The following is a 129779-nucleotide window of genomic DNA, read 5'->3' on the forward strand; positions in this document are numbered from 1 at the left end:
TCTCCATCAGCAAAGGGGGCAGCTGTCCATGGGGCCCCCCAGCAGGGCACCCCCCACTCTGCTCTGTGGGATGCTCAAGCTGTGGGGCCAGGACTCAAAGGCTCCTGCAGAAGGTGCTGAGCCCCATGGAGACAGCAGTGCTGGCCTGGAACCAGTCCTCAGCCTGGAGGAGTCGGATTAACCAACACTTTGGACTTGTTTTCAGCTATTATGGTCAATATATTAAAGGTATTTATTTAAGAAAGTGCCTATCCTGCCAATCTTTCCCCATGAGCTCTATTTTGAACACACCCTATAATTACTGATATTACCCTGGCAAATTTTCCTCATGAAGTTTTCTCCTCTAAGAGCCATGACCGTACTTGTCTGCCTCTCCACATTATAATTATCACCAGGCAATATTTATAACTATACTATTATTATTTCTGATATTTTATGCCCTACAAAAGCCTATATGACATAAGCTCTAACTTCAGCATCTGAGCCATTCAGACTTCAGTGGGGACATTCCCATCAATTTGTGCACAGGTTCTTCTTACATTTGCACTAGTAGGTTAATTGGAGCATTTGTTGTAAATCCAGGAGTCCTGTCAGTGTGAAACCTGCAGGACTTGGGTTAGACTCCAGCTCAAGATACCTAAACCTCCCATTGTCATCTCTTTCGTACCTTTTTTTCTCCATTTGGTGCACATTTTAGGGCTTCAGATGGCTAAGGCTATAACTGTATATCATAAATTCCTGCTGAGGCAAGATAATTAACTAAAGAGTGCTTAATTATTCCAGATGAACAATGGAACATAGCACATTTATGCCTCATGCAAAAAATAAATAAACAGAACAGAATGAACAACACGTTTGCCCATCATGGTCTAGACTTGAAATTTGGCATTACAATACTTACAAATAAATGTAAATGTTTTATTCTCACACTCAAAAAAATTAAATAAAGCTGCATCTTGTAAGTACCTTTAGTTTTAATTAAAGATCAATACTAACCTAAATGCCTCTGTCCCTAACATGCATCTCCTCTCCAGGGTCATAAACCTTTCTTAAGAAATCACTGGCTTTCTCCACAAATATTACTGTTAACCAGTTTTCTCAGTATCTTATGCATAAGGGCTATAAACTAATGAGCAGATCTAGGTTATGTAGAAAAAGTGTAGAAAGGAAACAAATGTCAAACGTCACATTTACATTTAACTTCTCACAGTTCAAATGGCAATTTATCCACAACATAGTATGAATCATGCAGTAAGAAAAGGGAGGAATCTCCAGTTTCTTTGATTTATTTGTCATATGGTTGACTGATGTCAGTGGCCTTAAAAAAAATATTAAACATCCAAAAGAAAGGAAGAGAGAAAGGAGGAAAAGATCTAGCTTTCCACAAAATCCATTTCCTTTACAATGATGAGCTCAAACCAAAGGCTGCTGAAGAGCAGGGTCTTCTGGTTCCTTCTGTGCTTGTCTCGTGGTCTGGTGCAAGCTGGGAATCAAGGGTATGGGACTGATGGGTGCGTTTTGTTTGTATAATATGTATGTATGTATGTAAGTATTAATACATATATACATACATACACACACATATATGCACACAGATACAGTCTTCCTAAATTGCTCTTTGCAGTCCAGAGGCAGCAGGAGTCACTGTGAAGGAAGAGCTGGGCAACATATGGCTGTAGAGTCTGCACTGGAAAAAGTCACTGGCTAAATATATGCCGGCTGTTTGTTTTCTTTTATTTTCATGAGGCGAAATAGGAGCTCTGCATAGAGTACAGCCTGTCAATGGGGTTTCCTACTCTAGCCTGCATGGAGTTAACTTCAGAAGAGGCAAGAAAACAGTCGCTCAAGCTAGTTAAAGAGGTATCACTGTCGATATCATGAAAAATGGAGTCGTTTCCTGCAAATGAAATGTATGTGTTAAGCTGGATTCTCTGCAGCCAGAGGAGGACACAGTACACATGGATGCTCGTATCTTGCACACTGCAGCAGCAGGGAATACTCCTGTTTCTGTCTGCATATGTTAGCAAAATTTTGCTCTAAGGGTCTGACCTTCAGAGAAGAAGGCCAGCAACTAATTCACAGCATTCAACTGGCAGCAGTTCCACTCAGATCTGCCAGGGTTTAATTTATATTTTAGTCAGCATCACAAAACAGTCTTAGCTGACAATGGGAGCAAAGAGTGCTGGGGAGGAGCAGGTCCCTGGCTCCCCATGAACTGGGACTCAGCATCCATGGAGGCACTGCGGCCACTGAGGAAAGTAGGACCAGCCACTGAGTGCTGGTGACAGGGAAAAATGGTTCAAGAGCCATAACCAGTTAGGGTCTGCATTTACACACGCAGTAAAAGACAGATCTACAAACGTGAGAGGACCCAGGAGGAGGCCCATCTTCCCTGGCTTCAATTGAGCTATAGCTGTAAACATTCTTCCATTTCAGAAAATCCCACTCCTCTGGGAGCTGGCTTGGAACTGCAACTTTTCTTTCCCTTAGCAAGTAAGAGTTGAGCTTTCCTCAGCTCTCAAGGTACCAAAAAGAGCTTTAGCTCAAGTGCTGTCAGCACTAAGAAAGTGTTAGCATGGCTCCTTTTCCTTATCCACCCACTGGAAATGACTTTGTGCTCTCTCCTGTACAGGTTTTGGAGTACAGAACCTGCCTCTTTAGTTTTGCTTAAAAAGCCAAGTAAATTGTTATCAACAAAATCACAAGCTATCTAATGCTCATTTGCACTTCAGATGTCCTTAGCTCCTTACAGGATTTACCGAATTGCCTCATGTAAACTGTGGACTTCTCTCAGTGGGAAAGCAATGAGACCCAGAGCAGCCTTCTTGCTGGCCTGTGCATGCCATGTGCTGCACAATGACCTCTGCCATGATGTGCCCCTGGTCAGCAGAAATGAGTCCTTGTGGGCCACAGCAAGGCCAATAATCACAGACTGAGAAATCCTCTTATATTTTATTTAAATGCCACACCGCAATTGTCCAGAATCAATTATTTATGGCATTTAATGCTCGTGATGTGTTTGGTATATCTATCCACTTGGTGTGTGGTCAGGATATTGTGAAAGCAAACCATTATCTTGATTTTGGACAGAGAATAAAATGTCCTGTGGTGACACATCTCATAGTAGCTCAAGAACTGTTCTTTAACAAATCCGTGCATCCGTTCTAAGGGATCTTAGAGGGATGCTCATTCATTTTGTAAGGAAAAATTACTTCTTTTTATTAGACCACTCAGCAAGGTACTTTTTTCCCAAATCATCTAAGAGAAAGGAAAAACTTCTGAGGGAACTAGAATTTGGAAATGTTTATTAATAAATGTCTTGGATATAGGTTTAAAAATGTGGAGCTGGAGAGGTGATGTTGCTTTTTTTATCATTTATCAGAAATATCCTATGAAACAGTTCTGAAGGGTGTCCAGAGCCTGGGATGAGCTGTCTTCTACCTCTTTATGTGTACATGAAGAGATACACATAAGATCGACTGGTACAAATTCCCTGGTACAAATCCCAGAAAAATAGACTATAAAAACAAGTAACTTTACTGACCCTGTGGTGTGTGAATGAGCATACGAACCCTGCTATTTCTGATGCGGCAGAATGATGCATGCCTTACCATAAGGGTTCATGTGGTCTCCTGGCATTTGTGGAGGGGTAAGACCCTGCTGAAATGGGTCTGTGCCATAACTGTTTTGATCCATTGCTACAATCTGCTGCTGTGGTGGTGCAAGTGGTGTGTAAGATGTCATCATCCCTTCCATTCGGTTGGACATTACTTCTGCAAAGCAAACAGGAGGGCACAGTCACTGCTTAGGGACAGAGAGGCAGCAGCATCACAGGCAATGCTGGACCCGGCTGCAGAGTGAACATAGCTATGTGTGTCCTGACATTCAGAGGAGCCTTCCAGACTTTGTCCGAGAGTACAACCCTCAGCAGTATGTTCAAAAACTTCTGATTTCCAACTATGGAGCTCCTGGGTACTCAGCTGTACGTGACATGGCCCTTTTACTTTCTAACTTCTGTTGGTACCAGTTTTTCTGGCTCTGCAAAAAGATAAAGATTTGAGGCTTCAAGGCCTTGGGAGCTGGAGAACCTCCAAAACACCCATGGAGCAGCAAGGCAAGCCCTGGTGCAGCTCCTGCACTGGGAGGGTTCCTGAGCCCTGGCTGAGGAAGCGATGCTGTCACCTGCAGGCAGCCTGTGGATGCCCAGCTGAGCATGGCCCCTTTTATTCAGGAGAAATCAAACCAGAGGACTGACCCTCCTGGACACTTCTTCCAGTGAAGGTGCCTCTGTACAGCACCGTTCTAGAAAGGAGGTAACAGCTTCTGTGTAAGCCTCTTCAGGTCTGTCCTTGTGAGAGAACTCCGGGATAAGATGGGGCTTGCAAACAGCCGCTCTGTGTCTGCACTGATAGCAAACTTTACCTAAAGACCTGTGCATGACTTGCACAGCTGTACTCAGACATTATGTGATAATGGCTCTTCAAGGAACCACCCTGATTCTCTCCCCCCTATGCAGCCTTCACCACAAATCCCCTACCTTGTCCCAGTCGTTGTGAATTCTGCTGCTCCTGCTGCTGCTGATGCCTTCGTGCTAGTTTTTTCATCTGAATAAAAGAACAGAACAATCCCACAGCTCTGAATGCAACAACTTTTGTTTCCTTACAAAACTATCTGCAAACACTGAATCAATTGATACAGAACATTTATATTCATGCACACTGAGGGTTCAGTTTCTTTTCTAAGCTGAAACACTTAAGTTTCCAGTTCATATTTGCATCCAAAATTTACTCCAAACTTCACGCTGCTTTAAGCACGTGAATTTAAAGTCTGTGTTTGAAAGCTGCATTTCTTGTATGGATGTAGACATCAGTGAACACAACAAATGAGCAGTTATAGTACATGTTACATCTAGGAGGGGCAAACTGTGTTGGATGACAGTCTGTGTTTTACTTTTGAGAACAGGACAAACAACCTACCTTTGCTCTTTGGTTTTGAAACCAGACCTGGACAACCCGCACACTGAGTCCTGTTTCAGCTGCTAGTGTTTCTCTAACCTAGAGGAGAAAATATTTAATGATGCAATTTAAAACATTTTAAATTAAAACAAATCAGTCACATGAGGAGGAATATGCCTATACTTACAATGAAACTGCAACTACAGATTGAATTTTAAAATTCTTCATATTTTTGCATAGTTTGTTCAAGTTCAGTCTTTCATGTCACTAAGAGTTTTACAAGTAGTGAAGAAATAGACTGAGATGTGTAAAATCACTTCAACTCATCTTATTTTGCCCATTAGACAGTTCTGTGCAAAAAGACACAGATTTGACTAGCTAACATTTCTCATTGTTGAAGTACAATTTCACACTTAAAAATAGCAAAAAGGCACACTGCACTGTCACAAACGTGCCTTTGTATGCCAGCAGAAGAATGTTATGTTTTGCAAAAATGACAACTTTCAGGATGCAACTACATCTTTTTTTCCAGTTGAGTGTAGGAGTAAACAGTTTCCTGGATTGCTTTTCACAGAGCTTGACTGGCTTTATCAGTGAAACAATACATTTTGCCTTTCCCTGGCTGCTATACAAGATAACAGTAGGGTTAAGTTTCCTAAAAAAGCTCCTTTTCTGAAGGACAAGCAGTGGGACCAAAGCTGAGCACTCATCTCACTGGGTAGTGACTCCCTCCAGGGTGGGAAGGAGAAGGGCAAATCCCACATGCTTCTCTGGGTTCTGCTAGTCAAAAGCTACTTCATGGATTATAAGAACTTAATACTGATATTCAGCAGGACTCAGTCACAGAGCTAATCTGCACACTGTGGATGAATATCCAGAAATCCCAGTGAGCTGGTCCTGAGCTGTTTAATGCTCCAGGCTGAGATGGTGTTGGGGTGGCCTGGTTTCTGCATTCCCTCCAGAGCACCTGCTGCTGCCCTGGGAAGGGGTAGGAGAATATCTGGAGCTGTGGCCTGACCCTGTCACCCCTGTGGCCTAGTCTCAGAGCTGACTTCAGATCCCTGATAAAGCACTTACCTTCCTACAGGGCTTGGAAGACACTTCAAAGGATGCTTTGAATGCTCGTCTCTGCTGTGTAGTAAGTATTGTCCTTGGTCGTTTGGGTCTTCTTGGGTCCTTCCCATCATCACTTCCTTTTCCTTGGGTTACTTGACCTTTGGTGGGCTTAACATCGCCGTCTTCATCATCACTTTTGACTGGTGAGAAATAAAAACAACATAAAATTGCCTGTGTTCCAACAGAATAACCGGGTGTTTGAGAACTTCCCTTCAGCTGCCAAATGAGCCAACAGGTTCAACTACTACCCCATGTTCATTTGAGTACCTAAAGCAACTGTGAACAGGAAGAGACTACCTTAGATTTGTGTGCACTGCCTAAATCAGATGCTCCAACAGCACTGAGGGCATGGGACTGGTCAGGGGATGGAAATTCAGAAAATGCTTCAGTATTTCCAGGAACGAGGCACAGAATCTGTGCCCTTCCTGCATAATTTGGTCTCCTTCATGCTCACCTGCTGCCACTGCACCCACTGACACACCCCTAGAATCTCCTCCCAAAGCACCACCATGGCAGCAAACAGTGTAAATGCAAATAACACAACAATATCTGAGTGTTTAGCTAAGTATAGTAGATATTCCAGTTATTTTTCTGAATATTTTGAAGTTCTAGACATACCATTAAACACAAACTTCACCATCTCCTTTCTTCATCCAGCAGAAAACATCAGTATTTTTTCTCTGTGTATTTCAACCTGTCTACATGTGCTTGCACAAATTTCTTAGTATATAAGCACATACAAATACATGTGTGCTTGTGCAGACCACATAGCTTATTTGTATTTTCAATAGTTAAATTTTAAATATTTATAAAAGCTTGTGATAGCATCTGTGTTAGTATATTGTACTGGGAACTCTAAAATGCAGTGGCAAAGGTTGAAAAGTAAATACAAATTTTATCGTGAAAAGCAACTTTTCAACTCAGAATATTTTATTTCATCAGATTACTGATTTGTCTTCCAGAAAACATTAATACATTTTTTGTGGGGACTTCAACATGAAGAAACACACTGTGATTTTTATAAGCTCAAAGATGACATTTGGGGAATGAAAAAAATAAAGCTTTAATTAATTTTAGGGTCTGATTATTATGCACCTAGCAATCTAATCACCTTTTACTTTAATAAGCATCTTTTGCCTAATGATTAAAGAGAAGATCAGTCATTTTAATAACCATGACATTATTAACTTTCCAGCATGCCATTTCTAAAGAAAGGTTTGTGAAGATTAATATTGCTCACTGGAGAGTTACTTTTGTGTCCAGTGGATAAATATTTGATTGGAGAAGGACACATTCTCAGCCAGGGCTATGTGAAATCATTTGCTCTCACACAGGCATTTGGGAGATCTGTGTTTCCAATGTATTAGACAGTGGGAGACAAAACATCCCATTTAATTTGTCAACTTGTTTTTCAGGTTTGGGTTTGGCTAACAGAGACTAATGAGGGGAAAAAAAAGGATCTCCAGGAGTAAGAAACTACTGCTTGTGCCAAGGGGAAATGAAATTGGAAGCCAGGTTGTTTTGCAAGGCTGTGGCAGCTTCCTGCTGACCACCACATACAACCCCTGGTCCTGGACACTCCATCCAGGCCCTGGTGGGTCCCACAGCCTGGCAAGAAGCAGTGCCCAAAACCAGAGGAGGGTCCCTGTTCCCATCACTGCCACGGGAGCAGCCCCAAGATGCAGCTTGTCATAGATGGGCAGGACACTGAGCCTCGTGATGAGAAGAAGGAGCAGAAGGGCAAGTGGGAAACACCTCAGGTGAATTCACAGGGAGCCCAAACACTGTGACTGAGATTGACAGAGCAAAGCACTTGAGGTCCTGCAGATACAGTATGTCAATAAATAACCCACTGCTCCAAGCAAGGCCTCAGTCCCTCACATCCTGCTGAGTCAGCAGTGACCTTTGTCTTGCAGCATTCCTGACACAAAAATAAAAATTTCAGCAGTGGGGGGGAACACAGGTCTCAGATTAGAGATTAAGGATAATTACTGCTCCTAGCTAAATTGGAATAATGCATTTTCCCATAAACCAGAGGCAAACATTCATGTCATTTGTACGCTTAATGGAATGGTAATTGTTGATCTTCTTACACGTTTTCTTGGGAAACAAGCAAGCCATTATGATGGCTGGCAGCAGGTTGTGTTCGCAGCCTCCAGATCTGGATCAGCCAGGTCACACCAGCAGCAGGAGGGCTGCAGTCTCCTCAAGTGCATACAGCAAGGGAAGGAGGCACCTCGTCTCCCCTGGAACTGCTCAAGAGTCTGTGTCAGCTGCAACCATCACCAGACCCCCTGGGCTGGGACTGGGTTGGGATAGGGAGCCTTGCTGAGCAGGAAGCTACCCTGGCTTCCCATTTGGCTGGGGCACAAACCCACTCCTTGGTGTCTTTCAGATTCTCCTCAGTACTGCTGTGTTGTACTCGTTTTTCTTAAACTTAACCATTTGTGATTGAGAGAGAGAATAAAATCATATTACTGTTTTGCCCATTTCCTAGCTCAGAGCTGAGAGTGAGCATAAGATCCCCTGAAAAAAGCCTTAAGTGGATGGAAAACACCTATGGAAAACAGCACCTTTTGAGTGAGGCGTGAGGTAACTGAAGTCAGATGGATTCATATTTTGTGATCTTATAGAAAAACACCTTGATGAAAACAGAAAAGTTTTGTCCTTTAGTAAGCAGCCAGTTAAGGACAGGAGTCAGGTTAGGGAGAACTGACTGCAAGTAGAGATTTTTTTTTAGCTCTGCCTACTAATTTTGCATGGGTGGCATGTGCATATGGATCAGGTGGAGGTGTAAATGGATATATTTTTTTCTATAAGAAAGCTCTCAAAACATTTGTGGCTTTTCCAGTTGGAGCAGGTGTGGGAAAAGCTCACCTGAGTCTGAGTCGTCTGGGCTGACTGAGCTCAACAAGTCTTTCTCTTTTTCATAGTCACTTTTGCAGAGCAATTGCCCTTCTTTAAGAACAAATTCATCCCCTTTCCTCAGCTGTCGCTCGCAAACACAGCAGCAGAAGCAGCTTAAGTGGTAAACACACTCCAGGGCTCTCATCACAAATTCTGTCGGGGCGATCTTTTCCATGCAGCCACTGCACTTTGCAGCAAACAGCCTGTAAGAGAGAGAGGCAGTAAAGTCAAAGGGAATGCCAGATCATACCCTGCATGAATTTAAATACAGCAAATTTTTTAATTTAACTACAGATCAGCTTGGCTCATGCTTTTGCACACAGGGAGACTTGCATCCTTAGTCTTGGAAACATCACAGGTATGCAAGTTATTCAAATCTCAATCCCTTTGGTCTAGAGATTCCCAAATCACCTTTGCTGGATAAAAAACACTAAGATTTATCCTTATCTTGCTGTTTTGTTCTTCAAAAAGAGAAGCAAAAGGGAGCTCTCAGAGTTTGGATAACTTGTTCAAAACCTAATTTATTTTAATTCACTTAGGGGAAGAGCCTTTTCACACTCTCTTTTATACAGGCTCTCTAATTTCAGTAGCTAAACCCTATTCTGAATAGATTTAATGACTTGCCATTTTTGGTATTTTCTGCCTTTGAGGTGGCTGATAAATGAACCCAGAAACAAGCATGAAAACTTAGTGCTGTTGCTGAAGAGAAGACAACACACGCATGCAATCGATAAAGACAGGAGTGAAATAATGTGTCTTTTCTTTGGATGTTGAGTTATTCCAGAACAACCTGTCTCTGAAGGGAGTACTGTGCATTTTAAATGGTGTGAAACGTCCTTTGGCAGAGATAGGCAATGATACAATCTGCTAAATTACCACTATAATCACAGGCTTCAGAATATACACCATATTCCAGACTAGTTCTTATTAAACTTTTATAAACCCCCTCTTTCATCCATCATTAATTTTCTAAGATAAAGTTAGAATGATTTAGATGAATTTTATTTTGCTTTTCTAATGGCAACTGGGAATCTCCCTAAGTGAGCTTTTAGAAAGAGGGCTGCTTCAAATAAAGATGAATAGCTAAGTTACGTCCCTGTATGACACAGTGGGCTTGGTGATTTGAAATTCAGTGTCTTTATGGTAATACATCAAAGTGCAAGGTGCATTAATATTTACATATCTGCAATGAAATTAACACAACTGCGCTCATGTGCTCACAGGAAAAATAGAGATTCTGCCTTTTAGGATGAGATACGCTGATTTTTGGTTTTGCATCCTGAAAATTACCCCCTTTTTTATAAAGGCAGATAATCTTTGATTTTAGAAAGCACAGGCTGTGGTACTGATTCTTCCAAATCCTCCATTTTGTCTGAGCTGAGAAGTACAGCAAAATGGCAGTCACTAGCTCCTCAGCAAGTGGTAGAGTCACAGAATGGGCAGGAGGGAAAAGAAAATGTAAATACATTTGCATACAGCACCCAAAGAAAGGCTGAGAGCCCAAGATCTTGAGGCTTTCCCCTATCTTTTGATCCAATACAAGAACAAGATCTACACTGGATTGGGGCGTACCTTTGCACAGCCACAAGGTCACAGCTGCACATAGCACAAGCCACACAAGATGGACTGGGTGGCTCTTTTAGGGCACCTGAATTAAATATATTAAAGGGGAACTGATGCTACACAGGACTCATGGACACTATAAATAGGACATCTTATTCCATACAGTCTAATGGGCTTGTCTGCAAGGTTTTTCTTCTTTTGGATACAAACAACAGAAAAAGAGAAATATGATTTTATGTTCTGACTACTAAGCACCACAAAAATGTAACAATGCTTTAGCTATCAAATTCGTAAGTAGGGGATATTTTATCAAAATACAAGAACACACACGAAAGGATTGAAACACAACAAGAAAAAAAAAAAAAAGCAAACAGATTTTAACCACTTTTAAGTTATATCTATATAACCGCTTAAACCTGTTTGGGTCAGTTAGTTGAGTTTCTCCCTTTGTCTCAGGATTGCTGGTAGGATGGAGCTCACTTAGCGGCTCCGACAATCAGCAGATCTGGTGCTAAGGCATCCGGCTCCCCGGACGAGCACCAGCTCCCCGGTACCGCGGCACCTTAAGCCAAACGCCGTTACCGAAAGGGACGGGACAGCCCCGTCGGGTGGCACCAGTACCGCGGCCAGACCAGAGCGCGGATGCTGTCACGGTTTCTGCAGCTTCTCCCGCCGGGTTTGTGTTTTCATCGGTGGTACTGGGATGAGAAATACTGAAAAATAAACTCCGGGAAGCGACGGCGATGCTAGTGGTGCGGGCACTGCCACCCGCCCGACATCCCCGGGAACGGCCGGGAGCCTCGCTCCGCCACCCCAGACCCGCCAGGGCTCCGGGACAACCCGGTCCCGGCAGTACCCCTGGCCCGGAGCTTTGTGCCGGCAAGGGGCCGCTGCGGAGGTACCGGACCCGCAGACCCCGCGACGGGTCCCGCCGGGCCGCCGAACCTGCGAGCAGCCCCCCGACCCCGACCCGGTCCGGGGAGGGGCAGCCCCCGGTGGGGCCCACGGAACGGGCCGCCCCCAAGAGATACCGAGGCAGCCGAGAGAACATGCAGCCTCCCCTTGGCATTTCTAACCGGGGCACAAAACCCAAAAAACCACCAACTTTCTCCAGAGCCTTGTGCTGGGCAGGGCTGTTCACCGAGCTGCACCGCTGTCATACCGAACGTTTGCGGGTTGGACGCTTTTTTTTTTTTCTCTTCAAGAGAATAGATTTCTAACACATAAATAGAAAATATTTTGTTATTTATGGGCGATTAACTATTGCCAGATAGATGGTGCTTTCACAGCAATGTTTCCAAAGGCAGTCTTTTAGTTAAAAAGAATTACAGTGTCATCAGTATAGCATTAACTCATCCAAATTAATACTAAGTTGGCCTGGAAATACTTCATGGGTTTTGTATCTTTAATTTGTCTGTTGTCAAGACAAGAAAATTCCACGCTTAGGTGCTCTCTGCATTATAACACACACTCACACACACTGTGTTGGATTTCATTCTGAAATTATAAAATCTTCATTAAATCTATTTTATAAAGTGTTTTAGGTACTTTTTCAGCTTCCAGAGAGTAACCCAGGGTTTTGCACTTTTTTTGCACACAGCAATCTCACAACAGGAAACTAATCTTGACAAATGACCAGACTTTGATACCTGTGATCTAAACCACTGCTCATTAGACAGTTCATTTTATAAACGCATGGTAATAAACCTGTTGAGAAGTGTAGGATAGCAGGAATACTTTACAGATCACCCCTTTGCAGGTCTCAATCGGAGCCATAAATTTGAAGGGGAACATGCAGATATTCTGTGCTGAGACAAAGACTCTGTCCCACACCAACCACATTTAAAGAAATATTTCTTTAGCTTTTTATACATTTCACAAATAATTTGCATAACTCTGACTTTTTACCCCCATAGCTGATTATCTCCAGATCTCTTAAGTTAGTGTCAAACCTCAAAATCCTTGGACTTGTTAAAGTATGTGGAGAGTGGAAATCAAAAGACTTTATTAGAAGCCCCAGGAAATCGCAGACTCCTAAGCACAACGAAAACATTCCAAAGAAAATTGTTCAAAGAGGACAAAGAAGAAAAGCAGAACAAGAAAACCTTGTTTTGAATCAATGATTGCAAGAGTTTTATAAATAAATTCTGTTGCCTGGACAATTCTGAGAGACAACTCAATAGGTTTAGGAGTTTTTAAGTGTGTTTGCCTCTATGCCTGAGACACTTGGGGGATTCAGCTGAGCTAAAGCTTGGAACAATGGCCTGCTTGTCCATCTGAGTATTTTAATAACTGCTGTGAGGCACCTTACAGTACTAGATAGTCAAAAATCTTCACTGGCTAAAGCTGGGTGAACCTAGCAAATTAATTTTGCATACATATTAGGGGGAATGAAAGCACTAAGACATGTGGTCCTGTCTTTAAACAGTAGATGAAAATGTTCACCAGTGGAAGAGGCTATAAAGATTTTATTTGTTAGGATATCCCTGTGAAGTCGGGCTGAATCAGTAATCCTTAGAAACAACCACAGTTACATGATCTGTTGTGCCTTCCTGCATGGACACAACCATCTGGTGTTTAATACAGACCACTGATTTATTATCTCTCGTGTAGTTATCTCACAGTAAGTTTAACTCTGCTATGTTCCTGAGAATCATGGTTCTGCTGTTTGCTCTTCTGATGTCCTGACAACTCACCCTTTACCTTTCTATTGCTCACCCAGATCCTTCATTTTCTTCTGTCTGTGGGCAAATAGATTTTAATTGTTTTATTATAACTAATTTAATCTATGCTGAGAGATCTCCATGTGCAGTGCAAAATGTGCTGTTCATATTAAGTGTGGTTCAAGAGGTTTGTTACACAGGACAGAGGTATAAAAATAGACTAATTCAGTCAGGTTGTTTATTTACTGGACCACTGCCATGAAGCAGTAAATAGGAAGTTATTAAGCCATGTTTGATGTATGCAAGAGGACAGATGCTGCCCTGTACCAATCAGAGATGTTAAATCATTTTCCTTTCTGTGTTGTTCAGACATTACGTGTTGCAAAAAGCCACAGCAGATACTGGCTCTTCTTTACTTAATAGATATGCAAAGATGGTGGTCACAAGCTTCTGTAAATATTGTAGGTATAATCTCTAGCTCTGACAGTTTTCTTCCTGATTAGAGCCTGTGTGTGACAGCCCCATTGTGCCTACGTAGCCAACTGGAAGTTCGCTTGGCACTGGTATATTACAAAATATGTTAGAGATTAAATAAAATATATTATACTTTTCACACAACTGAGTTTTATTAAGAAAAGAAATTAAATTACTAATGAATTACATCTGTTCCTTGTTCTGTGGGACAAATTTTGATACTTCTGTCTTTTTTAAATGACATAAAAGGGGGAAAACATTGTGCACAGGGGTTTTTCCTAGCATAGGACTTGAACGTTTTTGTAGCATCTTAGAGCTCATGGGTACTTATAAAAAAACCAAGAAACTGTTGCTTGGTTACACTGCATTCCGAACAGTCAAAACATCTCAAATGGACTAAAGCATAAGAGAAATATTACAATTTTATGATTTGAAAAAAAAAAAGAAACCCTAAAAACTGAAACAATCCATCATGTATTTTCCCTGCAGAAAAAATAATTAAATAGTTTATTAAAGCAAATTTCATATCTGAAACTTCAGTAAAAGAAAGTTAATTCCCTTTCACCGAGTAGTAATAAAATGTGCAAAAATTAAAAGTTTCTAGAAAAAAAAATGTAATATTTAGAAAGAAACTGAAACAAAGAAACCATTTTCTTCTTCAGGGAGAACTGAAGAAAATATTTATTAACCCTCTCTCCACAGGTGCTGCAGTAAGAACATTAACTACTGGTGAAAGCCTGCCATTAGCACTGAGCTTCACAGTGTTCAATGGGATTCACAGATTACAACATGGCACATCTTGGTAATAAGATGCTTTTCCTTCCCATGAACATTTTACCTGTATTTTCACCAGAACTGAAAATACATGTTCTACTGCCATGCAAAGGCAACCTAGTGGATAAAACAATGGTAGAGCCCACATGCTACCCCATGCTAAGTGAAATCTTGTCCTGAAGCTGGTGAGCATTTGACCATGGATGTTGTCAGGGACACACACTCACATACACTGCTCTGCCCAGCCAAGATAGGCCCAACAGAAATGACAACTACCAAACATCTTCTGCCCTGGATTAATTTTCATTCTTTACATATTTTCATCAAAGAAAAAGTCCTGATGTCCCCTCTTGCACAGAGCAAAGGATGGCACAAGATCCCCAACAATGCTCCACCAATGAGGGCCAATCCAGAGGGACCTTCATGCTCTCTCAGTTGCCTCCTGCTCTGATGGGGCAGGTGTTTGGCAGAGGAAAGGACTGGAACTGCCACCCTCTCACCTGGTGACTGCTTGTCACTTTTGAGGGGTCCTCAAGCCACCAAGCACAGGACTACCCAGCCACCTGGTACCCAACCCCAGCTCCTGCACCCCTCCTGTGGGTGGGCACAGCACTCTCTGACTACTTCAAATCTCCATGCACTGGGGGCTCCAGGGTCAGAACCATGGTGCTGAGACAAATGTAAAAGACCCAGTGAACAGACTGGCTGAAAAGCATGAAGACACAGAATGCAAAGCTGCCACCCTGCCTGGCCCTGCTCAGGTTGGGCCAGAATGACCTAAAAAGTAACATCTTCCTAAACTATAAAGCAATACATAAAATGTAAAGTACACTGTCTTATTTCAAGAAGAATGTGACAGCATGGATTCTTCTCTTTGCTTAATTTTCATCCTCTAATTGACCACTTTGTTCAAAAGTCTTCCATCACTGCCAAGCAGTTCCATTTTATAGCATTTTTCCTTACAACACTTTGATGGAAAAATTTATGAAGAATCGAATTATTGCTGTTAGAAGGGAATTAAAACAATTTTTCATTTACAAAGTCACTGATATTGCTCTACTGTGCTCCACCTTTGGGAATCCAATTGCTCTTCTCAGCTACTCCCATTCCTCTTTATAGCACAGCAATTGCACTGTACAGATTATGGCTGCAATTTTCTCCTAATCTGTTCTGCAGAACAGAACCTGTTATAAAAGTTAAGGGCACCAATTGAATTGATAAAGCCAGGGCTGCAATTAAGAAGCCTAATGGATTAACAAAAGATTATTTTTTTTTTTCAGATATATATTTTTAGGCAGTGCAAGAATTTGGGAAATAATGTTATTTTTGTCTGTGAGTTTAAAACAAGCTAAGTGGGCTTTTGCTCTGGTGTTTTTTGTATAGCTTCAAATTATACTGAAGTGCTATAAAAGCAAAGTATGTGCTGGGGAGTTTGTGCTTCTGCTGCAACTCTGCTGAGCTAGGTCATTACCCCAAGCTAACATTTTTTTCGTCTTTCTTCCTTGGGATTTTTTTTTTTAGCTATTTAATGTATTCAATTAAATCCACCTCTATTTCCTACCTGTACAACTTCACTGGTTCCCAGTGGGTGGAATGGCTTGTGCCCCACGTGGAAAGGGGATCTGATTTCATAGCCCAGCTCCACACCAGCACTGCCTGTCTCCAGTGTGCTGAATATTCACTAGTCTGATGAGATGCCTTATTCTTCTTGTTCACTAAGTGGCATTCTGAATTTACAGTTGCCTGTGAATTTACACTGCCAACAACACAGGGAAATTCTTCTAATATAATTTTTATACGAAAATTCACCCTAAAGGCCCTATAAGCAGGGAAATTGTACTGGTGGTGATTCACTGCTCTGGTCTTCATTTTTACAGAAGAAAATAATTGTGTGTCAAAGCAATTCAAATGTAATTTCTAAGTTATTTCTTGGCTGGCAAGAATGACTTAGGGAAAGAATTTACACAGGGACTTTCCTCTCAACTAAGAACATTAAGAGGAAGAAACGTTATTTGCCAGTATAAAACAAAATAACTTCCTGTGCCTGCTGCACTGATGCTGTACAAAAGCTTGTGCCCAAACCCATCAGCACAGCCAATTTAGCAACTGATTTGCAAGGGAAAGATACCTTAGTCCTGTGGTGTTAATGTCTTCACAGTGGGGGGTCTATTGCCAGCTTCTCCAAACTCATCAACACAATCTATTATTAATACCCAGAAAGGCTTTATAGTATCTTTATAGCACAAGGCAATGAAAGCTCTGTGGTGTAATCTGTTATCTATATTGCAAAAACATGTGAAATAAAACAAAACATAGACACTTCATAAACAAAATGTTTCATCTGTTACATCTCTCTGCCTCTCCTATATATAAAGCAGTAGGGTGCAGGAAAGGCATTCAGAGATTTGCTGTTAGATGTGGGACTGCCTTCTTTTAAAATTTTATTTCTAAGATGATAAACTCTAAACCGAATGAAAAATTCTGCTGCTTTCACTGAGATGAAAAGTTCAGATTTTTGCAAAATTAGGCTGCATTTCACTAGTAAAGCAAAAGGGTTTAGGAGCAAAATACAGCATCTAAAAATCCTAAGGGTAAGCTCTTTATGATAAAGCAATATGCTGGCTGAGAGAAGGTGAGGAGCAAGCGGTGGGGGGGCGAGGAGGGAGGCACAGGCCCAGCTCTAGCAGGGGCAGGACCAGGTACTTATGTTGGGGCATCGCCATGGTAAGAGCTGAAGAATTTGTCTCCCGTAAGCATCAGCAAAACCAAGTACCCACTGGCATTTTCCTAGAAGCAGCGATTTCTTTGGACGGCATTCAAGAACAGAATTTGAGCAGAGTTGGAGCATTTCTTTTGTTATTAATCTATCTGTCAGTATTTCATATGAAAAGCCAAAAATTGCCCTACACTTAGTACCTAGGAACAGACTCAATTAGAAATATAATTTGCCAACAAATAAGTAAACACACATTATAAAAGCCAAGAAAATTTTGTTTTGAATAAACAGATCACGGTAAAGGTGGAACTGAGGAGACATGGAGAAATTTTTGTACACTTGCTGCATATTTGTTTGCAATACAGTAAGGACAAAAAAAAGCCCTTGACACAGGCCTGAGTCTTATTTCCCAGATGCCGTTTTATTTTCTTTGCCTGTTGAAAATAAATTGTTCTTTTGTAGTGTTTCTCTTTTCAGTCCGACTGTCAGCTATTATTTTTCTATTTCCTCTTTTTGTCACTTTGCATTATTTTTGGTGCTGTAATTCCCATTTGTTCCCACTCCTATCTTCCTGTCTCCCATTGTTCCATTTTTTAATCCCCAGTTTTACTCTTCTTCGGCTCTTTTTTTGCCCATTCTCAGTAGGGTCTGAGAGAATACCCAGGCGTGACTCCCTGCTATAGCAACCACACCTCCCCAGGAAAGCCACAACAATCTCTTCGGGAGGAGGAAAGTCTTTCACAAGCTGGCAGCAAAAGTAAATCCTTCTTCAAGGAACAAGAAGGATTAGCAGAGAGCAGTGGGCTGCAGACTTAACCCTATCCCTCATTTCTTTAGACACCAGTCACTCAGAACCCTGCTGTGATGTACAATTAAACAGAACCCAAAAAAATCCTGAATGACACAAGAGCCGGATTGTGTAAAGATTTAATTCCACTTTAATACCTTTCCAAGTTCAGAACTCAAAGATAGCAATTTAACCCAAGAATCCCCATCTGAGCATGAAAAGTTGCTGTTTGTCTTACAAAAGCCTCTGCTATATTCTGCTCTAAATCATGCTCTATTAGCCTGACCTTTAATGGGTGCATTTCCCCTCACCTCCCAAATCATCTCACATAGTTTGTCTTTACTGTCCTTCCTTCACAAACTTTTCTCTTCTGATAAGAGTCTTACAAGAAGCACAGAGCTTTGGGAGAAACCCTGTAAAAACAACCACTGAAAAAGGAACATCAAAAAAACCAAACCAAACCCCAAAAATTCAGGCAACTGAAGGTGTGTCCTGCAACATCTATAAATCATAATTTATTCTTGTAATGTGGAGTCACTCTTATTAACATCATGTCAATTATTTGTTATTAATATTGGGGTAGAAAATAGCTCTCTTAATACAGGCTTTTTTTGAATACTCCAAACATTCTGATTCACCTTTTTTATGTTAATGACCAGACTAGCCTAGTTATTCTAGTATGGGCAATTACTCTATTTGTTCTTTAAACTGCATTTTCAGATGAACATGGAACTACCAAAATCTAGCTTCGGTAAGGCCAAATATGGTTGATATTGTCCTAAAGACTTAGCTATCAGAATGCAAGTTTGCATTCAGGCTTTAGTAAACTAGACTCTCTAAACTCATACAAAAAGTTTCATCAATAAGCAAGGCCCTGTAGCATGCCCAGACCCTCCTTTTGCTTGGAACATCATCACAGGTTTTTTCGTTATTCCAGCAGTTAAACATTTATCACACAAGACACTTCCACATGTGTGAAAATGAAATCCCATTAGACACCAACAACATTATTAGGCATGCAAAGAGGATTAGTCCCTTAAGCTCACAAGACTGAAAGGTTTGTCTAAACATTTTATTAACTTTTTCAGAATTTTTTAATTAAATGAAAACTTGTAAGTAGGCCACAGCTGGAAAATACTAAACTTCTGGTTACATGCATATATATACGCTATACACACACATGCACACAGAGAGGAAAAATAGAGCTGCCTGACAGAGAATGTATGAAATCCCCACCACACCATCTTAGTACAGCATTCCTTTCTTTCAGTGAAGAAATTTGTATGATTTGAAATTGTTCTATAAAAGCACAGGAATATCCCATGGTATTCCTGATAGTTCCATAAGTGTTTCCAAAGACTAGCTGCTTTGTTCAATACCTGGCTCAAAAATTCTGAAGTTTGTAAGATCATCTGCTAAAGATAAACAAAGGAGAAGCTGTGTCAGTTTTTGCCTCAAGTGAATAAAAGAACTCCTCTGACACCACCAGGAACAGGATTGGATCCTTGTTCACCGGTAAGATGATTTAAAAACCCTTAGTTCCATTGAGAGTTTGTTCCTAAATATATTTGCTTTTATTCCCTCATAGTATCCTCAGATTCAGCACGAAAGGATTGTTAGCAGTGTCTCGATTTGCTGCTGTAAGGAGAATTACTCCTTTTTTGGATCTCACCTCACGATGTGTTGCAACCCACAACCAGTGGGTGCTGGACGTGCTGTGAACACCTGAGGGGCTGCCCCAAACACTTCCCTGCACAGGACCCTCCAGCTGGGGTGGACGTGTCCCACAGCCATGCCAGGGGCACGGCTCATCTCTGCATTTCTCTTGTTCTCATTTCACTGACAATAGGCATTAAAATATTCAAGATTTGCTTCCAGCACTGCACCGAGCAGGCAGGAAATGTAGAAGCTTGGGTGTACAAGTTAATGAAATATGGTTGGGTGAACATAAGCTCTTCATTTAGACAATAACAGTTACCGCTGCAGTTTCTTTGTACCCGCTTTATGAAAGTCATAAACTCTCCAAAGAAAAGCATGAGCTATATTACCCTGATGGTCTTTGACTCTCTCTCACTACCTGCTGGTGCAGTCAGAAAGTATGAACTGCCTTTGAACAGATTAGGACTAAGTTAAAGTGTGACAACATCTTAAGCTTTCTCCACATGTTGCCAATGATTTCCAACTAAAGACGTTACCCTCATCACTTCTGCCACAGTGATAAGAATCTATAGCCCACTTGCTTGAGGAGATAAAAGCGATTTAGCTGCAAGTATAAAGTACTCTGACTTGCTAAACTGAGTGAGGCTGGCTGTCCCAACCTAGCTGAATTTTTCCTCTACAAAGCACAAAATCCTTATCATTAGGGACTTAAGCTGCTTTTTATTTTGAGACAAAAAGAATACTGTTTATTGGCATCCAACTCAAACCAGCTGTAAACAGTTGCTTTGATGAAGAGGCAGCTACAACCTCAGTGTGCCCGAAGGCACATACCCACTGAGTGTCAATCATTAAAGGAAGAATGTAAGGTGTATACAGGGTCAAAAGAAGGCCACGGGACATTTAAGACCTCGGGGATCCTGGATAGCCCGGTTTGCCTTTAGAACCAAGAGAGGATTTTAAGCTATTCTGTCTGCTTCATGACCTTTATCTCAAGAGGAAGCTGAGTGGCTGTTCTCAGCCCGTAGCTCACCGACAGACAGCAGAGCTGCAGCACCGGGCGGTTCTTCGCAGTGTGACAGTGGAAGCAGCACGGTGAGCTCTGAATTGACACAGCCTGGATGGCTCCAGGATGCTGCTTCTCATGACAAGTGCTGCACAGAAGACACAAACTACAAAGTCCTGATGCTTTCTCTGGGTACCTACCTCCTGTCAGAGTGAGATTAGGTCTCAAGAAAACATACGCACAAACCATAGGGGCTTCTTACACATCCCTGCTTGTTAATGTTAATACTTTTAAGTTTTTATTTAGACAGCAGTACCTACAAACCCCTTTCTAAACACGGATAAAATACACAAATCCTGGCTTCAGAAATGTAAATATAAGTGAGAATGGTCAAGGCTTGTGAGGTGAAATGGACCAGTTGTTGATGGGCCCCTGATTTCTGAGCTGCGAGGTTCAACACAAGTGAGAAAAAACCCCACTTCTTACAGATGCCCGTAAGGAAGTTCACAGTGTCTCCGTTCACACAGAGGACACCACCTCATGCTGCTTAATTCCACTGTATACAGAAATAAATACTGAGGTGAACCTAAGGCCCCCTTCATGGAAAAGTCCCACACCCAAAGGACCCTTTTGTAATGCTTAAGTAGAAAGAGACAGTTCTCTGCCACCCCATCCCTACTCCAATGCTGAAAGCACCTGCCTGGATGCCCCCAGCCTCCCAGTGCTGGCAGCTCCTCCAGGAGCTTCAGGAACCTCCACAGCCTGCAGGGTGGTGGAACCCCACCCACACAGTGACCAGTCCCACCACCACAGCCCAGCTCCCTGAGCCAGCAGCCCCATGCCAGCCCTCAGCTCCCCTGGCTGTCTCTTGCGGGTGGAAGGGAAGCAGAGCTCTTGTTCTGCAGCATGCTGAAGACAAGGGGCTTTGCAAAGAACAGAGGCATGGATGCAGATGTTCCTTCATCATGGGAGCAAGGACACCCTGGGGAAGCTCACCAGCTGCTCTGGGCAGCCCACAAGGGTGGCTGGCAGCAGGTGCTAGCCCTCTGGCCTCCTCACAGAACTCTCTGCCTGGTGGCCACTGACATCTGGCTCTCAATCCAGGCTTTCTCCCACTCTCCATTCCCAGAGACCTTTCCCAAAACAATCTGCAGGATAAAGGGTTTCAGCACAGAGCAGCAGTTCTGGTCCCTGAGTCATGGAGTTTACGTTGCTTTAAAAGACTAAAGAGAATATTCAGCGTGGGTTCAAACACTACATTAACATAGCTACTGGGTGGGCCAGGCAAACCAGACCTCATTCATGCCACACGAGATGGCATAACATGTTTTATAGGTAACTGTTACTTCTGTAGAGGGCCATGGTGCCACCAGACACGTGGCTCTCCAGCCATGGGCTTAGCACCTCCTCCTCTCCCACAGCTGGAAGATAGACACCAGTTTTAGGAGTTCCTCTGGCAGGCACAGGGCACATCTCCCTGCCCACATTCTCACAGATACCACAGTTACCCTTGTTTGGGGAATTCAGTTCAAAATTGGTGCCTGGGCTTGGAACCCTCTCCTGGGATCTTGCCAGCCTCTCTGTGTCCCTGGCCATATCTGCACTCACAGCACCATCCTCCTGCTGCCCAGGCCAGCAGCCAGCCTGTCCCACTCCTGCAGGGACACAGAAACATCTCCAGCCCTTGCTGTGCTGGAGTCTGCCTGGCATTCAGCTTCTGAACACCCATGGAGGCAGCCACTCCTCCCAGGTACACCTCACACTGTTAGAATTGCATGAATTATTTTGGGCTTCCATGACAGGCAAGTTTGTGGCACTCTTAGATTATGCATTACTACATAGCACAAAAAAAATAATTCTTTACTATTTATTCTGTTAAGAAATTCTCCTGCATAAAAACTCATAAAATCTTTTTAAAAAGAGACAGTAGTTCATCTTTATTGTCAGGTTGATATCTTTATAAACTTACTCGAGTGATCTATAGGAAAAGCAAACAAGACAGCTCTATATTTATGGGCATATTTTAGAAGCCTCTTATATTTAACAACTGCATTTAGCTGCGTTAACTGCAAGTTGCAGTAATAAAGGCTCTGCACACTTCGATGCTAAATTAAAAAGAGTTCTGCTGTTCAATAATACATAGATGCTGTTTTTTTCATTACTCTTTAATATCATTTCCATTTAGTTTATAAATAATTGTAGCTAGCTAATGAAACGAAATAAAACCTGCCTCCAACCCATTCCCTGGAGCAAACTAAACTCCTCTTTTTAAACCTTCTTAATCACCGCCCAGTTCTTACAAAATTAGCATAGTAATGGGCTTTAAATTGAGCCTCTTTGTTTTTTAATTAAGCTCCCAGCAGGTAAAAATAAAACAGATTATTGAAGAATATGCCAACACTAATAGCCTGAAACTCTTTTGACAATTAAAAAGATCCCATGTTAACCCTTTTGAGGAATCCTGCATGCTAATTAGTCACTCTTAGGCCCAAATCCATCAATATTCCACCTAGACACCTTGTAAAGTTGAGATGGTGAAGGAGATCTCTGTCAATACCCGTTTCCACTTCCAACAGAGGAGAAGGAGGCACAAACTCCTTGTGGCAGCAGGACTGAGCAGGAGGGCACTGCTAGACCTGGAGCCACTACCCCAGCCCATCGGTTTGTGCCGGACACGGTGGGCACCACCCCCAGAGCCTGGGCTGTGGGATAATGTGGGCTTCGGAACCACCCGCCGGTCCCCATGGGCCCCTTACAAACCAGGGCAGGATGGCACCAGCATCGCTCCTGTGCTTGGTGCTCAGACAAAGAGCCCCTCTCTTGCTCCTTTTACCCCAGCGCTCACTGTTTGGCAATGCCTCCTCAGAGCCTCTGCTGCATTTTTTACAAAAAAAAAAAAAAAAAAAAAAAAAAAAAAAAAAAAAAAAAAAATTAACTGGATGCCAGAGGTAGCCCTGGTCGGCATTTCAGTCCCTGAGGCTTGTTTGAAGTGTCTGCCTAGCAGCGCCAGTGCCCCTAACATACCGGAGGCACAACTATTCTTTTTTGCTTAGCAACATCAAACCGCCCCAGAGGCAAAGGTAAATCTTAAGCAGAAGAAGGGAGTTTAGAAAGAGCAATGCCGAAGCCATGTCATGGACAGCCACGATTCTCTGGGAAAATTTACTAGATATTGCTGGCAGCCTAGAAATAGGAATAGCACCAAGTTTCACCGGTAGTCCTCTGTCAAATATTTGGAAACCACTTTCCAGGTTCCACACTTTATTTTCTGTGTCTGATTCAAGTGTCAGCATGTGAAGTGCTGACTGCACTCCCTTGCATCCAGCCAGGACTATTAATCCCTGGTTTTTGGGAGTGCTGTGGCCATCCTCAGAAATGAAATCAGCAACATGAAAAGACCATTCATTTCCAAGAACACTGATCACTCTGCATCCTGCAGAGACTTTCAATAAATGGTACCAAATACTCCTGTCATGCAATCAAACCCTGTCAGGTCTTAGACAGCTGCAGTAACTCCTATCATGATGTTGATGCTTTATATTACACCTTATACCATCACAGTAACAGTGACCAAATTAGGGGCCAACAGAGAATGTGATCAGATTTAAGGGCAGATTCCAGCCATTACTATATGCCACCTTCTTTCACTAAAGCATTTAGGAGCCTGTGATGTGTGTTCTAACGTTTTATTTTCCATGATAAACAATCACAAATAAGTAGAAGCAAGGTGGACTTAACTTGTGATGGAATATAAATTCATTAGGCAAAGACCTTCATTTACCCTCTGCATGGGGACAAGCATTACAAATGTCAGTGGGCACCTCTGGACTGTCCTCTGTCACAGATACATACCACCAACAGAATAACTCAAAAGAACAAACCCATCACAACAGAATTAACTTCCCCTGAACTTCCCTGGGGTAGATCACATATAATTTATACAAGAACTAAAGAGGCTGGACTGAAAAATGGTGAAAAGGTGACTTGGTGCTTCTTCGGGGGATCCTCAGTCCCACAAGCCCTCTTCTCACTGCGTCTTCTGGGCCTGATGCAGAGACAGCTTATGTATACACAAGAGCTAATTCCTCCTGGCACCATATCAATCATTGGGACCTCTCCAGAAATGCACCTTTTTAAGAGCAAAAAGATGCAATTTTTAGAATAAACTTGCAACATTTTCAGTACATGTGGCTGAGAAGAGCTAGAGAGACAGTATTCATTACAAACTTCTTTATCCTTGTGCTTGAAGTTTGTCAGCAATTGGTGGGGCTGGAGTAGAGAACAGCAGCTTGTGAGGAGGCATTTTGACTTAAGAGAATGCAGAATCCACTGCAGCAAACAACTGAACTCTAACCATTTTACACCAAAACTTCCCAAGTGTAAGACTGCACGTAACTTACACTTGTGACATTCGTACTGTAGTTGTCAAGCTGAAAAGCATTCATACATACATTTCACATTAGATACCTTGTGCCATGCCACATTAAACAAGCTGTTCTAGAATACTGTGCAAGCATAACCATTTTGGAGACACACATTCATCCCAATGCATTTCCAGAACATAGAAATACATGAGGAGCTCAGCACAATAGTGCATTGAAAAATACTGCTGCCTTTCTGGACAATTTTTAGTAGGCTCAGAGACATTCCTTTTTACATGAATAATCCCTTTCCCACCACAGAATTGTTCAAAATGGAAGAAACCTTTTTTCCATGTCTAACCCTGATTGGTTTTCAGCTGTGGCTGCAGATGGAACGACAATGGACCTACCAACTTCTGCTCTGTGTGCACACGCTGTTATCTCCACCAGCGTCTGACCTTTTGCAAATGTGATCCAAGGTGACCTTTTACTATTATTGCAGCAGTAAATGCAGTTTTTCAAGGAATTCTCACTGGAGCGTGTTTTACATTAGTAGTTGGCATGCATCAGAAAAATCCAACTTCTTTACTGTGCAGGGTTTATTAACACAGCTCTCTCTATAGAGATGTACAATTTTATATGAATCTTATATGAAACTATACTTATTATCACCAAGGCACTGTCAAACAGCACCTTTCAATGGGCAATGCAGCTGTCTAAACAGTACTTGCTGTACCTGGGCAGCACATAGGTACTTGTTTACCCACTTCCTACAGAATACACAGAGGTAATTCTCCTGGATTTCATCACTGTCCCTTGTTTTATGCTTTATATTTAACCCCTAAGGAAATCAGAGAGGGGTATTATTTCTAACAAAAATATCTGTCACCTGATCACAGCTTGCAGGCTTCAACCTCCCCCTTGCCCCCCCAAATGACTGCTTTTGTTTAATGTCTCCTTCGTGGGAGTGTGTTTCTTTTGAATAAAGAATATCTGCCCATTACTTGTTGAAAGCTCACACCACCCTTTCATAATGTAGCTGGACTTCATCACATACCTGATCCAGGTATCATGAGGGTACAAGCAGCTCAACTCAAGCTTGTGCACTTCCACTCTGAAGCTGGTACACACCAGACAGCAATATACCTAAAGTTTCCATCACTTGTTAATTCATGAAAATTAATAAAAGCTTGTCAGTAACTTTCAACAACAGCCTTTGCTTTTCCCAATAAGGCTCTGCTCCTTATTTTTGTTAAATCATCTTTTAGCAAAGACTAGGATTAACCTATAAATACAAAAAGATGTAAAGCAAATGGAGTGGTTTCTGCCGTGACACAGGGATACAAAGGTGGATCTCAAACAGCTGATGGAGTTCTTCTTCCCAGCATTAAATACACACTCTGGAGAAGGAAGATGGCCCCAGCGCTGGGCTGCACAGCCTCTGCCTACATGAAACTGGAACATTTCTGCCATGCTGTGTTTACATTGCACGGGGAAAGGGGAGATCACAAAGCAGAGAGGAAAAAATGTGGGTTGTTTTGGGGGGTTTGTTTGTTTGGGGGGAGGGGCAGTTTCCTTCTGTTTTGCCCCTTTGGGAGACAGCAGAGACTTGACATGCTCCTGTCCTGCTTGTACAGAAGTGATGCCTTTACTGTTGGTTTTTGCTGAAGGGAAGCAGACAGGAGAAGGAAGAGAGAGGATCAGTTCTATTTTACTGTGACAGAAAACCCCTACACAGATGAGATACTGCAGGAGAAGTCTTCAGAGTGCCCTGCAAAGGGTGATGATAACTGACATTAATGTCAAACTGCATGGAGATAAAGAAAGAACACCCATACAGCAGGGACTTAATGCTCCCACACTAGGAAGGGACAGGGAGGCAGCCTAGAAATATTAAGAGGCAATAAATAGAGAAGTGAGATTTTGGTCTGTTGAGGAACAAGAAGACATTCCTTTGTATTATATATCAAATCTTACATTGTCTATGTAGGCTTCAGAGATACACATCCATAATACGTTTGAGTTTGCAGACTGCACAGATCTATAAAACTCAAGGTATTTCACAGAAAGTATGGGTTAAAACTATCACCTAATTACAGTAATGATCTCTTGGTTAAAACCAAACTCCTGGCAAAGCTTCAAGCCCTAATCTTTTCAGCTGAATCCAACTGCAAGAAAACAACTACCTTTGAAGCTGTCATTTCATAGAGTGTGAGTGTTACTGCCACCCCATGAAGCATTTATGCCACATCCTTTAAGTCCATTCTCTGGCTGACCCGCATCAGAGTTCCTTTGGTTTTGTGAGTCACATGAAAAAGACCAAATTCTGGACAGTTTTGTGCATAAGGCAGACTTCTACCTGGCAGTAACTCAGCAAGCAAGCAGTTTTGCAAATCTGAATAAGAGAAATGAAAAGTACCAGTAGTGGTCTGTAGTGGTAGTAGTAGTGTCTGTTGCTCTCAAGACATTGTCTTGAATTTTTCTCTCATTTTTAAGCAATAATTTACAATTTAATTTTTGTCAGTCTTAAATTATGTGAAAGTAACATAAGCTATTCATTACTATTTTAATAGACTTGGCATTATACAAATTACAGAAGTTTGGACTTAGTCATAAATTAGGTCCCAGCCCCCCCAGAGCTGAAATAGTGATTTTAGTTAGACTTACAGCACTGTAGCTGTTTACTTCAAAAATTCTGCCCACTCATCTCACAAAATTACAGGGAAATTCGTTATTAAAGGAAGATTGAAACACTGAACTCAGCCTTCTGATTTGCCTGTTCCTCCACTGCAAGGTACAGATACAAATTAGAACACTGAAGTGCAAATACAGCCCTGCAGTAACCACCTAAACGCACCTTCCCTATTCACAAGCAAAGGAATCAAGAAGGTATTTCTTAGGGAACTCTCAAAATTATTACTCATAGCACACAGTTTATTTGCAACAACCAAACACTACAGGCTGGATGAATCTCCAAGCTCTTATTTTTGTTACCCACCAGAATTAGAAGTATGATATGCTTAATTTAAACCATATTTCTCAAATCTCTAAGTGGTTTAACAGAGCTAGAAAGCTTGTCACCCTGCAGAAAACAATTTTATGTACTTTTTTCTACCCAAAATTCACAAATTCTTATAAACAAAACTTTAAAAAATAGATGATGAATGTGTTCTTTCCAAAACATACATTCTTCCTTTAACATACATTTTCTCAAGCCCATAGCAGGCTTTCTATACAGTATGTTACAGAATAGCAAGAAGCATTTGCTACAGGTATGTAACTTAAAACTATTTGTAAGAAACATCCTAAACGTGTCCCTTGCTGTAAATGTGACATCTTTACAGCATATGCTTAGTAAATGAAAGCCCTGGGAAAAGGAGGAAAGTCAGGATACCTCCCATATAACTGATTGTAAATTCTTGGGCACCAGGTTTATATTCTTAATAACCTACTAGTTAGACTTAGTGTGTCTGTTCCATCTAAGTCAATTTAAATGAGGTGTACCAGATACAGTACATAAAGTGTTTCATACTTGTGGAGATATGTTTAACTATTGTTTCTTTAGGAAAATCTAATAGCTAGCTCCATTTAATCACTGTCAGATGTTCTACATGTTGCAAGTGGTAACTTCCTTGACACAAACTGCTTTTAATCAGGAATCTCAAGCATATCTTGCATACATCTCAGACTGACCTTTGTGATACATTAAAAAGTTTTTATAGTATTTGTATTTTAGTCATGTTATTCTGGTTTACTTTTGCTTTTCTTAGGAAAACCTCTACAAGATACCTTTTTTCTTTTTCTGGGAAGGTCCATGAATTCCATGGGGTTTCACATAAATTTAAAAACAAATGCAACAATCCCCTCCCTCCCATTCCCACAAGCTCTCACCATGCTTACTTGGAGCCTGGGTTCATACAACCAATTTAGTCAAACTGGTGCAGCCTTGGGCCCAGTGCAGTGTTACTGTTCTTCATTTCAAGGGTTGTTTGTAAACACATCTTGGCTGAGAGCACGAGGATGGAGCACTGATAGCAAGAGCCTTCAAACTATGTTCTTTAACTTCCCTTACTCTAAAAAGGCAATCAAAGCCACCCCCCAATGCATGATTAAATATACGCAGGGGATAATCTTTCCTCTGAAAAGCTGGAGAAAAGGTGGTGTCGAGACTGGTTTGAAGTGGCCTCCTTAATAGAAAAGGACGGTCCCTTTCTGTGTACATCATGATTTGCTTTGGGATTTCTGTTGTGCCCCGTAAGCCTACAGGATATTACAGCAGCTTTTGTGTTGCTGGTGACCCAGCTGTTCATTATTGAAAAATTCCACTGCTTGATGCTGAGGGCAGGAAGGCTGACCTCTCATCTTATGGACGTTACTATCTTTCAAAAGATACAGGATTAAAGGGCCGAGCAAAATCTGGAGGAAAGCTATGTCTGGTTTTCTGTGTTTTCGTTGTCTTTCACTATATTGGCCCAGAGAGGGATGTTTGTACAGGATTTAATTAGTTGGAATCAGGCTGGGATTATTGTTGAGACTATTTACTCAGCAAATCTCCAGTCTGAGCTGGAGCTCAAAATGAGTCTGAATAAGAAAATCTTGGAGTGCTCAAGTCTTACTGCTCATACCCTGTAATGAGCAGCAAGACATGGGTGTGAAGGGTTTGAACACGCAAGGTGCTGAATGCCCTTCGTTCCCACTGGGATCAATACAGCATGGCAGGAACTATCATTGTATAACATAATTGAGCCCTAATCAGCGATTAATAGCAAGTGAAATCATCACAAAAGCCCCTGAGGTTTTAAATGATCTTTTACTGCATTCTCTTGGGAAGAACAGCTACAACACTAGTGCATGATACTGCGCAAGAAGCAATAAATGGCATTGTTATCACTACTACAGTGGTGGGGATCCAATCATTCTATATACACCAACTTTTTAACAATAAGAAAGGTTAGGAATAGAGTATCTTCTACATACTTTTAAAATTAAAGCTTTGAAATTTGGACATGAGACTCTGGACCCATCAGCTACAGTGGAGAACACACGGCATCTTCTAAATACAAATAAGGGATCTGGAAGTCCAAGCTGGAGGTGCAATCAGCACCGGAGAAAGCAAGGACTACAGTGATGCATTAGGACGTGAGCACCTCTGAGAACACAACCCATTTGCTATTGGGCCTCCTCTGGCTTGGGGAGGGAGGAGATTCTGGCTGAAGATTCCCTGGGATTCACATCCTAAACTCCTCAATAATTCAAGTCTATGAGCTGCCTGCATTTCAAGGGGTGTGCAATCACTATTAGGAATGGTTTGTAAATGCCAATAAGCTACTCTTCATATCTTATACAATAACACAGGTGCATCAGTCAGCATATGCAAATGCAGAGATGCCAATGTCCTTTCCAGGGCTCCGGAGGGAGCAGGAGCAGTCCCTCCATTTACCCCTCCAGCAGTGCTCCTCCTTGCAAGCATTCAGGTGGAAAGCCTCTTCAATACACAGTTACTGGACTACATTTCCTTTTAGGAGGACCTCTACCAAAATGATGAAGAGCTGTTGGCAAACACAGGTGGTCATTGTCCAGTGTATTAGAGGAGACACTAAGATTGCTATAGAAAGGAGAAAAACATGGGGTTAGCTCCCCTTTATCCAGGTACAATGGTCATCAAAAAATTGCCCTTGTCATTTATTTGGCTTGAAAACTTGGTGACCCAGAGCTAGCTGCCAGGACCTCATGTCTCAAACATGAAACAAGCCCAACAGTATTACTGCAGCAGCATCCCATCATCAGAGGAGAGTGCAGAGAAACCAGAATATTTCTGCCACATAGTAGGATGTTTAAGGTGAGGCTGTTGCTTTGGTTGCACTGGTTACTATGGCATGAACCTGCACGGGGGACAAGGGGCACTACAGGCACGGTCTGCAGATGTTACCATTCATGAAGCTGCTCTCTGTGGAGGAAAAAGCCCTTCCCAGAGGCACAAGGACCCTTGTTGCCTGGCTGCAGTAGTTTAGTCCAAATAATATTGTTTTCAAGTCACACTTGCCAGACTGAAAGGGAATAGATACAGAGAAAGCAAACACATGAACTCCAGCAGATCCTCACTAGTCAGACACCAGTGTCCGCCCGTTTCAAAAGACAAAAGCACACCCTGACCCATGCCTCAAAGCAAAAGGCAGCAGGCACACTGAACATCTCAACTGCTGAAAAATTAAAACAAAGCAAGGAAGCAGGGGAAAATCCAGTGCTGTTCTCAAATCCCAGCTCTGACTTTCTACCAGTTTTGAGCAAACTCTTGGCATTGTCTCAAAAGGCTTTTTGGGAGCAAGCACGTTGTCAGCTTTTTTTTTTTTAAAGACATATAACCTAAAGTAAAAGAATAAAGCTAAATAGAGATTTATGCTGCAGCTTTCCTTTGGTGTGGGCCTCCCCCCCCCTTGGTTAAATTACTGATGTTGATGTATTAGCTCTGCACGCTGTAGGCATGTGACTTCAAAGGTAGATATTTACCCTGCCGAGAAAGACGACAGGATGGACCTCTCCAGTGCTGGGGGTGTGGATCCTGCAGCTGAGCAAGACAGAAAGGCATCTTATCTAGAATGCTGTGTAGCACTGGGAACTTCCCCAGACCTTTGCCAACTGTTCTCAATATGCCTGATGGATCACAGGGCCTAAGGAAATTATTGCCATGTTTATATTCCATGGTTATATTATATGCTTGCAGAAAACATAGCCCTCCTTGTGTACTCAGACTCCCTGAAGAAAGGAAGAGAATTTGAATAGAACAGAGTCTGAACAACAGTGAGATGCAGCAGACAACAGACAGAAAAAACCTCTTTCAAATATTTTGCTAGTGATCCTGTATCGAGTACTCACTCTTCCCTGAAACACACTGTGACCTTTCATGAAGAAAGATTTTCCCGAAGTTAGTATTTTAATAAATGTTATCATAAATTTAATGTGAAATTCAAACCCTTCTGCTTTAAAACTCAGAAGCATAAAGGAGCACTGCAGTGACACAGCACAGACTGCGAGCACATACACAGCTGATGCTGGACTGCCAGCAAACACTCTCACTGAACACAGTACCACTTGACAGGGAATTGCCAGCAGCTTCGGAGCTAGAATACACATGGGACAGAACAGACATGAGGTTTAGGTGTGGTTTGACAGACACAGATGGACACACAGCAACACCTCAAGGGTAAACCATTCAAATCCTTTACTACTGATGTAAACAAAAGTCCCTCTGAGTATCAGTGAAGCACTACAGCCACATCTGCAGCTTCAGGCCACCAGTGTGTCAGACCTTCCAGCCCCTCCGACAGGCAGATCACCCCAGCAGCAGGAGCCTTGGCAGCTTTGGGACCTCCTGTGCACACTCCAGAGCCTAGAAAAAGGGCTCTTGGGGGGTAGGGGGGGAGGAAGGGCAGGGCAGACAGATGTGTCACACACACAGGCAGGACAGGGGGACCCTGCACAGCATCAGCACCCACGTTGGGCACAGTGTTGCCCCAATACCAGAGCTGCAGAGGTGGGTGCAGCAGCCTGGGCTGTGGGGGGAGCACAGGCTGTGAACTCAGTGCTGCGACTGCCTGGTGATCAGATGAACAGAAAAATCACTGCAGCAAAGACATTTGTTTGGCTTTGCAGCCAGACTTGCTCCTTTGTTGGGCTGACACACAGAGGAACAGGGTGTGAAAGGTGAAGGTGCCCAGGCTGTCACTGCCGTAGTCTGCCCCTCCTGAGCCTGGCTGCACCACCACCTCATTAAAGCCTTTCCTCCTTTTTTCTCCCCTTCTCTCTCCTTTCTCCTCCTTTTCACAAAGAACGAGTGTTTGGTTAAAGAGCTGTGTTGCACCTTGAGAGAATCAACACGCAGGCTGTCGCAGCATGATTTCCCTATTGGCTCATCCTCCATGGAGAGCCACCAGGGCCAATGTTTTTGGTGATTTATAAAGAAAACTGTTTTCACAGACAGAACATGAAAGACACAAGCTCTAGATTACCACTAAGATTAGCATGCAAAAATGTATTTGAATTTCTGATCAGCAGGAGGCTTCAAAGGGACCAAGTACAGATTAGCAGGTGTTACGTGAAAAAAGAGAGAGAGCTTTTGTGCTACAAAGTTGTGCAAGCAAAACAAATATGTCTTTCACTTTGAAGAGCAGAGGAGGAATTTGTGGCCATTGCCATGGAAACTCAACAGGCCTTACACTGCAAAGCCAGATTTTGGAGACAGAATTGATGTTAGTCTGTGTGCTGCTGAATACAACGTGTCTTTATCAGAAGACTGGTGGAGAAAACTCAATGACAACGTGACTTCATTATGACACCTTTCTTTCAGCTGAATTTTCATTATCTACAAAGTACAGAAGCCCCTTGCTTTCAATTAACAGACCCCCAGAAGTAATTGTAATTTGGAGAAAAATTTCAAGGTTCCAGTGAATCCTGATTATCATTAACATCTATCTAAATTTTCTGGGCTACCATGATCCCACCCAAAAATTGTATAGGTTCAGTCTTTGGCTATGCATTCTGAAGTGTTTTTTTTCCACTTCCTTTTTCAGTGACCTTACCTCTGCATCTTAACTGAACAGCACTGACGTGAACCACTGAGCCCTAATTAGTCAGCAATGATCTTCAGCCAGACCAAAGAGGGGCCTGGGGATCATACTGGAGCAGCTTCCAGGGCCCTGGGTGCCCAGGACAGAGCCCTCAGCCCCTCCAGGGGTGCTGGGTTCTGTTGTTGGCTGCAGGCACCGGCAGCCATGGGGGTAGCATCACCTACCCCTGGGGCCATGAGCAGCTGAAACATCCCCAGAAGGGACAGGAGATGAGTCCTCCTCCAGAGCAGGAGGGAAGAGGTGGGTAGGGCAGCACAAGGTCAATCTGGAGGCAGGGACAGCGTACTCAGACTGCAGAGCTTCTCCTGCCTACCCGTGTCTGCCTTCAGCTGCCCGGGTATTACTTTATAAACAGAACATGTCCACAATTAACTAGCTAGTCCACCACTAAGTCATCACAATCAGCTCACTTGAAACACACAATCAGTCAACTGATGCTAAGATACTATATTTAAAGGTCACAGCATCCCTCAGCCTTCTCTGCCCATTTGTACCTGCGTACAGGTCCCATGTTGGGGGAGCCTGCTCACAAACCACTCGTGCTGGGGACAGACTAGGACAGTTCTGAGGCCACAGACCGGCACTGCCACCATCCTTCGTGCCAAGAGCCACCCTAGGCAAGCACCAGGGCCAGGCCTGGCTGGGGGAGCCACCCAAGGGGCACTAGGGAAGGCCAGGGTTGTGCTGGAAAATGAGCAGAAATGTAAAGGCAGAGGTGCTGCTTCTCCACTGGTTTGGACTCACAACCCAGGGAGGGCATGGATGCTGTTGCTGCTGCCTGTGACTGCCATGCTGGCTGATGCCCAGGGCACCCGGGGGCTCCTCACCTGGGGCACAACACATCCAGGAAACCCAAGTTATGGAAGACTTGACAGGGCTGCAGAACCCCCAGGGGCCAGGGACAGCAGGGGACCAAGTCAGTACTCTGGCACAGGATCCTGCCTCCAGGCACCTCTCTGAAGTGTGCCCAAGATTTTGTGCAATCTTCCCAGAGGATGTTTTGCTTCGTTGGCTCTTTAGGAACTTTCTGGTTTTCAAGTGCTTCTGGGGGTGTGCTGAGGGCAATAATTATTTGTTCTGCTCCAGTTACAACTGGCCTTCCTCAGAAACCCTGGACAGAGGGGTCCTGGCAGTGTGTGGACACAAGGCCAGTTCAGATCACTCTGGTAAAACTGGGCAAAGCTGGTTTTCTAGCTCCCAGATAACTGTGTCAGAAGATACTTCCTAGACACCAGGTTTTCTTAAGTTTCCTTCCTGCTGAAAAATTGAATTGTAACTTTAAAAAAAAAAATCTACTGTTGTTTGAGCAAGAGTCACCCTTATAGAACACTCTAACATGCCCTCCTGCATGAAATTAAGAATATATTCTGTACAAAGTGGAAGCAGCAGCACTGTCCAGGCATTAGATATCAACTATCTGTGAAAATAAATGAGTATAACAATAGTCGCTAGGAGTGCTTGAAACCCAGTATACTTGCTAGAACACGTATTCCCTGCCTTAGATCTCATTTTTAACTTCCACAACTACTTGCATAAGAATACTGACTTCCTTTCCAGTTTGACTTACCTTAGCCTACTTCATTCATATTTGCAACTATGCATTTTGCCCCCAAGAAATCTGGCAAACCCCAAAAGTGCTGTCCTTTTTCTGCTTGTTGGCTACTTATGAAAAGACTTACAGTATTAAAAGCTAAAGAACTGGTTCCACAGAATTCCACAGAGATAAAGCATACAATTTGTTGCAGATACTGACTGAGTTTTAGTATCATTTGCATTCAGCTAAGAACCAGCAAAGACTTTTGGTTTTAATCACTAACTAGTCACATGCCTGTATACACAAAGTAAAAAGCAAATAACATTCACAAGTGAAAATGCTTTAAAATAATAATCCTTGAAGCATATTTCATTTGGGCCAAGCACTCAAAATAATTAGTTACATTTAGATATTTTTGGAAAGCTAGGAAGGGAATATTTAGATCTTTCTCCATGCCATGGGTTTCTGAAAAACTACTTCAAATGTAAGCATACAGGAAATATGCAAACACATCATTTATCTAAGTGAAATAAAATATGTAGTCTTTACATTTATAGTCTGTTTACATTTATAATAAAAACAATATTTAAATTCATAGTCAAGATAGATATGACAGAATAAAGTTAATCAATTCACAATAAATGAACATAATTTCAAATTATGAGTTAGAAATGCCTGAAGATTATTCTGAGCAAATGATGAGAGAAAAATTTTTTGATACAGATATTGAAGTTGAGGAATAACTAACAGTCAAATGCCAAGGTTTTACACTGTCAGTTATGTAAAACAGCATAAGACAAGGCAGCTGAATTTGTAACTCACAAAACCCTGACAAGTGTGGTCAGCCTCCTGAAAGCAATAATTTATTATCAGAAATGTCACGCCTACACAATAGCCTTATTGTTGATTCATTAGGTAATTTCCCTTGAAGACCAGCTGTTTCTAGTGTGCTAGGATGAATAATGAGGAAGATATTCAATGTTCAGGGTACAAATGACAGACATAAGGAGGTTCTAACACCACCAGCGTCCCACCGCCTACGGCACCAGCTCTGTGCTAGAGGGTAAAGGTCCTACACCTCCCACTTGCACAGAAAACCTCCCAGGTGTCAGATTTGCTCAGTTGCTGTGCAATACCTTCAATAGAATCAGGAGACCCATGTGATATGGCCAAGCAGGCCTCAGGCTCATTGTCACCTTCTATTTCCATTGACGTGCCCTGAGGGTAGATACTTTCTCCTCCCAGCAGACTCAATTTATTCCCAGGTGCTCTAGCAAATGTCTCACCACCAGTGTAGCTTGCAAAAGACAGTCCTGTGGCTGTGCTCCAGGCAAGCTTTGATCCTATGTTCCAGAAGTGCCTCTTCTTTAACCTTAAGCCAAGTACTATCTAGATAATAATTAAACTATAATTTACTACAGCTAACAGTAATATCTGCTAGTTGTTGGTTTGGGTTTTGGTGTTTGCTTTTTTTTTTTTTTTTTTTTTACATTTTAGACAAATATATTATTCATCCCTCAAATGATCCCTCTGAGGGCTACATCTCCATCACATAAGTAACACTGCAATTAAAATGAGTTAAATTCTGCAATAAGCAGACAAGCACCATGTGCTGTATGGTTGGTGTTCATTATGTTCAGTACATTAATGTTAACAGTTTGTCACATCTTTTCATGCTATTCCCACCTAAACTACATTAACCAGGAAAAAGAGAACTTTATCAGCCCTTTACAGTGAACACAGAATGGAAAAATCAAGTGGAACTATTTCTTTGCCTTTCAGAATGTATTTTTTTCAAAACATAAATGCATGCTGAGCAGCACTACAGGCAGAAGCAGGAACACAACGCTGCACAGAGTGGGATCTGATTAGAATCACCATTGCTTTTATTGTGTTCTGAAAGGCTGTGGCAGGATGGGAGTCTGGACATTGACAGTCACCTCTATAGCAGAGTCAGTGAACATGACTGGTGTGCTAATGCTGGCAGAAGGCACGAATTTTTCATGGAAATTTTACAGACTGGAAAATAAACCCTCTCTAACTTGCCCAGTGATGGATTAAGCTTTGAGTGTCATTTGCAAGTGTCTCTATTCCTCCTACATTTTTCTTTATAGCAACACTTTCAAGTAGTCATGGCTTTACAAAAAACAAAAGGATACCCACACAGTAAATATTCCTTAAGTTTTGGGGGTTTTTTTCCTGTAGAAAGATGCACCTACATGTCACTCTGCTAATAGTACATAAAACACAATTGTTTTTCAGTGAAAGCACTAAGATAAATAGTTTAGCAAATATCTTCACCTGAAATCTTACTTATGCTGCAGTTGAGATCAAAATCAAACTGTTGTCCTAATCTACATACAGGGATGGGAGGGAAGGAGTGTCATAAAAGACAGGATTTACAGTTAATCAGATCTGCTGACTTTGTGATTTCTGTTGAACTTTAGAACTGCAGTGTAGCTAAATAACTGCATCCTTAGACACCAGAGTAGGATGTTCTCCTTCACTACAACCACACTGTAGCAATTCTGTTTCTTTTAAAACTTTACCCTTTTACATTTCAATAGAATACAGAACAGAGTATTATTATTATCAGAAGAAGAACAGATATGTGAAGATGTCTGTCCCCTAGCAAGGGGGAATACTAGTTCTTAATGCAAGCTCTCCATGCCCAAGCTCTACATCTCACCCCACTACATCTCACCCCACAGAGACACATAACCTTGAGTGTTCAGGCCTCACTTAGCATGCCTGAAGAAAGCAAGCTTCCTCCACATTTGAAGTCTCCCCATTCTAAGAGTGGTTTCCAATGGTCATTAAAACATTTGCATAATTCATTAACTCATCTTGTTCTCTCTAGCAGGATTTTGAATTTTAAGTCATTCCTTGCTACATCCAAGTACACCCGAGAAAGTTTCTGGGATTTATATTCCTGGAACCTCACCCTTCTCTTCCCTTCAGTCAGCTTCTTTAAAACACAAATTTCAATCCTGGTTTACTGAAGTCACAGGAAAAACCACAGCTGCTTGTGAAAGAGTGCCACTGCAGCTCCTGGTGCACACCCTCCACCACCTTTTCTCCAGGGAGGATGGGAACATTCTCCTCCTGAAACATACTGTGGCAAGAGCTATGGACGTTGGTCACTCTCTGAAACTGTTACCACAGTAAAATCCCACCACAATTAGGATTCAGTTGTACACTTCCTTCTGTTAGAGAAGCACAGCACTGACATTTGTGATTACCAAAATCCCAACCTTATGAACATGTCTGCACTTCTGAGAAGCCTCCCACAGCAGGAGCATCCCTCCCACCTTATTGCAAGCTTCCTCTCTATAAACTGCAGAGTATATTGCACTACAATCAGCACACATTAAGAAAAATCAAGAGCTGAAGAACTCCTCCCTGGTCATCTGGCTCAGCAGTCCTACTGGGGACACAAACATTGCTGCTGACTGCTGTGAGCCTTCACAGTGTTTCAGTGGGAAGGGCCCCCCTCTCCTATTTTTTTGACTATTAGACCTTCAAGTCCAAATGTGGAGAAATGCTCAGTACAATTTCCCCATGAGGAAATTCATAAAGTGTGCCCTAGTACAGAGAGCTCTGTTGGCAGAAGTGGTTTTGCAATTAACGAAGTCCTGTCCATGGTTCAGTTTTAGAATCTGATTATTGTTCTACATTTATCTTAAGCAAAGTGGCTGACAAATAACTGCAAAATAATGTGATAAAAACCATTTATAATGCCAGCTTATTCCAGGTCTTTTTCCCTAACTAGTTATGACAAGGTAATAATGCTGGTTATGCATTTGTCTGGCTTTAAATTGGTTACTTATAGCCATGATGGATGAGGGGAAAGATCGCCTTATTCTGAAAAGCAGAGCTTGATTTCTGATCTCATTTTTGCAGGTAATGAATTATATCTAATTAGTAGGTTCCAAATCTAATCTAGAGGTTGAAATGTTGACCTGGAGACAGCAAAAGAGGAGGCCTCCCTTTGTTTTTTGCTTATCTTAAATAAAGAATGCTTCATAAATACAATCTTCAGGAGAGCACTGACTACACTGGCTAAAGATGGAATCAATTTTAAGTCACTGTTTCAGTTAACAGTTTAATGAAACTCATCTCCACAGATGTATTCTTTCCAGTGAGAATGTAAACTTCTTATTCACCATTGTGGTCTATTTATTTTATTATTTAGGAAATGTATGAGAAGTTATTGTTATTGTTGTAAGCAAATCAGTATCCAAGTGAAATAAATTAGTTTTGATGAAATGAAAAAAAAATTCAAGTTAAGAAAAATCTCCATGAGAATTCTTGAGAAATAAACAATTACTAAAAGAAATGAAGGAGCTGGAGTGGAAAAAATAGCACAAGGGAAGGAGGATGGATAGATAAAAACTGTTTTTCTGTTTTACATCATAGTAGCTGCAAAACAATACTACCTTTTAATCACATTTAGCTCTTATACATGAGTGCAATTTTCCTCACCAGAGCCAAAGTGAGTACAGGAGTACTAAATCTACCCCAGAAGACGGTCAATTAGCTAGTAATGTTTGTCATTCTGTGGCTTTCACAGCAGACCCGAACCCAGTATTTTAAACCTGAAAAGTCTCAAATGTATCTTTCCAACCTGAATACATGTGCTAGAGTTAAACATCTCCCCGTGACTGCTGCAGGCTTGTTCACCACTACACTAAGTCCTCAAACACCAGAATGTGGAATGACCTCCTTTCACAACTTCTCTTGCACTTTCCCTTTATGATTATTTTCAAAATCTATGGTATGATTCTTTTAAGGAGTGTTGGTTACTCAACAAGTCTCATAGTCCAAAGATTTATTTTTTTTTACCTGAAGGGGCACAGCACTGCCCTGGACTGCCTGACCACCAACATTCTCAGCCTTCAACCCAGACACTGCTGCTCACAAGAAATCTGCTCATTGCTGAGCATATCCACCAAAGTGACAAATCCATTCTACTGACCACTGTTTTCTGATCCCCGGCTCAGAAGCCTGCTTGTAACCCACATGGGTAAGAAGAGTGGAGTCTCTAGGCAAGAATGAGCACAATTCCAAACTTCTTGATGATAACTGGGTAAATGCAAGTGTGTTAAAGGCTTGGAGGACTGGCAGTATGAAGGGGTTTTAAGGAATTAAAATTAAGAAGTGTCAGGACAAAGGCATTCCAACTACACTGTTGGGGTTTCTTGTATTTTAAATGAAGAGGTATGCCTTAAAACTCTGTAAAGCTAGTAATGCTATTTTCTGGAAACACTCATAAGACTTCCCAACATTTAAGTGCTGGAACCCAACCACCATAGAAGGGCTGGCCCTGTGCTCCTAGGTACTAAGTTTGTACAGCTCACCTTGTTACAGGGCACTGCAAACATGTACTGTGCAATACCTGTTCAGAAAGAGTCACATTTGCTTGCCAGCCAGACTAGTAAAATGATGGATTCATAGAACTGTGTCTTTCATCTAAAGAGGCTAAGTGACCAGTTCCAACTCTGCCTGTTTCTCAGGCAATACCAGTTTTAAGAGCTCGTTTTTAAAGCCAGACAACTCCATTTTGTGTATTTATCTATTTATTTATGCATTTCCAAAGATCACCACAATATTTACTCTGTTATTAAACTCCATGTGTGAGGCACTAATGGCCTGTAATTATCTCTGAAACTGGGTTTGATGTTGCAAAGTTACATAGTGTAGACAAGTGTCTTAATGATGAACGTCTGTGTCAGGGCTGCTGTTAGGGTTTCATCATGAGAAACGCTGTTGTGTTTTTGCAGTTTACTTAGAAAACACACCTGCCATGCAGAGCATATGAAAACAGATCAACAGCAAACCTTATTTCAAAACTAAACCAAATCCCAAATACTCAAAAAACCTGTGTGTCAATCAATTTCAAAATGTCCAAGAGGAATAATGTGGAAAAAGGATAGTTACCCATGCCCAGATTCTGCAGCATGTACTCAACTGCACAGGCCTACATGGACATATTACTCCTTTTTTCTTATGCAACAAAATACTTCACAACGTAATTCCACAAAATTAGCATAAGATCAAATGTGTGGGAGCATTTGTGTGACTTTATTCCCCTCAAGTCTGGCCAAAGCAGCATGTTCTATCTCATTCTTTTTGTGAACAAATGGCTGAGAGCTATCGCTGCCAATTCCCCATTATGTCCCTTTGCCCTCGCTCATTCTGTCTTCACAGAGAGCAGAACCCCCCCAGCAGCAGGAACACACTGCCATTAATTCAGTTACCCAGGGAATTTCACACCTTTGCCAGGCCCTTTACAGTTCTCATTTTAGCCCAACCTAATCTCAAATGGATGCAGAAAGCTGTGAAGAAGGGCAGCTCAAGCTGAAGGCAGCAATTAAATGATAATTAGGGCTTTACTCCATCTTGTGATTGATAGAGGCTTACTGGGCCCAAACTGCATCTTGTCATCTACTAATAGGCTAGGCAAGATGCTCCACTCGAGTCTGAAGGATTTTGTATTATCACAAGAGAGATAATCTACTCAACAAGTAATCTTCTGCCTGTGGTAAAGTGCTGCTGTATATTTACCAGGCCAGTATTCTTCACGATTCATCTCTGACCGAGCCCTAGGACTTCTTTAGAAGCAAGGAAGCTGCAGCTTTTCTTTCCAATTTTCAGGGTTTGGGGGTTCTTTCCTAGTTCAGCTGCCAAGCAGGGATTGCTGTTTCATCTCCTCCAAGCACAGTTCCTTACAGCACAGATCCTAGCGAGAGACATCACTTTGGAATCTCAGCAATGGAAAACTTCTGAACTGCTTTAATCTTTACTGTTCCTGAGAAAGTTAACTGCATTACAAAGAGCAGCCCCAGCATCAGATCCAAGCCAAACACAGTCTGGGCAGAGGCATCACCACTGGGAAGTGGGAGCAAACGCACGTGATCCAGGGCTGCAGCTCCTGCGCCTCTAAGCTTGTGTAGTCATCTGTGTCATTTGGGCCTTTGTAGACCCAATTACTTATTATAAACAATTCAGTTTATCTTTATCAGAATCATTATCTAAATCGGCTACATGACACATACCATTTTCCTAACTGCACTCTTGGGAAAATCTGCTATAAAATCTGTGATTTTGTACTTTGTAATTATCCCTCTATGGGCTATAAAACATTACACTTGTGTTTAAAATAGGTATAGCTAGCATTTTCCACGGCTCAAAATGGAACATTTATTCCACCTCAGAAAATAAAATGCAGCAAAATATTTGGAGCAATCAACACGGAGTCTGCAGCAGCCATGTTGTGGCTGCTGATCTGATTCCAAGAGCAAAGCAGTTTCTCGTGATATGCTCCATTTTTATTAGAGAGTTTCAATGTCTTGCCTGATGTTTCTTTTTCTCTGGGCAAGGCAAGGATGACCTAAGTTAGTGTCAAGTGAGACATGGCCTTAGCTGGCATTTTAGTCTAGAAATGATGAGGTGTCAACAATAACAGCTAACAGGATCATACTCCCAGTGTCATTAATTTTCTCTTTTCTGTATCCTCCACATTTCCTGTTGTAAAAATGCTGGCCAGTTCTTCCCCGTTGCTGACTTTTGTTTTCCTTACTGTTTTGAGAAATTCCTCCTTCCTCAGGATTTCTAAATCTATTTCACACAGTGCCAAGCCAGCAGCTCTCCCCATGATTAAAACAAAACACTTTAGAACTAAAGAGCAAAGACCTAACCTCCCATCTCGCGCAACATGAGGTGTCCCTGGCTTCCCTTTTTAGCTGATTCTGCTTGCTTGACGTACTTTCAGAAGTTCAGTAACTAGCAGTGGAGGGGTCATGTTTGCCCTCAAGTTGCTGCTTTTCATGCTTGACATGTTTTTCTACTGTCCGGTCCCTTAGCTGCAGCAGGGTCACGAGGATGGAGAAAAGGGTGGGGGTTACAGAAAGGGTATTGTATTACACAACCCCCCAAAGGTTTTGGTTACAGAATGTATATTGTCCATGCCTATTGGGCTTGTGGAGAAGTATCAAGTTCACCACATTCTCATTTGGGGACTTTGATCCTTTCAGTTTAAAAGAAGCTGCTTAGAATTACTCTGTAGAGCAAAGAAATGAATCAGTTGTACTCACTCACACAGCACTGAGGAATGCCAATATTTCTGTTAGCCAGCCCAATCCTAGGGAGATTTACCCAGCTGCAGAGAGGCTAGAAGGGGCTTAAGTCTATCAACACAACCACAGGCTCCCCCTCCTTTCAGAAAGGCCCAAACACCTTTTATGTTGCCTTACTTTCAACGATGTGGAGCCCCTTCACAGTTGTCTAGAAACACATGCAATGACACAATGGTTTGAGTATTTTTATGCTCCTTCCACAGGCAAAGCATCAATGGAACTGCAGCCATGTATCTCACCTCCTTTCCATCATCTCTGTATCTCTGAGTTGTTCATAATCACTTGAGTATTCCTGCTCCCATAGTTTATCAGACAGATAAAATACAGCAGTTGTTCCTGCTGCTCTGATTTGCTGTCCCCCTGAGGATAGCTGATATGTCTCAATGAACTTTTATTCTCCCAAAAAGTACAGAATTCTGTAATTGACTTTTCCTAGAGGAGTCCCTGTAATTTTTTGCCTGGAACCTATTTGCACACATACTGACCATGCTTTTGTGGTATGCGGTTTGTTTTTTTGTTTCAGTTTCATATATGGTACCTTTGCTCAATACTCTTGATTAACCCAACTTTCACATCCTGATGAGCAATATGATGTGCATTCTGTCATATTCTTTCTCATTACTAAATCAGGGAAACAGTATATGTATTTTTCTTGCCTGTATTTTACTAAAATTAGAGACTCAGAGCCATCACCTGTTTAAGAGTCCATGCCTAACTTTTACCATTAGGACACAGCCAACCATGATCTAGACAGGGCCATCAGAAACTGCCATAATACAAATAATAGGAGTGATAGAAACTGGCTTTCCTTTCACTACATGACTTGCTCTTCACCACTGCCCCACGGATTGAAGAAGAGTGGGTAGGGGGAGCAACCAGGACACTGAAGGTCCCTCAGAGTTCCCCTGACCAGGGCAGTAGCATGAGTTTGGCTGGCGAGGTGCAACCCCCAGCACAGCATTTTGTTGAGTGACTAAGAGCCGCTTTTTAGCATTCCCTCCTGCTGCAAAGGCAGACAGTGCCAGGAAGGGCCGGAAGGGAGGGGGGAGTTGGGGGGGGACAACCACAGCCTACATCCCAGCAGCACCTCTGAGCTCCGTGTGCTCTGTGGAAAGTGAGGCTCTTGTGAACAGGGTCAGGAGGGACCCAGGAAGGCATAACGATGTGTTAGATGATTTTTCAAGGGGCTCCGTCTTGTTGCATTAGCGATTTTCTGCAGCATTAAGCAGTTTCATGGTACATTGTACTGTGGTGCCTGAAATGGTGCAGACTTCTTTCAGCCCAGAAAGCTGAAGAATTTCAGACATTAAACATCAGGCTAGGCAGGGAGACTTGTAACAGAACAGCAGCGACTCACCATAACCTCAGTGCAACAAACCTGATCCTCTTTCCCAGGACTTCAGCCACAAGACTCCTGCTCCAGCCCTTCAGCAAGCTGCTGCACCAGAGCCTGAGTCTACATCTCCGATGATGAGCACTGCCTACACCTATCTAACCTGTACCCTCCGCTTGCTCTAACTCTCCATTCTTTCCCTTCTTTTTTCCTTGTTAGCTGCCATTTTTAAAACATCTTCCTTCTTGTTCTTTTTTCAGTGAAATTGTCCACAGATGATGATAAAAATAAACAGAACAGCTTAAATAACTATGGGGTCTGGAACTCTTTTTATATAACAAAAGCAATATATATATTTCAATCACTGTTTCCAGTTATATTTAGATCTCTACCTGTATCTTCCAGTTATACAAGACAAACATCAAGTTATGGGCACATTCAGAGTGAGAGGGGCTGTACAAGTGTCTCAGGATGGTCACACTAATTTTCAGAAAATGTCAGGATGCAAGGAAACAGAAAACACTGTACCTTAAGATCTTGACTTTTATAATCATGTAGCGTTTCTAATAGTAACAATAGTAATAATAATCATAATTTTTATTACTGCTTGATTGCCAGTATTTGAGTCAGGTTGGAATCAATGTCTCTGGCAAGGAAAAATTTCCTAAAACGTTCTGCAATCTTTTGTTTTTATTTACAGCTAAAATCACAGCCAGCTTACATGGGGAGAATAAAGAAACAAAATGTTGTAAAGACAGCTTGAAAAAAAAAAGGAGAGTTCTCATCTCAGACAAGTTCTGTCCCACTTAAAATTTCATTAATAGTAAAAACTATGGTTATATAACTCACTGGAATATTTCTCAACATTACATTAAGCTTCACAGATCAAACTGCATGCGGTTTTTAAAAAACACATCCCCAAACCACAGTCCTCAATACAAGCTGCTGGTAGATCTGTCCAGTGCCCTCAAGGAACCTGACTAGTAACCCCAGGTTACATCCCTCTGGATTTACAGCAAGAGAAAAAAGGATCTCTGCTGAGCACACTAGGGTCACAGCCAACGTGGCAGCTGTGTGGGAGCCACTTCACAAACCTCAAAACATATGGACACCACTGGGCTTTCCAGGACTTTCCACTGCCTTACACCCATGCTGAGATGCTTCCTAGCACAAAAGCATCTCTGTAATTTTGTGGATAACATATTCTGGTGCTATCCCTGACACCGACATGGAGCCATGGAGACAGGAGTGACCTAGAGGTCTGGATCTGTATCTGTATCCCCTCCACAGTACCCCAGTCTGCACAGGAGCAACCAAGCACAGTGGCACCATCATGTTGTGAAGGGTACATTCTGGTCAGGCCTGAGCTGTATGAACATTTATGCTGAGTTGTGGAGCTAATCCTCTAGATGCACCTTCTCCCACCTCAACATCCATCCTGCAAACACCTACTATACTGCTGAGGAAGCCAGGGTGCTTACAGAGCTGATTGCCTTCTCACAACAAACTGCTGTGCATTCAATTGCATCTGCTAATATCCTCTGTAATCCAAACTATGTGGGTGAAAGCAATCAGGAAGGCTCAGATAAAACAGCAGCAAGGCTTGATGTTGTTTCTAGGCTGTCCTGTCACAGATATTTACTCAAAACTGCACTTCAATTAACATTCACAGTTTTCTCCCTTAGAGGAACTACTTTACTGCACCTAAAGACAGCAAATTCTACATTTCTTGTCACCTTCTAGAAAACAACTTGATGAAATGGAATTAACCAAAACTGACCCTCCATTGTAGGGCACTAGAAGGCAGCTGTTTTTGCTAATCTACATCAATTCATACTGAAGTAAGTTTTTTTACAGGCAAGCTACCCTTCTCAGCAAGATAAAATTTGAATAACATATTAAAAGGAATATAGAAGTAGATGTATAAATGAAGAGCTGTTTGCTGGAAACAGTCACAGATAAAATCCCTGGAAATGTCATCGTGCACTGTTTGTAGATACAGCTGTACCCATATCTCTAAATTACAAATGATAATGAGGTGTAAAGATTTTATCAGGTACCTAGCCTGCTTGAAAGGCCTTTCTGTGTTGACTGGTGTAGTCTCATATTAGGTGGTAGGAATTTTGTTTTCTTTTCTAAGTGGAACATCAGATTACACAGGTCTTATTTCACTGCTGATTGCAGGCGTCCACTTAACATCTTGACAGATATTCAAGAAGGGAGCAAGGCTGGTGGCGCTGCCGAGTGAGGTGCACATTCATCCATCATCTGCTAACAGATCACTTGGAGGGCCAGGCCTTATGTCATTAGCCTGACACTCTACAACTTGGTGGCTTTTTTCTTTTTTAATTTTATTTATTTTTAGTTCCTGCTAACTAGGTTTCTCAACAATTTTGTGACAGCCTATCTTTTGTCCCTACAAAAAAAGTCAAAACACATCCACTGAAAACATCACAGGCCAGAGCTTGAATAATCTGGTAGGATTTTTAAAAATATATTTGCTAGAGTTAACAGCTGTGTGCTGTTCTGGCTGTTCTGTGCTGTTCTATTTTGAATGAAATCTTCTTATTGCCACTGCACAGTCTGTGTCTTGCCGTCTATTCTTCAAATACTTTGTTTTTTCACATCAACGGGGCTGTGACCACCCATTGTGTCATCTTTGGGGCTTGCATCCTGGTCCACCCTGGCACCTCCTGTGATTCTGCTTCCTGAGGGTCAGGCTGGCAGACCTTGAAGTAGGAAGGGCCACCTTGGGGCCCAAAGGGATGATGGGTGCAGACAGAGGAATAACTAACCAGGACAGAGCCAGTCCCTGTCCCCAGACCCTGCTGAGCTCCTGCCTCTACTCTCACCCACAATTCGGCTTAGGGACACAGAGAATAATCGCTGCCTGTGATACAATCTCATATCACCCCTGACCCGTCTTCCTGAAAGGCAGATTTCCAGAAGAGCTCCCTGCCTCCAGGTGACTTCCATAACACCCTTCTGGTGGCACTGGCAAGCCAAGAGCCCAATTGGCTGTGATACAATGGGGCTGTGTACCAGTATGTGACAAAATGAGGATGCTGAGAATGGAAATTCCCATAGAAGGAAATGTGGTAGTTAACAGGTTATCCTTTATATGATTGTTCATGCTATCTAATGAGCTAAGTGAAAGTTTTGGGGTTTTTTTTCTTTTTTTTTAAAGGCAAATTTATGTGGGAAAAAGAATTGAGATGAACTAAAAATGTAATCTATGTTTGCTGCTGTAGCCAGGAGCATCCCCACCAACACCCTGTGGAGAGGTGCTAAGAATCTGTGGGTCAGTATGAATCTCACCCAAAAAGCAAACTGATCCATCATCCCAACATAACTGCTGAAACCTTTTGTGAAACACAAAGCTGATTATTTTGTATCCATTCATTAGTGCTCTTGGCACCTCATTCAGCTTCCTTTAGGACTTCTTATTTTTTGTCAGCTTTTCTACTGAAAAGAGAAACACTCTTGAATCTCTTCAATGTTCCTAAACTCATAAACCACAAATCATGTTCTATTTCTGGCAGCTTGTAAGATTTATTACACTGACTGGCCTTGTGTTCACACCTCTGCTGAAAGACAGAAACAAATTCTTCAGCATTTGAGACAGAGAATCATTGCTTGTCAACATGCCACTGCATAGTTTGACTTCACAGGACATACAAGGAGAATAAGGTTCCTCTCTAGCACTGTTTCTGTGAAATAGTCCTGAAAAAGAAGCAATACATGAAATCGTTATCATCCTGTCTGTTTTCATATAATGCTCAGTGGGAAAACACAATTGCTTCTATTTGGGAAACACGACAAGGTCATTAAAAGCCATGGATGAAGCCATATAAAATAGATCTGCATCTCCTTGTCCCACCATACTCAACTTGAAAAAGGACAAATACTGCTTAATGTAAATAGATCATGCTTGCATAGCACTATTCTAAATAAATCTGGGGCTAATGCAGTTTATGAGATACACCGAGGAGGTTAAATTGTTTCTGACTGGGTGCTTAATTAAAGGATTTATTTTGCAATTGCAGAGGACCCATAACTCATGAGTTACCACACAATAAATGTGTTTAGATGTGTAAAATAACACCAATATTAACTTCCCCAAGCCACCTAGCCCCACACAGTTCTGTATGCCCCTTCTTTGTGCCAAAAGACCCAAACCAAAATTCAAGAACTTCTACCAAACTGTGGCTTGGGGATGGGGTTTTCTTGTTGTTATTGGGTTTTGTTCTTAGTGAAAGAGATGTATCTGATGAAGTAGCTGGCTCAGGACTTCTGCCAGCTATATCAGAGGGGGAGAAAAAAAAAAAGGAGGATTAATTGTCAAGCAAAAATGGTCTGGAACAGGAGAGAAAAAGAGCCTGATAAGACTTTTTAATAGATGGTTCTCATTCTGTTTCTCTCTCAAAAGGCTTCTGAGGATCTTTGAGTTCTACAGTAAAGCTCCCATCAGAAGACATTGCATTTGTATTCTGTTTGACAAGGTCTAGCATTTGTTTTACCATTTCCTCAAAGTAATCTTAATGCTTAATGAAAAGTGACAAAAAAGAAATGTGGAAAAAAATAAACGTGATTTTTCCTTTTAGTTAAAACTCTGATTGTTTTGGTTCATATTTAAAAAAAAATATTTTCCTATATATTTAGCCCTCTAAAATCCATGCCATTCAGCTACCAGCATTAATGATGTTAGGGTGAATTATAAAGAGAAATCAAATTTTCCATAGCATTTGAGTGCCATTAAAATGCCAAACAATAAACTACCAGACTGCAAATTAGATCACTGGAAATATCAAACACATTGCGGTATAAAATCCATAATTGCATTTAGCGCCTCGGCTCCCAGGGGACAGGCTGCTAAAGATCATCACCGTGCCACATATGAGAAGCTATTGACAGAACGATAAAAATCGACAGGCTAACCAAATAAACACTGCAAGCTTCATTAAATATTCAGCAACTGAAATTTGACTATCATGCGCCTTTTTTTTCCCACTAGACGTGTCCTGCTGCAGCGCTGAGGGCTCTGCCGGTGACAGCGAGAGGGGACGCGGTGCCCTGCAGGGCTGAGCAGCACCCGGACGCGGCCAGCGCCGGCAGGTACCGGCACATCAATAAACACGCTGCAGCTCAGACAGGGTTATTATTCTTCTGAATACATTATTAGCCGTGGCCCCAGGAATATTTGGCTCCAAAGACTTTAATTAGAGGAAGTGTAATATCTACACAAGTTTAAGGCTCCTACGATGAGGACAGGGACATCTCGTCCCTTACTGGGTGGGTTGAGGAGCTGAGCTCTGAAGTGCCTCCTCTCCCTCATCCTCCCGCGGTGTGAAGTGATGCTGTGACACCATGAGAAGGGAGAGGACCAGGCTCTGCAGCCCGTGTTGGAGGGAAGGCTGCACACACGGCTCCCATGGGCCCAGGACTGGCATGGTGCTCAACCAACAAACCCTTGGCTTTATGAAGCTCTGGATTTTACCCTATAAAAGGGACACAAAGGGAATGAGTGTCCCTGGCAGAAGACAGGATGATGCTAATTTTGAGTTTTAGTAACTACTTATTTCTTGTTACTCTCTTGGAGTACCTTCTGCCAGGAAGAGAAGGTCTGTGGCTTCTGCAGACATTTTATCTGGTCATGGAGAGATAAATGGAGGTACAGGAGAGCATGGTACAGGTAGAGAGCACAGAGCTATGCCATGTTCTTGCAGATGAAAAAGAAATCTAAGAAAAACCAGGACATCCTGGCTGCAGCTCTGAAAGCAGGACAATACTTGTTGCTCCCAGACCTGGCCTGACCAAAAGAGTGAGAGGCTGGCTCTTGGGACAAAGTCTGGGTAACAACTGCCTAAAATATTTAAAATACATTGGAATATTTCTTAAAATTACACTAATATCTCAAATCCTGGAAATGGTTCCCAGTATCCTGTAAAGATAAATTTTAGCCTGCTTGCACAATCGTGTGTGCAAAGCGGCACACTTACTGCCACAAGAGAAAACCCAACAACAATAGAAAGACTGCACGTTTCCTCCCTCTGTTCCTACAGGCCTTGAGTCTGAAATTAGAACAAATAAAATGTATAATGCATGCTCTGGAAGCACCCAATAGGGTTATAAGCAGCCATTCCCTCTTCATGGAGAAAAAGTTTATGTAAATGACTGATGACAGTGTTATTGTGTGAGGAATATCAATGGAGTAATTACAGTTACATAGCTCGCTGCTGCACTGCTGCTCTAAGCCTGTGTTAATTTTTCACACCACTCCCTTGGGAAAGATCGCAGTGTGCTCCTAAGAGCAGAGCTAATAATCGGAGCTCTGAGCCACTGCCGCTGAAACTAGCCCCAAGGTCTTTCTGAGCAGGCTGCTAAACACTGGCTGTCTCCCCAGAGAGAAGAGAACAGAGATAAAATGATTAAAAACTGCCAAATTGGACTGGCAATCACTTGGCTATACTGTCAGCCCAAGACAAGACAAATCTCAGTTATTTTTTCTTTTGTGAGCTGGAGAATAATCAGGATAGCACAAAGCAGCATGGCTGCAGACAGAGCAGGAGCACCCACACTGCGGGTCTTCCCCAGGACCCTGTCAACATCTGCAGCACAAATGATGTGTCAGTGATTGTACTTAACATCAACACAAATCAAGAATTGGAGAAGACCAATTTCTATTTAGGCCTATTGGGACCCTTATTATTATGAGTCAATTCCACTTGTTTGATCCCAGGAATAATTTCAGAACTGAGCAGATCACAGACTCAATAACTACATCTTACTCTATATGAGCAGTTCCCTGAGAATTGATAATGCTGATACGTTTGTCCTAAAACTTTAGGCAAATAACCTGCTTTGGTCAGTGCTGTATAGTGAAAGACAGCACAAGGACTAAGCAACAAGACACATCTTAAACTTTGTCCAAGAAAGGTGCTTTTAAAAGTCAGCCAAGATATCCCTGCACCTCAGCTGCGTGAATGCTGAGAGAGGACCCCAGGCCACATCAGATCATCGGTAAACCAAGGTACCACTTCCCACTGGGTTGGAGGAAATACTCTGTATCAAAAGAGAAAAGTGTGCCACAATCAGCCAACAAGCTCAAACACCAGCCCACTTCAATGCAAGCAAGCACAACTACCAGGAACCACTTCAAAATCTACATCAGCCTTTCCTGGTGAAAGGACACAGAAGACCAAGAGCCTGAAGTGGCTGTGGACAATACTGACCTAACAGAGTGGGGCAGTGCCTGTGCAAGTTGTGTATCCTGCCAAAATCAGTGGGCATGGCTCCACTGCTGTGAGGGGGCCAAAGGACAGCCACAAAGCTCATCTGCCTTACCATCACAGTGAATTTAGCTTGCATTAATTTTGTGAACTCAGAAGTGCAGGTGTCAGCATTCATGCAACTGCCTCTCCAGGCTCTTTACTGGAGTCTAATTGTCCAGCAGCTTGTGCATAATAACACAAAAAAAGTTATCCTAGTCTGGAACTGGAGCTCACTGGCACCTTCTTACCTGCCCATAGAAAGAGACATGACACAGGGACTTCTCTCACCTGCTCCATAAATTCTCAAACTTTTTTTATGATTAAAATTACTTCTAGCCCATTCCCCTTTGAAGCAAGAGGAAGAATGTGTCAAAACTCTTTCTGATCTGACTGGTACCTTGTTGGACATGTCCTGAAGGTCCACCTCAGCCTGCTCAGGCTGTGCTGAAAGCACCATGCCCCTTTCAACCCTATGGCTTTTGTTTTTCTGAGTACAACAAGCAGAATTCTTTTCACCTATTTCAAATCTGATCTCACAGGTAGAAACAGAAGAACCATGCCACAGAGCTCTGTAAAGTCCCATCTATCACCTCTCAATTATCCATCAGTTAAATCTAATGTTTCCTGCCTGTAAAATAAGTCTTTAATGTGAGTCTCTGAACAAAATTCAGGAAGGAGCTGGCAATACCTACAGACATTCATACACAACACACTGGATTCAGAGAGCCTGAACAGGCATGTGTGGTGTCTGGGAAAGTTTAAGTTCCCGGAGCCCTCCCTGTAGGGCATTTGTGGTGTTGAAACACTTTAGGCTGCTCCAGCTGGGATTCAGCAAGTCTATTTGGTGTGGATGTGACACAGCCCTCTGCAACCTCACTCAGCCAGTTGACAACCTATTCCAGTGGAAACAACAGGGGTTTGCTTACTGTGTTTGCTTTCTCACTTCCAACCTTAAAAAAAATCCACTACAATCTTAACTTTCATACACCAAAACAGACATTTTTCACACACTAAATATATAGTCTACACACTCACAAGACATGTACTTACCACACACTTAAAGAACACTATTATGAGTAAAGGGTCATATTGTAAACAGAAAAACAACTTTCTACTTCAGCTGCCATAGATCCAGATGCTCTCTCTTTTCTGCAACACTCCAGACACTTATTAAAAACAACATACCAGGTATTACAACTATTAAACTGTTAGATACAATTTACAATGGCAATAACCCACTTGTCACTGGTCTATGCTAAAGTTAACCAGAAGTTTGTCAGATATTTAACAGGCTGTGGAGCAAACTGAGTTTGTGACTTGTTTCACAAAAGTTTGCCCAGTTATTTCTTAAAATCTCTAGCTTTTGTTTTAACTCAGTTTGCTCCAGTTAAGAAAGATGTGAGGCTAACAGATACAGGGCTTTTTATTGTGGTCCATTTACACAAAGTGTTCCACTTCATCTATGCTCCCCACAAAATCTGAACAATTTAAATGTGTGAGAAAATGTACCACTCACTGTAAACACACTGCTATTGGCATCCCCATCGAGGCAAGTGCTGCAAAAACAAACCAGCCCAGCCTCCAGGCAGCAGGATGCAGCATTGGAAGCAAACAGTAAGAGCTAAAGACAACAATGCCCAAATGGACATTTCCACACTACAAGTCCCCAACTTCAACTTGTTGCCTGCCACCTCCAACTAAATTCAGAGAATTTAGCTCCAAACTCGCCTGGATTTTCCACTTAACAAAGGATCCCTGGGTTTAGCAATTCCACCAGATAAGACCAGCTTACAAAACGTCAATTTTCTAAATTTATTTCTGAAGAGCTGCTAATTCAGGGCCTGATACCATGTGCAGGTTTTGCCTGAGCAGGAGCCCTGCCTGGTGTAATCGCTTCCTGCTGTGAGGGCACGGTGTCTGGATCAAGGCTCCCAGATGACACACTTCTGCCTGACATCAGGCTGGATCAGCTGCTTCTCTGTGCCATCAGTACAATCCTTCAACAATCTCTCACTAGCCAACTTTCTCATTCAATGACACAAGTGTTGTCAGTGTAGGAACTGCTTTTTTTTCCCTTATTGCATCAGTCTCAGGGGAATGAACTGGGAGGTGCAGATTTTATTATGCTAATGAAATAAGAACACAACAGCCCTCTGAAGCATTCAAGGCAGTCTCAGGGCAGTGCTAAAAACTTCTCACACAGGAAAAACAGATACAAGGCTGGCTTTGAAAGTGGGCATCTTCTACACTAACCACTGCATAGTCAGAAAACCACAGCTGCCCACCACATGAGCAAGCTCAGAAGGATGGTGCTGGGTGTGCTGACAGTGCAACACCAAGAGTGCTCCTGCAGCCCAGAGCAGCTCAAGATGCTCAGTACTCTGCACCTATGGCCTCAGCATGGACCAGCCCCCAGCCAAGCTATGCCAGAGCAAGTGTTCCTGCTTGCCTTCCTACAGGAGAGGTGAAGAAGGGCCTCTCAGGGCGATTCTAACATAGGAGCTACTCCTCCCCGGCTTTCTTTTTGACTCTTCTATAAGCAAGAGTTTTTATCAGTGCATATCTTGCAGCACAGCAGCAATTCAGGTTGCAGTGTAAGCGTTCAGTTAAGAACCCACACAATTTCTGCTGGATGTCCAGCCTTTGGTGACGCTATGCACATCCCCTCTCTAGAGCAGCTGTTTGCCCCATCATGCTCCTGCAGGATATGCAGAACAGCTTGGGTCTTCCAGAAGGATGGGGGGAACAAAAAACCCACAACAGGCCATTATTAAAATTAGTTTAGTAAACAATAATCATAGGAATAGATAATAAGCAGAGCCTTTCTGTGTTAAGTAGGAAATTAGATCCACTACCCCATTACTGTTTTGAGTGAGAAAGCAATGATGCCTTTAATTATGCATAGTCTGCTTTATTTGAACTGTGTTGGCTGTTGTGAGGGAAATAATCAATGTAAACGCCTCCTGAGGTCGCTCCTGAGGCAGACATGAAATGAACTAAGTGAGCAGAGCAGTGTGTATAATCATATCAAGCAAATCCCCAGGTACCAGCCCGAGAATCACACATACATATGATTTATACACTCTCAACAACTCAACACTGACACCCCGAGCCATTTCTACAGCAAAGCTTGCATATTGCTTTGAATTCTTATCTACACACAGTGAGCAGACATTGTAATGAGTTCTGTGTATTTTATCATGAATATAGGTTACACAGAATTATGAGGAAATCTCGCTTGATTGCAAATTATGGAACTTCTTTTTAAAACCAGTTTGTATTCTAGGGGTTTTAAGCAGAAGTCCCCAGATAATTTCTTCAGGGCTAAAGATAACTTTCAGTAGAAGTTGAACATGAAGAAAGATTAGAATCAAATCCTACGTTAGTGAAAGATGCAAGAACAGATCTGAAGGTACCCTTTAACTTCTATATTGCTATAGTATTTATCCAGTATCAACCTTTTATCTGAATTTGTTTACAAAGTTACCCAGCTTTCTTGTTGATTTTTCTTTATTTTTGAGTTCAAGTATTTTAAAAATTAGTATCTATTTTTAGTTTGAATTGGCAGCATGCATGTTAAAACTGAGGGAGACAATCCAACACCTGAAACAAGACTTTCTGGGTCTGATTCTTTTACCATTGTTTTCTAACTGATTACAACCATAGCTTGCACAGCCCAGTCCTGGAACAGCCACTAAGAACCACTCTTTTCTAGGAGAGAAACTGCTCCAGAATCCCTCAAGGATTGGCATACCTTCTCCAGCAGCTCACTCACCCCCATTGCAAGGGGATGCTTGGCCAGACCCCCTGGCCATCCCCCCCACCCAGGACAGGGGTGCCAGGCCTTAGGGCCAGCAGCAGCCTTCAGCTGCATCCAGCAAGAAGAACCAAGCATGGATCAGAGAAGGACAAAACCTGGCTGATTTACATCCCTCTGAACCTAATTGCTTCAGTTTGCACCCTGTAAATCATACCTGCCAGCAAATAATCCTGCCACTCCCTTGAATGCAGCCCCTGTCTGAGAGAGATTTGGCAACAAGACTCAGGTATCACAAGTCCCAGGTCAACACATCCATCATCCCTTGGAGATGGCAAACAAGTCCTACCCTAGACCCTTCTTTACAGCTTCTTGTTGCAAGAACCCCCTTCAGCTAACCCTGACAAGCTGGCTTTCTCTCAACCCATCTGCTGCAGCCACAAAACCCTGATGTTGCACCTGTAACATCACCTTCATTGCCATGGAGACAGGTCTGCACCACGTCACCTGTGAACAGAACCATGGAAAGATTTTATTTTTTTTTTTGTTCACAGCTGAACTACCACAGCACTAACTCAGCACAGCTTTCTGCAATCTCATAACTGCTGGTAAAGGATCCATGTCATTCAGACAGAAGTTTCTCAGTGTGCGTTTGGATGTTTGTGCCTGGACATCTGCTCTCCACTCCAAATGCAAGGTTTCTGCAGGTCCCACATCCGTGTGTTAAAGGGAGTTTGATCTTTTGCAGTGACACGTACTGGCGTGAACTTCACCCTAAGGAGTTAAATCAGCTTTTGCTATGGAAACTCTTAAGATAAAAATAGAACCCTCTGCTCTAAAGGATTTGTACTGTGCATGATTTAAGGGAGTTTATTGAACCATCCTGTGCAGTTTGTTTTGTTGCACAGAAATTATATTTGTCAAAAATTTCTCTTTCACCAAGATTAATTTGAATGGGTTCTGCTGTACTGGCCATATTATGGGAAAACATCAGCACCTCCCTGTCAAATGGAAAAGACAAGCTTATACTTCTTGGCATTTTGGTTAGAAATAACAGTTTTACAGAGTAGGAGCTGTGCTCTTACTGTGGTGGCCTATAGTTATAATACATAACCATTCAGCCTCTCCCTAAGCATGTTACCATAAATCTTGAACTGTAAGAATGCCTGCAGATAGGAATCCATGATCATGAAGTATTATTTCATGTGACTTCAGATTTTCAAGCCTGCAAGTACAACAGCTATCCCCAAAACATGCAGATTTGAATGCAGAAATATTGTTCACTGATTTTAGGTTTTTTTTTTTACTCAGACTATTTTGATCACCTGAAAATAAGTTGTAAGGACAAAGGCATATCCAGTCACCATGGACTTGGCAGACCCGGGAAGAAGTGACCAGTGTGAGTTCTGAGTGAGGGTCAGAGGAATTATCCCCTGACTGCTGCCTGGGCAGCATCACCCACTGAGGATGTGACCTTGCTGAATAAGAGCTGTAGCATTTCTAATCCCAGCTTCTTACTTTACTTTACCCCTATATAACATGTACAATACATAAAAGTATTTCTCAACACTTTAGGAATTGCAAGCACCAGTGAAGTGACACATCCCAGCAGAGCAGTGCTGGGGCGGGTCTGCCAGCTGAGCTGAACAATGGGCTTTGTCAGGGCAACCACAGAACGTGGAGATGCTCCAGGAGCCTTGAATAGGCTCCTATGCCACACACACAGCTGGAATGACCTGAAATTCCTGTCCCCTCTCCTGAAATACTATAAGCAGAAGCTAACAAGGTTTCCAGGCCAGGGTAGGACCCAGGGGCCAGCTGCCCTTCTCCACCTGTGGGGCTGTGCTGGCTGAGTGGGCATTCCCACGGGCTCATCCTGCAGGCAGGGCTCAGGGGATGGCCCAGCCGTGCACACATATGCACACAAACATCTGCACACACTCACATTTTCCAGCCCCTTAAAGAAAATAAATCGCATGAACGTCATGCATATTTTAAGCCCATACCCCAGGGGATTTTCAGACCAAAAATGTCTTAACCAGAAAACTTTGTATTTTCCTTGCTCTCAAAAACTCAGAAGAATTCATACACAAACGATGACAAATACTTCATTCAAAGAGACAGTTACTCCCAGAGCAAAGGGAATAGGGCCAGCTCAAGTAGTTAGAATGGCTGCATGCAGCTAGCCCCTTTGCTCAAGACCACAGGAATTGTTTATCACTGAGACTCTCCCAGGCTAATTGAAACCAGCCCTGACTTTTGAACCTGCCAGCACTAAAGAAACTTTAAGTGTTTTCTCCTACTGAGATTTGGCCTATGGGGACTGCTCATTGCTCACCCCTCCGTCATTTTCAGTTCATTTTATTTCCACCTTGAATGAATCCTTAGTCTAAAAGGAGTTTTCTGGTAAAATACTTCATTAATAGGACAATGAAATTTTGAGATGATGTTCCCTTTGCATCCTTCAAAGGACACTGATAACCAAGTTTTAATCCATGCATTTAAAACCTCAGTTATGAGACAATTTCAATAGGATCTTTGTGGTTTACATTTTACCAACACAACTTGCTGACACTGGGAGTGGATCGCATGGTCTCACTTGAGATTTTCACAAGTTCTTTGGAACAGAAATATATGCAGGGAATTGGAAAGAGAGTCCAAGTCAGCCTCAAGCTAGTGCACATATCTTAATTTGGGCACTGAGATAACAGGACACCCATGTACAACAACTGCCTACAAAAAAACACGTTGGAAAACATTGCAACCATGACGCTCTCCTGTTAACATGCAATCAACAGCCTTATCATTGATGCAGAAGCTGATATAGGTCACATAGCAAGGTCCTGGCAACCTGACATCCTAAACTCTCTTCTAGCTCTTCTAACCCCCCCCCCAGGACACTGCTCAGTGTATCACAGATTAAGTCAGGACAAGCAGGCAGGCAGCAGCACATTTATCTTCTCTGCAAACATCAGTTCCAAGAGAGATTTTACAGATAAGACAAGTTCATTCAAATTCATTCATCTGAGAATAGAAACCTGAGCCAAAACTAACATGCATTTTATGCTTATTTACAGACCACCAGAGACTAAAGGATTCACCAAGAAACTCACAGGTATCTTCTCTGCAACTGGAGTGAAATGCCACAGACTCATCCTCCTGGAGGCTTCACTGCACGCAGCTTCAGATCCTTCCCCTGGCTCTTCTCCTCTCCTGGTCCTGCAGCATCTTGATCATGCTGTGAAACTGACCTCTGTCCACACAGCATCAAGGGATCACTTTATGCCTGTTGCTGTCTGTACAGGCCATCTACCTAGTTACCACAGTAGCCAAACAATTCCTAACCCGCAGGCTCAAAGAAATAAATTCTCTGCACCCTTAGGGATGAGCATATCCATTTGCCCAGAAACCTGGAGCACCCTGAGGAACAGTTCTGCTCTTGTGCCTCCAGCCACTCTCCTGCTGCAGCCCAGCACACCACCTAGGAACCACCCCAGAGGCCAAGATGACCTTTTCCATCTCCTGATGAGCAGCAGCATGTGAAACCAATAACGAGGAGCTATGGACCTCACCTGGGAGCTACAGGCCTCTCAGAAGCAGAGGCTCAGGTAGAAGTAGTGCAATGGGTTAGGTCTTTGTCTTCAGGATGATTCTGAGATGCAGTAATGATACCGGATCACTTGCTTGAAGTCCCTGCAAAAATCAGCTCCTTCTCTGACATCTTCTGCATATGGTTTATGCAGCTATTAGTTGCCTCTACATGTAGAATGCAAGTGATGGCTTGAAAAAAAGAGGCCAGTTAAGTTAAAAACTTTGTGTGGGTTGTGTGCAGAGGACTGCAGTGCTCAAATGTTGTCAGCTCATAGATGGTCAGCAGACTTATTTCATACATAAGTAAGATAGTGTGGATGTCAATGAACAAAAGAGAGATGAAGAAAGAGCTTGAGCTTTCCCAGTGAGCATAGGTCATTATATCCTGTAGAAAATGGACCAGCTGAACCCTCTTTTCCATTACACACCTTTGCCCAATCTTGCCTCATTTGGATGTGTGGCCACTAAACCAACAACCTCATCAAGAGAGGACACAGAGCAGCAATACCTCTGCTGGGGGGAAGGGCATGACAGAGAAAGCAGCTTGTGACAGGAGTTAGTTGCAGTGTCTACACTCCCAAGAGCTCTGCAGGCCACAGCACCAGTATCTTCTACACATGCCAACACTTTCAAACTGTGGGCACTCCCTCCTGACAGGATGCTGGAATGCTTGGGGGCTTTGGATTCACTCCTGCAGCTGAACCACCGTGTCAGCACGGCACTGTGCCCAGGCTGAGAAAAGTGGAGGCGTAAGAGTCAAGTTCACCTGGAAGTGGGACAGGGGGTAAAACAGCTTGGGAAATGCTGACAGAGGCTGGTTGACACTCAGCCTGTCCTGAGGAAGCCTCAGGAATGCCTTTGTGCTCAATATCATGCAGAGATCAGCCTGGCAGGCTCACACGTGCACAGCAGTGGTTTCCCCTGGGACCTAAGCACCCGCAGCAGGATCCCAGCACCCGTGTGTGGGAGCATCCTGGGGGCACACGGGGAGTTCTGTCCCCCCACTCACACAAGGCCAGCCCTGCCTTATCCCCTCCTGGCAGCCTCCTGAAGGGAGGAGCCTCTCACACTGCTGCTGTGCCCAAGGATGTCACTGTATGCATGTGCCACCTCAGCACAGACAGCAGATCAATGCTGCCTCTGCCAAGAGGACGTTGCCTTTGTATCAGGCACTAACAGCTTCACCATAGACCTGGGAGGGAATGGTGGGGATGGGCTGCTCCTGCCCAGGTAAGAACAGGCTGCTCCTGCCCAGGTGAGGACAGACTGACTGCTCCTGCCCGCTTAGTTGCTGCAGGCAGCTGAGCTGCCCAGAACAAAACACACAAAGCAACTCTGCTGGTGAAAGGTGAAGATGTCCTGGCAGGAGCTGAGGCTGCACAGGACATGGATGCTTTTATGTTCTTCAGACGAATCAAGTAAATCCTCTGCCTGGAAAATGGAAACACAAAACCAGTTTCTGTTCATTTAAAGCAACCACACACATTAATTACAGATGTTAGAAGTTACTCTGTATTTATACTTAATAGCAGCACTTTTACTGGGGGATTGAGAGTTCACACACACCTGACAGCCCTTTGCTGGAATGTCTGAGCTAGATAAAATTGCATGAATTTCATATCATCTTCGCCCTGCTTCAGTGAAAGTTTTGCAGATTTACACTGCTGGGAAACAAAAATTTGGCTGTAAAAATGTGAAGTTACTGTTCTAACCTTTACAAAATCCCAGCATCACAAACTGAACTGAAATACAAGGCCCCAAATATTTTGTTTTAAAAATTCTTGCATTTTTAAGCACGAACTCATTCTAGCCCATGTGACTCTAGCTGGCAGCCAGCTTAGCACTGCTCCCTACTGTCAGTACTAAACCAAACAGAAATTTACAGCCTTTCCTCCACTCAAAATTGTCACAGAGCAGAATATTAAAACCAAGGAGAACATCTGGTGATTAAACCTTCGTGCAGGTCAGAAGGTTTGCTGTTTGTTCATTATGGGTAATCAGAGTAAACATCCCTCACTATAATCTCCTGTCCTTATCAGAATTTCTCTATATCTTTTTTTTTTTCACCTTTTCTGTATTCTAACCCCAGACTTTGCACTCTGTTTATTATCCACCAGAAGTCCACTCTGCACTTGATGTGGACAATTTCTGTTCCCAGCCATCATGGCATTTCTAAATGCATGTTGAAAGGTTTATTTTGAAGAATAAGAAAGAGTTATTTGGTTTGCTTTTCACAAACATGTCTCCATGTAAAGCTTAATTGCCAGGCTGTTTCAGAAAGGATATGCAAAAGCATATTGAAAACAACAGCTTTAAACTAAAAAGTCAAGGGAAAGGTTTCTCACCCCTCCTTGCTCAGAAGACACGGTGAGCACTGCCCTAACAACCCCAGAGAGGGAGCCAGGATAATGTCCCTGCCTCTGCTGCCCTGCTTTGACTAGACTGGAAGAGGGGAGACAGGAGAGAAATCTGCAGGGAAAGTGATGCACTGCAGAAGAATGGCCACAGAAGTGTGCTCACATCTGCCTGCCAAGTCTCCATAATTCTGTAACAGAAGATGCATGCACAGATTCTCTCCAGTATTCAGTTATTTCCTTCTTAGTACAGCAACTGGGCAAATGTGTCATTGTCCCATACCTACATAACTTCTGCATATCAGCTGATAGAAATGCTGTGTGCTTTAGGCAGGAAATGTAGACTGAAGATTTTGGTGTTCTTTTGTTTTTTTGTTTTTGGTTTTTTCTTTCTCCAGAACACAATTTGGGTGTTTTAGCAGCATCCTAGCTCTGTTTTCCTATCCAGGTATCTTGGCAAGAGTGCTAGTGTAGCTAAAACACAAGACAGGACCTACCCTGAGCCCTGACTGACCCATACTTGATAGTCCTGGTTCTTTTTCTGGGGTATTAATTCATAAAAGATTCTGCAGATCCACCTAAAGCTCCTTCCTCTCTGAATTTCTTCATGATGCAATTCATTGAAGTTTCAGGATGGTCTTTATTACAGCATATGCTGAGGCTTCAAACAGAAAGTAACATTCTAAAACAGCAGCATCTGTCTCCACAGGCAGGAAAACGCTTTTGTTATCATCTTGAACTGTTACACATAGCAAGAGACGCAGTTCAAGTAGTAAACTCTTGATCTTCACCCAAAAGTCTCTACTTTCACTTATCAGCCTGACATCTCACAGTGGGGCCACCTGGCCAGACGATGGGGCTGGCTCCAGGGCCCGCAGACTGGAACCAGACCGCTGAGGGAACGGGGCGGTCGGCGGTGGCCAGCTCCCAGGGACCCTCCAGCACAGTTCAAAGTGACATGTTTCAAACACTCCTTTCCTCCGTACCCCATCGCCTTCAAAGCACAAACAGCTTTATTGCCTGGAGCATGGGAAGGCTTCGTTCAGGCAGTTGCTCTCGGCTGAGGAAGGCGTGGGGCTCTGCAGAGACCTTCGCATCCCGTGCGCTTCCAGGATTTTTCTGAAGGTTTTTAAAGCCAATGCCTTCACTCTGGTCCATTCTTTGATTTTTGCCATCCCATTTCTGCCAGACCCTTCCAGTTCTCTGTCAGATCTCGCATGCTAATTTTAAGCAGAAATATAGAAGCATCCCCCCCCCCAAAAAAAAAAAAGAGAGAGAAATAAAAGCTCCCCAGCAATTGGACTCTGAAGTTCAAGACAAAACTTCTCTGAAGTAGAAAATGAGTTAACACATAATTAGGGGTTTTCCCAAAGAGGCTGAATAATTTATGGAAAGTTACTGACATGTTCCTGACATGTTTAGTCCAGTTACGCCTTTGTACAATATTGGGCTGTGACATCACAGCACTAAAAGACAATGTTTTCAAAAGAAAACTCAATTATTATGAAGCTAATAGAGCAGAAGCTCCAGAGCTCCAGAAACTGCTAAACTTAGACCATTTCCCTAAATCACTATTTTATAAAAGGAAAACATTCCTGGCTGTGTGCAATGTGTGCTGAAGTCACTGGATCCCACTTGTAACAACTTTCCTTCCCCTTGTCACAGCTTAAATTAACTGTGCTCACAAGGAGGCAAATGAACAGAACCAGAGCCCTCTGCCTAAGTCCTTCAGCAATTTGTTACCAAAATTGGTCCCGGAGCAAAGACTTATTCACCACTGTTCAAAAAGAGTCAGTCTGGATCCAAATGAGCAAGTCTTTCATACTGATAAATGGATTAATCGAGTACATATTTTGCAGAGAGCTGCAGGAAAATAACTGTCCTTAAACAAAGAGAGGGTGCTTCTTTCTCTGTGAAGATACAGACACTGTTTATCTAATGGTTGGAAAGTTTACAAGAAAACAGCAAACTTCGTGCTGTGGTTGTTGAACTGAAGTAGTACTTTACTAGAACCAGGTTTTTTCGGTAATTTTGCGGTTGTAACAACTATTTTCTTTACATACTGCTATAGAAAAGGGACTCTTTTTAACTTAATTGAAGACACTATCAAGAGTAAATATACTGGGGCTTTTAATAAAAACAGTATGAGGAGAACATTCAAAGCTAAATAATCAGAAGCAATTTGTGTTCATGAGCAGAATGATGTGTCATTTTTTTCCCTTGCAACACTCTGTACTGGATCAGTTTTGAGACTGTGGCAAACTTTAAACCTATCTTAAAATAATGAACAGCAGTGAGGGTTGAAGATAGTTTGAAAAATACATTGGAAAGAGAAAACATATGCCACAGAGTGTGGTGCAAAAGTCATATTTCATGCATGACTTTAGAGAATGTTAATAAGGATTAGAACCATATTTCAGCAGAATAACAATCAGTCAAAGAAGTGTAATTAATTTTTCTTTAGATCTCTGTTAGACAAAAATACAGGAGAGATAGCATTGTTGCCTATAGATTTCACTCCAGCTAAGAAATATAGCCCTTAAATACACATTGTAATTGCACACTATAACTGGAGTGTGGTACATGAGTAATTTGCTTTATAGTTGTTCATTTTATAATATTATGAAGCCAAAAATATTTTAAACTTCAATTTTTTTGCTTTCGCCAATAAATATGATTAAGATAATACATCCAAAAACATATGTAAGCTGTGTATGTGGGACATATGGAAAGCAGATGGGTTCTTAATTTACATATGACCTAAAAAAATCAGCTGATTACCAGAGATGGTACTTTGTGAAGCTGTTTTGGGCTCAGAAGCATTGTTGCTAGCTCAGCACCATTTCAAAGTAGGCAGTTTGTTTCTCTTCTATCTGAAACCCCAACACTGCAGAAAGAAAGCATCCCTGGAGCAGTGACCATTTGGCTTCACACAGCCCAGAAATGGAAAAGTAAGAGCATTTGTTTCTATACACAATTGTTATTTAAAACCTTTCTTTAGTATTTTAAGTGTATGTTCCAGCATATGCTTACAAAACTCCAGTTTTGCCCTTAATAGTGCTCTTTCAAGCATAATCATAATAAAGGCCATGCTCAGTTTCCATTATAAGCCCAACTCTGAATGCCAAAATCAAGTCAGAGCTGCCTCTGACTGGCAGGAAATCATGTCGAGGTGGTGGTCACTTTTTTCCAAAATCACTACGGATCAGGCAAGATCACCCTTGTAATAGAGGTTGTCTGGGAACCGTGCTCCAGTTTTCAATTTTTTAGCTGTACCTGAAAAGAAAACAGTAACTTACCATCGGGCATAAAAGGCAATGAACATCTTCGCCTGTGAAGCTCCCTCAGTAGCTTGTGCAGCCAAGAAGGGAAGTTCCTGTGTCAGCTGGAAGCAGCAGAAGTTAAAGCTGGGCTGCAAAGTGGAGCACCAGAAATATGGTGTTCCTGCATTTTCTTAAAGCAAATAATTTAACATTTTCTAGCCTTTTTCTGAGAAGAGATGGTTCAAATCTCAGGGCAGACTGTCAGTGGGACAAGACAGCTTTTCCAAAACATAAGCTAATTGAACACACCCCTGGTAAATAAAGACACATTTTTTCAGGCAGGCGTTTGTCACAGTTAGGAAATTCTCACTCTTCTGCCAGGCTCCAGCTTGGCAGCATCCACGGGAATGGCTCCAGCCAGAGTCCCCCTTGCCGAGGTGCCAAGATGCAAACCCAGAGCTCCCACCAGTGCCACGGTGAGGGGCTGGGCAGGGGCAGAAACAGGACCAGGACCAGGACCAAGACCAGGACTAAGATGGAGCCTTAGGCAGAGGGCTGCAGCTCTGCACCAGCCCCTTCTTCCACCCCTCCTGCAGCAGATGTGGGGAACCTTCCCTCCTCCCAGCAAAACACAGGAAAGACCTTACACAGCCCCTGCACTCCCTCAAGCCAACAGACAGCATTTTTTCTTTTAAGCAAACAATATTTTAAAATCTGTCCCTCCTCTCCTTCCTGCTGACCTGGAATTTGGGAGTTTGCTGGTGCAGCAGTGGCTGCAGTGAGACAAAGCCCAGCCCCACTGCTGGCACAGGGTCTTCCCTCAGGGCCTGGGCACAGAGAGGGTCTCCCTCCAGCAGACCCCAGCATGAGCCCGAGCACTGCAGGACTGCTGGCTGCTGCTTCTCCTGTGTTAAAGCTTTGAACCAGATACAATCAGGGGTTGTTTCCCTGCAGTGTGCATTTAAATCCATAGGCTGGGGCGATGTCTCAGCTCCTATCCATGGGGATGGGTCGTCAGTGTCACCAGCACCTGGCAGACCTATGGCTAAGCAATGCCTCCTCCTCCTCCAGTATTTTTTGTTCTTGTCCGATAATCTGTCCTCTTTCCAGGAAATTTCTGTTTATATCAGAGAAGGCAATGGGACATGCAGTTATTGTTGGACTCCTGTCTAATAATGACTTTTCCTCTGACTCTGCTGCTCTGCAGACAATCCTCCTCCATGGGCCTCCTCCCGAGGCTGGCTGTACCCACTGCTGGTCTGGTGTCCCCTGTCACTACCAACACCCATGGGGCAGTGTTTGGAACACAGTCCACAGGGAGAAATGAAAATCCCACTCTACTTTTCAGAGCTACACAATGTAATAAGCTCAGAAATTCTTCCACAATATGTTCTAAAAACTTAATTCTGTGATATACAGCATTGATACACCAAGGAACAGAAAAAAAAGGCTGCAGAGATGAACCCAGCCTGTAGGCTGTTGGGGGCATTTTATCATCATCATCAGAGACCTCATGATCTGAAACATCTGCATTGTCTTTCACTGGTCATCAAGCCCACTGTCCCTCTGAACTCCAAATGTTTCCCTTCTCTGCTGTTCGATGCCTCCCTGGGTCACAGGCCCTTGCACACAAATCATTCCAGCCTTCGGAGGGGGCTGAGAGGAAAGCAGGGAGGCTCTGAAATTCAATCCCCAAAGGTTTTTTTTTTCTTTTTCTTTTCTTTTTTTTCTTTTTTTCTTTTTCCTTTTTCTTTCTTTTTTTTTTTTTTGGTCCAAACAAAAGTTATTTTTCTTTCAATAAGAACACTTAAGCATGGAGCACTACTAAGGCAGAGAGAGCACCCCAGACTGGCAGTGGGTGAAGGGCTGCTTCCCATTTGCTGACCCTCTTGCTCAAAGAAGGGCAGGATGTGCCAAGAGGAGCTATTGTGTGCAGCTTGGGGGCACTCTGGGAGATACAGAACATGCTGCATTGCCTGTGTCCTTCTGAAAACAGCCCTGATTGCTGTCACTACTGGGACCCAGCACAGGCATTGCTGCTTATGAGCTGCAGCCTCAAAACCCACCAGCTGCAGGGGGAAAGACCCCAGTTTCTCATTGTTAAACCCATGAGATGAATGGGATCCCAGGTGGCTTCCTCAGGTCACCTCTCCTGAAATACACACAGCCTCACCCTGCATTGCTTGGGTCTGCACATTTCCCATGTGCTCCAGTTCCTTTACTTCAGCAAGGCTGAGAAGTCTGATGTTTTGAGGGTTCTTCACAGCTTTACTGAACCCCATCCCCAAGCACAACCTGACATCACACTGGCTGCCACCATTCACCTCTTAGCTAACTGACCTTAAAAATTTACAGACATTTTATAGACTCCTTCAGCAGCCTGGGCAAGGAGCTGGGTGTTCAAGGCTCTGCTCAGCTCTCTACTTCCAGCTGTTCTTGCTGCAGAGACTGCTGCTGAACTGATCCCTGACAACTGATTCCGAGATTCATGCAGAGCTGCGTGCTTAAAGCAAACACACTCTGCAAAAGGAAAGCCACCACCTGGTAGATTCCTTCTCTTGCTGCTATTTTTTTTTTTTTCCGTTTTCTTTTTCTAAGTAAGGCAGTGTGCCTGTTCCCCTGCTTGCACTGTATGACTGCAGTTACTGGTGCTTAAGGTGGAAAAACAAATTGCAGCAGTGAACTGCTCTGCACACCCCAGACAGAACTTTCCCATCCTGACTCCTGGTGCAGCAACGCTCCTCAGAGGACATGGGAAGAAATGGAGTGTCCCAGCAGTGAGCACACCCGGGACAGGCCCCAGCCTGCAGGAACCCTGGCAGGCTGCTTTGCAAAGGACTTTTGAGATCTGCTGGAGGAAACTGCCACGAGAGGCACAAGCATCTCCCAAAGATGAGATGTGTTCTCAGACCGGGGAGCACCAGGTCGCCAGGAGACTGGGTGGGGGGACAGGGAGGAGAAAGGGGAATTCCTGGAAGATTTTAAAAAACGTTTAATTAGGACTGACTCTTAACATCTCAAATTACGTTCAAAATGTGCATAGAGATGAAAAATAGAGGAGCTGGACACGCCTTCTAGAACTAGGACTGGTGAGTAGTGCCGACTGTATCAGCTTGTAGCAGATCAGCTAAAGGAAGTTTTACACAGTATCCCTCCCAGTAGGTGCCAGGCTGGGTGAAAATCAAATAAAATTCTTTAAAATCTTCCATTCCCTTGCTTTTTGAAAAAATACTTAACACTAGAAAAAACTAATTAGTCTATCCCCCAGAATGCATACTTCTAAAATTTCCCAGACCTCTATTTCAAAAATTACAGAAACCAGTATAAACTTCACAAATCCACCAAGAAGGCAACTCTTCAAATACCTGTGGTTTCCCACATTTTCCAAGGAAAACAAAAAGATTTATAGTTTCTCATGTTAAATCTGAGAGGCTAAACTTTGAGAGACATACTTGCCCACCTGCTGCATGTGTATTAGTTCTAGCTGAAGAGAAGTCAATAAAAATGGAGAAAGAAGAATTTGCAGAGCTGGTTAAAGTAATAAGATTTGTTTCAGAGCATCTGATCTTTAGACTAACAGACTTCCAAACAGTTGGACAAGTAAATAAAGCACCGCAGGGAACCGCTAGTTGAAATAGGTTACCGCAGGGATATGCACAAAGGAATTCCTACAACTAAGAAAGGGCTGGAGCTATGAAACTTATAATACAAGCAACTGGGATGAATTGCTGACTTCCACAACACTTAGGAGTGAATTCTACAGGCAGCCACTCTTTAAGGAGGGCAAAAAACTTTGTTCTGAGCTTCAGGAAGTATTAGACCGAATAACAATTGCTGCTGGGCAACAACAACATTTTGCACTTCATGTTGATCCTCTGCTGCTGAAAAGATAAGTTTTTTTAGTTCCATTTGCTCCTTTTTCTGGATGGAAAGCTTACACGTGACCCAAAAGGAAATATTTCCTCAAAACACCTTACTTTCTTTAGAAAAATGAAAAGAAAATCCACACAATAAAGTCAGCCTGTGAATCCTCCTACCATCTCCCTGGATCTTTCTGCCCCATATGCTCAGCTTCTCCTGGATGGCAGCAGAACAGCAAATTCCCAGGGCAGGGCAGGGGGAAGCTTCAGCTCTGCTCTGGCAGCAGTGTGCAGGCAGACAGCAAATCGGGAGATGTCCCATGTCCATCCAGCGACGAGGGGGTGGAGGTGACACTGTTGTAAGGTGCCATCTGATCAGGACTTCTTTTCTGTGCCTGACATGAATAAGGGGATTAGGACGGCAAGTTTCCGTGAGCTCACTCTATCCGACAAAAGGCCCTGAGGTTTAGTGTCACACTGCCTGATAAAAGTACAGGAGGCTGTCAATCAAGGGCTTCTAGGTACTTGTGTCGGTGACATAATCTTATTAGAAGATAAACCAGTGAAATCCTTTTCATGATGAAAAGTTACATTTAATTGCTCCTCTGCTTTTCTTCTCTTTCTCCTGCTCATTTGTCCATTTAGGTTTGTTAATATTCACTATTACAAGAATATAACAGCACACAGATGCAAGCCATCTACACTACAGCCAAGCTCATAATAAAGGAGCAGCTAAGGATCCTGAAGGAGGGCAGTATCTGTGTGGAAACAGCATCAGTTGTGATCTTTTAAACAGAAGGTCAAAAGAGTTACTGAATTAATTAGCAGGAGTGCTCATCCACAAGGATAAAGTTAAATGTTATGTCAGTTGCTTTAACACCAAAGTAAGCTGGTCAAAAAGACTGAAAAATGGTAAAGCTCAGTTCCTGTGCAACAAACAAAGGAAGACTTTTAATATCCTCTTACAGAGGCATATCCATATGAGCCTTAGCAATGTGACTCAGACAATTTCAGGTTGTTTTTTTCAGTTTCACAAACAGGCAGCTGATGCTGATGGCATGAATCACTGCACCCAGCTGTGAGTGAATTAGAAGAAACTTCACCAGAGCCTGAAGGGTAGACTTGGGAGCATCAACATCCCCTGCATGCCCACCGTGGTCCCCAGGACCCAGGGAGCAGGTCAGGGCTTGCCACGCCATCCAGGGCGACCAGAGGTCCCCGTGCAGCAGGAAGCTCTCCATGCCCAGAGCAAGGCTCAAGAGGTACAGGCAAGGTCCACATGGGGCTCTCTTCTAGGGACAGAGTAGGACAGGGGACTCTGCTCCCCAGAACCCTGCAGCAAGCAGCCCACCTGATGCTCCTGCCCTGACCTCCAAGCACAGCTCCCTGCAAACATGGATTGACATCACCATCCTTGGTCCTCTGCCTTACCAAGACACTGGCCACCAGCCTGAGCTCCAGCAGGTCACTGTGCTGGCAGCCAGGAGACAGGAGGGAGGGCAGCACAGGGGTTAGCCAAGGCTCTGCCAGAACATAAAGGGAGAGTTGCTCCGGTTACTGTGGCTCAGATTGCCCCTGAAAATGCCTCTGGGAGGTAAATGAGCACTCACCATGCAGTTTAGCAGCCCTAAGGCTGCCAGTTCTTCAACTATCTGTGCATGGAACTTTACCCTGTAAATAGCTACTAAGGAGACTGAGTAAAATTAACCCCTAGCCCAAGATAGAAGCTATGCTTCTCAAAAAATGTATTTTTAAAGCATTGTATAATTGTCACAATCATAAGCTACAAACATATTCTCAATAAATTATTAGTGCCATTTAGTGCCACGGAGTCCCACTAAAACAGGTTTTACACAAAATGCCAGAGTGTGCATATTATCCAAATAATTTAGCTCCACAAATGTAAAATGTTTAAAGAAAAAAATTAATTCCATTCATTTTACAGTGTTCCTTACTTTATCTAAGCATCTGTCTGACTGAGAACAAACTAGCACTTTAAGCTGAAATGCTTTGAGAAATTAAATGTTTAATTCTCTCCCATAACTCAGATGATCTTAAAGAAAATAAGTCCTCTAGAGTTCTTCCAGAAAACCACATTTTAATTTTAGGACTAACACAAATATTTGACAAATGTCTTAATACTTTGCTTTTTTAGTAAAAGTATGCATGAAAAATCATAAGAGACGACCAGGATTAGAGGGGTTGACAGAAGAACAAAAGCAGCTGAAAAATGTGATTTAACATTGGTTGGATCAGTGGCAGTTGGTGATTCCTGAAAAGAGAATTGTTATATTACTGGGCTGCTGATCACGTGCCATAGGCATTCCTCTTTGCCAATGGAAATCTAACTCCAGCTTTTGGGAAGGCAATTTCAAAACAGTGCAACATACTATAAATTAATTACCTGACTTGTTATTTTATCTCAAAACAACAGTTTCTATATCATGCATATTTACAAAATTCTTGATTATGTTTTCAAATATTTAACCATGCATTTTTTAAAATCTGCCAGTTCTGTGTCAGAATCTAAGAGACTCCAGTTACTAAACTGACAAAGCCTGTTAAAAATATTTGCATACAAGTTATTCATTATGCACCCAAATGTCTTTTGCATTTTTTTCTCAAGTCAACACAAGGTGTGGAATAAGACCAGGCCCCTGCTCAGCTTCATAGCAAAGCTGTCCTGGCCATCCCCTTCAGCAAGGTCACATAGCACAGGTTCATCAATGGACCCAAAGTCCTACAAAGGAGTGTTTAACAGCTTTCAGTGCAGCAACAAGGAAAGAACAATGGGTAAGCTAAGTGCAGAAATTTATTTTTACTGATCAAACTTAAGCAAATCTAAGAAACCATTAGGAAGTGCTGTCAACTAAAGCTTGAAATCTAAGAAAGTAGCCATTCAAAGCACAGTAGGCCCTTATAAACAGTTAATCCACGCAGCTGCAGTAGTTAAAGCAAACACACTACCCTTCACTGCGCCATCAATTACACCTTCCCAGAAAAAATTACACAAACTTTGTAGGATTTTTCAGAGAGAAGATGGATTCTTCTGGAGACTTGAGGTCAAGACTGGGCTGTTTAAAGTATATTATTAACAAATAAACATTTATTGCAAAAAAACCCTATAGGCCTTTGGGGAGGGAAATGGTGTTATTTTTGGCATCAAATGACACAAGCCATTTATGACATGAATGGCTATCACCAACAGACTGATGAAATGGCAAATGTCTCCCACTTAACTTCCCCTGGCTTCCTGAATAAACTTTTTCAAACACTTTTTCCCTTCTGAAATGGCAATAAACTCCATGTAGTTTTGGTTTTCTCTCTGTTCTAGCTATTTCAAGATCCATAGCTGGAAAGGGCTGAAGGTACTTCCAGATGGAAGCTGAAGACTCCCCAAAGACTGGTAAGGCGATGAAAATCACATTGTTAGGATCCAAGCCTATGTGCTGCCCTTGTTTATGTGTATTCTTGCTTGAGTGACAACTCGCAATTGGCTTTCAGATGGCTGGGTGAAAAAGCTGAGGTTTAATTGTGGCATCCAACAAATTGAATGTTATAGCTCTTGTCATTGAATGTATCCGCTATGCACTCAAACCCCTGCCAAAATGTGAGCTGAATTTTTAAGCAAGAAAAAAGCCACAAATAGAACAGGCTTCAATTATGAATATTCAACCAATATTCATAGGCCATGTATGAAATTAAGACAGTTCGCTTGCCTTGGGCTTGTTTTCCAACCTTTCTGTATGAGGCAGATCAGCAGAGTGAGCCCCACAGCCGCCCAGTGCTCAGTCCCATCACCATGACCATGAGGCACCCTGCACTGGCCCCTGCAGGGGGGATGCTGTGGGGATACCTGGGGGATGCTCAGGGGCTGTCAGCAGGGAGTGGGCACAGACAGAGTGCAGCACTGCTCTGGTAAGGCCGCCCACCTCCTCGGTGAGGAGCAGCGCCTGGATGGGGCAGACGCGGCGCTGGGCAAGGCTGCTCTCCCTGTAATTGCCCTGGAATCTCTGGGGATTCTCCCACATAAAATTAATGCAGGCGCCATCAAGACTAATTTATTCCACACCCACAAAACCAAGCTGGGGAACTGGCCTGGGCATGGGTAGCGAGGCTGAGGCAGCACATGTCTGAAGACCAAGCTAGGAGGGCTACCTACATGCTCAGAGCACTGTCTGCTCCCTCTGCCTTGGGACACCCACCCAGGAGCCCCAGGACCCTGCAAAGCCATGAGTATTCCCGCAGCCCCCAGTGAAGGACAGATGGAAAGCTGCTGCTGAAACACAAACTCTGTCTCCTTCATGAGATGTTCTCCCACGGCAGCTTGTGCAAGGGCTGTGACAGCCAGGAGCAAGTGGGGAGCAGTGGAGATACCCTCCCCAGCAGTGGGATTCTTCCTGTTCCTCCATTAACAAAGTCGCTGCTGGCTGTAGCACTTTCTGCTCCCATCAGATGAATCACTTGTTTGCTGCAGCTCCAACCACCAAACCTGGCAGGTTCGAACCAACAATACCAAGTAGAGATAGTATCACTGCAGCATTTCACATGACATTTATTCCCTCAAATAGTTTTACTCCATTTGTGCTTTTGCAACATTTCATAAATTGCTCTTAACAATAACCTGCCTTTTGTAGTACTACCAGTAGTCCCATTTCCGTGTCTCACCTGTAAAACATCTAAGTATTGCTTTTCATTTTACACACATGCAGCCCAGAAGGCGGTTGCAGGACACTGGAGTATCTGCTGGGAGCATCAGCACTTGTGCAAATGCCACAGCTAATGCAAGCAGCACGTGGCTAAAACACTGCTACTGTCACCCCTTGGTGATTTTCACAGCATAGTGTGTGGACAGCTTCCTTGCAGCTAAGGAAAACGAAGTAATGAAATAAATAACTTTTCTTCTGTGTAAGTAAATAACTAAAAGTAAGAAAGTATCCAGATACGGCAAAGCTGCAGCATGTTTGACTTACAAGAAAGGGAATGCTTTTCAAGTGAGCAGCCCACAATATGCAAAACATGTCCAGTGGCACATGAGTAAGACAGGCTTCAGCTCTGCAGAGAGGTAGGTCTTGCTCTCTGTCCCTTCTTTCTCTTTCTTCCCTCTTCCTTTCTGACTCTGGACTCTAATCATTGAGGACCAGAAGGTGCCTGGGAAGTACTCAAAATACAGTGCTTGCATTTCTCCAGTGTAGTCACAAGCACAGAGAAGCCCAGTGGCTTGCAGAGGACCAAAGGGCCACCAGCCTAGTGAGGAGCACAAGCTTGGCTTTGTCAGGTCACTGATGAAGGAAAGGATGTCTGAAGCCTGGTTACTGACATCAGTGTTCATGCAGGGCCCCACCACACTGTCCTCATCAGTTCTTGCTGTGAGTGGGAGCTGACCCATAGGGTCACACGCCACATGTGAAACTTTGCTTGTCATCAGATGAAGCCTGTACCAAATCCAACTGCACAGACAACTCACAACATTCAACTGCAACTTCTGTTAAGGCGGGGTTCAGCTGTGAACAGCCCCATCCCCAACACCTTCAGCTAGCAGATCCACCGAGCTCTCTCTAGACACTTGCTGTCAGGTAAAAGACTGACCTTGCATGGCACTGCAAGCCACTGCACGTCAGGGAAATTGGCTTCAACGGCATTACTCATGGGAGCCCTGGGAGCAGGGATTTGCCAGCTCAGGTCCCCGCCGGGCCCGTGAACCGGCAGCGTCAGCCTCTCTGTGCTGGGAGTGTTCCCGGCACTGGTGACGGCTGCAGGAGGAATGCACTGCCCACCTGTGCACCTGTAACACCAGGACTGCTCTCTAAAATTATAACAGATAGGTACTGACTTAAGCCTGCTCGTACATACACATCTTCATGGAGCAGATATTCAGTCTGAAAACCAGCAGTGGCGGCGGTGGGACCCTGGGAGCTGCACCATCCCTCGCTGCCCTGCTACCCACTGTCCCACAGCTCCTGCAGCACCCAGCACCTCTCCTGCAACCCACAGAGGGTCAGGAGCTGGGCAGGATGGCCTGCCCCCAGTCAAGGGCCACCACAGGTTGAGGGCACAGCACCAGTGCAGTAAACAGCTGAAGAACTGCTGCACTAGAGATGGCTTAGCCCCAATCATCAACTTCAAAAAATTATCTGCAGAAGGTCCTGAATATTTATGAATAATGCCGGGGCTACCACAATGTTATTTACAGTTGGACACTATTGTACCTTCCCCCAGCTGAAAGGAGCTCACCTCCTCAGCAGTCATTTCAGTGTTTTGGTTTGCATTTTTTTCTTAGTTTTACGATTTCCTACAGTGCTTCATTGAGATTTGCTAATAAACCTCTTCGTAAGATACAGAATTAAATACTTGGCTCATTCCACATGCATTATCAAAAGAACAGCAAGCACACCCCATTCCCCCCCATATGACTGGATTGAAATTGTGACATAAGATAAAAAATGAGAAACCGGAGAAGCTGCTTCCATGGGGAAGCTTCAGGACCAGCTCTATCAGGTGACAGAAAAATGCTCGCTGTAGGCAAGCTGATTGTGTCACAGGGTAGGATCCCACAGGTTGTCATCAACAGTTTTGTGGAGTGGGTGTTAATGGGATCTGTAACCTTCCTCACTAATGAGTTCTGGCAGGTACCATGCTGCAGCCCAGGGTCCTGTCCCACTGACCTCCCAGCTCCTGGTACCCCTCCACAGAGCCAACACTGTCCCTGTCACACCTTCCCCCCCATGCTCTGTGATAGTGTACCCTCCCACTGACACCCCAGGAATGCACCAGGGCTCCCTCTGTGAGGAGAAACTACCCTAGGAAGCAAGGATGTTTCTGTCAGTCTAGCAGAACCACAGATAACCCCTGCCTAGCTAGAAAGCTAGAAATACTTTAAAACAGTATTGATAATTTCTTCTGCAAATTCAGGTTTGTTTGCTTCCTATCATAACAATAACCTACAATACAAGTGATAACCGAAAAAACTATGATTGATTTAGATGATTTGTTTGGTTTGGGTTTTTTTGTTGTTTTCCTAATCAGTCACTGGTGATTCAGGTTACACAAAGGAGCAAACACATGAAAGTAAACTTCCTAAAACCTACCAGGAGGATTTGGTCCTCAGCATGTGCACATAAATTCCACTAGCTCTTACTGGGAGAGTGCACGTGCACTCGTATACATTATAAATAATACACTGATTGCAGTAAAATCAAGAGCCAAATTCTATCCTTTGATGAGCAAGGATGACTCTCATTGAAGGCAAAGGAATTACATGTTCATAAGTTCAAGTCAGCATTTGCAAAGGAAGATTTTGTGCATATTAAAAAAAAAAAGAAGAGTTTTGGAAGCAAAGCAAATGACCTCCATGACAAGTATTCCCTTTAAACACACTGGCTGCTACAGGACCATTAGAGTTGAAACTCCTATAAAGCTCCCACGAAATATGTTATTTGTTGTTTATGTTGATATTAAGGGCATTCAATAAATTTGTGCTGCAGCAGCTCTGCTGTATCTACAAAAAAGGTCATTGCAGAATTTTCAAAACCAACAAAATAAGAAAGCAGAATTAATCATATTAATGATTCCTTCACTGTAATACAATCGCAAAATGTCTGCTTGTTCAGTTGCCCAGGAGCAAATATTTTTGAAAGGTGAGTAAAATACACCAGTCCTGTTGGAGCATCGTGTTGAGAAGCATACAGGTGGGGTGAGATGGGCTGCCAGATTTCTATCTTGGGCCAGAACACTTGGTGTTAACAGATCCTGGGTTCCCCTGGTGATATTGACCTGAGTGGTTTCCTTTCTCCAGACAGTGGGCACAATATTGCACACAAGATACTTCATTTTAAGGGTTTTGCTTTTACATAATCTGCATTAAAACTAAATAATTTGCCACACATGGTGCCTTCTACTTATAAGATACATTCAGCATCCAAAGGGCAACGGCAACACGTGCATTCTGTGTATGTGTTTATCACATAAAAGGAGAAAATATTTGTCAGAAATTTCTTTGGGAACAACCAGAGCCTGTTTCTCAAAATGGCTGTTTTGAGAGCAGCCTGTTCAGGTGCAGGGGACAGAAGACCCCGTCCCCTCCACCCACCCCGCTCACAGCACAACCTCGGGGCTGCCTTAGGCACAGCCGGTGGACAAGTTTGTCAAGATATGTTCAGAGAAACAGCAGACATACTAAAAAGTAAAATAAAAGTAAGACAATCCTTCATCTGAGGAATATCAGCCTAATCAAAGCAAGTCCAGGAACATAAAGTAAATGTAAAGTTAGTATTTAAAAAAAAAAAAAAAAAAAGTCAAAGATCTACTTCTATTTTATGTTAAATTTAAAGAATCATGCAGAAACAATGAATAACTTGCCTGAACTAGGCATGCAAGATTTATATCTATATACCATGCAGTTACCAGCACCAAAGAGTGTTACATTTAAAACCAAAACTCAGCTCATTGTACCTTACAAAGATTGTATTTTTCTTCCCTCTTATGGTCTCTATTCTCAAACTGCAAAGTTTAGTTTTACTTTCAACATTAATTTAAAATTAGAAATTAAGTTTTTCACATATTTTTTTACTTAGTTACTAATGGAGAAAAGTGGTGCTTCCGTCCCTAAATGTTACTGGTACTACTATATTTCCCACTGCTGCAAAATAATCTTATCTCCCTGTTACATTTTTAAAAAATACCTGAACTCTGAAACACTTCTTTCATCAAACAAAAATAAGTTTTAATTCATAGCTTTAGATACAGCATACCACAATTGCACAGTCTGCAGGGTGCATATTCAATAATCATTCCCTGCCCACTTGATATATTTATTCCAATTGACTTAAAGAAAGCCAAATTTCTGTTCTTAATTGCATCTAAATCCAAAGTAACTCCTCTAATTTCATTTTTTGGCTGTTAGAGACTCAGCTGCGGAGGTTAACGTTACTCTATTACTTATAACTAACCTTTTCTTTCAGAACAAATGTTGAGTTTTTATATTTTGTAACGAATGAGAAACTATCATTTCATTATGGCTCAATCTTTGCCTCTTGAGAAATGCAATCATCTTCAAATCATGCCAAAAAAACCTTTCTACCAAACTAAACCATCCAAGAGCAATACCCGGTTTGTTTACCTTTACTGGGGATTACTTTACAATTCACTTCACAGTTCTATTTATTTACCTGCTTGCTTTCTTACCTCACTTGAGCAATAACATGATACACCATGTGAGCAAAAAAAATGGAGGCAAAGAGAAGCATTTATCCCTGTTTTTCCTGCAATATGTTGTTTGACCTAGAACACCCTTTACAGAGGATACTGTAACAATCTTTTCCATACTGCTGGGGTTTTAAATCCACAGCCTTTTTGTGAATCTGCATTTTATGTAACTTGTGGCATAGTTCAGGCCAGCCCTAGAAGTAGAAAGTCCCTTTCTAAAATTGCAATGAAATATTACTGTTGTATTTACAGACCACGTTCTTCCAAACTGCCACAGGAACCAAACAGCACAAGGAAAATTGTGCAAACAGAGAATGTACTTGCCGTGCCGGGAACCCAAGCTCTTGGCTGATAATTTACTGTATACGTTCTACTCTTCATTCCAGCAGAGACATTAAATAAAACTAAATCAGTTCCTGTTACAACAAGAAGTAACAGATTTAGTATAAATTCAAACTTTGTCTGAAATGAAAAATAAAAATCATAGCTGCACTATGAGAAGTATATTCCTTTTCCTTCACAACTATATGGCTAAATTAATCAGCCTCTACTTGTTACTTAATATGCACCCACCTTTCAAGTGCATCAGACAGTCAGCATTTTAAGACACAGCATGCTTTATAGGTTGCTCTACGGTGGAGGCAAGCAAAAGGAATATATATTTACAATGAAATACACTAATAACATAGTCTCAGAGGAGCTACTATAATCCAGGTTATTTTATCACAATAGATAGCTGATAGTTGAAAGGGTATGATAAAAGCCTTTGAAGTAGCTCAAAAGTTTAGACCAAAAAAATATGGATGTGATTTCTAAACAGAATACAATATGTTCCTGTTTGTTACATATTTCAGTGACGAAATATTTGCAGAGTATTTTGTATTTACTGCATATTTTTTATCAGGTTAAATATTATAAATTATCCTCTTACTGATCTAATTCCATATTGCCTACATTGCAAAAAAGATTCCTCCCTATCATTTTCTGCCATGGATTAGTGCAAATTGCATACTACAATTCCAATTACTCTGTCCAGTCAGGTTACCATGATTGTAGCAGGAAACCAAAATGTCTCCCCAAGTTCTTGCAGCCCTTTCCACTCCAGATCCCCACTACCATTCCTCCAGCCCAGCTCCTGGGCAGCCCCAGCCACTGCCCCTGGGCCCAGCTGTGCTCTGCCCCACAGCCACTCCTGGGGCTCCCCAGATGGTTCCTGTTGGGATGGGGGGACCCCAGGGGCTCTGCCCCATCCCAGCGTCTCTGCTGACGTCATCAGCAGAAATAGCAGGAACATTTCTGAAGTGCTCCCACTTTTGGGATTGTTTTGAGGTGCTGGGAGCTCCTGACCCTGTAGAGAATTTTTTCAGTGGGGCCGGCGTGGCTGGTAGCACAGGGCCCGCTGGATTTCCAGCAAAATGCCAGAGTATTTCAGCGACTTTTAAAAGCATTTTTAGGGGATGACATAACTTTAATCATGACTCCACGGCCTGGGCATGTGCTCAGGCTACTCCTCACCTCTAAGCTTGAATCAGTTTCTCTGCAGTTTCCTACTGACAAGGGCACGAGGATCAGTGAGTGCCAGCCTGAGGAGGGGGCCCATGCCTGTGCCATGGAGAGGACACTACTGCCCCACACTATTTAGAGTTCAGATGATGAACAACTGCACTGATGAGTGCAATCACATGCCTGGTGCTCCTCAGTTATATTAAAAAAAAAAAATAAAAAAGAAAAATAAGTCAAATTTAAAACATGTAAAATCTTCCTCTTGGGAAACAGCTATTGCCCGTTCTGCAGGCAGCAGAACCCTGGAGCTCCATCCCCTCCTGGCCCGGGTGCTGCCTGCACCCCCAGCTCACAGGCTGCAGACATGCTCACTCTGCAAGAACAGCAACAGCCACCAAAACAAGAGACGCTAATAGGAAGCCTTTGTCTTATTTCAAATATAAAATGTAACTGAACTCGGAAACGTCAGCTTTGGTACTACATTTCTGTAAAAGAATTTCCCAGATCTGGAAGGGCAACATTTCCCTGCACCAACAAGGCTTCCCAGCATCTGCCTTCCTTCCCGTGAGGTACACGCTGCTCTGTGCGGATTGAGCATAAAAAATAAGCCCAGAGACTGACAAGAAAGTACTCAGGGACAACCAACCATATAAAGACTTACCAGAAATATATGGCAAGTCTTTTTCAATAGCATCCAATAATGATGCTAAAACAATGACTGACATATCCTGAAGAATCTAATAAAAATATAAAGGTTTTTCTTTCCCAACCTCACCAAAACTTAAAATACATGAATGAAAAATTATGAGATGGCAACTGTGATTGTTTGGTATCCTATCCCTTGAATAAATGACCTCATTTACAGTTTTTGCTTTCAAAGCTATAATAGGAACAGGGATCTTTCTAGAAATTATATGTATTTCTTATATATTAAATACATAACCTGAAACATAGCGTATCTTTTTTAATATCAGCATACCAGGACAAATCATTATGTAACAGTGAGTAGTGAGATAAAAACAAACCAGAAAAGCACAGTCACCAAAAAAGAAGAAAATATGTAAATGGGGATGAAACGTAATATTTATAATTATTAATGTTTTTATACTAGGAAGCACTGTTATGAGTGGTACACAGATAAATTAATTTAAGGAAACTACTGGAATATAGCTACCACAAATACCCTGGTTTTAGTAAGCATTGATTCTGAAGGTTTCAATTAGCCAAAAAGAAAACCTGTTATAAAGAAAAAGAAGCATTAAGTCTAAGGTTCCAAATGTGCAACAGTCCTGCAATTTGGCAAAGCTTCCATTAAAATCAAAAAGATTCAGTTTGACCTGGGCTTGTGAGAGCCAGCCTCCCTCTAATACTCAATTTTTTTCTTCTTAAAAAACTCACAATAAAATGTACCCATGACCCTCAAAATCTTAAATTTTAGCAAAGTAAGTACTTTGCTTTAAATCAAATGATCAGGATGCAGTTGTGCAAAAATTTGTTTAAATGCTTGTATAAAAAGAGTCTAAAATACAGGCACAGATTAGATGCTGGTCCCACTAACATACTGACGATTTTTTTTTTTTTTTTATAAATTACACTTATCAGACACCTTTGACTACTTCAAACTGTGCTTGGGCTACTAATCCATCTCCCCCAGGATTTATTCCAGCACTCCAAGTAGAGGGGTAGTTTCAAACAGCCAGCATTTTCATAAAAAAAAAAAAAAAAAAATTAAAATAGAAATACGTTTTCATCCTTCCCCTAATGTGAAATGCTCTCATCCAAGGATGGGCAGTAATCATTCCTGACCCAGTGAAAGGTTTAAGCTCTGATATCTGACCCATTAGAAGCTTGCTTTCATTAGAAAGACGAGACACCGGTTTTCCAAAGATTTACACACAGCACTTGATAATGGTCCTGGGAGTTCTGGAGAAATCTGACCTTTAAATTACGTTACTATGTACGGAAAAATCTATTTAAAGTAAATTTCAGTAACTAAGATATTTAAGTGATCTTTATTGTCCCTCCTTTTTTTTTTTTCCCCCTCAGAAATCTGTAAATGAGACTCAAGATAACAAAAAGCACCTGATTTAACTGATACTGGTCTTTCTCTGTACTGATCGTGTTTCATCTTATTGCTTCAAAGCTCAGTTTGCACGGAGCCATTCCATATCCTGGGATGGTGCAGCACAAGAAGGTGGCTATACCAGCAAGCTGGAGGTGACTTGTACAACTTGCTCATGGCTTCTCTCCTCCCTCCACACTCATACTGATAAAACTGATCATCTGCATCCACAGCCCAGGAGAACTGCTTGCATGTACAAGTAACTATTTTAATCCTTTAGCTACCATAAAAGAATATTTCTTATCATAAAAGACTATTTCTTATCATAAGAGTATTTCTCCAGTCTAAAAGACAGCAAGACAGGGAGAGCACAAAAATAACTCAGTGTAGCTTCGCATATTTGCTCTTCAGGGCTAATAAAATTTCAGAGAAAACAAATTTTGAATTACTGTGTCTCCCCCCCCCTTCCCAAGGGCTGTCGCTGCTGTCAGTCCTTAGGGGCACACACAGCAGGGTACCATGTAATGTCACACTAGGTGCTGGGATTCAACAAAGGATAACATGTTGATATCTTTTTATTGCTCGTCAGCCTGGTTACCCCATTTCCCCCCTATATAATTGGACAACTTTGCTAATATGGCAGTGATGTTTCTATTTTTCAGTTAGGAAAGTATTTTTGTTTTAACAAAGTAATAATCTATGATCTCACTTTTTAAGTCACGAAGAGTTATCCTTTATTTCACAGAAACTAAAGTTGGGACTTATAGGGTACATTTGCTTGCAATTAATATAAATATTTACATTGCCAAATAATGCTTTTTCAAGTAGCGAAGACTATTCTAAATTCTTTTCTAGTTAACAAAAATACACTAGGTAGTACTACCAACAGAGGCAGAAGTTTAATTGATCTAAAACTATAGCTTATATGGGGTTATTTGTTTTATATAGAAGACAAGTCCATGGATGTGCTCCCTAAACGGGGGAAGAGAAAATAGAGCTCATGCCGGAGCCCCAGCCTGGCACGGGCAGGATCCCGACAGCCCTGCAGAGGCAAGCTCCGGGTTATTTTCATGGGAAGCACTCGGGCCTGTGGCTGACTCTTGATAACGTGCTAGTGAGGGCTGAAGTATGAAATAACACGTTTTGTTGTAATTCCTAAAGAGGGGGACATTTATCTGGGCCATTTATACAAGAGTTATAACCCTAACAATATTTATACTCAGCATGTCATGTAAGCATTTACTACCAGTTTCCATGGAGATGGATTTTCATGCTGTAGCTATGAAATGCACATTGTTGCCACTAAGCCACTTCAGGCCTTTCTGGAAGCCTGCTGAATGCCTGACAAAAGTTGATGCAAACCAATAGTTGTTGTTCTTTGTTTGTTGCCAGACTTCTAGCAGAGCCATATTATGTCCTAGTGATTGAAGTGCCCATGTTCGCCCCCCTCCCGGCACAAAAAGGATCCTCAATTTCGGTGACAAGCATGAAGTAGGCTTCTGCAGGGGAGGACAAACCCGGCGCGGGGTAGGGGCTCTGTCTCCGCGCAGGGACGCGGCGCGGCGGGGGGGCCGCTCCCGACAAAGCCTGACAGTGGGGATAAAGCCGAAATATCAAGTGCGGGCAGCGCCCGGGCCTGCCGGGACGGAGCCAGCGCCGGGTTTCTCCGGCCGCGGAGGCTGGGCCGGCGCCAGTCCCTGCGGCTCGGCCCCGTGGGCATCGCCGCGGCCGCCCGCTCACCTTCCGCGCCCGCCGGCCCAGCCCGCGGGAGCGCTCCGACGACCCAGACCCGCCTCCGGGGAGCGGCACCGGCCGGCTCGCTCCCCGGGGTTCCCGGCGCGGCTGCGGGGCTGCGGGCGACGGCGGGACGGGGCTCGCCGTGGGCAGAACGGGCCCGTGGGGCGGCTCCGACCGCGGCGCTGCCCGGGCCGCGACAGCCCCGGCGGGCCGGTCAGAGCAGAGCAGAGCAGAGCGGGGCCGTAACGGGACGGGTAGAACGGGCCGCCGCGCAACACCCTCCGACGGCGCTGCAGGGTTGCGGGCCGCGGCGGGTCCGAGCGCTGCGAAGCCCCGGTCGGGGGCATGTCCCTACTCGGGACCGGCGCCGCGGCTCAGAGCTTCTCCGGTCCCGCCCGTCCCCAGCCCGCCGCAGAGTCCCCGCTGTCCGGTCCGCCCCCCCACGCAGCCGCGGGCCCCGGCGAGTTGCCTCCCCGCTCCGCCGGGCTCTGGGCTCTTACTGTTGGTAGTCCTGCTTGCAGTAGAGCTTTCGGTCCCGGAAGTAGCAGCTGGTGGTGAGGGCTTGCTGACACGCCGCACACTGCAGGCACTCCTCGTGCCAGGAGGACTCGTTCACCCGCATCAGAAACCGGTCCGAGATGGGCCGCTGGCAGCCCTCGCAGACGGCCTGGTGCTGGCAGTCCGACCCTGCGAACAGCAAACAGCGTCGTGAGGCGCCTGACGGGGCCCCGCTCCGGGCCCGGTTCCCTCTGCCCGACCTGACCCGACCCCAGTCCCGTTCCCCGGCCCCGCGGAAGCCGGCGGGCAGCGCAGCCGCCCCCGGGCCCGCAGCTCGGCGACATCGAGTTCGACGGCCCCGCCAAGCTCTCGCCCCTGCGCCCCGCAGACGTCGGTGGGAAAGTTCCGCTCAAGCCTGCTGCGCGGGGCGAGGCGGCCGCAGCCTGGCCCGGGCACCGGGCACCGGCCCCTGAGCTCTGAGCGCAGCCCGGGCACGGAGCGGAGCGCGGGGCCGGCTCTAGGAGCAGCCGAGAAAAGAGTGGCAACTCACCCAGCAGCACTCCTAAGGTGGCCGGACCCGAGCGCAGAGGGTGGTCTTCCATTTTAATACCGTCCAACATCTTTGAGCAGTCCGACTGGCCCCGCGTAAAGCACCTTTCCAAGGACTCGGGACCTGTTGCGATATCCATGGGGCGGGCGGCGGGGCCGGCTCAGCCCCGCGTCTGTCCGAGTGCGGGGACGCTCCGCAGCCGGGAGTAGGGAGACGCTTTTATTTTTATCTGTGAGACATGAGGAGCGTTTCCTGCCGGCGCTTCCAGAGACGGGGGACAGAGGAAGGAGCCGGCGCTGCTGCCCATGGGGGCAGCCCGCGCTACGCGGGCGCGCACATGCCGTGCAGGGCAGCCCGCGGTGTCACCTGCTCGCCGGTATCGCCGAAGCCCCACGCCCTCCGCAGAGGGCCCTCCCGGGGCCGGGCCGGGCGGAGCGGGGCCGGGCGGGGCGGCGGGGCTTCCCCGGCGCTCCGCAGCCCATGTGCCATGCGGCGGCCCGAGCAGCCGCGCCGTTTAGAGCAGGGGCCGCGGCGGAGGAACACACCCCCCGGCGCCTCACCCCTCCTCAAACTTGCTGACATTTGAACTCCATTGGTGCGCGCCGTATCGCTGCGCCGCGGTGATCCGTCTCCTCGACGTCAAATAGTGCCCCGGCCCCGCCGGGCCCCCGCGGCCCCCGAAGCGCGGCGACGCCCGGGGCGAGCAGGCTCCGCGCAACCCCGGGGCGGCCGAACGGCACCGCGGGTCGGGGGACGGCGAGTGCGGCCGCCGTGGATGGCGGAGGAGCGGGGCCGCGGCCGCCCCGCGCCCGGCCCGACGGCGGCTCCCGGCTCCGGCCCTGCCCGGGGTAGGTAGCAGCGCACAGCCCCCGGGCTCTCCGCGGGCAGGTGGCGGCGGTACCGACCCTTTGGTTGGCCGGCGGGGACTCGGGACGGGGCCCGGTGTTCTCGCCGCGCCCGCCTTTCGTGCGGGTGACTCCTCACCGTCGCGGCGGGGCTGCCCGCCGAGGGCCCGGTGGATCGCCCTGGGGCTTAGAGGCGGCTCAGGGTTATGAGACCCTCTCTCGGCGGCTCGGGGGCTATCGGCGGCAGCCCCGCGCCCTCTCCCTCTGCAGCTCCTGGGAGCTCGGGCGTGCTGCGCTATAGCGCGGGTGGCGGGCAAAACGTTTGAAGGTGGAGAGGCTCCGCGCGTGTGTGCGGTGCGGCTGTTTGCACACAACGTGCGTGTGCAGAAACAGCCGCATTTGAGTCCGCTGCGCTCTTTTATTCTGTCTTCGGAAACAAAACAAATGAGAAAAGCGATACCCACCGCTCTCCCCGTACTAGAAGGAGAGCCCCTGAAACTCTGCGTCTCGGGCTTTCCTTTCGATTTTGTTTTTCTGACGATACCGTTAAAAATCTAACTCTGAGGAAATAAAAATCCGGAAAGGATTCGATGCGGAGTTTCTTAATGTCACTCGTGATATGCTGTGACCCTGCCGAAGGGAGTTTATTTTGTAATGCTCCCAAAATATTGATATTTAATAAGTCGGACAAGTGTTAACTTGAATTACTTAATGCTTCTTTTTCTGGGTCTTAAGATAAAGCCGTCTTTTTCTATGCTATTTTCGTATAGAAACATCTCTGAAAGAAATTTGTGATTGTGTTTTAGTTAAATATTTTGGGAAGGGCTTCCAGTAATAGAGCTTATTTTGTTTTTGTTCTGGACAGTACAAATCTGAAAACCTTTGTAGCTAATGCTGAAAAAATAATATATGATTATTTAATTCTGAGATCAAGATAAAAGCTGCTTGGATTTCAGAGTTCAATCAGTGGAGAAAAAGCTTCTCGCTTACATTAATTTTTTACGTCCCCTTCCTGTTTTCACGTAAAGACTTGGGGTTCTCCATCACAGGGAGCTTCTCTCAAATTAACTTCTACAACTGCGTGGAAAATTAAAGCCCCCTTTGCTTCTCATTAAAAAAAAAAAAAAAAAAAAAGGCTGTGCGGTGGGACAGTCGAGAGCGGAGAGGGAATCCTCCCAACCTCGCACCCACAGCAATAATTCAATCTTTGTTCGTGGTCTTTTACTCACAAATATCACACCAAAGATTTGTTGCTTCTTGCCGTGTGTGTGTACGAACACTGCACCGGATAATAGTTATCCCTGCCTCTTACTCCGAGAACAATTCGATGAGGTGTTATATTCGGTTTATATAGTGCTTTTAACGAAATACAAAATACAATTAAAACACCCACGCGCAAAACCATCACAGAAATAAAACCAAACCAAGACTAACTCAACCCCACCTCCCCGTGGCTTGCTTCTAATTATCTATTTATTTGCAAGGCAAATTTTTTTGTTTTCAGGTGTTTTGTTTTAATTTCGAGAGTCGAACAAGAAATGCAGCCAGTCCCAGCTCTGCATTTCCTAAACAAGTCAGAAAAGAATGAGCCACCGGAATAAATAACAGAGGCTGAGCCCGCCGGCGGAGCCTCCGCGGCCGCCGCAGTCGGGCTCACCCAAACCCTCCCGGGGTGGGCTGGCTCCGTCGGGACGAGGCGCCCGGTCCCTTCTCCTCGTCCGTCGGTACTGCCCGGTGCACAGCGCGTGTCTGCCAGGCGCTGCAGGGTCTCAGCTGCGAGACCAGCCCGCGGGGCTGCAGATGTATGCGTGGCAGAACCACCACTCTCGGTGCTGGCGCGGGAAGGGCCGAGCTGCTCGGTCCCGAAGACAGGGAACCCCCTCTCTCTCCGCCTGAGCCGGGCTCTGCGTCCTGGCTGCTCGCGGGCGGGCTCTCCGCCGTACCGACGCGAATCGCCCGCTCACCCGGCTGCGGGCCCGCGGGGTGCGGGGTTGCTGCCCGCGGGGTCTCCGCAGGGAGCGGGATTGGCTGCGCTGGTTCGGGTAGGGCGGCCCAGACGTGCAGCCCCCACGGGTGCACTGCCAAATTGAGGGGTGCACCCTAGACGTGGGAGGCGGAGAACGCAACGCGTACGTCCCGGCCTGGTTCAGCCGGGTCCAACCCCGCCGGGTCCAGCCCCGCCGGGTCCCTTCGGCAGCCCCGACCCCGGCCCGGTGCGGTGGGGCCCCGGACGCAGCCTGCCCCCTGCTGGCGCGCGGTGGCACGGCGGGGTCTGCGGCGGGGCCGGGACCAGAGTGGGCCGGGGTCAGCCGGGGCGAACAGCGCCCGCGGGGCCGGGAGGACCGGGGCCGGCGTCGCTGCTCGGGGCGGACGGGACTGGTCCTCCCGGATAGTGCCCCACGGGTGCCGGCAACGCTGCGCGCTACTAGACCGGCCTCTCTCCTCGCCGTGCGTGACCGTCCGTCCCCGGCTCCATCAACAGCGGCGGGGCGGCCCCAGGGCTACCGGCTCACCATGTCCTGTTTTTCTGCCCCCACAGCTGGACTCTGCTCCTCGCTGCCCCGTGGTGCTTCAGCCTTCTCCACTCGACAGCGGCCGACGCCGAAGCATCGGTGCCCCGGGAGCGAGGGGGCACTGGCCCGGCTGCACGGCATACCGGGGCCGAGTTTGTGACGGGGGCCGCCACCGGCGCCCCTCGGGCCGTCTCACTGATAGCGACCCGCGTAGCTCCCCCGGCTTCTCTGGCGCTCCGCAGAACAGCTCTGCAGACCGCCGCTCCCACCCAGCCCCCCACCCGCGGTGCCTCCCCGCCGACGGCCGATGCCGCGGGCAGCCACACCGTCCGGCCCCGCCGACCGGCAACCTCGGCCGAGCGGTCCCTGCCAGGGAAGAGCTGGCGCTGGGTGCGCTTGGGGTTGACTGATTCAGCCCACTTTCCCTCCGTCGGAAGGATAAATGTAAGCGAGCTGTAAAGTGTAGTTACTAATAACAATAACAATAAATTATCGTGCTCTTGCTCTGTAGCACAAATAAATGCTTGCCGTGAACAACGCGGAGACTCCCCGCGCTTCACATCGTCCCCCCGGGGAGCGGCCTGTCCGCCGGACTGGCTGCGTCCCGGACGGGCAGGGTGCCTACTCGCCTGACACTTCACCGGAGCAGGTGACCGGGCCGCCTGGGTCCGGGCCAGGGCCAAGGGCCGCTGCCGGTGCTGGGTGGGCAGGAGCTGGCGGGATCTGCGACCCGGTATCGCCACGTTCGGTGCCAGCCCGGCCCTTCAAAGGGCCTGACCCCCGCCCGGGGAGCCGGGTAACCCCCGCGCCGTACTGGGGGGTGCGGGCCGGCACAATGCGGTTGGAGGCCGCGCCGCGTAGAAGGCAGCGAACACCGACCCGGTATTTTAATTAAGCAGGGTCTCTTTGATATAGACTGCCTGATGCTATCTCTGCGCCCTGTTCTCTTCACGGCAGCTTTTGGGTAGGAAAATTGCTGAGAAAGCTGGATCACACGGAGCGCCGGAGCCGCTCCGAGCAGCCAGAAAGCCCCGGGGAAGGCGGCGGGTGCGTGTGCGAGTGCGCGGCAAGCTGGGAGTTCCAGCTCTGCTGTGGTGCGGTGCGCACTGTGTGCATTTTCGGGGGGCCTGGAGGAATTAGAGTCAATTTACCATGATTAAAGGCACAAGCAAGGAGGCGCCACACATTTGCATGCGCCTTCATCTTTCTTAAGTGAATTTTTTGAGGGCAGCGCGGTAGACAGTCTTGGGCTCCCCGTCCCACTCCGGCTGGCGGAGAGCCTGCCCGTCCGGCCCTGGCGACTGGGGGTCTCGGGCCACGCGGCCCCACGAGGGACTCTCGGGACGGGCCTCTACACCAGAGCCCCATCGGGGCCTCTCCGCTGCCCGGTCCCTCTTGCTGAGACAGGCGCAGCTCCGCGCTGCCCTCCCTCTCGCCGCGGGCCAGTGGATCGCCCGGCGCCGGGCACGACGCGCAAGAGCCACACCCGCAGAGAGGGCAGAGCTGGCGGCGGCACCGGACGCCCCGTCTGCAGCTGCCTGATCGCCGGGCAGCCTGAGCACCCCCCCGGGCCCAGCTCGTGCTGCCAGCGCAACCCCGAGACCAGAGCAGGCGAGGTCGCCCCGGCCCCCGCCTTCTGCCCGGCCCGGCAGCAGCCACACCGCAGAGCGGTCATCGCGCCCGGCCCGGAGCGGCAGTGGCGGCCACCGGGGTCGGTTCTCGGGCTCCGGGTACAGATGGGACCAGCGCGGCCGGGACCTGACGGGGCAGCCAGGGCAGGCCGAGCTCCACTAGTAGTGGTGTGGCGTGCATATGTGTCCCTGCGGCGGCCGGTGCCAGGTGCAGGGCTGGGGGCAGAGTTTACTGCCAGGCTCTGACGGCTCCGCGGGTTTCCCAGCCCGGGAGGCTGAGGGGGGGGTGTCTTATCCCAGTTCAGGGCAAATACCTTCGTTTCACTGGGAAATTTAACCTCTCCTTGGAGTTGGATCCATTATACGGGTTTAATATCCGCTCTTTTACAGCTCAGTGTTGTAAAGGCAGCAGCCAGGTCTGTGAACTCTGACATGTGCACCCGCGGGGGGGACGAGGGGTGAACTGCCGGCGTGGGGAGCGCCTCCGAGCGCAACCTTTCATCTGCGGGGCCTCCGCACTGCTTTCCCCCTCGTGCTCCCACCTGGTCCCTCGGGCCCCCCCCCCATCCCAGTCCCGAGGTTCCTCAGCCCCCAAGCGCCCCCGGGGTTGCTGGTGAGGCTTCAGCGTTCCCAGGGAGCAGCCTGGGCCCGCGCGGTGAGGCCCTGCCAGCCTCGGTGGCCTCCCTCGCTCCGCGACACGGCAGGTGCCCCGGGGGGCAGGCGGCGGCCGGAACCCCATCGCTGCCGGTCCCGGGGCTGTTCTCCGCCTGCGGCACACGGTCCCGCAGAGAACTGCTCCGAGAGCCTCCTCTCCCGCACAGGCGTGAGCGGAGCGGTGTGTCGGACAGATGGGAAGGCACGAGGCGACCCCGAAGCCTCCGCTTTTTCTCCCGCGGACTGGCAGGTGCGGGCCCTCGGCATTGGGGCACGGGGGACGGGCGGGAGCGGAGCGGACCCACCGCACACCCACGGTTCCCGCTGCCCCCGAGCAGCAGCCCCGGCTCCCAGTGTGGACGGGCTGCCCATGCCGAGCGTCACTGAGCCCGTCGGGGACGTTCGCAGGGTCAGGAACTCATTCCCGTCCAAGGGGGCCCAGTCCTCGCAGGGGAGAGAGGTGGCCGCTCCTCTGCTTTTTCTACGCGCTGCGTGAAAATTTCTATACACTTAATCGAGAAATCAAAATAAAAATCGTTTTTCAGAAAAAAAAAAAAAAACAACGAACGCCAACAACGAGAAATAGTTTCTTCCTGGGGCTGGACAACCTCTTCGTTAATACTAAACGCTTTCCTCCTCCGTGCCGAGAGTGCGGACTGGAGCCACTTTCTTTACTCCCTCGCAGCACCGGGGCCCATCGAAACCGGCTCCCTCGTCCGCCCGCGGTTCCGCCATTCGGCACTCCCGCCGCGCCTCCCCACCCCCCCTCCCGGTGCCCGCGGCCCTGCCGCACCTCTCGCCGCTTCCCAGTTCTGGCTAGGAAGCGGGGGGACAGCGCGGCTCCAGGGCTTGGCGCCCCAGCCTCCCCGTGCGAGATCCTTCTCCACAACGGACCAGCCCGAGCGCCAGGAGCCTCAATGGCCGGTGCGTCTGTGTGGGCCGGGCAGGGCCGCGGGCCGCCCCGTGGAAAGAAGCCGGCACTGCTCGGGGTCGCTCGGACACCGCTCCGCCCGCCCCGTCCCTGGCAGACCAGGCCGGTCCCTTCGCACACTACGGGTATCCCCTCCCACGGAAGCCCAGACCCTGGCCGGGGCGCAGCGAGGCGAGAGCCCATCCCGAGGGGTCCGGCGGGCGGAGGACCCCGGCGCGGAGTCCACTCCTAGGGCAGGGCGACCCTTCAGACCTCCGCAGCTGAAGCGCGTCCAGCGCCGTGCGGAGAGATACCGAGCCCCTCTAACCCTCGCCGCTGCTCCTCTGCCCGGTGATCCTTGAGGGGAGCAACGAAAACCAAAGAATTTGGCGAGAAAGAACAGAGGTTTGTGGGTTTGGGTTTTTTTGTTTGTTTGGTTGGTTGGTTGGTTTGTTTTTTTTTCTGCAAGAGGGCATCAGTTTTTACATAAATACATTAATAGCAGAAAATGCAGCCGATAAGTAATTGTGTTACATTATCTGATAGGGCGGTTCTGCTGTGGGCCTCCTAAGCTGCCTTTTTTAACAGAAAACGATCACGTAAAATGGAGAAATATCAGAAACCGCGCAAATAAACAGTGCTGCTAACCGCGCCGGTCTGAGCACTGCCTGGAAGAGCGGAGCTCTCCTTTCTGGTTTGTATTAGTGATTATTGCACTGTCATTAAGGAATGCAGGGGTGGATATACTTGCTCCGGGACTCCAAGCACACGCGGTACAACAAGAGGGAAACATCTCCGAGGCGTGCGTGCAGCCCAGAAAGCAAAAAACCGCCAAAGAATCCCTGAGAATATTGGGAAGCGGGAGCCTGGGCGGGGGGACCCGGCTGTCCCTGCTCCGTCGAGACCTCCGCCCCCCGAGCCGCTCCTGCTGCCCTCCTCTCGGATTTATCCTATTCATAGGCTTCTGCTTCCCTGCTCCCCAACACACATGCCTGGCAGCTTGTCATGCAGAGTGGGAACGTGATGTAATTCCCCAGTATGACATGTTCTCACCTGATGCCAACTGATCTTTCTGAAGATGCGCACGAAGCTGCAGGCTCTTCTGGCAGCATTTTCTTGTCCTCTCTCTTTCTCTGGCATGTCTGCGTTCCCCCCTGGCACGCCGGTGCTGGCAAGACGAGACCTGGAGCAGCCAGCGGAGGTCTGGGAGGAGGGAGGGCTCCGAGCGCCAGCACCGGGGCTTTGCCTCCCGCTTCGCCGCCCGTCCCGTCCGGGACACCGACAGGCGCGCAGGAACACGGTAATTTTTTTTCTCCCCTTATCAATAAACACGGACCTTACTATTTCTAGTCATCTCGGAACGCAAGTTTATATAAACTCAGCTGTGGCATCGGATCGAAAAGGAATCCCTTCTAACGGTCCTAAAGAAATCCTCTGATCCCGGGGCTCAAGGTTATCACGAACAATAAACACTTTCACCCTCAGCCTCATTTAGACAATGACAGATGAGCCCATTTGACACTCCTCCCTGCACTACAGATTTGCTCCTCTAATTATTTTAGCATTTTTATTTTGGGTCAGAATGAGGGATCTGCACCATTTTTGCTGGAGCTGCTTCTGTTACACCTTTTGGTATTCTGTCCCTCTGCGTGTGGAAAACGGGGGAGAACAGGCAAGGGGAGGAATGGGGGTGGTTCGCCCGCTTCTAGCCCCAGCCTCGGGTGTGCTCTTCCTGCAGAGATTCCCTGGATATTTCTGAAGTTCAGTATTTGAATAGTACACGGGGAAAGGTGTTTCCCGAGAGCAGACGGGGTTATCCGATAAACGTGTACCGAAACAGCCCCCTTTGAACCGGGGTGGGAAGGGAAGGTAACGCAGATAGCTGGAGCGGTGGATGGAGAACTTCACAGTCTGATTTTCGATGGGATCCCTGCAGGTGTGAACGCATTCTACAGTCTCAGTCACCTGAAAACTTGGGGGTAGCCTACCATCTCCCTCGTTTTCGTCCTCCCCCAATTGATGGTCTTACACTTTTGAAGCAGCGAGTCACACAGCGCAAATTCTGATTTGTTCAGTCACTTCTACACGGCGCGAGAGTTAAACCCCGTTCAAGCCGTAACATTTTTTTAAGCCCGATTTAAGAAACAAAACAAAAGCACCCACACACAACCCCAAGTAGCCCGTCATGTAAATTAATTGATAACCGCATTGCCAGTTCTGGTTTTGTCTACAATGGGGAAGACTGAACTAGGCTCAGCTGAGCGCAGCACCCCCAGCACCTCCCGCTCAGGACCCCGGGTCCCGCTTCAGCAAGGCTCGGAGGGGAAATAATTAATAAAACAAAAACAAAAACAAAAAACAGAAGGGACCGGACTCCCCCCGCTCCCTCTGCGGGCTCTGTGCCATTTGCCGGTGGTGCGGGACCCCCGGCCAGCCCCTGCTCGCCGAGCCGGGATCTTCGGGAACGGACACCTCGGCTCAAATTCTGAAATACCGACAGCACACGAGCGCCTGGGTCTTAATTTTTACTGGTGTCAAGGAATAAACCCATTGCTCATAAAAGCGGGGGAAGACTGAGCATGTTGATGTGTTGTTATACCAGTTTTTATATGACAGGTTATAAGATTACTCAGGAGGCCAATAGACCACGTTAAAGGGGCTCTCACGTCCTGCTCTCCTCAGCTGTGAAAGTTGGTGAAGTGATAGGAGTCGGGGTCACACACGTTTAGAGTCCCTCTATCAGAAGGAGGAATTTCACAGCAGAGCACAAGGAGGGCATGAAGCCTCAGCTAGCTGATGTCAAGCTATCATCAAACAGTGGGCAGCGTGCAGGATGCTTAAAATGTTGTTTCTGATATTTATTTTATTCTAGAGATTCTTTTCCTTGGCTTTGTGGGGGAAGAAGTAGCTGCAATTATGGATGCTAAGAAAAACTGTAGTTAATTAGTAAATAATTGTATTGGAATAAGGTATATTAGTATAAGATATTGGTAAGATATTAAACTGCTGCTGTAAAAATGGGAAGAGAGAGCTATGAAGTCTGTAAGACTCAATTTTCAATCTCAGTTAGCCAAAAGGGATGGAGAAATGATGCACGGTGATAACATTTTGTTGTGAAATCCTAAAGCATCTCTGTTGCCAGAGCAGCTCACTAAGAAACTGTTGATAGTTCCAAATATCTCTAGATCCATCACCTGAGAACAGATATGACACTGGGACCCCACTGCTCCTGGAAGGGAAAATGTCCCTGTCTTCCACAGGCACTGATGGACCAGTCCAGGTCAAGGACTGGGGAGGACACAGAAGGGTTGAAACTGCCCGGACTTAAACGTAGAAAACTCCTGACATAAGCAGATGGCAGGATGGTAAAGATGAAGAGGAATTTTCAGGATAACATTTTGTTTCCTTTTGGAAGGTGAAAGACACAGAAAGCAGTTGTTATTGGTGGCTAAACTGAGTTTTCTGAGATACACAACTGAAAACATCATGCATCCACCAACAAGAATGTATGCTTCTAAAATATAATTATCTTGGGGGGGGGGAGCATTTTAATTTAAATTACAATTGTTCTATGAGAGACAGATGTGAACTGCTAAAATGTTTATAACGTGGCTTAACAGTAAAAAAACAAATATTAATGAAATGTGTTTAACTGATGGGATTTGATTGGCATGCTGTATTAATTACTGGCCTTTCACCTCTGAAACTGCTGTTCTAATCCTGTCAGTGCGCAGGGAAAACCATTTAAAGCTTGTTTATATATTCTAAAAAAATATAGAATCATATAGGCAATTAAAAAAAAAAAAAAAAAAAAAAAAAAAAGCAGCACTGAATTTCAGCCTTGGTTTTCACTATAGTGACATACTTAAAAAGGAGCATCTGCCAACATATGCATCCTGGTCACCATCCCACAACACCAGTACATCTAGAATATTTACAGGCATACAGAATATTACAGGCACTATTCGATGCAAATAGTATCTGTCAGATCCGTAATTTGGAATGAAAATTAAAATGGTAACCGGGTTTCTCTAGGATGAGATATCTCAGACCTGCAGGTCTCCAGCAGGTGGAGACAAGACGACTGCGTCCTTTATTTAAATAATTTTTAAAATAAAAAATGCTTAAAAAAACCCAGCCAAGGGTGGCCGATTACAGTATTACGAAGCCAAGGTGTTAAAAATCCACCATTAAGCATTAAAAATAACAGAAAAGCAGTTCAAAAGCATGGGATCTTCAATCAGCCTTTATTCCTTGTGGCCAAAGCAGAGGCTGCCTTCTGATAACATGTGTAAGATTTTTAGTTGCAGCCAGTAGAAGAACGAACTTTCTTAACCTCAGAGGTAAAGCGTTGCTTGGGGTGTGCCTGAACCCAGGCAAAAGCCGAACTTCTCTCCACTGAGCATCCAAAGGGATTCAGCACAGACCTAAGGAGGAGACGGGCAGCCTGCAGGGAGCCGGGGACACCCGCACTCCCGGGGCAGCCCCTGCCTGCTCAGCCAGAGCACTCCTGGCTTTCACAGGGACACCCTGTCCCCTTCAGCCTCGGGCACTGCATGTCCTCAGTCACCCACAAGCAGGGGCAAGCACCGGGCAGAGCTGAGAGGACAGCTGTAGGAGACTCAGTGTGTTTTAGCCCTTTCTATAAGCAGGAGAAGTCAAAAAAAGAGAGAATAAGTGATTTCTTTAGAGCCTAGAGACCTTAAATGCAAAGAAGCTCTTTGGCCTTTAAGCTTCCACAATGCTAACATTAGGGTACCCTACACAAGAGAGGAGCAGAACTACAAGAGTAACGTGCAGGGATTAAAGGCACCATACGCAGCCTAAATCCTGCAGTAACCCACTCCTCAAGACCCCAACTCTTTCCCTGCTTGTGCTGGGGGAGATGGCATCCCATATAACTGAGACACTCCCAGGGGACACTGAGAGAGCAAAGGACCCATCAGCTTCCTGCTGACAAATCCTGTGTGAGCCCTGAAGTGATCATCATAACAGTGGGCAGGTTAAGGTAAGTGAATAATTATGCAAATAACAAGGACTATTTTTCTCCATAGTAGAAACACTTAGATGTGAATCACCATATCATAGTAAGCAACTTCACTCTAGTGTCAAAATGGAAGTGAGAAGGAAAAAGAGTAATAGGATAATATTTTGAGCAGTAAACCCCTTTTTAGTCTGTTCGAAATGTTCTGTGGCAGGGCACTTTGTGTGATTTGGATACAACTCCACTAGCACATTGAAGTTTATGGGCCTTGAAAAAATGGATGCATCACTGATGATAGAAGACTCAGTGCTATCCTGTCAATGCATATTTTATTTGATCTCTGTCTTAAATACAAGTCAGGCCTTCGGACTGCATAGAGTTGGACTTCAGCCTTTCCTGTAATTATTTGGTGTCTTGTTAACATTTTATGAGCATGCCTGTTTAAATAAACTTATTTGATGTGCATTTATTTTGGCTGTAGCTTGCTGTATAGGATGGATGTGCTTTTCTCTTTGTCTTTTAAAAGAAATAAAAATAAAGCTGAACAATGTAACTGCAAGGGGAATAAATTCAAATGTAGTGTTTGTTTCATTTAACAACAATACAATACAGTTGAAATCAAATAGACCTGACAACATTATTTATGAGGATTTAATATTTATATGCTAAGTGCAGAACATTAGGATAATTACAACTATAAAGCATCAGTTTGTTTGCCAATTGCATTGACTGGCATATTTGAGCACTAAAGGCATAATTTGTTTGCAGTAATGGATTGTAAAAAAGGCTGGAGTTTTAGAGGGCTTTTTAAAACCACCCTTTCACTCCTTCTATTCACCTTCTGAAAACTTTCAGAATTTTTAGGTGTTTACATGAAAGGTCTAAGTTATTAATTTCTGACTCTGCAATGATCCTCAGCGCACCAGAAGGAGTGGGGCATGGCCAATCCTTCACACCCACCTGCCTGGAGGCCTTAGCCCTCCCCAGGGAATCGGTGAAGAGAGAGCACATACTCACCCTGAATTCCTGCAACTAAAGAGACCAGTATATCCACCCAAATGCAGCTTAATTAACTAATTAAGCTGTGTAGATTGTGCACTCTCTGTGCCTCCTCAAAACATCGGACTTGTGTCTTTTAGTACTGCTGGTACTAAAGGTGTAGAAGTGCCTGCAGGCCTCCACCCCGTGGAGTGATGCTGACCTTGTCATACCCAGTACAGACTCAGGAAGAAAGGAAGATAGGTAACAGCAGAGGGAGCTTGGAGTAACGTGAAGCTGTTTTTCTTTTTTCTTTACATGCACATTTTCCTGTTAAATTTCTAACCTTTGAATGCTGAAACTAAAACAAATGCAGAAACCGAAAGCATCATCCTAGCTCGCACCTTGTCTGTCTTTATCATCTTTCACCACTTGACATTCAAGAGAACTCACAACCACACTGAGATATGTTTGCTGACCACTAGAATGCAGCAGCTTCCAAAATAAATAGCATCTGCATAGAGCTACATTCAGCAAGAGCTAAAAACAATTAAAGACACTTAACAAAGAAATATTTTCTGAAACAGAGGGTTTCTTTGTGGGGAGGGTTTAATACGGTCTCCCTTGTCCTTCAGCATTGCAGCCCCGGTACCAGTACCTCAAAGTTCTGTGAGTTGCTTTGTGGCACATGAGTGCCTCTGATCTCTGCTCTGCCCTCACCCTGTTCCACCACCCTCCTGCTCCTGGTGCTGAGACAAGTACCCTGGCACAAAGTCACCATGAAGGGGGGGCAAACACTCCCGTTGGCTTTGCTGAGGTCTCAGCTGAGCCCAGAGCAGGCACAGCCAGCAGCGGGGGGCCGGGCAGTGCTGCCCCACGGCTCCCTGACGCTGCTCCCCGGGCCTGTCATTTGAGAGCATCCTCCGAGATGCTGAGGACAATTTGTGCCCAGCTGAGTAACTTTCCAGGGCACACTGAAGAGGAATTAACATTTCAGTGCTCAAACCCTACTGCCACCCTCTCAGGTTACTCTCCTCATCTCTCTCTTCCCAGAAAAACAACACACTTACGTTTTCTTTTCCCCTTCCCTAGTATGATTTGTCCCTTAGGTTAACTTGCCTTCAAGTCTTTACTTTTCCAAAAGTCACAGCTTTCCACTGCAGACCTAAACACAACTAGTTCCTGTATTGCTTTCAAAGCATCAGGAACTAAAAGAGAGTTTTTTCCTAGCCGGGTAAAATCAAGAGCTAAACCTGCACCTCCAGAGAAACCTAACCGGTCAAATTTTTCTTTTCTCCCTTAGCTCCATCTACCGATACTACAGCAGATTGCACAGAGCTGCAGAGCCGTGCAGCACATACCAGGCATGCTCTGTCTTCCTTCAATAATAATCTTAAGGTTAACTCTTCAAGAGATCAGAAAAAAAGAAACAAACAAACAAAACAAAACAAACAAACAATAAACCAACCAACCACCACCACCAAAAAACACAAACAAAAAGAAAACACCCCAAAAAACCAAACCAACCAACCAAAAAAACCCAAAAACCAAACCAAAAACCTGCTATCAAGCAAAAGACAAGTGCTTGTGTATGTTTACCCCGCGGGGTTTTTACATCAGGAGTGTGAAGTGAATTACAGGCTATGATAACCCAGAGGAAAGTTTCTGCTTCTTGGTGAAAAGTATTTTGGAGCCAGTTCAATAACCCGCCAGGAGACCACACATCAGAACTGTATTTATTTAGGGAGCTAATTGAAATGGAGCCTGTAAGGAGGAGCTAACATCAGAGGCAAGATGCAGTTAAGATCTGAAGAAAGGCAGTGCTTGTGGGCAGAAGCAGCTAAGGGTGTATGAGGCCAGGCCCAGTAGCCTGGATTTGGAGGCCAAATCCAGTATGAGCCCTCACCCAGACAGAGCTCCCGCTGGATGGGGTGGGTTGCAGTCACAAGGTGCTTTGCTGGGGAAAGGCTTGTCAGCTCAAGCCTCTGGGTCCTTTTCCCAGGCTGAGAGACAGCTCTGCATTCACAACTGCTACTTCTTGGGTCCCAGGTTCCCTCTCCATTTTGCTAAGATTCTACCCAGGAAGCCAAGCTCCCAGCACAGACAGGTGACAGTGTTTCCCTCTCAGCCCCATGGGATGGTTTGATCAGCGTTGTTTTATTGGTCTGTGCTGCAGGATGTCCTAAACTTGGTTTTACCAAAGGAACAAAAAAAGCATGACAGGGTGGAAAAGCCTGCTGTCATTTAAAGTTTTTGGGGGTAAAATTTAGAAATCCTTATTCAGAGAAATGCTTCAATATCAGTCTCTTAAAAATCCACTCAGGTGGCTTAAAACCATTAACATCAAGAAATAATGGTTGAGTTTGCCTCCTGCTCTCAGAGTACCAGGATCCACACTATCAGCTCTTATCTGTGAACACAAGGACTGAAATCTCACATTTTTAAACTAAGCACTGGGAGTCCTACACAAGCCCAAGAGCTTCTGCTTTAAAAGCAACATTGAATTCCACAGCAGTATTGTTTATAGGGGGGGTGGTTGTTATCCTTCATTTAAGACAAGTCTGAGTAGAAACTCACGGGATCATGCACAGTTGCATTTTGCCTTTTACTTTCACTTTGGAAGAGTGTATTGAGGGCTCATAATTTGCAGAATTTGGTTAGAAAGACCATAGTTGCTCCTAAGGCAAATAGCTTCAAGGAGATGCAGACATTGCCAAACATTTCCACCCACTGTGGTCCCCTCCTCTGAGCACTGAGCATATACTCCAAGGTAAAACTTGCTCTACTTATGTTAAACTGATAGTGTAAGTAGTGAAGTCTTTTCCCTTTTGGTTTAAATGAATCTTTTCCACTTAAGTTCATGTTTATTTTTATAATATGGACTCTCTGTCGTTTATTGCTCCCAAAGGGACTCCAAATACCACGATGGTTATGAGTGAACCTGGGAATATACTTCTGAATTGCTTGTGATTTATCCTGTTTCTGATGCACATAATAACACAGATCTTCCAAAGCCTGTTCAAGGCTTTTAATTATTAATTTCTGTACTTTGTGTGGCACCATGTGACAGTTATTGCTGCTGTGGGTGAGAATTTCTGTGTCTGTGCTTTCTAGTAGCAATACTATCATTGGGAATTTCACACTTCAGGCTAACTGCTGAATGGCTTTGGAACAGCTTGAACCTGTCCCCAGCAATGGAACAAATGTCATTTAAAACTAGGTCCTTGGCAGCACCAGGGCACTGAGGAGTGCAGGACTCAAGGGGAAAGATGAGACCACCTTGCCAGGTACTGCAGACTGGACCCTGGGCTCCCAGGATGCTGCAGAACTGGGTTTGTGCAGAAGACCTTTAGCAGCGACCAGAGAAGCCCTCCCTGCCTGCTTCCCTCCCTCCTTCCTTGGTTACTAAATCTGTTTAAACTAGGGGAGAGGGGTGAGGAAGTGAGACCTTTTGGAGAAGCCACATAGATGTTTGTTTTCCTTGGGGGTTTATATCAACATTGGTCTTGACATTTTGCCTCTTATTATGTGTGGCTCTTTAAAGGGTGAAATAATATTTTCTTTTGCTTGAGAAAAGGACAAAGTTCAGAGAAAGCGCTCAACCCAAAATCATTTTCTTCTTTCTCAACAGTTTACACATTGTCTACACTATGGCTCTGTGCAAAGCACCACTGCAAACAAAAGGAGCCTGGCAGGGAGAGGTGACTGCCCAGGCCCAACCAGCCCAGGTGGAGATGGCACCTGGCACTGCTCCACGTCCCTGCCCCCTGCACAGCCAGAGTGCCCACAGCACTTCTACTCACCAACTTCAAGACATTTCATAAGTGAAAAAATGAGCTTTGAAATTTGAAAATATATTTTTGCTCTCTGCCAGTCTAGCCTTCCTCCACCTGGCAAAAGCACAGGCTGTTTGTGCACCCACAGTGCTGATGAAGCTTCCAGTTGAAGCATTTAAGAGCAACCAGGGTGGCTTTACACACTGCCCGTTTTTGAATTAGATAAGGTTAGCCAGGTCTCTTGCCCTCTGTAGACAGAAATTTTGTGAAAGATGCTGGAATTTGGGTTTGATTACATTCAGTAGAAAGCTAAATATAATACTGAAATTGTAACATAGTAATTGCTATAGATACAGAGCATACTGTTATAAACACAGTACATCACTCATTTGCAGAATTATTTTACCCCAATATTTAATTGTAACCTAATAAATCTGTGTAGTGTGAAATCAAGTGAAAACAGACCCAAATAATAATCCACAAACCTCTGGCAGTAAAATGGGATTTTCTTGTAACTCATGCATTGCTTTTTCAGACATATTTTTTTTATTCAGTGTTCTCTTTAGGAATGTATTTCACAGACAGATAGTCCTCAAGCCATACAAGCCCATAAAATATGTATCAACAGAAAGTTAGCAAATGTTTTATAGTGTCACAGAACTAGTTGTGATAAGAAACAAACACAGAGGCTACCCTGAGCTCCCTCCCACGGCAGGGAGGGGGTGCCCTGCCGTGTTTGCTCATGATGATGTAACCAACCCAAGTAACTCCGAAGTACCCAACATGTTCCCATTACCTCAAAACAGCTGTTCAAATGCTGTAGGACATGCAGTGGCCCTCTGACCCACAGGTGAAGAGGGAATGAATGCAAATCATAATTCCCCAATTATTTGGGGGTGAAACGTGACACTGCAGTTAGTGCTCACCAATCAGGTTAACAAGTTAGCTGAAACTTTATCTTTCTGTACTTAAATTACTGGGAAATCATCTCAGTGCCCTGATTGAAGAGATATCAACCATTCTGCGTTTACAGAAGGGCTGCAGGGGTCAGATGCTGTCCCCCCCAGATCCCAGCACTGCCTGTCCCAGGCAATGGCACAGCCCTGGCTGCTCTTCGCCCCTTCCCAGCACAGCCCTGATGTTACAGCCCCTGCTCCACAGGGAGGAGCATCCTGAGGCTTGTCCCACACCAGCAGGAGCTGGTGACAGCATGCATGTTCTCCTGAAGACTTCCAAGTGGTCATGTCTGTTAGGCATTTACAGACAACAAGTGAAGTTTGTTGCAAAATGAGAAGTTAACAAAGGGCTCTCCACATCTCAAACACCTTCACACCACCGGCACAGGGTCACCAGCCCTGCTCAGCAATGGGTGAGTGACACTGGAGTGTGGGTCTCCCATGCCCAGTGGAAACTCTGCAGGGAGGCACAGACCCCTGCCCATCCTGTCAGACACACTTTGTGTCCCAGTGTAGAACCCAGATGGGGCAAACAAGGACCAGGGGCACACCCAACACCAGCAGAGCAAATCTCTGCTGCCCTTGGGAATGGCACAGTCACTACCAGCCCTGTAATGGAATTCCAGGTAAAGGCTGATGCTTCCCTGAGTTTAACAAGTCTTGGTAAATATGGTGTATGTTGTAAGGGCAAGATTTATCCTTTCCTTTCATTCTACCAGCTGTCAAATGTGTTTGATTTTTCTCAAGCTTTGAGTGAAGCAGGAATTTAGCCAATAAATACAACTGATGATGATTTTCACTTCAGTTTCAAGCATCTGCCATTCATAATGAAGCCTGATTAAAAATGTAACAAGATTATTTTTAGTTTGAGAATGTGGCAGAGCTTTGCTGCAGAATGTGGTGTAAGGCATGAATAATTCACTTTTAAAAAGTCAAGGTATATCACCCTCCATAAAGCAAATGAGCAATTCACCCCTGGTGCACACAGGGGTGCACCCTGTGTGCCAACCCTGAAGCTCCCACTGGCATTGCTGTGCTTTTCCTCTGTCTCACTGGCAGCCAGTTGTGAGTTAGTGACTCCCCACCCCATGAACAACTTCAGCATGGTTTCAGAGCCTGCAAATCCTTCCAAAAGCAAAGGGAGAAAAGCAAGAACAGCTCTCCAGGTGGTGGCAGGAGAAGACAGGACTGTTGAAATTCAGTTTTTCTTCACAGAGCTCCATGTGTGGGGAGAGGCTCCCCTCCCTGCCAAGATGCGCTTGCCAAGATATAGCTTTTGCCCTGCACAAATCCCTGCCAGCAGCAGCACACAGAGATCCAGTGTCTCCCCAGCAGGAATGTCTCTCTGGGCTCTGTGGCACCTCCTTGCACTGGCACAGGGGTCCATGGATGCTCCTCCAGCTTTGTGCTGCTGAACCCACTGCTTGAGCCTCTGCCTCTTTCTCTGTTGTCACAGGGCAGAAGTTAAAAAGAGCTTTTTCTAGAAACCATGCAGCAAGCTGTGGGGCAGAGCAAGGACTTGCTCTGGTACTCCCCATCTGTGCCAGGTGGGCACTGCTGCTGTGAGACGCAGGAGATGCTGGGGGGATGTGGGCCTGACCCTGTCCCTGACTGGCCTCATTATTTTTGTATTGTTAATGCCTGAATATTTCCTATATGAAGATATATACAATGAGGATTGGTTGTTTTAGGGATTAACTTACTTTTTCTCACATTCCAAACCCCCTCTAGTCTCTCGGAAGGAATTGAAATTGACAAGGCCCAATTGTCTGATAATAAATTTATCAAGACGTTAATGATCATCAGCTTCTCTGTGTACTACTTGGCAAAATCACTACAGGTCTTCCTATTAGCTGGAACTGCTACCCATTTAGGGCTTGCTTTGAAATTTTATCTTTCCATCTTGTTTTCTGTTTCCTCCTTTTTTTTTTCTTTTTTTTTTTTTTTTTTCCCAGAGACCTCATCTGTTTGCCAGCATTCTCTGATCAACATCTCTCATGTGTTTCTTATTAAGCCTATGATGTGTCTAGCCATTTTACTTCTCCTGCCCTTTTAAGTGGTGTCAGTCTTTTTGCTTTGCTACTAGTTGCCTTTTATCTCTGCAGTCTCCAATTCTCAGTGCACATCATTACCTAACTCTTGAACTATCTTATCCTTACTCACTATGACAAATCTCAAAGGGCTGTAGCCAGCCCTTGCCAGGATGCAGCCTGACCAGCAGTCAAGATTTCTGCAAAAAAACCAGAAACTGCCTGCTCTCCTCACTTAAGTTTTGGGTGTGGGTGTCTACCAGGCACCTCACATTGGGCATCTGAGCATGAGACATTTTGCCAAACTTGAGCAGGTTCCTGCTGGGACCATAGCACTCCTTACAGTTCTTCCTATGGCCCCATGAGTACTTTTTAAACATGAGGGTTTGTTTGAGGTCTCTGCTCTGGCCTAATTCTGCTCTCATGGTTATTGTTTTCCTTTCAGTCTCTTCTCTTTCTAGCTGTTTTCCTGCACTATGTATGCTCATCTTAACACATGGCTTAGCTTGTTTACCTGTATTTCATGATGCATTTAATGCAGAAGTAGATGTCACTAATGATCCACAGACAACACCACAGAGCCTCACATAACCTCAGTCTGTAACTAACTACAGCCAGTGTTATCTTACACTGTTACTAAGAATAGAATAGCTCCAAACCCCAGACTGCAGCACCTTCCTCATCTCAGATGACTGGTAACCCATCACAAAACTCCTCCAGTGCCATCAGGCTCTGCTGCTGTGCCAGGGATGGTCCCTGAGCCTGCGGGGGGCTAACCCAGCAGTAATGGGTCCTGTCTGGTATCTGCACAGACAAAATGATTACAGGGCTTATTGGCAGGCAGTGGACACATTACCCAGCCAGTGCAGGTCCATGGCACAGCCTTGCAGAGGAATCTGACCCTGGCACCCCCTGACTCCCAAAGCAACTCCCCACTAGCTGCCCCTTGATGGGGAAAGGCTGTGCACAGAGCAGTGGCCCAATAAGACAAGGAGATAAAATGTGATATGACCAGTTCAGTGAGATGCAGACAGAGTGGTTCCCTGCCCAAGTGATGTTCCTTTGCATCAGAAGAAATCAAATCTCTACTTCTTCCTGGGTCAAATTTTCCCTAAGAAAGACATGAATAAATGAAAAAAACCCCAACCAAACAAATCGTCAAAGTTTCTCTAAAGGTGTGTGACACCTGATGACACCCGAGCTATGCAACTCTCCTGTAAAATCTCAATCCATTCTGGGTTTTTTTTTTTATAGTCCTGGCTCACACTTAGGATCATCAAGGACTCCGTCAAAACATCTTTTTCAATTAAAAAAGAAAATCTTCCTTAAGATAATTTCAACATAAGCCCATTATTTTTTCCTCACAATAAATCATGAATTAAAAAAGCATTTTAAGCCCAACTGCAGTACATAAAGAAATTTTGGGCTTTTTTTCTAAAGGAAATTATTAAAATCTAACTGGAACTGGCACTTTTCATTATTGAAATTCGTTTTTAAAACCTTTTGCAAAAAAATCCAAAACAAAACACTTCTGACATTACTTATTTCTAAAAGCTCTGTCACAAGAGTGATGTTCAGTGATAGAAAATGAGGAGAGAGCCCTCTGCAAACAAGTCCCTTTTCGTGCTTGCACTTGTTACTGCCTCCTGTTTTCAGTGCTTTCGGCAGCCCAGCCCAGGAGGCTCCAGCACGCTCTGTGCTCACACCTCCTGCATGGTCTGGCATTTCCTGCTTCAGGAGACCCTAGACACCACAACATCATCCTGCTTCACCCTGCACCCTATGCAGCCAGCACCCTTCTCATGAACTTGCCAAGCTTGTGCTTTATGGTTTCACAGACACTAAAGCAGGGAGTGGAAGAAAATCTGCTCACTGATGCTTGAAAAAAATCCCAAAGGTTTCTATTACTTTAAGAATAAGAGCAAGTGAAGCAGAAAGTAGTGGATAGGGTCTCTGCACAGCTCTGCCTTTGGTGGGCAAGTGCTCTTGGTCTTGCCACGCACCTGGGCGTGCAAAGCCTCTGGCATTTCTCACAAAATGCCACAGGAAGGGCTGCACACCGACACCAACAACACTGGGAAATCACACGACGGTCCTCATTTTTCAAGTGCAAAGTGAGTGATAACTGTTTCAGAATTCAGCCCCGTATGCTGAAGCAGAAAGGTGTTCCAGCTCAGTTTTCCAGGGGTATGAAAAGGATTTCCTGCAGTGTGGTTCGTTCAACTCACTTTTCATAACCTAGTTTTCAACAACATCATCCAAAAGCCATTAGTTTCATTGTATGTATCATGCAGGGTTATTTAGTAGGTCAGAAGGAAAATTTAAATGGACAGGTGCTTTAAATTACAAGATGGTGGAGGTGGTTAATAAAAAAATACTAGAAAACATTGGTAACCTTATTTCAGGCTTGAAGTGGGTTCTGTAACTGATGGGCAAATGGCTGGAGAAACACCGAGATCTGTCAGAAGTGGTAGGTTCAAAATGCATTCAGGAAATCAAGCTGCTCTCCAGAGATCAGAGCGCAGCGCATGCTTCCCAGACATTATGCACCTTTAAAACTATTTATTTCCTCTTGGATATTTGCACCATGGGGACGATTACTTACATGACGCCAAAGTCCTGTATGTGTGACACAGAAAGAAACCACAAAACACTTGTATTTCTTGTCACGACCTGAAGGGTGTGAGCACCATGATAGGCTGACTCCAGGTACACTGCAGCTGGAGAGACTGAACAGTCTCTGCACCTCCGTGTTTGGGGCTGCAGAGGTGTGGGGAGGAACAGGACCTCAGTGACAGCTTAGCAGCCTCCTACCACCAACACAGCCTGACTCAGAGCACAGTCCTTGTGTCACAGCTCACACCACCAGCACTTTGTGCCTGCTCAGAGTCATCCAGCAGCTCCACTAAGGCTGGCCACAACATGGGGATGTGGTCACATGTGAGCAGCCAGTCCCACTGCACGTGCACAAGGGACAGACGTGGCTCCAAAACCCTATCAGTGCCAGCCAAACAGCTAGGAAGAGAGGTAGTAGCACAAAGGAGAGAAACACAGGAAGGGCTTAACAGGGAGATAAAGAGGATTTAATTATTTTATACATTGGAGGCTACTTATTAAGATGTCTACTGGAAGACCGGTGCTTGTAATGCATTCATGTATACAACATGCAGGAAGGGCAAGTCTGGTTTGTATAAGCATTCCCCAACATCACCACGTCTTATCTGATTCCTTGGCTCAGAGATCAGGCTGGAAATCTAATGGGAGTCAACTGCTTTCCAAAATGCTTGATGCTTCCTAATTATTCCAGGTTGGAAACATGTCAACAGCTAGAGCAGAGATTCTGGAGTATCTATTAACTCCTGCCAAATTCAAACTGTTCCTCTATTCTTGAAGCTCAGGGCACAGGAGGAAGGATAAAGGCAATTAAGTTGTAGGAAAAAGCTACTTGGTACGGTGGCAGTAACAGGGAACAAGCAAATTGCTGAGGGCATGGCTGGCAGCTGGGACAGCAAAAGCTTTGGGCTGCCCCTGTGCTGCTTCCCTGGGACAGCTGGAGACAACAAGGGTCCCTCTCACAGCCTCCTGCCACGCATGTGCCTGCAGGATGCTCTCAGGCTTGAAATGGGATTTTCTTCTGAGGCCTGAAAGATTTTCCTTTATTTGTGTAGAGTTTGTCTGGCCAGACAGCATCTTTAACTTGTTTAGCTGATGCTGTCCCAACCTGACTGAACCATGCCCTTCAGCCACCCCAGACCTCAAAAGGATCTGACCTTGTGGCTAAGGAGGCCCTCTGCTCCCTGCTCATTCAGGCTCTGATGGCACTGGTGACCCTGAACATACAGTCCAGTTGTAGGATGCTAAACCCAGACTGTGAGATAGGTTTAACTAAGATAGGATAGAAATCTCTATTACCACTGAGCATTGTATGGTTTTGTGTAGTAATCATGCATTATTAGCCAAACTTTGCTTATTTTATCCATACTGGGAAGCTATATTAAAAAAAAAGAAAAGAAAAAAAAAAAAAAGAAAAAAAAGATATTAAATAGTTGAGACAGGCAGAATTTAACTTGGAATCTGGACTTCACATCTGAAGTTTTTAAAATCAAAGGAACAGATACAATAAAATAAAAGTAGTATTTTAAAAATAAAGAATAACACACAGATTTTTCTATCGAGTTCCTTCTAATACTGATTTGGGTTTCCATTCTTATTGAAGGAAAAACTGACATGTGGCCTTAGTGACCTCAAGAGGTCTGTGTTAAACTTCATGTGCAGGGGTAAAACTGGAGAAGATTACATGTAGGCCCAGATACTGCCCTAAGCAACATCTTGACATGTTTCAAACTGAGCCTAAGCCAACACAGGACCATGCATGTGTTTTGAATGTTTTGGCATTTCTTTAGCATGCTCTCAGTGTTTGTACTACTAAACCACAGCTTCCTTCTTTGGGGAAAATAAGAAAGGTCAGCGGAGTATCCTATAAACACAAGCAGAAAAAAGTGAGGCTCAATTCATCCTGAGCAACCATCCTGTCTGCTAAGGGAGTTGGTTTTCTGAAGCCATTTCAGCTGAGGCTCAAATATGGACAATGAAGTGATGTATGTTACAACCTGACACAGGGATTTTTTTAGTACACAGAAAAACCCTCAGCCTCTACATTTTCATATTTTATCCTCAGAAAACTTGGTTTGGACAACTGAGCTTGAGCTTTCATTGTTATCTTGTGTCAAGGTGAACCTGTGCCTCACCCAGATTTACAGCCTCCCCAGAAGGCAGCGTTTGCCCTGGCTATCTGTAGAAAAGCTTAATTATTCTTATTGCTAATGATGGATGCTGTCTTCCAGTTTTACCTTAGTGCGCTGCCTTTGGTGTATTTGGTCTCCTGACTCTTTGTGTCAGGTAGAAGTTGAAACTTGGTTTTACTATTTGTCTGTTTTCCCCTTTGTTGAAAAATTGTTTCATTGCATTAAACATCCTGATTTAAAAAAAAACCAAACCAAAACACCTTAGCGTAAGTGAAATGAACTGGGAGTATTGCTTAAAATGCCACAGCCATTTCTCATTTTGCATTTTCACACGTTCAGTATCACTTCTGTTCTTTTGATGACTTTTTTCTTGTTTGCAACAAGAGCTCAAGCTTGCATCAAGCCAGCACATTCCAGTGAAGATGCACATCGCCATCCTGTTGTGACTTTGTGCAGAAACAAACCCCAGGGCAGCTCAAGCCATCAGAGAATATCACAGGTCCTCCAGGGAGGAATAGCCCAATCCTCAAATGACCACTTTTCAACTTGCTTCATTCAAAAAGGCTCCCAAGCCTTCCCAAGCAGGGAAATCCAGAACACTCAGATTTAGTTATGTGCATCAAGCTAAAAATAAACCCAAACGTTGAGGAGCTCAGGTGAAACCAGTGAATTTTGCCTGGTTTCCATCCAAACTCTTGAAGCCACGTAGGTCATACCAAAATTCATACAGGTTCACCAAGAGCTCACCTGGTTTCCAGTTTCATTGCCAAAGTGTTGCATTGCTTTGCAGCAATCCAAATGAAATCCAGAGATGATCCCTTGTGAAGCCCAAGGCAGAATACTTGTATATTCTGCCTTTTTTTATGGCTATACACAAATCGGTGCCAAACTGAGACATCTACAGGTATTGAAAACATTTAAGTTATTTAAGAGTACATACACAATAGACAGTCAATTAAAAAAAAAATCACCTACTTGGTTTCTTTTTGCTTCGTGTTTCCACTTGGAAACAATTCAACTCAAATTCTAGCAAAGCCCTTCAGAGCATATTGAACTGATTTAAGGAGTTTGCATCAAAAAATTTGAAACATAAACAATGAAAAAAAGAGGTTTAAAGGCGCATTAATGGTTGTTTATAAATCATGCCTTCAAATGTTAAGAAAACACACTGCCTTCCTTGTTGGCAGAAGGGAATAGAAAGCATATATGGTAGGAGCACAGAGGATTAGATGAGGTTCCCCTGGTGCCACAGCAAAGCAGCCCAGGCCAAAGGCAGAACCCCAGTTGGAGAGGTGCTGGACCCACCACACCTCTCCCTACAGGGGCAGCCAGGAGCACTGCTGTGCCCTCACCCTGCTGGGACACTCTTTTTGAAAACAAAGTGTTTCTGCTATTTTAACATCTTATTTTTAAGCTAGTTGAGAGCAAGGTCCACCAAGACAGAGCTTGAATCTGAGGGGATAATATTAGCACACCTGAACAGTGCTTTTTGCTTGTTTTTGTTTGTTTGTTTTTTGCTTTTTCTCTCTTCTTTATCTACTTTCATGCACTTACCAAAAAAAAAAAAAAAAAAAAAAAAAAAAGAAAAAAGAAAAGAATCTGCTTTTATCTGTCTGAAAACAACAATTTCCTTTGAAAGATCTTTAGCCCTCAGGGTGCTGTGGGTGTCTCTGCCCCTCCCTATCAATATTCTTTTGCTTGCACAAATGGAAAAAATTGGGGCAGCCCTTAGGCTATTAATATTCCTCCTAAGGTTTCTCTCAAAATAAAAAAAAACAAAAAAACCCCAACACAACCCAAAACAAACAAGCAAAAAAACCAACCAACCAAAAAAACCCACAAAACCCCCGAAACAACCCAGTGACTGCTGCAGATTATGTATAGAAAATCCAGAAACTTCCCAGAATTGGTCCAAATTTAAAATCCCTTGGGGAAACAGGTCTTATTCTATAACCATCACAGGAGCCTCAGGGCTGCACCAATTCCAGGTGCAGGGAAAACAAGAGCTCAGTAGGATCTGCAGGGCAGGGGGGCTGTGGACAGATGAAGTGTGCTCCTTGGTACAGTTTAATGGCAAGGGGAGAGCACACGGAGGAAACAAAATAGAAAGATCTGAGGACACAAAGCTAGCTGGAACCAGAATGAACATATGCACAGACCTATGAGGAGAGGCTGAGGGAGCTGGGGCTGTTCAGCCTGGAGAAGAGGATGCTCAGGGGAGACCTCATCACTCTCTACAGCTCCCTGAAAGGAGGTTGGAGCCAGATGGGCCTTTTTTCCCAGGCAACCCTCAGCAAGACAAGAGGAGACAGTCTTAAGTTGTGCTGGGGGAGGTTTAGATTGGACATTAGAAAGAATTTCTTTACGGAGAGGGTGATCAGGCATTGGAATGGGCTGTCCAGGGAAGTAGTGGATTCTCCATCCCTGGAGATATTTAAAAAGAGACTGGATGTGGCACTCAGTGCCATGGTCTAGCAACCGCAACGGTGGTTCAAGGGTTGGACTCGATGATCTCTGAGGTCCCTTCCAACCCAGCCAATTCTATGATTCTATGAAGATGGAACTCCCATGGTTTCAGTACTGCAGGCAGGTGTTTGCTCTTTCTGGCCAGGCTAAAAATCCCAGGCCAGACCCTTACTAACAGCTCTGTTTACAAAGCAGTTATATCATGGGATATAACCAGGACCAGCAAGCCACTAGAAATTCTGCAAGGAGGCTCACTTTGTGGTGGATTTCCAGGGAATAATCCCACAGCCTCTGAACATCAAGTGCCAAAGCTGAGGGAGCCCTGGAGCTCTCTGTGCTTTGCTGGGACTACCAGGGACAGCTGCAGAGTCCATATTGTCCTGCAGTGCTGAGTGATGCTCCAGTGGGTACGCAGCCCTGCCTGGATGCTGGAGCCATCTTGCTGTGCAAGAGCAATGAGCAAACCTTGTGGCTGTGCCTTTCAGCCCTCTTTAATCTCTTCCCCTCCTCCCTGCTGTTATTTATAACTGTTTAAAGCACCTATCGAGCCCTCTCTGTAGAAGGCCTGGGTGCTTTTTGATCATGCCATGAATCTTTTGCTCGCAGACTTTTCCCAGACCTATATGCAGCTTTCCTGAAGCACTGCACACACTCCTGTTCTTTCCAGAGGAGGAGTCCCAGGCGAGGATTACAGAGCTATAAAAGCGGAAGCGGGCTGCTTGGCAGAGCATTCCTTGAGATTTGCCAGCCTAAGCACACAGATGTTTCTCAGATGGGTGAATCTGGAAATGAAGATCTACGTGGCATCTGTCAAAGGGCTAGTGTTTCTGATCTGTGACAAACACTGCACAGGATCCTGTCTATTCCACCCGGCTAATGCTGTGCACAGCAGATCTACCCATCACTGGAGCTAATCCTGAGTAATTTATTAATCTTCTTGTGCACACTCGTTTGTACCTCATAACTCTCTTGTCCATAATGAAAAATTATCTCCTGTTGCAGTTGTCCTTCCAGAGCCAAGGAGAGCTGCAGCAGAGGCACCCAAATGCTTTTTGTATGACAGACCACCCCTTAACAACATTTGCCATCGTCATTCTCAAATGTGTCTGCAAATCCCCTTGGAGGGAGGGGTTTCTGAATTGCAACTGCAGTGACTTTCTTGCCAACTGTTCTCCTCAAGGAGCTGATCAGATCAGAAGTGAGCAGCTCCTCTGTCAGGCACTGGTGTGGGCAGGATGTTGGCAGCATGCCCCACTGCAGGCTGCAGCAGAGGCAGCTTTTGGGGCTCCAACCACTCCCAAAATCTGTTCCTCCCAGTGGCCTGGTGAGAACAGAATTTTTACCTCAAGCACCTCAAGTGGTGGCCACACTCAAGGCTCCCATCCTCCACTGGTTTTCAGGGATCAGTGCAAGGGCAGAATGGGTACAACAGCAAACACCCTGTGATGGATCCAGCAGTGCTTCCCACTGGACCCAGCAGTGCTGAGGGGTCCTGCATGTGGGACAGGGTCTGCACGGAGCCCTCACCCACAGGGCATCACCTCACCTGGCACAAGTGTGGTGGCAGAGCTGCTCTGTCAGCCCTTGCTCCTGCAGACAGAAGTTCCCTGCTCTTAGCAAGGGCAAACGATAGATGAGGGCAGAACAGATGAAAAGGATATACAACTACCAGAACACATTTGCTCATTGTGAATCCCAAATCATAATTCTTCACTTTGGAGTATGCAATAAAAATCCAACTACAAAGTGCTTACAGTTGTATTCTGTAAATCATGAAAGAAAGAGAAAAGAATTAGGCTACAGGTTTCTGAGGACTTATGAATAATGGATTGTCAGTCTCAGTTCATACTCATGCTAAAAATCTTTTAACTAATGCATTAACTCTTTCACTGCTACTGCAGATGAAAGCGTTAGGGTCACAAGATGTTACAATTTCAACATCCTGCTCCAATTCATCCAGATATATTGTAAGCTGGACAAAACTCCTCTTTCTGAAGAGCAAGATTTCACATTCAAAGCCACTGAGTGTGTTAATTAATCAGTAGAAAATTTCAGAAAATATAAGGAACTCACATGCCTGTAATAAAATGTCTGCCAAAAGTAATCAAATAAGGAAGCCATGCAAATGGGATTTCTGGTAATCCCTTGTAACGATACTCATCATCCTACAACATGCAATTCTTGCACAGAGGCAAAAAAAAAATACAAAATGTGTAACTGTAATTCAATGCTTTTTCCTCAAACAATGCTGCCACAGAACTCCTTGGGATCCTGCAGTTCACTCGAGTTATCTTTACATCTACTGCTCAGATAAATTCCAACAAGCAAGAGAATCCCAGTCCTGTCCACCCCTCCCCAGCCTTTGCCCTGCTGGGGTGAGCTCTGACACCCCTGCAGTCAGAGCACCCCAAAGCCCCCTTCTTGAGTGGAGACAGCAGTCCCCAGCTGAAAGTAAGCAAGAGGCTCAAGAAACAGGTAACTTCCAGCAGCCAGACAGCAGATTAGTGCTTTCCAAGGTCACCCTGCCTGGCTGTTAATTTCTCACTGCTGGAAACCTCATCAGACTTCAAGTGACCAAGTGCTGGTATCCTGCACTGGAGATCTTGCCGATTCCCTCCTGGAAGCCAACAGGCAGTAGAGCAGCCCTGTAAGCAAGGGGAGCAGGCAAGTTGCTGCCAGGCCAGCACACCAGACAGCACATCTGACCTCAGCAAGATCGATTAATATGAGGACATGACTGTCTGCAAAATGTCTAGCAAAGGGCAGCACTAAACTTCATTCATAAACATTAAAAAAACCAAAAAACAAATCCAACTGTGAGCCTACAAGCCTGGTACTGTGCTCATTCCCACCCCTTCACCCAGCAGCACTCCTGAGTGTTGGGCAGGAACAGGGTAGGAGAGGTGATCTGCTGGCAGTCACCTCCCCCCCACCACCCAGCACTGCAGTGAGGCCATCTCCCAGCACCTGCATTCAGCTGTGCCAGTAAATAACACTAAATATTAAAATAGCATCATGGGAAAAGTAAATAATGTTTTTACCTAAGACTCTCTTTGATCTAGTGATAACAAACATTTAAAACAGAATTAGGTGAGGAATAGGCCCTCCAGTGCCATCTGCCTCTCTGCTCGGGAACACACTGCTTTGCAGCCAAAATAAGCAGTGCTGTCAGAGCTTTTATTTTTTATGTCTCTGACATTAACTAGAGTTCATTCTGCTAGTGTCACAGCAGACTGCAGCTAAAGGTTGCAGAACAGACATGTCTAGCAGGGAGGGATGCTGAGAGCCCAGTACAATGGAAGCCGGCCCACTTGGAAAGGCTGATGGGTCACAGGGCACTGGTTTGCCCTCTCCATCTGCAGGGAGAGCTGTACAATGAAGCAATGATTCAAGCTGAATGTTTGTCCCTAGTGCTAATTATAAAACAATTTCTGATTTAGAAAAGTACTTGCACTGCTTTAGAAGCAACTGCTTGGGCTGTCATTAAGTGCTTGACCACTACAGCTTGGTAACTTCACACCTCTCACCTGCATCCCACTGACAGCATCATCTGTCCTGGCACAACTCACCACAGTTTTGAAAGGAAACAAAATTATGCACTCCCTCTCTCTTGTTGCTAGAAATAGGGATCCCAGCACATGAATAAACTCATTAACTGGGCAGGGTGACAAATCTGACTTGTGCTGCAATTGCTTTCAGATGGCTTGCATCCCAGCAGCATCAGCAATGTGCCTCTCTGCTCCCCACACCAGACAAGCTTCTTGGAGTAATAGAACAGTTCACACCAGAGTTCTGGAAGGCTAAAACATCTCCAGACTTCTGCCAAGCAGCAGTTAGGGAGAGCACATTATGGAAGAACTCCTAGATGCCAGATCACCAGGGGATCTGCTCTCATAGCGTTGAGGGTGCGCTGCAGTGGTTACAGGGTGTTCTTGTGACAGCTGCAGCTGTGCCCTGTGACAGGAACACCTCTACAGCCCTCCTGGGCCTGCCATGGTTTCAGGGGATGCTGATCCTGGCAGGTGCTCCCAGGTGGGGTGGGGGATGTCCCTAGGTGTGCTTGGCCACGCAAGACTCATGTCATGTCAGAGCCAGACCACATCCCCACACAGCCCAGCACCCCCAAATCAGGTCTGTGACGGGGCCCAAAGTCCAGCCTCACATGGAGATGCAGTGAAGCTGCTCTTTGTCCAGCTTCTTCCCCTCAACACCTGCTGCCAGGCAGAGGGAATGTGAGTGATGTATGGACAGCACAAAGTAATTCTCCAAAATAAAATATTAAAATAATGTTAAATCAAAGAAAACTTACACCACCCAAAATAAAGATGTATGGAATATGTCCCATTCGTTTGTGTTTCTGATGAAGTTTCCTTCCCTAGCAGGTTTACAGATGGTTATATACGAGCAGCACAGAGGGAGATCGTGGCATGTTCAGACCCTGCCTCTCTCCTCTCCCTTTACTGCTCTTTGAAGCCCTCTAATGAGCAGTAGGATGTTACCACACATAGCATCACCAGGTATCATGCCAGGAATCAGCATACAGGACTTTAGGCTCCCACAGGCTCCACAATGGCCCAGCCACGGTCAGTGCCAGATCACTGGCTGGATGCAAGAGGTCCATCCATGCACCCAGCAGTGTGGGGATCAGCAGGGATGGACACTCCGTGTTGGAGCTCCCCTGCCAGCAGCACAGAGCAGAAACTTCCCAGGGGAGAGTGGGGCTGCCCTGCTCTGCACACAATTGGATTGGCTGAAGTGTGTTGTGCTGGGTCACTTCTCTGCCTTAGCACCCTCAGGAGGGGTGGTGTTTCAGACTGGAAGCCAGCAACTAACACAGAACTCCCAGGATCCCTAGACATGCAAACCCAAACTGATAAAAACATTCCAAAATAAACCCTGCAAGTGCCAGCAGCTGACAGTGCAGTCCAGCCCAGCCTGGCTGTTAATATCCCAGTGATGCATTAGTCATTCTTATTCATTGTGATGTTCATTAGTACCTGGGGAATTCATTACTAAACACATACAGGTTACCTCCATTGTAGCTACTGGAAGGAATAGGCATTTCTGTCCTCAGTTATATATTTTACAACGGTAATGACATCAGTAAAAGGCATTTTTGGATTGTATTTAAAACTGGAAAGTCCAGGCAAAGCTCAGATGCCACAGTTGCAAGGAACTGCCACAAATACCTTCAGCAGGGCTGGATATTAAAACCTGTGAGCTTGTTTGGTCAGAGTAAAGTAATAAACCACTATGTTCAATCACATTGGAATGCAAGGGCTGCAGCAAGCGTGGCGATGCCTCTGTGCTGCCGTGCCCTTTGCAAGGGCTGCTGGGTGCAAACTTTTCAGCAAAACACCTGAAAGAAAAGTAAATTCTGATGCAGAGAATACGTGGAACAACATTGCAAAGAGCAGCAATGACCAAAAAGTAATCATCATGACACTTCAGCATGTATGACCAAAAAACAAGAGACCTGTTGCTGAAAGGCAAAGGGCAGCTGGGCTAAATTAGCTGAGCAAGTTTGAGTCTGGATAGTGTCATTAGGAGAAAAGCAGAACTATGCCATAAACTCTAATGAATGCATTAATGGATGGCTTGTGCCTCTCAAAAGGGGAAAAAACGGTTTAAATAAAGTTATTAACACAGCCCACCTGTGTTTGGCTCTTAGACTATGTTGCTTAAATAGCCCATTAACTCTTGGAGTAACTAATCTTGAAAGTGAATATAGCCTTTCTGAAGTAGACATTTAACTACATTCATATAATTCAATTAGATTGAGCATTCTGAGTCCAAAGCCTGCATTCTATGCTTTCATCTCTAATAATGGTGCAAAGCAAACTTGGTTAATATGGTGTCAAAAGAAGAATTTGCATTTGTAATGCTAACCAAAACTAAATTACTGGACTGAACCTTAAAATATAACATGTAATTTAAGTAGTCTGTGTTAGCATTGTTGTAATAATAGAGAATTTTAAGGTCGAGTTTAATTCTAAAATCAGTATTACAAGACTGAGTCAAGTTTAGGGATCTGTCTTAAACTTGCAAGGGAATATTAGTGATTTTTTTTTTTTTTAATGATACTGAGATAGTTTCTTTCTATGTACTGGAGCTCACATCAGTTAATAGACAACACCCTGAACTGCTTCTGCTTATCTTTTTTGGGGGGACAAGGGGATGAGGAAGAAGAAAACCAAATCATGTCCTGAACAAGTTCATCCAGTTAATAAATAGTTAAAGCAAATTCATTAGGAAACAGGAATTTTATAGATTTAGTTAAAGGTTTCTTCCTATTTATGTCACTGAGAAATGATAAAATTCCTTTTATCACTCTACAACTTGTTAATGTTTTACCCCAGGACCACTTCATCTGTAATAAACATCTTAACAAAATATGCATCCCTAGGGAGGAACCGTTAATTTCCTTAAGGCCTCACACATGTAATAGGTTTTTATTGCATGCAGGTGCTTTGTGAAATTGCATTGCCTTGTAATAAACGTCCAGTAAAGAGCAGGTAGCACCTAAAAGGGGGAAGTGTTTGTGCACCTGTCTGAAGAGAGACTTAACACACCCTAATCCTCCATGGGCTTCTTCTTGACTGCACATAGGCACATCTCCGAGCCTCCCCTTCTAGGGCGTCTGCAGCCTCTAATCACAGCAAGGTAAAATCTTGAATTTTTACAGTTCTGTTTAACTAACTTAACAAATAAATGCTAGGTTAATATATATGTATAAATATATAATATATATATGTATATAATTTAGTGCTTTTTTCGCTAAAATTACACCATAAGCACACTTTAAAGGATAGCAAAAATTATAATGCATGGTAGATTTTCATGTGTAGGGAGTTATCTATGTACAACTCTTAGTGGAATTAATGTTTTATTAGCCTGTTTAGAAATAAGTATAATGAAAATTTAATATAATTCTTCCCAGTAATAACATACCTTAGATATTTCAATGAGGATAGCTTTACCTGAAGTGTTTAATTTTGAGATATTGGGTTTTTTAAAGCCATGTGAACAAAGATATGTTCATGGATTTCATGGACATTTACTGAAGAGGCTGTTTTGGTCACCATAGTAATTAACGGGAATTCAAACTGCATTTCCAGAGAATCCCCATCTAGCAGCAGCACCATGTGGGTATGTTGAAGCTCTTGGATGTTCCAGCTATTGTTGTGCCCATTCCCCATGTTCTGCCAGAACACTTGCAGTACCTCTGTGCAGACCCTTGCCCCTGCTCTTATCCTTTGGGAACAAGGGAGGGATATCTAAAGGACAACGATCCAGAAAAACAGGGAAAATAATGTTCTGCATCCCCACTTGAGGCAATATTACAGAGTCTGCATCTTTGAGGAATTGTTAAGTTTAGCTGCAGAGTCCAGAACTCACAAAAGTTCTTCAGTAAAACCTCCACGTATTTCCTTCCTCTCTCAACCCCCCCCCTTTTTTTTTTCCTTTTCCTTTCTTAAGTACAATTTCCCAGTGAAGTGATTCGAAGGCAGAATTATCAACACAAAACAAAACAAATAAAGAGGTCTGGAGATCTCAAGCAGCCCAGATTAGAAATCCCCAGGATGAGACAGGGTCAATTCTTGGGTCTGACGCTGCCCGGGCTCCACTCGCTGCAGGGTGCCAGTGGCAACTCAAGTTCCTCCACACATTCCTTGGGGAAACAGGACAAACTATTTCAAAAATCTTCTGTGATGCTCAAAATTCCAAGTTTAGTTAATTTTTTTACCTGAATGCACAGGAGAGCGTTTGACCTTTAGGTAATTTAGAGGACTATCACTAAAACACCTATGATGCTTTTCCATTTAAAATTTGGACATTTTTAAAAACTGCAACCATATGCAAGATTAAGAATTTAAATGTTTTGACTAGTCGAGACAGATGGACATGCATCATGGACATGCACAGTCCAAAGCATCACCTGAAATATTTACTAATGTCTGAAGCATTTAAGCCCAGCAAAAATCTATAAGAATCTGAGAAGTATTTTAGGTGTGTGTTTAATTAAAAAAAAATATTTACTTTTCACCAACACCTTCCTGAACTGGGTACATAATGTGAAAACTCAGCTGCGATGTTATTGAAGTCAAGAATAACAACAAATGAATATAATAAAATGAATTCTGACTTCTTTGCGGGGGTACGTGGGGAGGAAGAAGGTAAATTTACTCATAGCTGAATGATAAAATTATTCTGAGCAAAGTGAGTGAAATACAAATTTGAAATCCCATGTAAATAAATAATAAATAGTAGGGAAAGAAAAATTAATTTAACAACAAAAAAATTTAAGAGCAGACTAAAATATCAAATTCTGAGGAAAATCTCCCTGCATTTTAAAAGGAACAGGGAAAAAAAAGAAACAGTAAATAACCTCACACCTGAGATAAGATGAAGAAATAAATAGCACTAAAAAAAAATCAGGAAAGCGTTTAAACACGTAAGTCACCCGTCCACAGCCCGGGCCAGGCCCTCGGCTCTGACCCCGCGAACGCCGCATGCCCGGGAGGCTGATGGATCACCCGCGGGATCCACCGGGCTCATTAAAGATATTTTAGAGGGCTGCGAGAGGAGGTCCTGCCATGCCGGGGTGATGTGGGGGTGCCGGTGCTTTGGGGGTCTCCTTCAGCCGGGGATGCCGTGGTTCTGCCCCATCCCGCAGCCGCGGCGAACATCCCGATGCCAGCCGGGGGGTGGGCTGCCTGGTAGGGCGTGGGGGGACCCTACTGTCCCCAGCGAGGTTGTGAGAGGAGAGATCGACTCCCCGGACCATGGCTGTGACCAGTGTTTGCTTGGTCCGGACACAGAGGCTCGGACAGGGTTCCCTCGGGCCGGAGCTGGGGACAGCGTTTTGAGCTCCCTGCCCTCCGCTTCCTCGCAGGCTTCAAGTCCCCCGCTCAGCCAGAGCCATGTCCCGGCGTGGGGTGACCCTGGCCCACGGGGATGGCCGTGTGACCCGCTGGGACTCGGGAAAGCCCCGGCCAAGGCGCTGGGTGTGCGGGTGGGACCGGAGAGCTGCCCCCTCGAGAAATTCTGCGTGATTGTGGGATGTAAACCCCCCCCTCCTGCTGCCTGCCTGGCTCAAACCCACCCATGCCCCACAGGGGCTCGGACAGGCAACGCACCCACCCTGTGGCTCTGCCCGAGCTGCTGCTTAACGCGGTCAGATATTAGGAACGAGCCTCTTCAAACAGAGGGGTTCATAGCGCTGCCCGCCCCCAGGATCTGCTCCTCAACGCATCCCGCACCGCCCGGGGCTACTCCGAAGCGGGATTGATGCATCCTGGGGCTGCCCCTCACAGCATCCCCTCAGGAAGGCTTGACACAGCATCTCGACTTTACAAATGAAAGAAACCAAACTGAACCAAAAAAACCACGACACACAACCAAACAAGAACAAAAACAAACCCAGAAAAACAGTCAGCTCCCACAGCACTAAGGAAAAAATAGACAGGAGTCATAGAGGCAAATGCAATTAGGAAACATATGAGAAGATTCAAAAAGGTTCAAAAGAATATGAGAAAGGAAATGTATAAAAAGTAAATAAAACACATTGTTTAAAAATGTTTCATATTAGATTTCCCCTATAAACATATTACTTTTTATTTTATAGATTTCATGCTATTCTAATCAATTTTATTTTTGTAACTTCACAACTGAAACTGCAAACCTTACAGCCTGTTTTCACATTTCTGGTGTGTCCTGTCAGTCTTTTATATCTCTCTAGATGGGGGGAAAATAAAGCCAATGAAGTGAGCCAAAAAATTCTAATTTCAAAACTTTAATAGAAATTTCTCCTGAAGAAACTCAGGCACCACATCATGGAAAGATCATAAAGGTTTGGTGAAAACAGTTCCAACTCCCAGAAAAATCAAAGACTAAATAGTTTACTATTGCTTATGAAGAGTATGTAAACTTGTAAAGGATATTAATGAAGGTGTAAACCCTTACTGAGGAAAAACAAATCTTTGCTGTAGAGGGCTGGGGTATTAAAATAAAGCAAACACAACACCTCATCTGCCATGCCTTAAACTGCACCAGAACACTGGAATTAGAAAAGCCAGGTAATCTAAAAAACAATTTAGAGATGCAAGGCTTTTACTGGCCTGCAGTCATCTGGGTAAAGGTCCCATCTCATCTTTACAATCAAAGAGTTAACTCTGATGTTCCAGCACACAAATAAGTAAATGTGGGATAATTAGGAAACAAATTCTGCAAACATCTTGAAAGGGGCTGGAGACCTTTGATCTTTATAGAAAAGAAAACATTACAATACAGTCAAGCTTTTGGGGTCTGCACACATTTTATACCAAGGCAGAGGATGGTATCTTTCTTAAAAATCAAGTAACACCTAATTCCATCATACCCTAATTATCTTAACTGATTTCATATGTCTAAAGGTATTTCACCAAAAGATTAGAGTAGAAAGAGGGACTGACAAAATAATTAAATATGCAATTTGCCAAGCTTGGGCAATATGGCTTTGAAATCACCTTTTCAGGAAGTTTTACAGCTTGTTCATTGACATATATATTGCAGCCCTCAGATTCTTATTTAAGCTCTTTTGATTACTTTAATGGATTAATACTAGAGTACCATCGATGTAAAGTCTAATACTCAAGCCTGTTCCTAATTTGCCAAAAGTTGGACTAGTTTCCTTTTGGTGTTACAATAAGAAATAAAAAGAAATCTTTATCTTGATTTTTAAATTTTTTTTTTAATTATAAAATTTCATCTTTCAAAACAGCAAATAGAGAAGAAATAAGCCTGTAACTAGTGTCCTGGCTACGTGAAGTGCCTTCGTGTTTTTTAAGTTTTTAGTGACCTAACCAACATACACCCAACCACCACCAACACATGGGGTTGTTATTTCCCAGAGCAGAATTGCCACTTTAGTCCTTCCAGATTTATTTTGAGGAAAAAAACCTAGCAACGAATTCATGTCTGAGCCTTTCCCACCCAGCCACTTTAAGGGGCAGTCAAACTGGGGTTGCTGGGGCAGCACCTGCCCTGCTGTGTGCAGCTCCAGCAGCATCGCCTGTTCTCCCCTCCCACCTCCAGACCTGCTGCTGCATGTGCAGCTCTAATCCCACATCCAGGGTGTGGGCAACACCACGGTGAGAAGATGGCCTCACCGTGCTTCCAGGTCTTCCAGCCAGACGCAGGGAGGACATGTCTAAACTCACAGCAATAACAACATTCCCACTTCTCTCTCTCCATCTGTAATGATGCAAAGTTTACACAAAAACTTTCCACCTAAAATCTGTGACCTGCTAATGGAAACCATGAAAGCAACCACAAGAGGTCAAAGCAAGAGCGGTCTGGCCAAGACTTTCTGACAATGGTAGAGAGCAAATGCCTAAAGCAGACCTGTGCATCCTGTGGACGCTCCTCTGACATTCCACAGTCAGGAGTTTCTGAAGACACAGGTTGTTTCTCTGTGTAGCAACTTCCCATGAAGTTCTCCCTTCCCCAGCTCTCATCACAACATGTGGTAACACATTTCATGGTGTTATGATGTGCTGTGTGAAGAACTACCTTCCTTTTGCACAGCACATAAATACACACACACATAAATACATATACACACTGCTCATTTGGCTTCTCATTATTTAATGAGCCAGGTGTGGCTTTCTCACCCAGGTGAGGCATAGAAATCCTGCTGAAGTTGAAAGACACTTAAAAAAAAGATAATCTAATACACATCTGAAGAATTACACTATGTGGCCATGGACACCCAGGAGCATTGCTACCCACATGAAATTCAAGCAGGAACCAAGCACACAACTGCACAGCAAGAAACAAGCAGCTAACTTCTCAGGCACATAAAGCAGTACAATTCACTTTACCCTACCTATTTCACCTACCAAGGTTTCTTGCTCTTCCCTGTGTAGAGAACAACAATGCAAAATTATTTGGGAAACTACGTTTTCCTAACACTCTTTGGACAAACCTTCCTGGGCTACTCAGTTACTAGCCTTGAACACTGTAAATGGCTGTATGGTCAAGGGCTGTGCAACCAGGGCTGAGCATGTTTCTCCAGCTCCAGCTCTCTTCAAGCTTTTTAAACCAAAAGGAAAGGCAAGCTCTAAATATTAAAATTTAAAAGAAATTCAAGTTTAGAAATGCACAAAACTGGGAATACCAGAAAAGAGAAAGGTCTTTAGCCATTTCTGCAAAATTCAACACAGATTCTTTAAAGAACAGTTTTTCTTGAGATTTAACAAAACAATATAAGCTCAGCCAATGCAGCCTTTGCCTCCTCCTGAAAAATTCCATTCTAATTATGAACTTCCTCTGAAAGATATAAAAATAGAGCTAATACTTACAGTTTGGAGGGAGATGCAGCCAACAGCAGCAACCATGAGACTGCCATCCTGCAAATGGCTGCTAAAGGACTCCTCACCTGGAAGAGATGATGAACAAGACCCCAACTCAGCCCAGCTGTGCCCAGTCCCTCCCTTTATGGCCCATGGCAGAGCCTGTCTCCTGGGCTCCCACCTGCTCATGGTCTCTGCTTGTGGTCACACCAGCTGCAGCAGGGCTTCAGGTATGGTGGTCAGTGCTTGTCATCATCCCCACAAGCAGACCGAGCTCTAGGCTTCCAGGATTGTTTTCAGGTTGATTATTTCTCTGTTACATGTTATCATTTGAAGCCATAAGAAATGACCCAGGGTAGAGAAGGGGCACTTGCTGACCATGAACACATGTGCAGTGCTCCTGGCTGGACCAGCTCTCTGTGGGCTACTCCAAGGTCTCAGAGTAGGTGATGGCACATGTAGATGGCCTTGGGTCCCTGCTGCCCACAGGCTACTGCTCTCTCCACCATGGCCCCAAAATGGACCTGACTTCTCCTATGCTAGGGCAAGGAGGTTTTGCTGCAGTGCTGGGGTCCTGCCTGTCCCAATGCTGGGGAGGGGGCTCCAGGGCCCCTTGCCTGCACCTCTTGGCCAAGCCCCTGTCCCAAGGCAGTCTGTGTCTGAAGGGCCAGGAGCAGTGCTGCCTGTGGCACAGCTGCCATTGCTGCCCAGGGGTGGCCCAGTCTGTGCCCTCATGCACCACCTGCCCACAAATCCCTGACTTTGCTGGTGGCACTAGGATGGTGCAGAGGGCTGGGAAAGCAGGAAAAGAATAGTGATGCTTTGATGCTGGGACATAACTCAGGGCCTGCTTGTTTATTAGTGTCTGCAAAGTGTCTGCAAAGTTTTGCAAAGTGACACACGTTAGGTTTAAAACTATAGGTAATGTCAGAAATGTTCCCAGGAAGCCACAGTCCAGCAGATGCCATTAAAAATAACAAATTGAATCACAACAGAGACACCAAACTGACCAGATCCTTCCCGTCTTTGAAATCATGTACTTACACTATATTTCAGGGTCAATTTACCACAACATGCCCCTTCCTCACTGGTGCATAGCAAAAGGGAGAACACAGATGTATTTATAGCAGTCACTGCTTATCAGATGGTATAAATATGCCTGTGCTAAAATAAATCAAGACCTGGATGTGAAGTGCAGTGACCCATAGCAAGGAGGAAGTGTCAATGAGCACCTGGACCCCAGAGCCTTTCCTGTGGGCATGGGGCAGGCTGCCCACCCCCCTCCTGAGACTGCTGAGCAGAGGGCACCTCAGTGGGGATCTGCCTTCTTGCTTTCTTTCACACTTGCACCAAGGAGCAGATGGAAAGGATTATTAGGAGCCTTCTCTGTATTATCTTTTCCTGATCATTCCTCTATAGCTGTTTACCTAATTGCATTTTGGATATAACGACATTCCCCAACACCAGGATTTCTCTCATCTTAACCCAGCCCAGTCTTGGACATGCCTCTTGTGATATTAGCACTGCTAGGGCATGTCATGCTCTTCTGCTGAACTACAGAATAAATAAATAAATGGTTTTCCTAAAGTTTTACCTGTTACCAATTTACTCTAATCTCATTAGCACTGTTGTCCCAATTCTAAACTTTCCTCCAGCTAAAAAACCCTAAGGAAACTTCCAGATAGCATGGGATTAAGTAGAAATAACAAAGTGAGTTCCCCGCTAGCCACTGCTTTTAGGAAAACAGTATTAATACATCCCCAGATACAGAAAGAGGACTGGGGGAAAAGTGCACAGGACGGGTGCAAAGAGACTCTCAGTTCAGGGTCATTTTTTGCTCACTTGTATATCTAATTTTTCCTGCAGCCTTGGGAAATATCTGAGATTCAAGGATTGCCAAATTAAGAATACAAATATATTGATAGGAAAACTGGTTTAATTCTCGTACAGCAAAACACAGTAATTCACAAGTCAGCAGAAGTCTTGGAACAGAGATGCTGGCAGTGATGTTCAAAGTATTCACAAAAGAACTACAGAAACTGCACACAGCTGGCTTGGTGAGAAGATTACTTAGCAAACACTGCTAAGATAGAGCTGCTGTGTTTCCTTACAGGGATCATTTAAGATAATGCCCACTCCTGTGACTGGACAGTTAGGCCCTTCTAAGAATAAACTGATTAAAGAACATTTTGCAACCTATAAACCTGGTGCAGTTTCAAAAAAGTCTTTTAACCTTGGAGGTCTTATTTTCCTTAATAAGAAGTTGGGAAACCCCTTGCTTTCCCCAGTTTGATCAGCTCATTAACGGACTGACAATATCTTGGGAGCTGCTGATACTCAGTGCTTTAATAATAACATCTGCTGACTTCCTCAGGGCCCTTTTCAAAAGAAATTAGGTACAGGTCTGCATGCCAAAGAAGGCAGGGATGTCATGAATCTGCATCCAGCTGCGAAAAGCAGACAGGCTGCAGAATCACTGTGGCCACATAGCCACAGCTCCAACAGACCCTGCCTGGCCAGGATTGTTCCCCTCTGCCTCCCATGCCTGCTACCCCGCCTCCCACCCCCAGCATTGCCCCGTGCAGGACCCAGGGGCTGGGGTGCCACTGAAGGGGCTGGTAACTACTGTGGGATTTTTTTAATCTAGTTTCCTATGAAAACAAGGTTCCTGTGATCCCTGTATGCTTGTCTGTCTGCCTGTCCTGCCCAATAACTTTGAACTCTTTTCTTTACTGATTTAAACCAGATTTCACAGAGATGTAGAAGTCCAAAGGATAATTAAGTTCCTAAAAGTTTCATATAAGTAGGCACTTGGGCAAAAAAAGGAATTTAGAGTTATAACAGGCAAAAAGCTTGCATTAAGGGCTTTAGGTCCATTGAGAGGCTTCTGCTGACTGCAACAGGTCACTGCCAGGAGGCTGTGGGAAAAGTTTTAGGTGCTGCAGAAAATCTTTGTATAATTCAGATAAAAGTCAGTTGCAGGAAACTACCTCCATCACCTCCAGTGCCCAACAAACAAACCAATTCTCACAGACCCCTGAAGTCCACACTTTCATTTTTTTACCAGCAGTGTGGCCCACCCCATGGAGGAAATGTCTTTCCCCTGGCAGTGGCAAACTTTTTAGTCACTGAAAAGTAAAAAAGTGCACATTTTGGAGCCTCTACACTGCTTCCCTTGTTCCTCCACACTGTGTCACTGCCCTGTGCCCACAGCCAGCCTAGGGCTGCCCCTGCTCCCTACCTGTGTGTCCTGCCCAGACACTGCTGGAGGGAGGCAGAAGTCACCCTGCCCTGGGTTACCTTGCTGTGGGTTCTGTGTAACTGAGGCTGTTTGTGATCTGGAACTTGGGGGTGGTGGTGGTGGCTTGTACATGAGCCTTTCTGTACAGGTAAGAAAAATGTTCTTCCAGAAATAAGCACAATGTAGCATAAAGTCTCTTGTGCTGCTGTTGGGTCCTTGTGCAGGGCCCAATGACCACCATGACCACCACCACTGCCAGCAGCAGCTCAGCAGACAGGCTGGCCTGGTTGCAGTCAATGTCCCCTCTCCTTCTCCTTGCTCATCTTGTGCCCTCTGCTTTTTACCTAATGCATCCGACCAGGTGCTCCCTGGGACACATGGCAGGAACAGCAGGGACTGGCTCCTGCCCAGTTTCTGCAGCACAGCCCTGGTCATCCACTCCTGCTGGGAGCATTCCCTGTCAGGGAAGTGACCTGAAATGACCTGATGGTATATTGGCTTCTTGGGCTCTCTTTTCTTGACGCTTCAGTGACTTTTTAAGCACCCTCCCCTTGTTTCCAGCAAACCCAAAAAAACCTCAAACCCCAAACCCCAAACCTTTGTCATGACTGTAGGAAACAACCCAATGGGGTATCTTTACTGTTTCACACCAGATGAGTTTAAATTATAAAATTACAAACTCCAAGCAGACCAGAGGGCAGCCTCGACAGTTTGATATATGGGGGAAACCTTCCTGGAGAGCAGCACAGCTTCTTCCTGCCTGTGTCCAGTCTTTGTTGCAGCACTGAGCTGGTGGCTGTGGGCAGCTCAGGGGAGAGCTGACCCCCAGCCCGAGCTCTGTTGCCAGCCAGGGGACCTGCCAGGACCTGGGGCAGTGGCCTCCCCACCTTGCCCTTCCAGGCTCCATTTTCTAAATGGCTGAAGAAACAACCAGTTTGCTGATCTTTTCAATGGTAATCAACAGTAGATCTCTGTTTAAATAATTATTTAATTTTTTTTTTAATATTCTCTGAACTAAAAATTGTTTCTCATGCACTTGAAGAAGAGAGCCATGAGCAGTGGTGACAATGGTGGCAATGACAGCACACAATGGTGGTGGCACTGGTGGCACTGACAGCACACAGCAGTGGTGGTGGTGGTGGCAGCAGGGGCAGCTGCACAGCTGGAAGGTCCCAACCTACCTCCAGGACAAACTGTCTGGCATGGGTGACCCCTCCCAGGACAATGCCCACCCTGCCCCAGAGCACCAGGAGTCCTGGCCATGGCGTCAGGATGTGCTGTGTTGAACTTCAGGTTCCTTCACTCCTTTATCCCCTGAGGATTTGCTTTGTGTCCTGTGGAACAATGGATGTTAAGCTGGGGCCTTAAATAGGTAGCTACAGGGAACTTTTCTGAGAGACACTCAGCTGAGCATATCAAATTTAAAGGCTTTTCCCGTCAAAGCCCCTCAAAGAGGATTACCTGGTGTTTGGGTTGGACTTTTTTTATCATCAGCCAATATTGGCAAGTGAGCATCAGAGCACTTGGCAACATGAACACGCCTGGTGTTGGAGAGCTGCACCACGGTTCCGTCTCCATCCTATGGGCTGGTGGGAAGACTGTAAAACAAAATCTGGCAGAGCAGCTGGCTGAATACTCAGTTTAATTTAAGATCTAACACTCACAAGTCAAACTACAAAGTGGTCCCACTTGAGGCATTCTTGCAGTTTTCAGTTTAATCGAGCAAAATTCTAGCGGTCAGATTTCACCCTCAGCAGAAGTATGTCATGAGATTTCCAGCGTTTCTGGTGGAAAAAACCCAGCCTAGAACCCATTTCCTCTGGAGAATTGCACCACAGTTTGATGGGGCTGCTTCTCCCTGACACGTTGCCCATTTTATTAACTTCTGCTTTGCTTTAAAAAGAGGCATCTACCATTTTGCTTCCCTGAAGAAGCTCATAATGTTATAATTCAAGTGTCAGGACAGATTAGGTTAAACGTACTGTGTGATTCCCAAAGGAAAACAAACTTCCAAACATACTCTATTTGCCTTGTTACATGTCATGGATTGCATTAGAGCTGAACATGTAATTCTGTCGCCTAATGTGTTAAAGTTGGCATGAATTTTATTCTCTGTGCAAGGTGAGAAATTACTTAGCTAACAAAACATTTCGTTTCCCCCTCTTTGCGTTCTTTCTTTATGAGATTCTGAATGTGACATTTTCACAAAAAATCCCTGCACTTATTTGTGAAAAATGTATATTAAAACCAAAACACATCAAATGGAAAGAAATCACAGATGGTTTTATTCACAAGCAGTAGAATTAATGGCCCTCCCTACTCTTTATAAATATTGGAAGCAGATGAGTTCATTACTATTTCACTCTAATAAAGAAAACCTGCTTTATTTTGACAAGACATCTACTTATCTAGTGTTTCTACTGAATAATAAATCTATTTTCTTTGAAAAATAAAAGCCAGGTTATCAATAAACTAAAACCTGTCTGGAAAATTTGTCAATCAAAAAACCCACAAACATCTTTGTTTCTGATAATGCAGAAATGGAATTCAAGGGATTTTGAAAATGTCACTAATTTTCAGAATAGAAAGTTTTGAGATGTTTACTTTGTGGTTGTCTTAAATTTTTACATCTTTCAACAAAGCAAGCAGAAAAGTGAAAACATCTGAAAAGGCTTTTGAAAAGAAAAGAGTCAGCACAAGCTGGATAAAGCTGTGGGCTCCTTTATCTTTGAGAAATCTGCACACATGGAGCAGAGTGTAGGACTTTTTTTTTTTAAACTCTGCATTCAGGCACTTCCCAGTTCACAATCCAGGCTGCACTGAGCTTGCCAGACCTTCAAAGTGCTGTTGGCAGCCTCTCCTGTGCTGGGATAAAACATCTTACCCTAGGGAAGCAAAAGCTGAGTCATTTTTAACCCCAAACAACATTCACTGATGTGGTCATCTTGTTAGTCATGGAAATCCTGTGTTATTTCTATTTATGCTTCTTTCAACACTTATTAACCAGGCAGCGAGGAGGTTTTATTTTAAACTGCAGAGGATGTTTATCCTCTCCAGGGCCATGACAATCAGTTACATGGCTTATCCATCATTTCAGAGAAAGGAAAAGATTTTGAGAAAGTCCCCGGGCAAGTTAATTTTTAAAGCTGTAGGAGGGAGAGGAGAAAAGAAAACAAACATCACCACCAAAGCCACAGGCACACAAAGCCCAACACAACTGCCTGACACTGCAGGGATACGGCTGGCTCCTTCCAGCCCCTGAGCCTGCTGCTTCCCCTTTGACAAGGGATTTCCTTGGGGCAGGAATGGCCAGGAGTCACCTCACTGGAGACAAGCGGCTGCTCCTGGAGCCACGGAGCACTCAGCAAAGCACAAGAAATTAGAAACTTCTGTTAGAAAATCGATTCTGTGAGTAATGGACAATGTGAGTCAGCTCCAGGCTTGCCCCCCACCCAGGG

General features: G+C 44.6%; 1 protein-coding gene across 2 annotated transcripts; it reads right to left on the reverse strand.

The window, feature by feature from the left end:
- Positions 1-1488: 1488 nt before the first annotated feature.
- LMX1B (LIM homeobox transcription factor 1 beta) lies at positions 1489-84396 on the reverse strand. Of its 2 annotated transcripts, XM_008491472.2 has the most exons (9): positions 84258-84396; positions 83710-83896; positions 8949-9181; positions 6033-6211; positions 4977-5054; positions 4524-4604; positions 3905-3923; positions 3612-3773; positions 1740-1897 (listed from the first exon to the last, which is right to left on the reverse strand). In XM_008491472.2, exons 1-9 carry the CDS (start codon positions 84394-84396, stop codon positions 1740-1742), a joined length of 1236 nt encoding a protein of 411 aa, XP_008489694.1. The 2 variants fall into 2 exon arrangements, with proteins under 2 accessions (XP_008489695.1, XP_008489694.1); XM_008491473.2 differs by lacking the exon at positions 3905-3923 and having other exon boundaries at positions 1489-1897; positions 4538-4604.
- Positions 84397-129779: the final 45383 nt, after the last annotated feature.

Source organism: Calypte anna, chromosome 17 (assembly GCF_003957555.1).
Source record: "Calypte anna isolate BGI_N300 chromosome 17, bCalAnn1_v1.p, whole genome shotgun sequence".
Taxonomy (NCBI): Eukaryota; Metazoa; Chordata; class Aves; order Apodiformes; family Trochilidae; genus Calypte; species Calypte anna.

What these genes read in the sequence shown, in the direction of transcription:
- LMX1B (XM_008491472.2), bottom strand. Translation starts at nt 84,396, where the DNA reads ATGGATATCGCAACAGGTCCCGAGTCCTTGGAAAGGTGCTTTACGCGG. An exon ending in CCCAGACGACTCAGACTCAG is followed by an intron (nt 6,212 to 8,948) that starts GTGAGCTTTTCC and finishes ATTTCTCACCAG; the next exon opens with TCAAAAGTGATGATGAAGAC. An exon ending in TTCAAAACCAAAGAGCAAAG is followed by an intron (nt 4,605 to 4,976) that starts GTAGGTTGTTTG and finishes TCTTTTATTCAG; the next exon opens with ATGAAAAAACTAGCACGAAG.